This window comes from Vigna unguiculata, chromosome 6 (genome assembly GCF_004118075.2).
Source record: "Vigna unguiculata cultivar IT97K-499-35 chromosome 6, ASM411807v1, whole genome shotgun sequence".
Classification (NCBI taxonomy): Eukaryota; Viridiplantae; Streptophyta; class Magnoliopsida; order Fabales; family Fabaceae; genus Vigna; species Vigna unguiculata.
Window position 1 is genome coordinate 20,382,167 of NC_040284.1, and position 132,158 is coordinate 20,514,324.

General features: G+C 30.7%; 9 protein-coding genes and 1 long non-coding RNA gene across 11 annotated transcripts; 4 read left to right on the forward strand and 6 right to left on the reverse strand.

Moving 5' to 3' along the window:
- The first annotated feature begins 10,270 nt into the window (after nt 1-10,270).
- Nucleotides 10,271-16,324, forward strand: LOC114187050 (sodium-dependent phosphate transport protein 1, chloroplastic). Its single transcript, XM_028075169.1, has 10 exons — nt 10,271-10,714; nt 12,242-12,349; nt 12,463-12,618; nt 12,849-13,064; nt 13,299-13,508; nt 13,839-13,976; nt 14,475-14,576; nt 14,950-15,015; nt 15,179-15,263; nt 15,816-16,324. The coding sequence occupies exons 1-10, from the start codon at nt 10,367-10,369 to the stop codon at nt 15,911-15,913; spliced, it is 1,527 nt and encodes a 508-aa protein (XP_027930970.1). The 5' UTR covers nt 10,271-10,366; the 3' UTR covers nt 15,914-16,324.
- Nucleotides 16,325-16,915: 591 nt separating this feature from the next.
- LOC114186806 (cytochrome P450 86A1-like) lies at nt 16,916-19,121 on the reverse strand. The gene is made up of 2 exons (XM_028074830.1): nt 18,255-19,121; nt 16,916-18,046 (listed from the first exon to the last, which is right to left on the reverse strand). Exons 1-2 carry the CDS (start codon nt 18,938-18,940, stop codon nt 17,164-17,166), a joined length of 1,569 nt encoding a protein of 522 aa, XP_027930631.1. The 5' UTR covers nt 18,941-19,121; the 3' UTR covers nt 16,916-17,163.
- Nucleotides 19,122-25,206: 6,085 nt separating this feature from the next.
- LOC114187048 lies at nt 25,207-25,874 on the forward strand. The gene has a single exon (XM_028075165.1). The coding sequence runs from the start codon at nt 25,383-25,385 to the stop codon at nt 25,656-25,658; it is 276 nt and encodes a 91-aa protein (XP_027930966.1). The 5' UTR covers nt 25,207-25,382; the 3' UTR covers nt 25,659-25,874.
- Nucleotides 25,875-32,517: 6,643 nt separating this feature from the next.
- On the reverse strand, nt 32,518-38,184 carry LOC114189177 (phosphomethylpyrimidine synthase, chloroplastic). Of its 2 annotated transcripts, XM_028077881.1 has the most exons (6): nt 37,963-38,183; nt 36,080-36,402; nt 35,788-35,915; nt 34,287-35,113; nt 33,289-33,965; nt 32,518-32,951 (listed from the first exon to the last, which is right to left on the reverse strand). In XM_028077881.1, the coding sequence occupies exons 2-6, from the start codon at nt 36,388-36,390 to the stop codon at nt 32,942-32,944; spliced, it is 1,953 nt and encodes a 650-aa protein (XP_027933682.1). In that variant the 5' UTR covers nt 36,391-36,402; nt 37,963-38,183; the 3' UTR covers nt 32,518-32,941. The 2 variants fall into 2 exon arrangements, with proteins under 2 accessions (XP_027933682.1, XP_027933683.1); XM_028077882.1 differs by lacking the exon at nt 32,518-32,951 and having other exon boundaries at nt 33,285-33,965; nt 37,963-38,184.
- Nucleotides 38,185-46,636: 8,452 nt separating this feature from the next.
- Nucleotides 46,637-65,069, reverse strand: LOC114189176 (ATP-dependent zinc metalloprotease FTSH 9, chloroplastic-like). Its single transcript, XM_028077880.1, has 13 exons — nt 64,167-65,069; nt 53,394-53,459; nt 53,150-53,284; nt 52,940-53,005; nt 51,506-51,691; nt 50,976-51,062; nt 50,761-50,874; nt 50,521-50,645; nt 49,382-49,490; nt 48,955-49,080; nt 47,973-48,296; nt 47,774-47,897; nt 46,637-47,207 (listed from the first exon to the last, which is right to left on the reverse strand). The coding sequence occupies exons 1-13, from the start codon at nt 64,965-64,967 to the stop codon at nt 47,095-47,097; spliced, it is 2,376 nt and encodes a 791-aa protein (XP_027933681.1). The 5' UTR covers nt 64,968-65,069; the 3' UTR covers nt 46,637-47,094.
- A 5,758-nt stretch (nt 65,070-70,827) lies between these two features.
- On the forward strand, nt 70,828-75,462 carry LOC114188502. The gene is made up of 4 exons (XM_028077074.1): nt 70,828-72,001; nt 72,262-73,157; nt 73,349-74,485; nt 75,316-75,462. Exons 1-4 carry the CDS (start codon nt 70,828-70,830, stop codon nt 75,460-75,462), a joined length of 3,354 nt encoding a protein of 1,117 aa, XP_027932875.1.
- Nucleotides 75,463-79,134: 3,672 nt separating this feature from the next.
- LOC114188692 (beta-glucosidase BoGH3B-like) lies at nt 79,135-84,769 on the forward strand. Its single transcript, XM_028077289.1, has 9 exons — nt 79,135-79,447; nt 80,367-80,571; nt 80,805-80,895; nt 81,130-81,275; nt 81,655-81,898; nt 82,796-82,900; nt 82,987-83,169; nt 83,869-84,070; nt 84,207-84,769. Exons 1-9 carry the CDS (start codon nt 79,237-79,239, stop codon nt 84,683-84,685), a joined length of 1,866 nt encoding a protein of 621 aa, XP_027933090.1. The 5' UTR covers nt 79,135-79,236; the 3' UTR covers nt 84,686-84,769.
- A 6,893-nt stretch (nt 84,770-91,662) lies between these two features.
- LOC114188696 (transcription factor DIVARICATA-like) lies at nt 91,663-94,435 on the reverse strand. The gene is made up of 2 exons (XM_028077297.1): nt 93,001-94,435; nt 91,663-92,643 (listed from the first exon to the last, which is right to left on the reverse strand). Exons 1-2 carry the CDS (start codon nt 93,426-93,428, stop codon nt 92,100-92,102), a joined length of 972 nt encoding a protein of 323 aa, XP_027933098.1. The 5' UTR covers nt 93,429-94,435; the 3' UTR covers nt 91,663-92,099.
- A 20,232-nt stretch (nt 94,436-114,667) lies between these two features.
- On the reverse strand, nt 114,668-117,783 carry LOC114187009. The gene is made up of 2 exons (XR_003605181.1): nt 117,433-117,783; nt 114,668-117,266 (listed from the first exon to the last, which is right to left on the reverse strand). It is a non-coding gene; the product is annotated as an uncharacterized LOC114187009 (long non-coding RNA).
- A 1,387-nt stretch (nt 117,784-119,170) lies between these two features.
- On the reverse strand, nt 119,171-122,829 carry LOC114187132 (laccase-4-like). The gene is made up of 6 exons (XM_028075264.1): nt 122,676-122,829; nt 121,295-121,446; nt 120,972-121,216; nt 120,733-120,861; nt 119,683-120,603; nt 119,171-119,555 (listed from the first exon to the last, which is right to left on the reverse strand). Exons 1-6 carry the CDS (start codon nt 122,766-122,768, stop codon nt 119,425-119,427), a joined length of 1,671 nt encoding a protein of 556 aa, XP_027931065.1. The 5' UTR covers nt 122,769-122,829; the 3' UTR covers nt 119,171-119,424.
- Between the last annotated feature and the right edge of the window lie 9,329 nt (nt 122,830-132,158).

Here is a 132,158-nt window from a genome sequence, read left to right on the forward strand (position 1 = left end):
ATATACATTTCTTTTATGGATATTAATAAATGCATGGTTGACATATTCATTATTATATATATATATATATATAACGTTAAAATAAGTAAATATTTGGCGAAGCAAATATAAAAGAAATTGAGAGATAAATGTGAAATTTTTAAAATTTGATAACAAAAGTGGGTAAAGAAACCCTCTAATTATATCATTAAGAAATCTAGATAGTAGTATATCTACAGTAAGAAAAACTAATTTTGTTTTGAATTGTTTTTTAAAAAATACTTACAAATTGTGCTATGAACATTAATAATTTTTTTATATTATATGGTTTTTTTTTTTTTTTACAAATTTGTTAAAAAAATTAGAAAAAAGACTATTTTTTATTATTTTTTCTAAGAATTTTAATTGACAAATAATTCTTTCATAAATAATTATTTCCTACAAAATTATAAAATTAGCAAGTATTTTCTACAATTTTTTTTTGCAATAAGTTATTTTATATAAAATATTTTGTGAAAAAAAGGTAACATTTTTTTGCAATTTTTTTATAAAAAAACTTATAAGTATTTTCTATGATAAAAATTTAAAACAAAATTGACAAGAAATACGAGTTTTTATAGTAGTGAAAAAATAATTTGTAAGAAATTACTATCATTTATTTTTTGCAAAATGTTTTTGTACGAAAAATTTTTCAAAACAAGATTTATAGGAAATATTTACGAATTTTATAATTTTATAAAAATTAATTATTTGTAAAAAAATTATCTATCAATTAAAATTCTTAAAAAATAAAAGAAAAAATAATTTCTTGCAAAATTTTATAACAAATTTGTAAGAAAAATCTCATGAAACATGAAAAATTTTAGTAGTGATAATAGAAAATTACGTGAATTAAAAGTAACCCTAATTAAATTTTGATTTTATTATAAATTTGAATGTTTTTAATTGAATTCCTATTAATTTTTTTATATTTTTTTGACTAAATTTATGTTATTTAATTTTTTTCTTGTATGAGTGATTATGAGTGCTATGAAAAATTATTGGTATTAATACATGCACATTTTTATTTTATATTCATAATAAAATCTCACATGTTTTAATGTATATAAAGAAGTAAGTAAAATAACAAAATAAGATAACTACTACATTGTTCATTTAACAAATAAAATTAAATGACAAGAACATAATTTAAAAGTATAAAAAAATTTCAGTACTCAACAGGATAAAAAATTTAACAAAATTCAATAAAAAATATTCGAATTTATGAAAAATTTAAAACTTAATTAATCTATAAAAACATAATCATTGGTGTATAAATTTGAACTTATAAATCAAAGTGTTGGATGAGAAAATGTAAACTATTTGGCTAACCAAATTATGTACTTAATTAATGGTAAATTAAATTAAAGAAAAAGGTTATTAGTCATAGGAGGTGTGAGACAGCTGCAATGAAATAACCATTTTTTTCATGTAATCCATATGTGAAAGAGAATCCAAAGTGAAGCACTTAAGGTTGTCTACTTCTTTATGTAATTTTCCTTTTAAAGATTCTAGCAGGTACACACATGACTTTGTCTCTAAATTCCCATTTTCTGATTTCAGTGTTTAACTTATCTTCTTTAGAGTTCTTTAAGTTATTTAGGGATTTTAATAAATAAACCTAAATCTGTTACAATGTATTTATACTGATACACACTTCCATGGTTCTTATGTATTGAGATTTGTATTATGCAGTGTCCTTCGCACACAGACAAATGTTCCTGTCCTTTGGGGCACGTGAGAGTGATAACCCATTTTGTCATCAACTACAACGCAACTATTTATTGTCTTTAAGGTTTTATTTCTTCACCTTCAATTTTTTAGTGCCTTCTTCTCTGCCTAAGGAGAGGGAATGAAACCAAATCAATGATTCCAATTTTCATCACTCATTTCAGACTCATCCACATGTGTTTATATATTTTTATGTGTTTTGTCTATTTTTTGAAAAAGTACTAAGACCATTCATTTTCCTTTTCAATTTTACCACTAAAAATTAATCAAAGATTATGTTTTAAGGTATTTAACATTTTTTTTCATACACCAAATTTATGACTATGTTTCTCATTACATTATTAAAAAAAAGAATAAAATTAAAATTATAGTTTGTCTACGCTTAACATAAGTTTACATTCAAATAGTTGAAAATTCAATCTAAGTACATATTAAAAAATTGAGTAATAAGAAAAAAATCATAAATTTATTATTTTAATAAAATATTAGGTCGAAAAGTATTGTCAATATTTTACAGGACTCAGATTTAATTAATATTTCCTCATTCCTAAGTGAATTATTTCCTTAAAAGATTCATTAATACCGATTTGATGTGAGGATTGTTGTATTGAAATTCTCCCATATAAAGGTTTTTGTTAGACTTATGTTTTTTTATTGGTGTTTTGTATCTTCTCAAAATATATGCATCATAAAGTAAAAACATAAAAAATTATGAAGGAGAAATCATAGAATTTAACAAACATAAGATAGTTTTTAGTTCAAGTTTTTTTTTTTCCTTTTTAAAAGTATCTCATGAAAAGATTATCCAAACAAATTGTGTTTCATTTTGATTGCATCTGGTTCATTTTTATCCTAATCCATTCTTTCATGTGAATAACAATGAGAAATTAGATTCAAAAGTGGTGTGGTGGCTAGAGAGATATATGAAGTAAAAAATTGCTGTTAGTTTGGAAATAGTAAAACGTTAAACCACTTCTGAAACAGTTCTCTCTGTAAGCACTAGTTGTAGAAACTGATAACAACACAGTGAATGGAAACCTCATCATACAGTTTTGTTCACATATGGCTCCAATAATGTTTTACAGCCCTTGTCCTCATCCTCAATCTCCTGTTTTACACAAGCAGCATGTGATGGAGTTTGAAAATTACATATGCATGCATGATTTCAATTACACCATTTTGTATGTTTGTGAAATTTCTTTGTAGTTATTGCATGATAATCTATTTTAATGCATATTTCACAGTCCATTGTGTTCTAATACTCGTCACAATACCTGCAATAACAGTTTACGAGGAATCCGATAAGAACATCAACAATCTAAATCAATCTATTATGCACAATTCACAAGGCACAATCATCGGACGTTACCTCATGCTACATTTTCTATTCTGCACACGAAACGTGAGTTTACAGTTAAAACAATCAGATCCTAAACATGTGAAGTACACAGAAAATGATAAAGTTGAAAGAAGCATGACACACCCTGTGTCTGTGATTATAGTACGAGGGATGCGTTTCTAACTTTTAGATACACATCTTGGAACTTGATTCACGAACAAACTTGTAACTTAAGCATCGGTTTTATTTTTTGGCTGAGAAACTTAAGCATGACTCAGAGTGCTAAGTTTTTTTCTCTCTCCTATTTACAGAAGCAATGCACTCAGAATCCAAACGCTCGTTAAAGGTATATAAGTACTTGACATAATGATGGTGTGACCAGTTGAATGTAATGGACATGCTTCAGGATTTGAACCCTCAAAGGCACACAAGATAGAGACTGTAATAACTATTTGGCCACAGTTCAAAGTGATCATCATTCTATTTTAAACCAGTAGAAATGGAAACTGTTATTCATAGTGATTGTTAATCATTTCAGGTCAATTAAATATAAATATTATACAAACTAGTGACAATCTTCATAATTTGAGTTAGTTTTTGAATTGGGTTACTATATCTAAATCTTTGGTAAAGTTATCTCATTAAGTGAGAGTAAATCTTTGTATCATAAGAGTAATTTACACTTAACATAAATTTTCTTAATAGAAACTTAAGAATAAACATCAAAAGATGTGTGAGTTTTATTTAATAGGGTATGATATACAAACAAGTGATGGAAGGGTGGAGTTTTATTTTACTTAAAGATTCTGAATTTGGTAATTTTTAAAAAGAAAGATGAAATTACTCCTCACAAGTAAGTCAAGTCTTCAACCAGTGACCTTGTAAAGCTTGTAATAATTGTTGGATATGTATGTTTCATTGAGAATGTCCCAGTTGTGTGTTTTTCATGATGAAAGTGGGGTCTAGAGAAACAAGGATTTCCATGTGGGCCACATGATATCATCTAAGTTTTGTAGCTTTGTACTCATGTGGGTCCAGATAATTTTCTCTTTACTTAAAGTTGATCTACAAATATCCCTTGTTTATTGAAGCATGCCCACCTTATGAAGGATATTTATGCCTTGCATTCTTTTGCTGTGTCATGGCCATTGTATTTTGAGGCTTATTCAAGACTATGATTGCAGTGTTTGACTTTCATTCTGGTGGAATTGGTAATAGCAGTGAATAATTCTAGGTTTAAAAACGGTAACTTTGCTTAGGGTAGAGATAGAGTGTATAGGCTTTTGACAATTATTGCTCTATGTGCAAGTTATTCCCAGTAAACATTTACTGCTCATGAAATTAAAGTAGAACACAAGTGGGATAGTATGTTTTCTGATGAACACAGTTGCATATTCTTAGTTGAAAAATGAGTAAATAGAATCCCTACACTTTTCTCAAAAAGTTCTGATATACATCAGTTTTAGTCTTTTCTTTTTATATATATATATCAATCATCATAGTTCATCTATATGACAAAGACTGTTAGTTATTTCTTTTTCATAAAACCATTTCCTTCAATAATCTTGGCCATTGTGCATGAGACGTGAGATTAATTTTGAGTTCTAAGTGGATCCAAGCTATTTCCACTCAATGAGTTTTGAATTTTACCTACTTCTGTCAGTCTAACTAAGTGTTCATACTATTATGTGAGTTTATAGAAGTTCAAATTCTTATAGAACATTATAAGTTCTAAGGGCTAATTTGGGGAATGCAGAAACAAATTTTCACATAATCATACTATTTTTGAAATGGAGCCTAATCCTGCAATATATAAAATGAGATTAAAGTAACAACATGTTATTGAAAATCTAAGTATGACTCTATGTCTTATGTAAAAAAATAAATTGAGTGCCGTATAAGGATGAAATTCATAAATTCATTATCTTAAGGTTTTAAGTTAAAAATGGTATCAATTTTTTATGTATGGGTTGAATTCATGTTTCATCCTCAGTGTTGTATTAAGTGGTACCAAAACACCAAATTAGAATCTAATTTTTGTAGGGTATGCTTAAAAGTACATTATCAAAAGATATGTATATATTGTTCATTCATAAGACATATCAGATCAGAGTGGTTAGGTTAGGTGGACACTAATTTCATCTGTTGGACTAAACTACAGAATACAAGCATACAATTATCCAATAATTGTTTTGGACTTTATTAGAATAATGCAAAGCTTCTTGTTTCAGCTCCAACTTATTTTGGCCAATTTTCATCATGAAGTTTTCATTCTGGTTTGGCTTCAAGTTTATAAGACCTGTGTGTGTGTGTATGGATGGAAGGAAACTGAGATTCATTCTGACTTTGACCACATGGTTGACTGAAGAATAGCAGGTAAAAAGGGTCTGAAACAAAAAAAGTAAAAAGAGGGTCTGAACAAGAAAGGAAGTAGAGTCCATTATATATAGGCACTTTAAAAGAGGTTTTATTAAATTGGTTCTCTCTAATGGCCTTTAAGGAAAGCACAATAAAGCTTTTCCTTTCTTTTTGGTTCCAAGACTGAGAGAAAGCTGCCGACAATGTGATCACTATAAGGTTGTGGCATATGATGCAACCACTTTCATTTTCCTAGCAAGTGCCTTGCTTATTTTTGTTTTAAAGTGGATATGAAGCATAACTATTTTATCACAATGTTGTTATTGATTGCACTGTCTAACAGCTTAACAATGAAAAAAAAAAAATAATCTCCAAAGATCTTCAATGGTGATTCTCTTGGTTAGGGGTTATGTTGTGACACTTCAACATCTAAGTTTTAAAGTAATTGGTCTTTATTAGAGCATTTATGACCAAATGTAAGAGTTTAATTCATAAGAATATAACATCTTACTTAAACTTTTAGATAAACCAACCACAGCTTCCATCCTAAAAGCAAGTTGAGCATAAAATGAAGTTGCATTTGGTGTCTGTGAGTGTGTATATAAACACACTGCAATAATGAAATATAAAGTAAGCTCATGATTTATATAATAAGGAATAGAAAAATGTCTCATCATCAACACTTGTGTCCCCATCTTAAGAGCCTTTATTCACACCACTAATCAATAAAGGGAAGCTTGCTCTTATTTGTCGATCAATCTTATTAGTTACATTTCCCTTGTAATAAAGAAAGCTCCACTATCATACTTAGAATACACCTAGTGAATCTAATTAACTAGTTGCTTGTGGAGAAATTTGCATAGTCTAAAATCGGATATTTGTTTAAAATTACGAAAATGGACAAGTGAGGAAATAATTATTGATCGTGGATTAAATTGTGTGAACTTTAATGACTTCAAAAATAGAATTGTGAGGACTCTCCAGAACTTCTCAGTGAATTTATGTAAAATTGAAGTCATTAGGAGTCATTTACAATTTTAATTTTTTTGAAATTAATATTAACACTAAAATCGTTAATCATTACGACTCCTAACAACTTTACTTTCTCAGGAATTTGTGAATAAGTCGTGTGGAGTATTCACGATTTTGCTTTTGAAGTCTTCAGAAATTCACAGGACTCAATTCATAACTAGTAATTATTTTCTGACTCGTCCACTTTCGTAATTTCTGAACAAATTTGAGTCACATGTAAAAGAAAAACCAAAAATCTAGTAGAAAGTTAGTAAAATATTTATCATAATTACTCTCTCTTTCCATGCTTTTATTTTCATTTGTTTTCAGGCTTCACATTATTGTTATTATTGGGGAAACAGAGAGTTCACATGATTTTATGTCAATAATTGTTGTGCATGGTCTATTGTGACCTGACCCCATTCCTGTTTTGAAGGGTCCTCAAATTGACAACATATAGAGGGAAGTGAATATTCCGAGAACACTCTTTCGAAAATGTGGAGTCAGTAAAACAAACATTTAGAGTAATATGTGTGTTTTCACAATTGTCTTACAATGAAATTGAATCTTCTTACTACTGATGATTGATTGTACTCTTAGTTGGATTTTTTTTTTTTTTTGACAGAAAATGGTGAGAAACTGCACGAGTTTGAGTAATTTAAATGCACTTCTAAGAGTAACAGTTGTGATGAATATGATGGCACTTAGCGACATGTAGACCCACAAGAGCAAAAAATTCTTCTGATTTAGTAGATGGTGATAATTTATATATGGTATCAATACCATAGAGTTGTCCTTGTTAAGTTATAGCTGTCCATTTAAGTGAATATATGTAATTAATGAACTGTACTATGTCACATTTGGACTCGTAATTCATGAAATGGTCGTTAAATGATCGTCAAATGATGTCATATAACATTTTTCCGAATGAGTTTGATGTCACAATTTTCTTAACATGCGATTTGTATTTTAAGTATATAATTATTTATTTACCTGTAATTGTATCAATTCTTCCATTTTATCCTTTAAAACTATATATATATATATATATATATATATATATATATATATATATTCTTTTTCTACCATGGTGGTAATAGCAATGGCATCCTAAGTACAAAAATTCGTTCAGTTGTGAGAGCTTATAGCATGTACTCTGTAATGCGTGAATCTCGAACCATGGGGTTCTTAGACTTGTGTTGGAAATTTTTTATTACAATAACACATAGGAAGATTAACTATCTGTAAGGTATAACTTACACAAATGAAAAACAACTTTCAATATGTAAAAAAAAAATCTTAAAACTTAAGATATGTGTATATTGTATATCTTATATATCCTTCAACTTTTTCATTTCTGATCGATGTAACACTTTTAATTCATACTTGAATTTTTAACAAATGAATATTTTTTTTTAAACCTTAGTTTCGACCGATATCATTTTAACTTAAATACGAAAGTCTTTAAGTCCTTACAATGACATGGATTGGGGTTCAAGTTCTATATATGTTTAGGACTATCTTACCAAACCATTCAATGAATATCATACAAGTATCACTACAAGAAAAATGTTAAATAATAATCAATTTTAGTGACTAAAAATTTTTAGCCACTATATGACCGATTTAAATATTAATTTACAAAATAAAAAAAAATATTGGATACTTAAATAGTCACTATTATGAATAAAAAATATTGGATACCAATTAATTAGAGACTAATTTAGAAAATAATTGCTTTGGTAGCCAAAACATCGGTACCAATGTTTAGTGACTAATTTATAAATTAAATTCTTTGACACTCAAAACCATGCTAGCAAAGTTCAGAGACCAATTATAATTTTTTATTCATAATAATAACTATTTCAATAAACAATAAATTTTTATTTTGTAAACTGGTGTTTAAATTGGTTATTGGAGTAACTAACAACCTTCGATCACCTAAAATTAATAATTAACAAGACATACTTACAATAATTACACTTATACTATTATAAATTAAAAACATGACATAATATAGCTAAAATAGCTAGAAAAGTAATTAAGAAAAATAACACATAATTTAGTTTATCTTCAAAACATAATGAGAAGATAACTCTATATTCTTCTGAAATTTATAAAATTAAAAATATTCTAAAATAACCTTTCATCATTGTTACTTTTACTTTTTGGATTTAGGTGAATGCTATTTTTGTGCCTTTGTGAAATATTTAGTTCAACTTTGCTAAACGTTACTCCAAAATATTAAGTTAAAGAATAAAAACATTATAAAAAGAAGTATCATGTTTTATAATTTATAGCACAAAGTCCCTAAATACCAACCATAGTCGAAAAAAAAAAAGGAACTCACCGACAAATTATTAATATATTGTGAACATAATCTCTAATTTTCTCTATCTATATATATGATATGATGTATGAATATTAACAAGAGAAGATTCTGTGTAGATATTTTAGGTACATAATAAAGTGAGGAAGCATGAAAGAGACTTCTGCCTTATTCTCAAGTGTTAATAATGTAATCATGGCCTCTATATTCACATTATCTAACAAAATTGGATTTCCTTTTCTTATTTCCTTTATTTTTTGTGCTTTTCTTTTCAAAACTTATTTTAATTTCTTAAGAAATAAACTTATTTTGTCGTTAATTAAGTTCTAATTGTTTAATGAGCTTAAGCTATAATTTTACAACATTGCTAAATTATATTTTCCTTATTGAAACAAGAAAATCTTAAATCATATTTCTTTTCATTTTTCCTGTTAAGATATCTTCTTCTTCTTCTTTTTTTTATTATCTAAGATGTTATTTTCAATGTGCCTAACTTTTAAATTGTATTGTATGATGAGACTTTTTAATAGATAAAGAAAAATCAATAATGATTTTCAGAATCTCACTGTTTTTTTTCTTTTTCTGATTGTTTCCGGAATATGAATCTGGAAACTTTTAATACATCCCAGAAAATATTTTTTTGAAAGCTGTGAAGAATTTAGAAGATTATTTTTACCATTAGCTTATTACAAAAGGTTTACCATGAACATATGAGAATACTTTTTCTTTTGGGCTTCATCTGTCTTTTTGGGCCTATTGTTAGCCCAATTATTTTGACAGGCCTTCTTTTGTTCTTGGCAATTACTTCCTGCACTCCTTCAAACTTCTTTCCTCCCCATCAAAATGCTTCTGGGAAATGATTTTCGTAGAAGGAGAGAATATTTTGCTTTCCCCCAAAAAAAGTAATTTGGAATTATTTATTGTAATGCGAACAAATAAATTCCGGAAATATGATGGTACACGATATGGTGTTCTTTCTTTTGAAGGTTGATAAAAGATGATTGGAAAAAGGAGAGAATTTGATTGAAAAAAAATAGTTATAATTATTTATAAGGAGGTACCACCGTCTCCATTCCAACTTCAATAGGATTCTGGGCCAAAATTTGATTGAAAAAAAAAATAATGTTATAATTATTTATAAAAATAATAAAATTATTTCATGATGGAAGTAGTTGTATTTCTTTTTCTTTTTAGATAAAATGTTGGAGTATACATTTTAATTCTTTTCTCCTTTAACAATGTGTAATAGATAGTTATAGATTTCATTTAAATGACTTTATTTTTTTTTCAATATTGGTTTGACAGTAATTATTATTTTTAATTAAAGACTACACTGCTACTTGCTATAAAACCCGACAATGATTAATTATTAATTACCCAAGTACCAGGATCTTTTTCTGTACGCAATCTCCACGTGTCCAAACAAGAGCCAGTGCTGATAAAAATCCCGTCTTGTTCCTCAAAATATCAACAGTGGTGTCACAGTAAGAACAACTGAAGAACCAACCAAGAAGAGAAGAAGAGAAGAAGAGAAGAAGAGAAGAAGAAGAAGAAGAAAAGAAGAGAAGAAGGAAGCCACGATGAGTGGCAGAGCCATTATTTCCTGTTTTTCTCATCCTTCAACTTCGTGCAACATTTCATTATCGCGCCGGACCCAGTTCGCACATGCACCTCCGCCGTCACCGCTCCTGCTCTCGCGGCGGAGCCACCTCGTCGTTGCCGGCGGAAGGGGCGGCGGGAAGGTATGGGCCAATGTGAAGTCGGAGAAGAACGTGTCGGAGTCCCCCAAGTACGAGGATGTTGTCGTTCAGAAGGGGCGCGGTTTGGATAACATGGAGGAGGAAGGAAAGTGGTGGCAGGTGTTCCCCAAGAGATGGGTCATTGTGGTTCTCTGCTTCTCTGCTTTTCTTCTTTGTAACATGGATAGGGTATGTACCTCTGCTCTTTCTTTGTTTTTTCAACTGCATTGTTCCTTTCTCATTGCATGCGATTTTGTTCATGGAGAAGAAGCTGTAGGACATTTTTATTCTGAATTTAAGTTAAGCCAATTCGACAACAAAGCTCGGTGTACTTGGTGTATAAGCAGGTCCTTAAGCATGCCAGTAGCAGTGTTTGGAGATCTTACATTGGCTAGTTATGTAATCAAAATAGTGTGTGTGAGTGAGGGACAACTCTTCTAACTTCATGAGTTGGATGTTGAAGATTGGATTAGTTTCAAACATAATTTACGTTTTGAGGATTGAATTAGCTCCAAACTTAAATTTCAAGATGACACGAGAGTCTATCTCAGGGGTTACTGTTTATAGAGACTTTGGTGTTATAGCATGTTTAAGCCTCCCACATTGAGTAGTATGAAATGCTATATAGAGTCAGCACTAAAATGGAAATTTTTTTCATCTAAAATGCAAATTCATTGGAAAGATTGTTGAATCTTGCTGAAATTTATATTGTGTTTCAAATTTTAGGCCAGTAAGGTGACTCGTTCTTTTACGTTTGGTGGCACTATAAATTTTAGTAGTTCACACTTACTGTTATTGGAATTAGTTGAGATGCGTACAAATTTGGAGTATTAATTTGTGTCACTACTTATAATTAAGATAAATGGCATTAAGGGCAATTTAGTCTAGATATTCATCTATTAAATATTTTTCTTAATCCTTGTGCAATACCCTTAAACATGAAAAGAAATGGGAAGGAGGGAGTAGCTGATGGGTTCCTCTAGTGCTTGCGTGGTTATCAAGTGGATTGAATCAGATTGAAATAATTTTTTAAGGTGGTATCCAAAAGTCATAATTTTGCGTGGTTTATCTTAGTTGTTGTTGTTACGGTCACCAAGCTACCTATGCTCGAGATGTCCAGTTATGAGCTAGCTTATTTTTTTCTTACTTCTTTTTGGGTTTGAATTAGTACCAAACTCAAATCTAAGAAGGGGGTTCAATTTAAGGATTTGTTAGTACAGGCAAAGTCTCTTTTGGAGATTTATACAGCTTGAAGGGGTTAATATTCCACTGCACACCTTGGATTATGCCAAAAGAAAAATACTGAATTTAATTAGAGGCTAAATTTCATTTACTGGTAGTATACATTTTTAGTGTGAACATGAAAGAAATTTTAGAAGTTATCTGAAAGTGTTATACTGTTCATACGTAGGTTTTGTAGTTTTCGGAGTTACAAAATAATTTGTTGAATTGGTACCAGGTTAAGGGAAACAGCTTTGGATTATAGGTATTATGAATGTTAACCTTCAAATTTAAGAATCTCGGGTAGGTTTTAGTTTGTAGACATTATACAACACATCATGTATTGAATTATGTATAAATATTTTCTTCATTTAGGTTTTCTTTGTAAATATGTCATAACAGGGTTCACTGGATTAAATCCCTCTGATTTAGTACTTCTGTGGAGTCTTCAGTGGGCTTGACTCTAAGAAACTTTCATTCATTTGTTATTTGCAGGTAAATATGAGCATTGCTATACTTCCTATGTCTGCAGAGTACAAGTGGAACCCCAGCACTGTCGGTTTGATACAGTCTTCTTTCTTTTGGGGATACCTCCTTACTCAGGTAAATGTGATTTTTGTTTTGAAAAAGCTAATTGATAAGTAACATTTTCCAGTTTGTATGGCTTAGAATTTTAGGCCACCCATCTGAAGCATAGGGTAGATCTTTTGTTGCAGATTGCTGGTGGAATATGGGCAGATACAGTGGGAGGAAAGCAGGTATTGGGATTTGGGGTGATTTGGTGGTCTGTTGCGACAGCCCTCACTCCTATAGCTGCCAAACTTGGATTGCCTTTCCTACTAGTTGCTCGTGCATTCATGGGGATCGGTGAGGTATGTTAAAAATTAAAATGTTCCAAATAGTACTGCATTCTACTAGGAGAAAGCTTAATGTTGCTACAATGTTGGTAAAAGAAAAAATCTAGTAAATTAAAACAATGGAACATTCTTTTCTTGTAATGCATATTGTGACTTATTTTTGGCAATGATTTTATTTATCCAGTTGATGATGATAGTTCTGTTCCATATGAATCTCACTTGTTTTGGCCTTTTTCTCTTTGTAGGGTGTTGCTATGCCAGCCATGAATAATATTCTGTCAAAATGGGTTCCTGTGTCAGAGAGAAGCAGATCACTTGCACTGGTCTACAGTGGCATGTATCTTGGATCAGTCACTGGACTGGCCTTTTCTCCCATTCTAATTCATCAGTTTGGATGGCCATCAGTATTTTACTCCTTTGGTTCTCTGGGGACAGTATGGTTTTCCGTTTGGCTTAGTAAGGTGTGATTTGAATTTGTACAATTATTTCCTTTGTGGAGTTGCTTACATATTGAACTTGGAAATACTTGTTCAAGTATTTTCTTGATAGAAGTGCTTTTTTTTTTCGTCTTGAAGTTGATTCTTTACAATGAATTTTCTGACAACATATATTTTGTTTCTGAAAAGATTACATGTATTGGTAGAGTTTTCTCTTTGTTTGAGTGCTCATTTTTTCTGTGATTGTGGGAGCTGTAGGCACATAGTTCACCTCTTGAAGATCCTGAACTACGGCCTGAAGAAAAGAAGCTCATTACTACCAACTGTTTGTCCAAGGAACCTGTGAAAACAATACCTTGGAGATTAATTTTGTCAAAACCTCCAGTCTGGGCTCTAATAGCGTCCCATTTTTGCCACAACTGGGGAACTTTCATTCTTCTTACATGGATGCCAACATACTATAACCAAGTAGGTTGATCTATCTTTTTGTGGGTATGTTGCTCAATGATATGATGCAGACACAGCTAGATCCATGTTCATTTTTTCCTTTTAGTTCCTACAAGGTTGTGTATGAATTTAGGTAGATGATAAGGTTGTCAGTACCTATTTAAGTTTTAATTTTGTGATTGTACTTTTGTTCTGCCTGGAAGTTAATATCTTCCCCTCCCCTTACCCCACTAGATGATGATAATATCTTAATATCATGACTTACAAATTATTTTGATCTGTAATCTTTTTGATATTTGGAAAACAATTGACACTGTTTAAAGTGGGCTAAAGCTATTTTCATATATCTAGGTCTTGAAGTTCAATCTTACAGAATCTGGGCTATTTTGTGTTCTACCGTGGTTTGTAATGGCACTTTCTGCGAATGTTGGTGGTTGGATTGCAGACACTCTAGTGAGCAAGGGTGTATCAGTTACAAGGGTTCGCAAGGTATCTCCCTGTTATTTGTTTATTTTGTCTTATTATAGCTTCTCGGAAAATAGTTTTTTGGATAAATTCCTGACCAACTTCCTTTGTATAAACTATAAAGGGGTAAGGGAACTATTGCCTATCCTTTAATTAAAGTAAAAATTTAAACAAATGTCTCAAATTTGTCAGAGTTTGTTTTATATATTGAGTTCATGCTGGATAATTTTTGTTTCTTAATTGTAATGATTTTAATTTGAGAAAAAACATTAAGTTGTATGGGAACCAAAGTTTTTGGGATACAATTTTTACATGTGGCATTATGACCTACTTTTTAAGAGGTGCGTAAAGCTGCAAATTTTTTGTTACTACATTTAGAGAGAGATCCTCTTTGCCTTCTCTATCCTTAAGTATCTAACAGCTTTTTGGCTATTTCTACTAAAAATTTTCAACTCCTTTACCTAACATGATTCCATTGTTGTAAAGTTCTGAGCTTCACTGTGTAGTTATACATCTTTGCAGATAATGCAAACAATTGGATTTCTTGGACCAGCTTTCTTCTTAACTCAATTGAGCCACGTTAATTCTCCTGTGATGGCCGTTTTGTGTATGACGTGCAGTCAGGTTTGTTTATTGTTTTGTATTTAACTCTGATGTAATCCTAATATAAAATCTGTTTATATTCTTGTCTTATATCTTTCTAGAGAAAGTTACTTAATATTTGCATGAATTTTCTTAAACGAGTTCACATAAATATTATATGGCTATTTTTGTTCGTTCTGCACAATCTGAAAATTTGGCTGGCTAATGTAAATTTTCTAGTCAATAGTGTCTTGAAACTTCTAGAACAGTATAACTACAATTCTCATTCTGCCATTCTTCGTAAAGTTGGAAACTGTTGTTTCATTCATGCATTTAGTTCATTTACACCTTATTCTTCATCTTGTCTATTCTTCAATTTCCCTTTCATAACTTGTTTCAAATTCTTCCTGAATAGGGTACTGATGCTTTCTCTCAGTCCGGATTGTATTCAAATCATCAAGATATTGCCCCTCGATATTCTGTAAGTGGATTCATTCTACATGTGTTCTTCTGCAATTTGGAACTCTACATTTAAGAAATATTCTTATGGCCATCTATAGTCATCTCACAGTTAATTGGTTAAATAGTTGTCATTTGGCACGGAAAAGGAAAAAATCATATTTATTTCCTCTTTTTATCCTTAGGGGATATTGCTTGGTCTATCTAATACTGCTGGAGTATTGGCTGGTGTCTTTGGAACAGCAGCAACAGGTTACATTCTGCAGCATGGTAAGTATTTCTTTTTCATATTTCCTTGGTGACTGAATGTCCGAGATTAGTATCTTGAAAGATTGCGCTATTAGGTGAAAGATCGTGATGATTTTATTACTCTTGATACTGAAGATTGAGCATATGTTTATGGTGCACAATCTGTGAAGAGTTTCAGTGAGCCTTTTGTTATTGGTATAATTTTTTATGTTTTCATTTTGATGGTGAGCATGGAATCAAATCAATAAAGTAAAGAAAAACAAAATAAAATCATGCCTGTGGTTTTAAGCACATCTTGGCCTTGACATTTAGCACATTACGCAATGTTGAAGCTTTGTAAGCAATAGCATGAGTTAAACTGAGGTTCATCCCTATGAGAAAATTCATTTCCTTGTTCTTTAAATTATACGGAGATCAGTGGTCATGTAATTAAAGTTCTAAACTACTGTTGATTTTACAGAATATTTATCCTCTTGTTAGTTTTGTAGCATAATTTGTTGTGCTTAATACTTCAATGAAATCTGATATGTGACAAGAGTATAACACTGTTAGTTATCATTTGAATATTTTCAGGTTCCTGGGATGATGTTTTCAAGGTTTCAGTTGGGTTGTATTTGGTTGGAACTGTGGTGTTTAATCTTTTTTCAACTGGTGAAAAGATCTTGGAATAACACACTCTTATTAATCACTGGTACTTGTCTTGCCACATGTATACATAGTTCTCCAGTCCTTTCCCACAGAAGAAGCACTCCGAGAAGAATAGGAAGTTTAATTAAGAAGCAACTCATTTATCTTTGGCTTTTGTGCCTCACAGAAGGGTAAATTTATAAACAGAGGAGCATTGAACATAGATCAGAGATATGAGAATGTGTCCTTGAAAGATGAATTGGCATAATTTAGACCCTGATGTTTTATCCAGGGAAAAGGTTTAGATTCTACTCTCATAGTTTTTCCCATGTTTGGTGGGAAGATCATTGTAGTTGCTTAATTTAAAGTCATACTTGTAAATATAATTTCCACACCGACACATCAATTTTGTATCAATTCATCAAGAAAAGTGATTATGTGATATCATTCCTCAAGCTCCTGTTGCATTCCAATTTCTTATCTGTCAGTTTTGCTTGCATCTTTTGGTCAAAAAAGTTGGTAATGTAATGTCAGTGTTGCAGATTACATGCCATTATGAACCCGTGAATGCTTCGCTTTCTTTTTTTATGGGCATCAACTCGTCTTTTTTATCTTTTCTTATGTGGGTTTAAGGTTTTGAGAAGTTTCACTTTCTCTCAATTTTTGGGGGTGCGACTTAAATACATGTTTGATAAAAAAAATTTAATCTGAATTGATTTTGAGATGAAATTTGTCGTTGGGTCCTACGTCTTACACGAGTTTATATATGATTATCTAAAACATTTATTAAAAAAAGATATCACTACTATATTTGCACAATAAACTATTACATCATACTCGATGATTGATAAATTTGGTTTGGGTATCTAACATGCACATTAAAATGATTTTAACGGACAATTTCCCAAGCTCATGTTCGAAAGAAGCAGAACAATGTTTCTAGTGATTAACCAAATTTACAAGCAAATATTTCAATAGTAAAATAAAAAGTTACATTCATGCAACTTCCGACGACGACGATAATAATAATAATAATAATAATAACCTTCAAACAAATTCATATATATTTCCAATAATTATATATTTTGTGTATTCATTTTACTGATCAACAACATAAGAATATGTAAACCCATTTTCCAACGACTGCAAAGGTAAACCAACCAACCAACCAGACCAAACAACAAACATTTTCACTTTTCACCGTACAAAATAAAAAACACAAATAAATTGACAGGTGTGACAACGAAATGATCATATTGCCCTTTACACTGTGCATGACCAAAATACCCCTTTTCTATGCTGACGTGGCAGTATGTGGTTGAAGTTGACGTGGCTGCAAGAACACACGAAGTCCATTCTTCATGAAGAGAGTTAGTGACATCTTCTGCTGCACCCGGTGACCGGGAACCGGCGACAGGCGGTAACGCAGAAGCACAGCTGAAGCCACAGATTTCATCTGCAGGTAAGCCAAGTCCTTGCCCAAGCAGGTTCTCGGTCCAGCGTTAAACGCAACGAACTTGTAACCGTCTTTTGGCGGTTCGAACCGGTCTCCCTTAGCCGATAAAAACCGCTCCGGTTTAAACTCCATGCAGTCCTCTCCCCACACACTCTTCATTCTCCCCATCGCGTAAATCGAATACGTCACCGTCGAACCAGCCGGAACTGCCGTGCCATCCGGCAACACGTCGTCCGCCACCGCGTGCTTGAAATCCTCCGGCACCGACGGATACAAACGCAGCGTTTCGGCCAGCGCCGCTTTCAAGTAAACCAGCCTCTCCGCTTCCTCGAAATCCACCGCCTCCTCCGTCCACCTCCGCCGGTCGCCGCCTCGCGTGGAAGTGAGCACCGCCGCAAGTTCAGCGAGGATCTTGTCCTCCACGGCGGGGTGGTTCATGACGAGCCAGAAGAACCAGCTTAGCGCCACTGATGACGTGTCCCTGCCAGCTAGGACGAAGTTGAGCGCGATCTGACGCAGCGTGGCTGCGCTCAGCGGCTTTCCCGCGGCGTCGCGCTTCTTCATGAACCTCGACAGCAAGTCATCGGACGGCGATTTCTCGCGAGCCGAAACGGCGTCGTTCATGTAAGTTTCAACGATCTTCAAACTCTGCTCCAGTTTCTTCTCTTTACCGATGCCAAGAAGCTTCTCGAATCTCCATATTATTCCCGGGTACAAAAGCCTAATATAAAAAAAATTAAAAAATATAGAAAATAAAATATGTAAAAAACGACTTTCACATTATTTAAAAATTATCATAAATAATAATTTAATTGATAATTTATAGTTATTGTGATGCCGCACGAAAATTCTGAAAGTTTTTAAATTAATAATTAGAAGAAACAATTATTACGTGAGCATACAAAAAAAGTAAGGGTGTATATGTATACCTTTGCAAGGTGATTTCTGTGGCAGTGTCAAAGGCAACAGTGAAGGGGTTTTCACGGAGATCCGGTGAGAGAGTTTCAGGGTCTTTTCCAAAGGTGAGTCCACAAATGTTATCAAAGGTTAAACGTAGAAGAAGGTCTTGCAAATCCACTGATACGTTTTCCTTAGCAGCTTTGTCCAGAATACACCATAGCCTGTTTTTTATGGTCCGGTTCACCCACCGAGCCATGGCTTGTCTTAGGGTTCGGGTGGTGAACTCGAGCGCGGCGGTTTTCCGCTGCATGAGCCACGTTTCACCGTCGCTGTTGAAGATTCCCTGCCCTAGGAGGTCGTGGAACGCCGCCTGCCAGTGCGGCCCTTTAGGGTAGTTGTCGAACCGGGTTCGGAGAATATGTTCGATGTTTCTAGGACAGCTTGTGACGGTAAAGAATCCCTGCTTGCGAGCGAAGAAAGGGAGAGTGAGAGTGCATGTTTGATAAGTGGTGGAACCTCCTGTTTGGCGTAGGTTTGAAGCGATCCAGTCGTGAACCCTATTCCGGTTCGCCACTAATTCTGGAACGCTGCCAATCATGGGCCACACTTTTGGACCCGTTAGGGTTCGAGCCAAGAAATAAAACCAGAGAAAGTATGTGGATAAAAGAATAGCAGCTAGGGTTAAGAGGATAGGGAGTGTATCCATTTGCACCATGGTACGTTGTTTTGGTATAATTTGTGAGAAATGGGGTTTGAAGTTTGAAGTGAATGAAGGGGGTTTTTATATATGTTTATACGATGATATAATGGGAAAGGTTTAGGAGAGGTGGTTCGGAATATTATGCAGTAAGAGTCGGTGTTAGGTTGATGTAGAAACTGTGTTTGCGTGGTGACGCACAAGCAAATGAAAAACATCCACGCATATGCGTAGCTTCTCCTGCGAGCGAAGGGTTTTGGAGTGGATTATAAAAAGTTTATTGGTTTGGCTATTCTAATCTATTAAGTATTAGTTATATCCACTCTTATGCGTAATTGTTTATGGTTTTCACTCTTTTTGGAGAAAATTATCTCTTTAATGGCTAGATAGGAACATCTGAGATTAATGGGTCATACCTTTTTACTTCAAGCCATTTTTTAATCCGATGGTGACATTAATTACATAATGAAGAGTTTTAGTGATGTTTGCTACATGGACAACTATAATTACATGGATAATCCATACTTTGTTTCTCATCATTTACTTATTTAGTAATTTAGTATGAATTATTAATTAATATATAGATCATTATTTTCTTTTTAAATTAATGGTCCACACTAAACCGCATAAAAAAATAAAGATTGAGAGTAAAAAAAGAATGAAAGAATAATTTTCTTTAATTATATATATGTTGCTATTTATAAAGTTAAAATAAAGAAATGACTAAAAATATTTATTGAAACAAATACAGAAATGCGATCGATACAACTAAAATCATTATATATAAAGGATTTCTTGAAACTCGGTATTTGTAATTATTGGTAATGCTTTTTGAACTATTCAAACATATTATGCTTACTGAAATTAAGTACACCAATACAAAATGCAGATAGAAAAATAGAAAAACGTGGTGAGATTGCACATTATCAAAGATAAACACCTTTTGTTTAGCAATAACAATGTGTATGCAATGCTTATCTTATTTTGTAAACTACAAATTTGTGATTTTGATTTTTTATGTGATTTAGTTATATCTCATGAATCAAATAATATATTTGTGCCTTATAAATTACATAAATGGTTCATTAACTAATCAAACACTACAACATACTTGTCATGGGTCATTATTTTTGTAATTTTTAGTATTCTTGTAATTGTTTTTATGCACTCTATTGAAAACTTCAAGTTATTTATAATATAGTATATACCACTACTCGGTGATTATATTTTCAAAAGTGTCTCATGCGTTCCACGGGTAGAATACTAGTTGTTTTACAAATCCAAACTAATATTTATAGTAATTTTCCAGTTATATCCTTATATAACATATATATTAAAATGCTAATTTTACAAAACAACCTCGTTAAACGAAGATATTCTGGAATGCAATTGTAATAATTATTATAATGTTTTCTCAATAATTGTGCAATACGTTAAAACAAATATATTTTATTTTGACATTGATTAATTCCTAAGTTACTAAACATAGTAAATGATTATAAACTAATCAATTTATTCGTTTATTTATTTGTGAAAATAAATGCGTGTACAATATGAAATAAATAAATGTAAACAAAATTGTATAACTCAAATAAACAAATGATAATTCAATTCCTAAGTGAGTATGTAGCATTTACTTAATTAAACTTTGAAAAGAAAATTAATTTAAAGTTTGAATATATATTAATTAGTTCCTATTTATTGTTGACAGTGTGATACTACTGTAACTTGATTATTTCAAAGCAGGAAAAACAAATACTACATTTATTTTCCTCACAAATGCATGAATTTTTCTTTCACATCTTTTCTCCAATTGTCTAGAAAACTCCCCGTATTTTGTTATAAAAGTGATACAAACCTTTCAAATACTTCCATATAAGTTAAATAAGTCTGAGGTAAAGCAAAGTAAGTACATAGTTTTACCTAATTTTTCTCTCGTATGTATGACAATTATTGAATGAATATGCCAAAGTCCTATCTTTTATTGGTATTCTTGTAACCCCAATACAGTGTAGAGTGCAAGAGAAAGAGTAGTTAGAGACGGTTTAACCAAAGAGAGAAAATGGGTTTGCTACAAAATTTGGAAATAAAATCTATGGATTTGAACAAAAACCAGAAGAGTTTACTGGTTTAATACTTGAGTGTAGAGTGGAAAACTTTGGAAACACTTAAGAAGCCTCTCCTTTAATGGGAAACTGCATGCACCAACCCATGATTCTAAGTTTTTCTTCTTCTTCTTTCCCCCTCGTTTTTAAGTCAAATGGTTTCTCTAATTCAAATTAATGCAATCTAACAAGTTTGACAAAAGTATGGTCGTACACAACTATTCCTAATAGACATTTAATTCATGTATTGAATATTTGACAGTGTGGTTAAAATTTGGTATGGCAGCAACTTATAACTCACCATCATGTAGTTGGTTAAATTTAGGTTTTGAACTTTTTATTTAGAATTTCAGATTTGAATCTTGTAGAATACAATTAAAAATGTGTCATTAGTTTTAACAAAAAATTGTTGTTAATAATTAAATGAGTATTTCAATGATAATAACATCAATTGCAACTTCAAGACATATTTGTATACACCAAAAGTCGTTATAGCCAAGTAGTTTGTCACAGTAAGTTGGAAGAATCTTTTGGAGTTGTATCTGAGAGTATTGTTTATCTTGAAATTTAAAACTCTCTTAAAATTAAGGCGTCCAACGAGAAGATTAAAAGACCAATATATTTATTTAAATTAATTTTATTTTTATTCTCAAGCAAAGTGAGACTATTGGATATACCCGATTAAGGTATACCGGAACAAACCTAGTCGAGGTATAAAAGAAAATAAAGTTCATCTCCCAATGAGGGAAAGAAGGTTCATCTATAGAATTTTGTTTTGTCTTTATAGATGACTAGTCTTTCTATCCTTGCAATGCACGAGTTTTATTTTAATACATTTTTCTTAGTTTTAAATTAATCTAAATTTTAAACATTATTAAAAAATAAAGTAACTAATAATAAAAGTAATTATCAATGATTGTTATACAATTATATGTATTGTACTTAATAAATTCAGAATATATTGTAAAAGAAATAACTCTTTAAAAATATATGATAAATTTTGCATATCATCATTTGTAATGAAATTAAAGTTCATTATTCATAATGTGTAATTCGAATAAGAGAATAAGAGAATCATCATCATTAGTAAGATCTGCATTTATGATCATTGTAGTTAATTTCAGATAATAGATATATCATTGAGTAATGAAATAAGTTTGAAAAAGACTAATAAATAAGAAGTGACATACTAATAGTTTCATCTTTGTTAAAGACTTTCGAAATTTTCTTTGTAGACAACATTTTTAGTTGTGTTGCTCATGTTTCCATCAAGTAAGTATTTTGAGTGATTTCTTTGTTTTTACTCTAGAAATGACAACATATAGTTGTTCATGTGCAAATATTGTACGTGGAAGATAAAGTCTAACTCTAGAAAGAGACTGACCTTGACTTTTGTTAATTGTCAATGCAAAGCATAGTGATATTGAAAATTGTCTTCTTTGAAATTTAAACGACAAACATGAATCAGAAGTAACTAAATTCATTCTTCAAATAAATATTTTGTCACCAATGTTTTTTACTATAAACAATGTTTTGTCAAAATTATTTTTAAATTAATGTTTAAATTTTTTCTAAAAGGTGAAAAATATGTGATAATTGTTCAAAAACATGAAAAAATCTTTAATTTTTTATGAATTAAAATTTTAAAAGTCGGCCAACAACTTTGAAAAAGTAATAGAACAATTTACCATATTACCTTTTGCGCAAACATTAAGTCCATTAAAATAGCATCATTAAGGTCAATGACCAAATCTAACATATTGTATGTAGTCTTTAGAGTTTAAAACTTCTTTTACAATTTTTCTTACAATAAGACATCTTGAAAGAGAAAAATATATTTAAATTATTATTGATCTTGATTCAAAATAATACAAGACTATTAAATATATATGAAACCATCGGTTGAAATATAAAGAGAGGAGGGTCATCTCAAAGATAAACTAATCCCAATAAGATTAGAGACGATCATTTCTCCAACTGTGATAACTTTATGTTAATAACATTCACTATTAATTTAGACTATTTTTACTATAAATATTAAATTTTATTTTATTCCGTTTGAGTTCACTGTATTTTATTGTTTTTAAAATCTAATTGTAACACTTTAATGGCAAAAGTTTTATAAGATTCTATTTTAATAATATTTCTTTAACATTTTTAAAATATAAAATAAGATAAAAATTGTTTTATACAGTGTATATATTATTTGTAAAGGGATTAGAATAGTCTTATATTTATAAATTTTCTTACTGATAAAGAAATTATAAATGACTAATTTTATACACCTCTGATCAAGTTTTTTAATCTGCAACGCGAAGAATATTTGATCTAGATTTCATATAATATATAAAATATACAAGTTATTTTTTAATCTTGAAACATGTCATGAGAGAGAGAGTTTGATTTCCTTCTGATCACTTCTCTTTATTGGTTAATAATAATAAACGGGATTTTTGTTTCTTGATAACCTTTTTTAATTATTGCAATTAAACCATTCTACTATTTTCACTTAATCGTCTTTTTTTTTCAACTCAAAATCATTTAAACCATTATAAATTCTCACATACTTAAAGTTCCAAAATTTTCTTAAAATTAAAGAAAAATGTGAAATGAATTATATTCATTAAGATCTTAGCCTTATTTCCTGTAAAATCCTTCCCATTTCACTAAATTTCTGCTGAATTTCTAGTTCCTTCGCCATTGATTTAGTTCATTATAGGAAATAAAATCCGAAATGATGGGTGGAACGAGAAATTTATTAGGGTGGAAAAGAAGAAATTGTCATCGGTTAGAAAGGAGGAAACTTTTTTCTGCACCCCATACTTTTGTTTTTGTTCCACATAAATATATTTGATGGCAAAAAATACCATTTTGAAATCCTTAAAATGTTATCCAAAACATACAAACAAGTAGACATGTCAAACTAAGCCAACCTGGCTCATATGGGTTGGTTCACCACTAGCCAGGTTGAAAATGGATAAATTTAATTCGATTCATTTTATGATGATCCAGAAATTTTGTAATCTAGTTCAACCCATCACGGGTTGGTGGATTAAGTAGATTGACTCACCAACCCACATAAATTTTATTTTTTTTAGTATTCAAATATTTAAATAAATTTTTAAATAACCCATGAGATGACAATCATAGTAAAATCAAGAACCAATGTCTTGAATCTTGATCATGCTTACCATCAATATATGATGAATTATTTTCAAGAAAGTATCTATATAGTCTAAGAAAGCATGACTAATATTACACATTTTATATCATGCTATTCAACAAAATATAAATAAAAAATTATACATTTTTGTCATACTAATTTAGAAAAAAATTGTTTATAAGACTATTACTTGAGTAATTTACTATAAAGATTATAGTTAAAGATTAAAGTATCAACATATATATATATATATATATATATATATATATATATATATATATAAAACTTGACAACCAAATTAATTAAACATTCATACTATTCAAATATTATTAAGCAACATTCTAGCATTTAAAAATATGAAATTGTGAATACATATAATAGGAGTAGTAAATAATCATTAATATATATATATATATATATATATATATATATATATATATATATATATATATATATATATATATATATATATATATGTAAAAATATGTTAGTGGGTTAAGTGGGCCAACCCACCTTCAACCAGGCTCGAACCCATTTAACCTGTGGGTTAAGTGAGCCGGGTTGAGTTCAACCCACTTTAAAAAAATTAAATTTTTCTCAACCCAATCCGGCTCGAACCAGTGATGAGCCAGGTTGACTCACAGGTTGAAACCCATTTTGACATTTCTAACAAGATTTTGGAAAAAGTAAATGAGTTACGTTTAAAAAAAAGGACAAAGGTTAAACTTTAAAAATAAAAATTTGGGAGGTGCAAGAAGAAAAAGATTTAGTGAGAAAAAGAAAGGCTCATGTTAATAAAGGCCCATTTTGAAGTAACCCAAAAAGGGGTGAGAAAAGGCACTGGATATAGTGCATCCACACGTCAAATTCAGAGCCTCAGCAGGTGAGGATGAAGCTTCAACTTGGCATGCATAATTTTCCTCTCATTGTGAAGAAAATCATGTGCCACACAAATTAGCCACTATCAAGATAAGACACTTGTGGAGAACTCATGCCACAGTGTCCCATATCATCATTTGCAACTCAATCCAACGGCTGACATTCACTTGTGAGGTGCAGCCACAAGACATGATATATATTATCATCACATACATATTTTATCTAAAGTTTCACCAAAACTTGTTCACCCCATTTGTCTTGTGAATTCTCATCATCACCAACACAAGTGGTAGATTGATTGGGTTGGAAGAACATGGCTTCTATCATCATGTCATTTGCTCCAGCCACCGGAAGAGTTTTTGCAGCCACTGCTGCAAAGGGTGCTGGTGGAAGCAAAGAGGAGAAAGGTTTCCTTGATTGGATCCTTGGAGGGTTGCAGAAGGAAGACCAGCTGCTAGAGACTGATCCTATTCTGAAGAAGGTGGAGGAGAAGAATGGAGGCACCACCTCCACTGGCCGCAACAAGAACTCTGTGGCAGTGCCACAAAAGAAGAAAGGAGGATTTGGAGGCCTCTTTGCCAAGAACTGAACCAGTCATTTACCTTACATTTTAATTTACTTGTCTTCTCAAACTCAATCATCCTTGTCTTCTCCACCTAGATTCCAATCTCTTGGTCTTATGGAATATTTTATGTTTGGCTCTTCTGGCTCATTGTATTACACAATTATATCGATTCATTTTGGATCAGTTACCAACCAGGTACAATCTGTTAACAATTTGGATATATTTTGAGTTTTTTGCTTATTTACTTCTCTTACTACTTTAGGCCTTTTATCTGTGTTAAATGGTAATGTCCTACAAATTCCAATGTCTTAAATAGAAGAACTCCTTTCATTGTGAGGATAACAAGGAAACAAGATCAAGTGTGAGTGTGAGACAACATATATAAACTAGCTCACCCCTTTTCTTTGTGTTTCTTACAACAGAAAAGGCAGAGTTTACATGTTTTTGCATCCAAGATGAACATTCAATGAAATCAAATACAAAGTATTACCATTTCGTTGTAAATGGCCCTTGTTAAAATTGCATGATAAGCTTAAACATCATGTTGTTGTTGTTGTTTGTCTGTGTTGTAGGAGATATGTTCAAGGAAATAAACGATTATATTCTGTTTAGTTTGTTAATGATTTCAAAATGTTAACTTGCCGTTCAGTAAGTTTTTGTCAAATTCCAATGATTAGATGGAATTGACTCAAGTTGGGAGTTTCAACCTTTAAATTGCTGTTATCCCATGGACTTGGAACAAATTGAACTTTCTGTTTGAGGTTAGGCTCTAAAGTTGGAGTCAGATAACCTTTACTGTAGCACTATAATTTCTTGCAAAATTGACAGCACAAAACCATTCAGATTTCAAGATTGTCAAGAACCATTAATGATAGTTGTAAGACCATTACTTATTTTGAAAATGGCATGAAGCTAATAAGTTACTGTCATATACAATGTATGAAAAGTAAGGATAAATGTTTCTGAAAGATCCAGAGAAGAAAGGAAATTTGAACGACCTGCTAAATGGTTTTAAACAAATATTGTCAATTAATCATGCTCACGGCTAAACATAAGATTTTCATCGGTCATTGTAACATTGTTAATAATATATCAGTCAATTATGGAAGATAAATGCTAAAAGGAAAGAACCAATGCAAGTGTATTAAAAGTCACACATACTGTTTCAGTTGAAATGAAATGCATGTTGTTAGAAGCACATTAAAAGAAAATACAACCGATCATGTTTGCATAGAGACATACTACACATATATATATCAAACAAAAACCTTCCGGGGATATCGTTATTATAATGTAAACCTGAACATATTCAAGAGAACAGACACTGAAATATGACATCAAGAACTCCTTAATCTTTAATTTTACAGTCTATGATTCAAAGTTTTTCAAATGAGTATGTGAGAAATCTTCTGCTGGTGTTGCGGTTACTGAATTTGATCTAGAGAAGGAGGTGTGGATGAACTCAATGCAGTCCTCAACAGCTTCTGTCCTATAATAATCAACAGATACTCCAATTGGTTTTGATCTTCCCATGGAAGAGGAACCTCGGTTAGAAGATTTTCTCACAGACCTCAAGCATATAGCTTTTGTCACTTTATCTGCAACAACCTTCAGAAACTCAATGGGGGAGAATTCATGCCGCCAAGGAATCCTGAACTTGCAGCTCCTCCCATGCTTGTTAGTACATGATCTCCTGGTGTTCTTTCTCCAGGACAAGCTTGTGTTCTCAAAGAAGCAGCCCGTGTGATTCATTGAGTGTTTCTCTTTTCTTTCTTTGCATAACCATAGTGTTATATACAAAAGAGGGAGAGAAGCAAGAGAGATTGTATGAGACAAGTGATGTGGTAACAGACAAAAGGAATTGTAGGTAAGACCCAACAACACAGTTGTTGGAAAGGTTGGAAATTTGAAATAAGGAAGGTCTTGTGTGCTTAAGTGAGAAAACTGACCGTAGTTACCAGGTATATATGGTAAAGGTTTTGTAATAATCTTGTCATTACCTACAAATACTTTTACAAGTATTTGACCTTTTGAACGTAAGGTAATGATTTAAGTATTTATACCTTTACCACTTTTGATGATGAAGTATATCATAAAGGCACAAGTTTCTGGTTTGGGTAGGTACACAATTCATTACTTTATCATAACTAGACCTCTTTTGAAAGATCTCTGGTGTCATATGTGACTAGTTAATTTGATACACAGTTAAAAATTCCACGTCGACTGCACATAAAGTAGATGCAAACTTTACTTTATAAATCAGTTTTGTAGAATTCGGTTAGATTTAAAGTCTACTTAACAAGCACATCAGATTATCAAGAGAATAATGTAATTATGAACTATATTAGTCTTTATACTGCATTACTGAGAGAATTATGTGAATAAGTGTTGAATCCAACGAATCATACTTGTGTAGTAGTGTTTACAATTTCTTTGGCTACTGAACAAAACATTTTTCATGGTCGAGACAAGTAAATAAGGTGTGTTTCAGATAAGAGTAAGTTTGACATAAAAAGCTGTGTTAAAGGTGTGTGTGTGGCAACAAGGTGGGTTAAGGAGGTGAGAAAAGAGGAATACGTGATGATGGGTGAAAGAGTAAAAACAAAACTAAGCAGATACACTTGCTCTCTGTATTTTCTGTTTCTGATGCACTGCACCATTGACTATGCAGTCAAACATTGTAGAGAACACTTTCATGATGCTTTACTTGGGAAAAAACATAGCTATGTGGGTCCCAGATTAAACCTTGGTGTTCGTAAGGTAGGTATCCATGCAAGGAATATTTTTTGTTTAAAAGACTCAACTTTTTCTTTTCTTTTGGCATGTTACAAGAGCATTCAAAATCTTCACCAAAAACTCATCTCTGCTAAAAATTGTAAATGGTCATTTGTAATATGGTTAATCATATTTTTTTCAAGGACAAAACATCTCAAAAATGGCAAGGATGATGAAACCAAACCCAGGAAAAAGCAAACCATTTCAACCTATAGTTTGTATATGCATTTATTCGTATTGAAGTCATGCAAAGAATAATTAACTTTTAATCAACTAAACAAAACCTAAACTATGGGAGGCATAAACAACTTCTAAGAAAATCAAATCAAGGATAATTGAGTTTACCAGTAAGAATTTATCAACACATTTATTAGTCTTTCAAAATATATGAGAAAGTTTAAAATTCATAACTTTTGCAGGTATTAAAAGTCTTCTCCTGACAAGGTTTCAGCCTCTACGGAAAAGCTAGAATTCTGAAAAGCATAGCAAACTAAAAGAGAAATCACATTCAAGACAGTGTCATTTGGTGATTTCATTGGAACGACCATGGATCCAACTACAAATGCTTTGAGAGAACGATCAAAGAGGGAAAAGATTATCAGTGATTTCGTAATAATTTTGATAAAGGCCACAAATAGGGGATATAGAAGGAGGAATCTAAGCAAGCCAAAGATTATCTGAAGCAGAGTTGTGGGGGAACCATGTTTTAGTGAAAAAGTAAGCTTCTTTAAAAGAAAAACTTTTCAAATGATAGATTTCCACCAAGCTTAAAGAGTAGAGTTGTACAAGAGCATATTTTGGATCATTGAGGAAACCAACTAGACCTAACCCATGATAGAGAGGGTGAAACTTTACTAATTCACTAAAATATATTTAATTTTAATTATTTTTTATTCATGTTTATGTTCAAAATTATCATGTTTGTTAATTTGGTCTCGATTTAAAAAAATGAGGTAATATGATTTTTTTTGTAAAATTTTTTAAAATAGATAAAAGATTTTTTCATTAAAATTGAAATTGTTAATAATGATGATTTATTTTATTAATGTAATTAACATAGTTATAGTGTCAATTTTAATTAAAAAAAATCATTGATTTATTTTGAGAAATTTAACAAAAAAATATCAAATTACATCAATTTTTTAAAAATTAGAATCAAATTAAAACTTAAAAAAATTAGAGAATTAATTTAATAATTTTAGATAAAAACAGATATTAAAAGAATAATTAAATCTTAATTTTATTAACTAGATATTGGAGATGTTTTTTCCTTAACTTTCCTTTTAAATTATGAGGAGGACAATTGAAGCTAGCCCATGATAGAGAGGGTGGAACCTGTAAGTAATTGAAATACATTTTCATAAAAGAGTTGTGACTTTATTCTTTAATAACACAATTACAATATTAAAATTCTGAAAATAAAACACATAAACTTTAACTCTTTATTAGATCATATAACTCTTAACTGCTTTTTAAAAATTGAAATAATAATTTGACAATTAAGACAACAATAAAAAAATTAACCCATGGTGTTCTAAAACAAACTCCTAACACTTCTCCTTGCTTTAGAGGCTATATCTACCAAGCTTTTTTTAATAAGCTTAAACTTGTGGAAGAGGACTTTTTTAAATATGCCACTCCAATAGACAATAATTATTTCTCCATTCTTCTGCACTTCTCTCGAAAAAAAAAATTGATATTGAAATGTTTTGTCTTCCCATGAAACATAGGATTGTCAAAGATGGCAATTGCATCTTGATCTCCCAAGGATACTTCAATGTCTCTTATTTGTTTCATATAAAAATCAACCAAAATTTTTCACAACCCCAAAGCTTGGTTTACTATTGTTGTTAAGTCACAATTTATGATCGTCCGAGTATCCATTTTGACTTTCATGAAAATTGATTCCATAGTTGATGGTTCCTTTTGTGTTTCTTTTATATGCATTTCACTAGTACAATGCATAAAATAAAAAATACTTACAACATTCATTAATGTCAAGCTGGGTGGTTGTCAAATACAAACTCCTTAAATACCGTTTATTGAACTATACAAAGTTCTTAGGCCTGTTTTAAGTCATAAAAAGTTTTATGTAATCTGCAGATTTTGTCTTCTTTACCTTCCACCACAAAAACTTTAGAATGTTTAACATAAATTTCTTCTTAAGTATCTATTAAGGAATGCTGATTTGACATCCATTTGATAAATTTTTCATTATAAGAAGTAATCTTATTGTATCAGGTTTGACAAAATGTGTTAGAGTAATTAACACCAAAAATATGTGCAACGTGTTCTCACATTTTGTTGTTTTTAATCATAAACAATTTCTCCTTCATTGCATTCTTTCATTTGGCGACTTTGAAAGTTTATTCATGATCAGTTGCTTAACATATTGCAATATTGCATCTCTCGTATATTTCTAAAATCACCCAAGTGTCTCTAATTGGTGAATCATCTTCTCTTTTATCTAGCCATGAACTTTCTTTTGACAGTGAGATCTTTAAGTCTTTCCAATCTCATTCTTCATTTTCCATGAGTTGCACATCTCTACAAAGTGTTACAGTTTCAGCCTTAAAAATTTAATAGGCTTTCGAAATTGTATATTTTATCCAATAAAGATTCCACAACAACCTTTTTGTCTAACTTATCTCTTTAACTTGCAAAATATAGGTAAACAAAGACAACTAAACACTTTTAGACAGTGCCTTTATTTGATTATCTCCATCATACTCCTATTTCAAATATTCCCAAATGTTTTTTCCAGACTTTAAACTCATGATTTAAGTGAAAATTGTTAGTGATATTGCAACATAAAAGGGTGGCATTTGCCTTCGCTTTTCTTGTTTTTATGTGCGTGTGATTTTTTATTTGAGACATTGTTGAATTTTCGGGTAATGTAGAAACTTCATATTGCTTCCCATAGCTTTAAAGCCTCCAGCTAAGCTTCTATTTGAACTTTCCAAATATGATAATTTTCACCATTGAAGACTAATGGTGCTATTGGTAAGACATTGTTGAAGACTAATGTTTATTTTGGTCCAACATGATCAACATATCAATATTCAGTGCCTCCAAATGTTTTTTTTTTCTTTTCCAACTTGTTTACCATACCATTCTTAAGTGTCACATTATCTCCAAATACTTTTATTGTCCAACATGTTCACATCTTCAGAAGTAATATATGAGTAGTCTTGAATATATCTACCATCTATAAAAAGCTTTGTTGAGGAGGGATAATACAAGAGGCTGTATAGGTGAATTTATCAACTAAAACATTTGTTATAATTTCAAAATGATAGTTTTCAGAACAATTGGACAAAAATTTTCTCAATTCTGTCAACATGAGACATTTTTGAAATAAGGAGTAACAAGTTTCAATGCATTTTAGGGAGTAGTCATCCCTGTTGAAAGACTGGGAGAGTGGCAATAAACACTCGAGGACCAATAATCCCCTAATATTACTGATGGAAATGTTCACTCCAATTACCAGAATAATGTCAACTAGATTTTATCTTAGGATCCTGAACTGGTACCGGATATTATTATCCCACAGGAGAAATTTCGTAAAAGTTATAACTTTCAAAAAATTTGCAAAATGTTGGATTAAAATGGTGAGTGTACTTGCGGTATGATTGTCTCACCATCAGAGAAAACTTTATTTTTCATAAAAAGAAATGCTAGCAACATTATACTTTTCTTTTGTTTCCCCCAACCCAAGTCTTCTGCATAATATTCAATCTTGCTCAAAACATAGCCTGATTATAACTAGCATGTTTGTCTCAACAGAGACTTGAAAAAACATGACATTCTTTACCTTTTAGTGAAATCCATATGAAACTCACTACAAAATAAGAGACTAAAACTAATTGAACAATAGAGCTACAGTAATAGGACCCGCATGGATTTTCTTGATAAAAAAATTGTTGAATAGTGTTGCTAGCATTTCTCTTCTTATATGTGAAGGTGGATTTTATGCTGAATTATAAGATCTTGAATATTAAGAACAGTATACTACTAATTCAGATCATGCAGCAGTATTCTTCCATTTTAAATACTTTCCAACCATGACCAAATGGCATGGCAACGAGCTGTATCTGCTGCTTCTCAGTATTAGCTGGTCCAAATTGCGTATACAACGCGCAATTCCTGCAGAAGCATCAAAAAGAGAAAAGAGAAAAATGCACGCTCCCTGCGCAGGCATCACCCTGATCAGGTTCAAAGGGACTGTCTCAGCCTGATCTGCTAGCTTCCTATCTTGATGATAGCGAGAGCTTATACAGATTCAGGCACCCCTGGTGCATCTCGGGTGTTAATAAAATAGCCCAAAAGATAAAGATGGTATTCAACAAGATACTAGAGAAATTCATTGCTGAGAATTGGATAACAAAACAAAAGTTGACTAAAGATGAAGTTCATAAACGCTGTCTACAAACAGAACTTATTCGCCTACTCCTACTGCTTGAAAATGCATTCCCACCCTGAGATGCCAGCTGGGAAGCTAGCTCCATGTTCTTCCAAATGATTCACTCCATTTATGCAGTCCTGCAAAATAATATGCATAAGATATTCCATCTTCCGCTGACAAACACCTAGACAAGGCAAATGGTTGGCAAACCATTTCCTTAACAATAAAGTGTGCATAATTGCATGAGGGGGAAAATGTATAATTGCCCGAGAAGGATGGTGCTTCATGTTGTAGTCACTAAAGGAGACCAATACTTGGGGCAATAATGTGGCTTTTATGAGGTTTTTAATTAGATTAAGTTTCCAACAAGCATATTTAGTGAATTGATTCACAGCAAGCCATTATAATCCATGTCAAATGGAATGAGAAAAAGGGCATCATATTAAAAAACTAAAATATTTTATCCAGTTTCACCTCTCCTTGGAGTTTACGTAATCTTCTGGCAAGTAAATCTCTCCACCAGCTTCACCATGTTGCTCCCCACTGATAGTTTTCTTGGCAGCTTGAAATTCAGCACTCATAGCATCCATCCCACGCAGCAAAGCTTCCTCAGCAGTTCCATATCCATATTTCTCAGCATACTTTCTCACATCTTCTGTTATCTTCATAGAGCAGAATTTAGGGCCACACATTGAACAGAAATGGGCCACTTTCGCACCATCTGATGGCAAGGTTTCATCATGGAAGGACATGGCTGTCATTGGATCCAACGACAAAGCAAACTGGTCCATCCATCGAAATTCAAATCTTGCCTTGCTTAATGCATCATCCCAGGCCTGAGCATGTGGGTGACCTTTGGCTAAATCAGCTGCATGAGCTGCTATCTTGTAAGCTATCACTCCAGCCTTAACATCATCCCGGTTTGGCAACCCAAGGTGTTCTTTTGGAGTCACATAACAGAGAAGCGCTGTACCAAGTGCCCCAATATTTGCAGCACCGATTGCAGAGGTAATGTGATCATAGCCAGGAGCAATATCAGTTGTTAAAGGACCAAGAGTGTAAAAAGGTGCTTCATTACACCATTCTAACTGTTTCTGCATGTTTTCAGGAATCTTGTGCATTGGGATATGTCCAGGTCCTTCATTCATCACCTGCAAAGTAACTCAAAGTAAACAATAAGCACCCATCGTCTCAAGAGATGAATCGATGGTAATATCAAATGATCATATGATGATAGCCTAATATCATACGAAATAGATAGAATCACCATATAATAAAACGAGACTAGAATTATGCCTAGAAACTCCTAACTGTTCATGCTAAAGAACTACTAAGAATGAAAAGTAACACATTAAATAGAAATGTATGCAGAAACTGTGATGTCAAAATAAAAATTGAAATTAGAGACTAAATCATTTCATCTTGCCATAAATTTATGAGTATCAAGCTATGAAAAATGTTATGTCTATCACCTGCACATCCTTTTCCCATGCCCTACGGGTCAGTTCTCCTTGAGTCAAGAGTTCAGCAAATTGAGCTGTGTCATTTGCATCGTAGATGGATCCAGGTCTTAGACCGTCACCAATGGATAGGGCCACATCATACTGATTGCAGATGTCAAGTATGTCATCCCAGTGCTCATAAGCAAAATTCTCTTTATGATAAGCTAAACACCACTTAGCATGAATAGATCCTCCCCTGGAGACAATTCCTGTCATGCGTTTTGCTGTTAATGGAATATATCTCAGAAGAACTCCAGCATGGATGGTGAAGTAATCTACACCCTGTTCAGCTTGTTCAATCAGGGTTTCCCTGAAAACCTCCCAGGTAAGATTTTCAGCAATTCCATTAACCTTTTCAAGTGCTTGATAAATAGGTACAGTTCCAACTGGTACAGAGGAGTTGCGTAAGATCCACTCTCGAGTTTCGTGGATGTGGCGACCAGTTGAGAGATCCATGACTGTATCAGCTCCCCACATAGTTGCCCACTGAACCTTGTAAACCTCCTCTTCTATGGAGCTTGCAACCGCAGAATTTCCAATGTTGGCATTTACTTTCACCAAAAAGTTTCTTCCAACAATCATGGGCTCTAACTCCAAGTGTTTTTTGTTGGAAGGAATGATAGCACGTCCACGAGCAACTTCTGACCTCACAAACTCTGGGTCAAGCTTCTCACGAGCAGCACAATAAAGCATCTCCTCAGTGATAATTCCCTGCTTGGCATAGTACATCTGAGTGAATCTTGGTGGACCTATTTTCTGCCTCCTATCAACCCACTCTTCACGCAATTTTGGGAGTCCTAATCATCAAATCCATGAAAACATATCAATTAAATAATGTAAGTTTCCAAAAGTTTAGTGCAAGTATAGATAAAAGAACAAAACTATATTCTTCAATGATTGCACTTACATTAATGGATACAGGGTAAATTAATGGATACATACAAATCCAACTGTTAATTTGGCAGAATTCATTTCTAACAACAGATTTCAATACAAGAATAAAATGTTTTAATTCAATTGCTGAAATTAAAAGCCTTGATGAATTGAGCACTTACACATATGGATAATGGTAGCAAGTTGGAGAAAATTGGGATTAGCATAAACTGACACTAGATTCAAAATATACAACAGAAAAAGAAATACCATCTGCAACAAGACTGCATAGAACAGACGGGATAACTTATCTTGTTACAGTTTTAATTTTGTGAAAGCAGATATGAAAATTTACAATTTAGAAATGCTTTCTGCCCAAAGATCATCACGAGGATCTGCAAATGATGCTAGACAGACGACAACAGCAATAACAGTAGTAATAATAAAATTCAAGAATGTATCCATGAAAGGAATTATAGCTGTTTCATTCACGCCGAAAAAAAGTCATTAGCACAACATTGATCAAAAGGAAAATGAATGTACTAGAGTACAGATGCATGACGTAAAATAAATGCACTAAAATGTTAGAATTACGTACCTATCCTCGGGTTGATATTTTGGGGACCACTAGTGTCATAGGTATCAAAGTGTCCTTCCTCCCCAGAGAGGTGAACTCTACGAAAGGGAACTTTGAGCACATGACCAGTTTCTTCATGAATGACTTCCCTGTGCACATGAATGGATCATAAATTAATTCTGGTAAGTTGTCCAAGGACCCCTCTTGAGTTCTGTCCATGTCCAGTTTGTTCAGAGAGGCATGGAAAGCTGTGCTATCTGTAATTAAATTCTCCTAGTTGTATCAACTAACAAAAAAAGAAGATAAAGATCACCTGTGTTCTTTAGTGCTCTTTGGAAAGCACTGTTCAAAGGAAGGAAGGGGAAGAAAATCAGGAGAAGCAGGGTCAATAGTGTGCTTCGTTTGTTTGGTTTTGTCTGCATTGGTAGCTGGAGGATCAAATGTTAATGTGGCTCTAGGTACCAAGGTCATAGAAGATGGAACAAGTTCCTTCTTCCAAGCACTTGAAACACGTCCAACAACATCAAATCCAGGTAAGAATGTAGAACTTGGGAATTTCGATTGAGAAGCATGGTTGCCATTCTTGCAAACAAGTGATGTCACATTAGCATGCACTGATGCCATCTTGACAAAGAACTACAGTATTCATGTTTTGAAAGACAAAATGTTAGTTAGTTTACAACAAACATGCTGCACAATGTCTAAATATGTGTATCTCACTACTCAGTTATCAATAGATTTGGATCAAAAGAAATATTTCATTTGCAATTTCAACAAATTAGTTGGTCAATTAACTTCATAATCATTCTCTTTAGGCTGATGTTCAAATTACAGAGCTGCTTAGAAAAGGAATCTGACCCTAAGAAATTTCACTTCAAAACAAGTGATATTGGCTTTTCATCATCTTTACGGAAAATGTTAAAAATAGAAAAAAGGGTTTAACTCCTCTAAAGCAATGGATGCACTTTAGAGACTGAAGTACCAAGTTATCCTCAGTGACAAAAGGACAAAATTTTATGTACAGTGAACTATGAAGCTGTTAAAAAGGTAGAGTGCTGATTAGTAATCATAAAAACAGTTATATATGTATTTAATCTTCTAAATGCGACAAATTTTAGTCCTCTATAAATAAACTGTTTCCCTTTGGTTTCTCATTTATCAAAACGTATCATGTGTTGCTTGTCCTTCACAAAATTCCTCCTTTCCATCCCCATTTATGGATAAAGGAACCTTATATCATACAACAAAATAAAATGCAATTTACTTTCAAGGGATTGAAAGCAAACATTACTTTATTTGTAGGGGCAAAAGCCAAACATTATTTTATTATAAGTAAAGACTAAAAAATGTTTAATTTTATAATAAAAATATAAACTTGTTAAAATCTACTTAAGCCATTTTTCAATTCACATTATGATTTATAGGCTAAAACAGAATTTTGGTCTCTAATCTACATTTTAGGTTTTATTTGATCCCCTCAAGTTCCACTGTGTTCCCTTGTGTTGACCACATTGGTCTTCATAATTTGTCGCGTGTTGTTGTTGAGTTGTCCATATCGGTGTGAAAACTAACAAAATGACCAATTTGGTACAAAGGACAACAGTGAAACTTTTGAAATTTAAGGTCAAAATTGAAACCTAAAATGCTAACAAGGGACCAAATCTCTATTTTCGCCTAATTTTTAATTCCACGATTTCCTCATTAAAAAGTACACCAACCCTTTGGGCCCTTTGTTTAATAACAAGAGCCAAATCCTTAAAACAAAACAAAAGCAATTATCAGAGAAAGATACAAACATTCTTTCCATAATAACATGGAAGCAAGGTGAGATAACCTTTTCCACATATCACAACACTCGTTCCAATTCTCAAGCATTCTTTTCGAAACACGAAGTAAAATATAAATTTGAAAAAGAAAAATCAAATGAAATCCACATCGAAAATCACCAGGGTTGAGTGAGGATTCTTCCATAACAAGACAAAAGCCAGAGACTTTCACCATATCCACCATACCCTTTTCCTCCCAGCAACACCCCATTTCCCCAAAAGTATATTCCAACAGCATAACGAAGAATCATCCAAAAAATCTCAAAAGGGAAAATAAATACACGTGTGTGCATAGAGGTAAAAGAATACCAGAACACATAGAACAGATGAAAAACACAGCAGAAATGAGAAGAGAGAGAAGAGAGAGAACCTGAAGGGAAAAGGGTTGGTCTTATCTGCAATAATGCAATGAATGGCAGAATGAGTTGTGCAGTGAATGGTTGAACAAAAGTGTAGGAGAGTGTTGAATTTATACAGAGTGGAGAATGGTTGCATGAACCAAAAGTGGGAGATGAGTGAGGTGGATCCTGTGATTCCAGTTAGATATTTTCAAACCAAAGCTCTAAAATCCACTAATAATTGGATGACATGTAAGCAAACTACACACGCCAATCTTTTTGAGACAAAAATTTTTATGACATTTATTGTTAATTAGTACTTGTACTTATTGAAGAGTTGACAAAATACTAAGAGGAGTTATTAATTAACTGTGAAATATATGTAATTTATTACTTACTTTTTTTATTGAATGAAACTTTTTTTCTTTTTTATTTGTCAATTTTAAAGTTTTAAGATAATATAATTTGTTAACATCAGTTTTAATTTATTTAAGATGGAAAGATATCCGATACCACGTAAATATACTTTGAAATAAGAAAACTGAAAGAGATATAATAATTGGTAACTCATACAAAATTATATTAAAAATAATTGAGGTAAAATTACATTAAAAATTAAAAAATGATTAGCTTTTATAATTTAAGTAAAAAACACATAAGCAGGAAGTATAAAATAATAAATGGAGTTATTAATATTAGTAAAGATTGATATAATGAAAGTTATCCAAAGTTCAAAGGATATTTTAAAACAAACTATTTAGAAGAGTTTATTAAATTGTTTCTTATGGTCTCCACAACACTTTTGTGATTTCTATAATATCTTGTCAAACACGTTTAATTTTCTTCAATAATAACAGTTTTTTTTTTTTACAAAAAAATAAACATGCTTCTTTATATATTTTTTTAATTCTATGTCAAAAATATTTATTTAGAAACTTTACCTGAATTTTTCTTTTAATTTTCCTTATACACAAAGATTTCTTAAGCCCAAGAAAGTGGATGTATTATATAAGATTTATTCTTCAATTTTTTCAAATAAATAACTAGTTAGAAAATTATCTCTATAGATGTCCTTATCTTTAAAAAAATCCATTAAAGTTACTTAAATAAGTGTGTAAAGAAAATACTATTTTCAATCAATTTAATTAATAACTCAGAGTTATTTTAAAAGTCTATTAAAAATAGGCTTAAATGGTCTTTTGGTTCTAGTTTTAGACGACTTTTCTCACCTTAGTCCTACTTTTAAAAATGTTTTCAGTTTGGTCCTACTTTTCGTAATTTGTTTTCAATAGATTACTTTTCGTTAACTCTATCTAAATCGTTAACGGAACAGTGCCAGCGTGGTGATTTTGTGTGACGTGGATACTGTTCAGTGACGTGTCTGTTTGCACTATGCTGACCATTTAATTGAAATTGCATATTCATTTTAGGGTTTAAGTTGAATTAAATTAGGTTTAGGGTTGTTCATGTAGAATTGTGGATTTGGGGGTTGAATTGGGGATTTTGTCGTCGCTCTTTGAAATTCTAGAATTTGGCCTTTCGGATCAATTTCTGTCTTCTCAGTTCGTCGCTCATCTTTGGACAATCGTTGCGGAGGGAAAAACGTTTTCATCGCGGAGGTATGTCCTGCTTTAGGGTATTATTTTTTGTTAGTATTGATTGGATTTACCCAAGTTCTTTGTAGTTCTAGCTGTGCGCACCACTGTAATGTCTCTGCAATCGCAAATTGGGGGTGAGCCTGAAACCCTAGAACCACCATGGCAGGAATTGCATGTTCAGTGAACCCAGCTATTGCAAGAAGATGAAGATGTCCCACGAGACATTCGTTTTTAGCTGAACTTTAATGAAATCCTAAACCACAATGAACACAAACCCTAAATTTCAATTTAAAATCTGGAGTATGACAGTGCAAACGGACATGTCACTGAACAGTATCCACGTCATACAAAATCACCACGCTGACACTGTTCCGTTAACGATTTAGACGGAATTAACGAAAAGGAGTCGATTAAAAACAAATTACGAAAGGTATGACCAAACTGAAAACATTTTCAAAAGTAAGACCAAAATGAAAAAAGTCGTCCAAAACTAGGACCAAAAGACTATTTAAGCCTTAAAAATATGTTATTAATATTTTTTTTCACGATAAGCGCCGGTGACGCATTTTATATTATTACTGGTTAAATTATACATAAAACTATAAAATTATAAAACTTTTAGAAGGAATTGTGTTTGAATATTATTACATAAAAAGTCGGGGTTATTGCATTTAATATTTTTTTAGTAAGCTATAGCTAATAATAAAATGTTTGCTCAAAAAATTAACAAAATTTAATTCACATTTTTTTAAAACCTCAAATAAATTTAACAAAATTTATATAAAATAATTAAATTTATATATTTTAAAATTGAATAACTAAATTAGACTAAAATTTTGAAAAAAAATATTAATTCTAATTTTTATAAAAAATAAGGGAGAAAAAATATATTACTCTACTTTTTATAAGTTTATTTTTATGCTTTATTACTCTCAAAATTATCAACTTAACCATATAAAATATGGAAAAATAAGAAAAATAAATTTATTGTCACGTTATGTTTTCCCTAACTAATTGATGTGAGACATATATGATGGAAAATACTTCAAAACTTAATAAATAAATTTAAATTCCCGAGATAAGGTGTATTTTGATAATAATAGTAAGTTAAATTTAATTTTTCAAATAATTATTGTGCTAAATATAAATAATCATTAAGTTATTCAATTATAACGTACTGTAACTGATTAAATTTTACATTTTATTTACATGAAAAAATATTATTTCAAAAAATAACATATTTTTCGTTAATTCATCTATAATGTTTACTTACAAATAATGTGTTGCAGGTGACATCAATTATCTTGTGACAGAAGTCAAGTCACAATTGAATCGTGACACTTGGTTGTTACGTTCTTAAGTAAAAAGAGTTATGTCCTGATTAATTATTTTAGCTTTTAGCCTAGTGGTAAACGTTCAATCCAACAATTGGTATCAAAGATTCCATTCATATTAGGACATGGGACAATTGTTAAGGAAAAAATTGTTGCAGGTGACATCAATTGTCTTGTAGGCTAATGACTATATTTTATTGTGAATATCAAAAAATGGGTATTTATTAATAAAATAATATTCAAATATTTTATTAATAAATAGTTGTGTTATAAATAGATTTTTCTATTTTCTAGTTCATTTTTATAAAATCTTACCATCTCTAAAATTATTTCTCTTAATCTTCCTCTAACTTTTGTCTAAGAAATTTAACTCATCATTCGTATGTTTTTCGATTAGAGACCACCATTGAGTTCACAACAGAAAATTTACAACTTTGTCCGATCAAAATGGTGAATATAGTGAGTTTTTCTTTTCTACTCTTTTCGAAAGTCAAAATTGTGTTCATTTGTTGTTATGAGTATGATTGAGTTGCATGTGACTCAACTATATTCAAAATGATTCTTTGCATGTTTGCAATCTTAGTGGTATGCTTAGATCATTAATATGATGTTCTTGTGCGTAGATAGAGTTACTTGTGAGATTAAACGATTGGATGGGTGCTTTAAAAAGCATTAGGAGTATTAGACAAGGTAAGGGCATCTAGATCTAATTATCGTCATTTTTGTTTTATTTGGATTGAATGGTTGATACTTAGTAATTCTGATTTAAATTGAATGTCTCCATATTGTGGTTGTGATCTTAGATGTATAAATTACTCTTATTTGAGCTGGCTTAGTATCCTGAGTTGTGAAATTTGGGGTTAATACTGTGAAAGGGTACTCGTAAGTCCAATGAGCCAGTTTGAGCACATTGTTTCTGTTTTGATTCATTTAGAGAAAGAAACACTCAATTAGGGTAAGGAGTATTTTCTATTGTGCAGATTTTTAAGTTTGCATTATGTAGACTCATTGAGCAAGCCCGTTACTCATTGGACGAATGTCAAATTTAGGTTTGGCAAAGAGTCAGAGGAGTCATGCTCGTTGTGCAAGAAGACTCTCATTGAGTGAAAGCCAAACATAGATTTGGTAGAGATTCAAAGGAGGATGGGCCGCTGGGAGAATCTGCTTTCACTAGGTGAATTATTTTGCATTTTGTTCCAATGGTGGAATTGTTGGGTGAGCCATTTGTTTGCTAAGCGAGTGCCCTTCCAAGGGTAACTCGCTAAACGATTCTACTAGATGTGGTGTGAAATATATGTTATAATATATCAATGATCTTTGAGAAGTTATTGTGTTTTTTGAGTAATTAGAGTTTTAAAGGAATATAAACATGCTTTATGATGGGATAAATTGTTGTGATATGATATGTTGCATATAATGGAATGAGAAGGTAGTAATTCTGAAGGGGAAATGCTACTATGTTTGGTTGATGTGTGGAGTGTATTGATGTTAGAGTTTGCAGTGAGATCATCCTGACTCTACTAAGTAATTGGACTCATACAGAGGTAGATACTTAAAGTGAGAGTTGAAGGAGGTATTCATTAATAGATTTGGCATCGAGGGACAAATCTACACATGAGTGACTTACCATGTTAAACTTTGTTGGTATAAGATGTGGCCATGGGATGGCGAGGAGGACCTTTGAAGGGGAAGAGTGAGAATAATAGGTGTAGGGTCTCAAATTCTAATCAATACATTGAGTCCTTCGGAAGTCATGTTTGATGTGTGATGAGTAGGAAAGAGCTATGAGTCCTTTTTTATTGTAATATTATTTGGTTTGTATTATATATATATATATATATATATATATATATATATATATATATATATATATATATATATATATATATATATATATTGTGTGTGTGATTATAATTATTATGTATGATTTTTTTAGGTTTAAATACTACTTTGATCCCTCTTTTGGTCTAATTTGTTCAACTTGGTCACTATTTTTTTTCCGCATTCAAAATGGTTCTTGTTTTTCTAAAATATGTTAAATTTCGTCCCTTTCATTGGCGTCGTTTAAATTGATAACGACATAGTGTACATGCTATCACTATTCACATTACGTGGATTGTTTTAATTATGACGGTTTGTGTTTTGTTCAAATAAATCCATATTTTAGTTAAATTTGTTCAATTTAGTCTCACCTTGCACTTCATTACCCTTAACCTCCACTTCATCGTGACCCTCACCATTAACTCCTTCATCACCCTCACTCTATATTCATGACCCTTCACCATTGTCACCACCACCATTGTCGCTACCACCACTATCACCAAACTAAAACCACCCCTACCATCCTACAACTAGCACCACCACAACCACTACCACCATCAAACTAAACCCACAACCACCACCACCACTACCACACTAAAATCCTTATCACTGTGAGTGTTGCTGGTGGTGGATTTAGTGTAATGGTGTTGAATGTGATTTTAGTGTGGTAGTGGTGGTGGTGGTGGCAGTGGTGAATGGTGTAGTGGTGAAGGATCATGAAATAGTGAGTGAGGATGATGAAGTGGAAGGTGGAACTAAATTGAACAAATTTAACTAAAATGGAGACTTATTTGCACAAAACACAAACAATTATAATTAAATCAGTCTATGTAATGTGAAAGTGTCAACTTGTACACTTCGTCATTATCAACTTAAATGACGTCTAACAAAAGAGAAAAAATTGAACATAATTTAGAAAAACAATGACCAAATTGAACGCAAAAAAAAAAAAAGAGGAACCAAATTGAACAAACTGGATCAAAATAAAGACAAAAATAGTATTTAAACCATTTTTTTATTATGATCATAATCTAAAATTATTAGTATGATCTTTCATGATTCTAGCTTATCCTTACACTTGTGTTTGTTATGGTATTATTATTCTTCTACTATGATTTTGTTTATTCACATGAACATAGGATGGTGCAGGGTTAACTGTAGTAGCACTTATGTTACCAAAAAAACATTTGGTGATTTACATAGTTGTAGATAGGTATAGGAAAGTATTTTGTATTAGTCGAAAGATCTTTCCTTACATTTTGAAATACTATTTTGGATAAACTTTTATATTAAAAGACCGTACACAATATATTTCCACCTCTTTTTATTATATTTGTGTGTTTTTTATAGCTTAATGTAAGAACCTGTTTATTGTCTTTAGTGCTGGAATTTGGGTTGTCACATTGATAATAAGATAACAAAATATTTTTAACGAACATATATTTAAAATAAAATAAAATAAAATAAAATTTAAATTAATATTTATTACCTTAATGATTAGAAAATAAACTTTACTAATGTTATTTGACCAAATATACAAATCCATTTTCAATTTTTATTATCCATATAATTGAATAACATAATAAATTATTTTTTTATCAAATATTTTTTTAAACATTAAATTTAACTTATAATTATTACCAAAAGCTACTTAACTCTTGTCTCATTGATTAAATACAATAATATATATGTTATATAAGTGAAGCATTAGGGACAAAATATGATAATTAATTTAATATAGTATTTTGGATTATATATAATTAATTTCACAACTTCGTTTAATATAAATTCATCCAAATTATTAATTAAAATAAGTATCATAATTCTTATTATCAATCCTTATTTTGTGTTCTCGTGAACGGATTAACTGTTCACAAAGATTAGGAGGGATGAATTTGCTATGCTGAATCATGCTCTTTTCCAGCAATTTGTGAATGAGGGTAATTATACTCTTTTGCCATAATATCTCTCATTTAACGAAGCTTATTTTGAAGTGCATGCACGGTTTAGTGTCCCAGCAGCTTGAGAGCATAATTGATGGGGAAGGAGTCTTGGAACCAACTCTGCATAGGAGGGAATTGGTTCTATGCAGTTTGCACTCCACCACATCCATGCATCGATGCAATTTCTTATAATAAATAATAATATATAATAATAATAATAATAATAATAATAAATACTAACAACAATAATAAATAAATAATAACAAATACTAGTAATAATAATAAATAGTAATAATATATTAATTTTAACCATAAAATAAAGTAACAATCTTATATTTTAATTTATTAAAACTTTATTTTTTATCCATCACACCAATCAAATCATTCATTGACTTTTATAAAAAATAAAAAAATTCATAGACCAAAACTAAAAATTTGAAATCCAATTTGAATTTACAATCAAATTAAACATGGATTGATTTTTTGTTCAAAATTAAGATAATTTAATTTGATTTTTTTGTTGTAATAAAAAAGATAATAGGTAACAAAGAATATTTTTTTAAGCATAGTTGTTTATTTTGCTTTGACATATGATAAAGTTATCAAAATAAATAAATTTTTAGTTTATACCTTCTTGGAGTAAATAAGAGGTTTTTATGTATGCTTTAAGTATTCGTCTATAATTATTGAAATAGATGTTGGAGACTCCGATGATAGATATGCAAATATGAAAGCGAATTTCAATTGAACATACATATTAAATATCTATATGCAAAATTAATATAAATTATACAAAAGAATTAGTATGACAAAACGGAAGTCTCACCGTTACCTTCAAATCTCTTACAAAAAACACAGAAATCTTACATAGGACTCACTCTCTCACATTCATTTTCACAAAATAATACACCCTTAAAGATTTATAGATCGAATGGGGTGAATAGGTGAAAAAAATGGATCTATTTGGAGAAGAATGATTGAGTATGGGTGAGGGCATGGATGCATAGAATCACGTGTTCTTGTTTCAGTACTTGTTTGTCCAATGCAATGAATGTCGGTACTTTACCCCACATGCAAAAAATAATCATGCAATTCTACATTCCGCTATTACGCTATTATTGCCTGCATTTAACTTTTTTCTTTTATCTTATCTTTCATTATAACAAGAAGACAGCATGAAGATGAAAGAAATAAGTTATGTTGGATTGGTACAACAGGATCCAAGACAAACCACATGTGCGTCTCGAGCAGTAAGATCACTTTTCCTCTTTTGGTGAAACTTTATCAAGATAATTCATATTTTAACAACATTGAATTTAAAAAATTGAATAAAAATTATTGTAACTAACATCAACTAAACAATATTTTTAATTACTAAATATTTAAATTAAAATACATTGTACATTTCATGATAATTGAAACATTATATTCAAATAAAAGCATTAAAATTTAACAAATTTAAAATACCTTAGCCAGGCAAAACAATTTAAAAATAAAACAATTCGAATTTTAAAAGTTTCAAATTCAATATATTTCAATTTTCAGAAAGCTATGACTCAATACAAACGCAATGTAATTTTAAACTTGAAATTAAGCTTTGGAATAAAAAGAAAACTGAAAACTGTTTGAATTCAACCTTTAGAGTAGTGGAAAGGCAGGGAACCACGAGTGACATGAAATGACACCATAAACATAAACATAAACATTTAGCAGGTCATTCTAACCAAAACGTACGAAATGTTGCATTCAGACGCCAACAGATATTTTAGACTAGCTTCAAAATATCAATCATCTTATTATAACAATACAAAATCATCACTATCATTAATGTCTGGAAAAATAGACTAGGTACAAAATCATAAATTCGTTTAATATCCAAAGGTCAATGTTTATGTTTTATTTTATTGAAGAAAAGAGGTGTTACCTCAACTCGATTGCAGTTGATTATGATTTATGGGCCAGACCAGTTTTATTTCATGGAAGAAAAGAGGCCACCATTTGGAAATGGACTTCGTTAAATTGTCACTAGCAATTCTGACAAGATATTTTTGGAGTAAAACATAGCAGAGTCCTGAATACTTCACAGTATCAAACTGTACAGAAATAATTACATTTGCAGGCAATCACATGTGACCACAATAATTGTCAGTGTAAAACAAAATTCATCTAACAACATTTATGTAATAAAGGTGGCACCAATTGATGAATAAATTTTGAACCTTTCCATTTCCCATGGCTTTGGAGCTTTGGAGAGTGAATTATAACACAAACAACAGGCTGGCTACATGTTAAAAACGATGCCAAAAATTCACCTTACAGGACTGTACAAAGTTGTAATGGTGAATTCATGCTATTTGAGATATAACTTCACTGTCTTCAGGGAAATGGTGTCAACTTATATCCCAAGTTACAGTCCACATAAGTTATAATAGACAGCTCTCAACTATCAGCTTCAGGGAAATGATGTCTTACGATGGGAGAAGAGGTTGTTGTGCACCTTTGACAAAGGTGGCAAGCTCTGTTGGTGCTACCACCATTCTTAACCACTTTTGTAGCTCTTCACCCTCAACTTTCTCCTTTTCTGAAGAATAAGCACCATAGAGCATCAGAACTAAGCCAGAATGACGAGTTTCAACAGTATCGTATACATTCACGAAAGCAAATGATGCTAACATCTCAAATTAATTAAAATCCCGTACATGAACAATTTATTGAATAATAAACTCCAGGTGGAATGAACTTGTAAGCCTAAATCTAATAATCTCCACTCCTACTTTATTGATTTCAGAAGCTGTAAATCCAAATCTAGCATAATTCTTCATGCCATTTCACTGATGGCTTAATGACACAAGTGAATATACAAACAACACATGCATGTATAAGGCAGATGAGCATTTGTTCACACTTCAGACCAAACAGCTAATGCCATGGGGCATGTAACATTGATATCAAGAGTTATGTACTTGAACACGTTCAAGTATAATTCATTATATTCTTTATTTAAACAGTACACCCTTAACTCTAAACATATCAATTAATCATTTAAGTATGTTATAAGATATTACATGTATTCATTGCTATTAATTTGTAATGGCCAGAGAACACACTGCTAGATCACCTAACATTAAGAACAGTAAGCATAATTACCTTCCAAATCAGCACCAAGACCCTCCAAAACAGTTGGATTTGCTCGGATAATGGATAGTGCTACAGCCAGTGCAGACTGCAGTAATGTTTGCACCTCTTTTTGAACAAGATCAACAAGATGTCCCTGTTGAATTCAGACTAAAATCAGCATAAGAAAGAAATTGAATAGGAAGAATAAAAAATTACAGAACTGCAAGACCTGATCCCTTCCCCAAGGAACTGCTCCCCCAAACTCATCAACTCCACCACTAGAAAGTGTGGCTATTGAAACAGGGCCTATGGTCTGATTAAGACCATATTCAGCTATAGCTTTGTATGCCATGTCAGTTGCCCGTCGTATGTCATCAAGTGCCCCTGTTGATACTCGACCAGAAAAAGCAATTTCTTCAGCAGCACGTCCTCCAAGAAGGGTCACCAGGCGACCATGCAACTCATCAACAAATAGCAAGTATCTATCCTCGGTTGTTGGAGGAATATAAGTAAATCCCAAAGCCCCTCCTGACCTTGGCAATATACTTAGTTTCTGATGACAAACAAGATATTAAGGCATTGAATCATCCTTAAAAAGTATTTAATTATTAATGAAGAGCAACATATAGATTTCCAAGATACAACTTATATATACACAAGTAGGCAGCAAATTTTAAGAGTAGCTTCTACAACTGAGTATTGTTTACAAATAATATGACGATGAATAAAAAAAATGAAGCACAACCCAAACATAATGGAGCACGGTATATACAGTAATTTGCCTGCAGAAGCTCCTATCTCAGATTTTCACAATTTCACCTCTCTTGTATTTATCAGATATCCTCCAGAACTTTATACATTATTCACCATAACATCTAGAATTTCTAAATATCAACAATGCAAAAATCCTATTGAAAATTAACTCATCCACCTCATCTCTCATCCTCAACCCCATAAAGATAAGCAAAAACAATTTCTGGCCAATGGCTAAGAATCTCAAATACAAGAAGTGAACTAGAAATAATCAATCATCACAGTAAATTTAAATATAAATGCAGTAATTCCAGTTGTAGGTTAATATACCAAGAATTCTAAAATCTAGCAACTGAAATCCAAAATTTCAAATAGGCAAATATGCATAGCTCAATCCGCATATCTGCAATGACTGTGACATTTTTTAGTTACCAGTATCAGCATCTTCAACCATTTACCTCAACACGTGGTTGTCCAGGAAGAAGCTTTGCAACTGCAGTACCTACTACGGCATGACCAGCCTCATGTCGTGCAACTACAGCCTTCTCACTTCCTCGCAACTTTGCAGTCTTCTTCTCTATGCCCTAAAACAAATAATTTGGTTCATATTTAACACAACCAATTGCAGAACTGAAATTTTTAATTTCATGTTCATTTGACAGAAAAATGTGACCAAACTACATGCAGCAACAGTCAAGTATGTAAAAATTAGATACATAAACATCCAAGATCATGAAAAGAACCAAAGGACATCAATACAGTCAATGTTGGTTATCACTTGAGTACAAGTTAGACTACTTTTATCCATACCATACAACTAAGTAGAGAAGTAAAGACCAACTAATTAAAGTGAATTATAGGCCATCTTGAGAAAGTTTGACTTACAGCTATAGATCTTTCTACAGCTTGGATGAAATCAAGTTTTTCCACCACAGTTTTATTTTGTCTTCCGGCCAGTAGAGCAGCCTCATTTACAAGGTTTGCAAGATCAGCTCTAAAACAATATAACAAGCAAGGTAGTCAAAATCAGGAATTCTAACTTTAGGAAAGGGTAAAAATTGTAATGAGAATCACAAGATTTAACAAAATTAATACACATTAGGTAATATTCTTATAAATTAGTATATACACAAATTAGTGTGTGTGTGTGTGTGGGTGTGGGTGTGGGTGTGGGGGTGTGTGTGTATACAACCCATATTCCTTAAATGTCACAAATCATATTCACAAGTCATAGCCCATAAAGTAGTAAAAGCTTAACAACACCAAAACACAAGTACACAACACATCAAGTTATAGCTAACACGGCATAAAACTTGAACACCTCAAGCAAATAGTAATATTTTAATCCTAGATTCTAGATGTCTAATTTAATAATGTGCCACATTATAATCACAAGGATCCAACATTTGATCCTCATCTTCAGCTCCATCAACTGGGAACAAGGCAACAGAAAAAAAAAATGTGGGTGTGGGGAACAAGAAGATAGCAAGAGGGTGCATTCAAACAGAAACGGCAAAAGCATAAAAACCCTATGTCAACAGAGAAACAAAGAAATTCAAATTCAAGCAAAAAATAGAACAGAGAACAGAGACAAAATGATGGGTGACAGCTGAAGTTCAGTTTTCATTGTTGCAGATGCCTAGTGAAGAAGGAGCAGCCCAATGCTAGGGTTCCCTAATTGAACAAAATGAAAGAAGCTTCGAACAGTGTTGAACCAAATTGGGGGTCACTGACTTTTAAAGCGGGTACAAAAAAAAAATCATTTGACAAAAATTTCATACCATATCAGTTTCAATTAATAAAAACTCACACGCTTTTATAGATTTTATGACTTGAATCCCAATTTCATTGGCCATTTGAATTTTTCAGAGGGATTAAAATATGATTTTTTTACTAGCATTGTAACAAGTAAAACAACAATAGTTTTATCCCACTAGGTGAGGTAATGATGAACAAGTTTCCAACTGAAATTCAAATCTCCATATTTTCAAAAGAGGGAGAGTTGGTGAGAGCAGCATACTTACCCAGTAAAACCAGTAGTCATACAAGCAATGTCACCAAGGTCAACATCCTTGGCTAAAGGAAGTTCCTTCTTGGAAACGTGAACTTTTAAGATGGCTTCTCTTCCAATCCTATCAGGTGTTTCTACCTAAGAATTATGGGAAGTTTAGTAAAGATATACATAATGTTGATAATTGTCGATTAATATCAATGTTTAAACTATAGGACATCATGTACTAAAAATTAAAAAATAGAATACAGACCATAACTACTCGATCAAATCTTCCTGGCCGTCGAAGTGCAGGGTCCAAGACATCTGACCTATTAGTAGCTCCAAGAACAATCACTGCAGAATTGCTATCAAACCCATCCATCTCCTGCAATGCAACTTTTAACAAATTAGTTTTATTCAAGTAGGTTTAACTGATTTATTTCTTTACATTCACAAAAAAACAGAGAATGTCAAAGGAATGCTGACAGTGAGCAACTGATTCAAGGTTTGCTCTCGTTCATCATTGCTGACCATGCGAAATTTTCCATCACGACTTTTAGCTACAGCATCTATCTGCATACCAAAAGAAACGTTGTTCTGTTTAATATATAGTAGGTGTATTTTGGATAACTGCAAAAATTAAATTATTTCCATAATCAATTATTGTTATACTCGATTATAATTAGAATAACATTTTGTTTCATTAAGTGTGCCAAAAAGTTATTTTAAGATAATTAATTTCATTTGGACACAGCAAAAAAATATGTACAAAACTTTAAAAAGAAAATAAACTGTTAAGAAATAATCATTAGTTCCAAATTTTCTTATTCATAAAATTAGTTCATTTTTTCAGGAAAAAAACAAATCTTTTACAAATTTCAGCTATTATCTCAAAAATGCAGCTGAAATTGTAAACAGCTTTCCTATCACAAAAACAGCTGAAATCTTTAATTAATCTTTCCCAAATATGTTGAACCAAATGATCCAGCAGAACAGAAGAATATATATTTCTATACCTCATCGATAAAGATTATGGCCGGAGCCTCCTTTTTTGCCCTTGCAAATAGATCTCTAACACGGGAGGCACCCATACCAACATACAACTCTACGAACTCACTAGCAGAACAACTTATAAATGGCACATCAGCTTCCCCAGCCACAGCCTTTGCTAGTAAAGTCTTACCTGTGCCAGGAAGACCCACCTGTAAGATAACCAATAGATATTCACTGCCTAGATATCAATCTAAAGCAATATTAAAAATCCTCACACATACAGAAAAGACAGAAGTTAAAACCTTTCAAGAATTAATGCCCAAGACTATCTATGCCATGCACAGCATGATGCGGTCCCCTATATTGCAAGCTAATGATTACTTAAAATAAGAGAATATGTTACGAGGTATTGGATTAGAATTTGAAAGGATTTAAAAGATATTTTGGATAAAAAATTCTTATGTTATTCAATCACAACTATCACAGTTTTTCAGGAGGACAACAAATTCATTAATATTCAATTACAACAACTTATAAAAGTCTTCCAGTATTCAACAATTACAAATTTCAATAGATTAGGATTTAGGATGGATTTCATGTGATTTTTAATACGAGACTTGCCTAGAAACTTATTCTTTCTTTTCCAACTAGTTGTCAGAGTTTTCCTTCTCCCATTACACATAATCTTTTCTCTTTTCGTTGAAGACAAGGTCATGGTTGCGCTGATACATTTTTAGTTAAACCAGTTGAGAGATTTTCACACTCAGCATTACTAGATAACAAAATTGAACTTATTATTGATACCCAAGAGCAAGAATGAGAAAATGTTAATGTGTAGAGGGCTAGTACAGCTTATATATGTGGACAATTGTTGCTTAGCATGACATAGAGCTAGAATCTATTAGCTATTAAAAAAATTGTATTCATTTTACTTGTTCTTTTCTAAACCTTATCATTTATTCGTTGTTTTATCATTGAATCTGGTTATATTTAATGTTTTTTATAAACCTGTGGAATATTTTGAAATCTCAAATCAATTCAATAAAATCTTTTCAAATCATTTAAATTCTGATATAAATCAAATTAAATCTAAACTAAACAATCCTGGTTATAAAAGTCTTGATCTTTTATGATACAGATCAAATAAAATCTAAACTATAAAATCTTGATTATAAAAGTCTTAATATTTTAAGTCATAACATTACTACGTAGTCTATTAAAATCCACAAGACGTTTTTATTCCAAAAATAGTCTTTTAAAATCTCAAACTAGACTCGTGTCATGGAAGTAGACAATCCTGTTAGATTTTTAACCCAGGAATTCCCCCCATTGAAAATTTGACATAAGTGACCCATTCTCAAACAATGAGTCACAGCTAATGTTAGCTAACAAACAACAACATATGGTTTCAGCTCAGTATACGAGTATCATTTTCAGACACTGTATATATAACTTACCAAGAGAACACCACGGGGTGGGCGAGCACCAAGCCTAACATATCTGTCTGGATTTCGAAGAAATTCCTGGCAAGTGAACATCAGCATTGTCAAAACTAAAACCTTGTATCACCAGAAAAACTGAAGAGAATATAAGATAAAGCTAAACAATAAAGAGCCTTTAACCCTACAAACTCTAAGTGGTGAAAATGACAAGAGAATCCAGCTTACCACAATCTCTTCTAACTCCTCTTTAGCTTCATCAACACCAGCAATATCAGCAAAAGTTACTGTTTCTCCTTGTTCAGATGACTTCCTACCAGCAGAAGTGCCTGATTTGCGGTTCCGAATCTGACCAGCTGTATGCTGTGCAGCATACAATTGTTAAGAAAAAATATCATTTTAAAGCTGTAGGAAGCCTAGGTTGTATGAGAAGGTCCAAGGAATTAAGATGGGACAGAATGCAAACTCGCACCTGAGAAAAGCTTCCAGGGACTCTATGAAGAAGCCCTGCAAGCACAGCAGCATAAAACAAGGCTATCTGTGAATATGAGAATGAAGTCAGTATGCCACGTGTGATGAATCATATCATCATGGAATCTACCTCAAAAACCGAGGAAACTTATAACTAATTGGAATAAGCAGGTGAATATTTTGAACAAGTGATACAACATTGAATTGATAATAGAATACTAGTGAAAGTGAAAATAACCGAGTCATAAACTATAAATACAATATGCATACTAAACAAATTTCAAAAAGCTTTTGTTATTTTGGGCACATTGTTCACAAGAATCCAATATAAAAGTTAGCTGTTACTAAATCATCAAGGTAATTCAATGCTTTAAGAAATTAATACTCCAAATAGGGTTATTGTGGCTTTCTGAAAATTATCCTTCTAAACTGGCATAATAATGATTCACAACGGATGGGAGCTGCATCCACAACTCTAACTGCTCTTAAAGGAGGAAACACTTAAGTGCCAAGGTTTTAGTCCAGCCCCTTCATTGTATTGGTAAAACAATTGTTTTGCTTCATTCTAAGAAATTATTGAGAACGTGCCTTTGGATGTTGCATACATTTAGCAAGATTTCATACTTGTTCCAGTTTGAATAAATCAAATTATTTTCATTCATTAGCCGTTAGTGGATTAGCTATTTCCTACTTTTCAGCTAAGTTATTAGTGTGGCTGCTAGAATCATGGGATGTGATATCTTAGTCAGTTATTTCTGAATGAATTTACATTAAGTTGTGTTAAGATAATAAGATGTTATAGAAAGCACTTTCTGTTGCACTCTATTCTTTTATCAATTTCTGTATCTTCACTGTATTCTCCCGTTAGCCACTGCCTTTATTGTTTTTAAACCGAACAGTTGGTATCATAACTCTCTTCTTGAGGACCTGTGTCTGTGTTTTACAATGCCATGGATTCTGAAACAACCAAGCTGCCCTCCCAATCTTTGATGGGAGAAACTACGAGCCCTGAACAGTGAGAAATGAATCTTACTTGGAGGTATTTGATATTTGAAAAGCTGTGAAAGAGAATTATGATGTCGTAAAGCTGTCAGACAATTCTACCCTGACCCAGATCAACAATTCTAAGGAGAATAAAACTCAAAAAAAAAAGGCAAAATCATGCCTTTACGCTGGTATCTCTACAACCATCCTCACTAGGACCATGACTATCAAATCTGCAAAAACAATTTAGGATTATCTAAAGGTGAAATATGTTGGAGATGAAAGAATAAGAAAGCATGCAGATGCTTAATTTACAGAGGAAATTTGAGTTTCAAAGGATGAAAACAAAAGCTGCACAACTAAGATCCAACAGGCCTTGGAATATTCAAAGTCAAGATGAGGAGCAAAAGTTGTTTCATTTGATCCAATGAAGGAGCAGTAACTTGCATTTCCACTTATAGCAAGCTCAATCTTCCGCAAAAAAAAGGCTAGGTCATTTCCACATTTGGAAAAGAACTACATGCTGAAAAATCAACTAGTCCAAGGAGTTCCTTCCTCGACAGAAAAGCCAGCTGACAGATGAATCTGAGGCTTGTAGAATCGGGAAGCAAACAAGGAAACCATTTCCTAAAAGTAGTTGGACAGCCAGTCAAAGATTGCAGCTTGCTCACTCTCATGTTGTCAAACCACAAAGAACTCCATCACTAAAAGGAAGTGTCTATTATATAATATTTATTGATGACCTAACGAGAATGTGTTGGATTTACTTTCTTAAATACAAATTAGAAGTAGTTGTGGTGTTCTAGTAATTCAAAGCGTGATGAAAATCCAACCAATTGTTGTATTCAGATTTTGAGGTTGGACAATGGAAAAGAGTACATAGCTAATTAGTTTCAACAAACTTTTCATGAGACTGGGATTTAGAATCAATTGATGACTCCTTACACTCCTCAACAAAAATGGAGTAAGTGAAAACAAAAATAGATCAATCATGGAGATCGTCAAGTGTATGCTTCATCAAAAGGAATTAAAAAAGAAGTTTTGGACCAAAGTTGCAAATACTGTTTTGTTTATTCAAAACAGAATTCCTGCACAAGTAGTACAAAACAAACTTTTTTTGAATCCTAGTTTGGTTTTAAATTTGTTGCAAGATGTATCAATTGTCCAGTGATATAGACCAAATGGACCAAGTCATAATCAAATCGTGACACTTAAACTATTGTGCTCTCAAGTGGAAAGAGCTTATTAGCTATAGCTTTTGGCTCAATGTAAGTTGTCAATCCAACAATCAGTATCAGTGTCAAAGTCACAGATTCGGTTCTCAATTGAACAATTGTTGAGGGAGAGATTGTTGTAGGATGCATTAATTTTCCTATGATGTAGACCAAGTGAGCCAAGTTACCATTGTTTTGTAATGTTTGGACTGTAACACTCTTAAGTAGAAAGAGTTACAAGCTCACTATCTACTATGACTTTTGGTTTAGTGGTAAGCGTTCAATCCAACAAAACCTTCCCTTAATTTTTTAAAATATTTGGTTGTTTGTGATACTCATGTGTACCTCAAGTTAAGCGTGATAAGCTTGACAAAAGAGTTGAACAAAGAATATTTATTAGCTACAGAACAATCTCTAAAGCTTATAGTACTTTTCAACCTTCTTGAAGAGATTTCAGATAAATGAAACAGTGAAAAACTACACTGTTACTATTTTACTACTGTTTATATAAGAAGATAGTAAGCAGAATACAAAGAGTCAAGGCCCAGTCCTAACCCTAACCCTAAAGAAAGGATCCCATACATGATAAATAAAATATTACATCTCAACACTCCCCCTCAAGCTGGAGCATATAGATCATATGCTCCAAGCTTGGAACATATAAATTGAATTCTAGGCCCTCTTAAAGATTTAGTCAGAATGTCTGCAAGTTGTTCATTAGAGCCGACAAACTCTGTAACAAGATCCTTGGATAGTAATTTCTCTCTAACAAAATGACAATCAATTTCTATATGCTTTGTTCTCTCATGAAACACCGGATTGGAGGCAATGTGAAGGGCTGCTTGGTTGTCACAATATAACTTCATCTGCTCATTTTCACAAAATTTCAACTCTTGAAGGAGTTGTTTAATCCATACTAGTTCACATGTAGCTAGAGCCATAGATCGATATTCCGCCTCTGCACTAGATCGAGCAACAACACTTTGTTTCTTACTTTTCCAAGATACAAGGTTCCCTCCAAGGAATACACAATACCCCGTGGTAGATCTTCTATCAATTGGACAACCAGCCCAATCTGCATCACAATACGCTTCAACTTGAGTACTTCCCTTGTTCTCATACAACAATCCTTGTCCTGGGTTACCTTTTACATATCTGAGAATGCGAATCACAGCATTCCAATGATCAATGTGGGGATTTTGCATAAATTGACTAACAACTCCCACTGGATAAGAAAGATCAGGTCTTGTTATAGTAAGGTAGATGAGTTTTCCAACCAACCTTCTATATCTCTCTGGATCTGAGAAAAGTTCACCTTGATCTCTTGTTAATTTTTGATTTGAGTCCATAGGGCTATCAATGGGCTTGCAATTTGTCAGACCTGTTTCTTCCAAAATATCAAGAGCATATTTTCTCTGTGCAATGATGACACCTTCTTTTGATTGCGCCACTTCAATACCAAGAAAATATTTAAGACGACCCAAATCTTTGGTCTGAAAGTGGCTAAACAAATGGTTCTTCAATTGAGCAATTCTAGTGATATCATTTCCTGTGATAACAATATCATCAACATAAACCATAAGATAAACACATTTGTCAGGAGAAGTATAACCATAAAATACTAAATGATCCGCTTCACAACGTTTCAATCCAAAATTCTGCACAACACGACTAAATTTACCAAACCAAGCTCGAGGAGATTGCTTCAAGCCATAGAGAGAACGATGCAACTTACAAACTAACCCAGACTCCCCCTGAGCAACAAACCCAGGAGGTTGCTCCATGTATATCTCCTCTTCCAGATCACCATGAAGAAAGGCATTTTTAATGTCCAACTGATACAGAGGCCATTGGCGAATGGCAGCCATAGCAAGGAAAAGACGAACAGAACTTATTTTAGCCACAGGAGAAAAAGTATCACAATAGTCAAGACCGTAAACCTGAGTATACCCCTTAGCGACGAGACGGGCTTTGAGTCGGTCTACAGCGCCAATCGGACCAACCTTAATAGCATAGACCCATCTACAGCCCACAGACTTCTTACCAGGAGGAAGAGAGACAAGTTCCCAAGTCCCACTGTGTTCAAGTGCTTGCATTTCATCAATCATGGCTTGTCTCCATCCAGGATGACCAAGTGCCTCATCAACATTCTTAGGAACCTTAATGGTAGACAAGGAGGAAACAAAAGAGAAATATGGAGGAGACAAACGATGATAACTCAAAAAGTTATAAATAGGATGTGGATTACGAGTAGAGCGAGTACCTTTCCGAAGGGCAATAGGCCAAGTGTGATCGGAGTCAAGAGAAGATGAAGAGGATGAAGGATCCATGATTCGAGAATCTGGTGGAGAAGGATTTGAGTCACAGGGGTCTTCAGGCAAGGAAGGAGTCACTGGAGTGCGACGCTGATATGTGAGAAGAGGTGGTTGAACAATGTCATTGGCATTTTGAGGTTGAGTTTCAGGAAGAACCAAGGGATCACAGGATGGTAAAGGAAGGACTTGTTGAATAGATGAACTCTCCTCCATGGAGGACAAGAAAAAAGGTGTGTCCTCAAAGAATGTAACATCAGCAGACATATAATACCTTTTGGTTGAGGGAGAATAACATTTATACCCTTTCTGAAGGCGAGAATATCCCAAAAAGACACACTTAATAGCCTTTGCAGAAAGTTTATCAAGACCTGGAGAGACATTATGAACAAAACAAGTACATCCAAACACACGTGGAGAAACACGATACAGAGGATCATTTGGAAAAATTATCGAGTGAGGAATTTTATTTTCAATAGAAGAAGAAGGCATCCTATTGATTAGAAAACAAGCAGTGAGGACTGCATCTCCCCAATGATGAATAGGAACATTGGTATTCAACATGAGAGAGCGTGCAGTTTCGATAAGGTGTCTATTCTTTCTTTCGGCTATGCCATTTTGTTGTGGAGTATGAGGACATGTTGACTGATGTAAAATTCCTTGGGAAGATAAAAATGAGGAAAACGCAGCAGAAAAATATTCCTTAGCATTATCACTTCTGAGAATTTTAATTGTCTTCCCAAATTGGTTCTTAATTTCATTAAAGAAGGACACAAATATGGATAAAAGTTCCGATCTTTCTTTCATTAGATAAACCCAAGTACATCGAGAAAATTCATCAATGAACGTTACAAAATAGTTAAAACCAAAAGAAGTGACACGACTTGGTCCCCAAACATCAGAATGAACAGTAGAAAAAGCAAAATTACATCGTGTCTCAGACTTTTTAGGGAAGGAAGATCTAACATGCTTTCCTAACTGACACGATTCACAATCTAAGGCTTGAATGTGTTTGAGACTCGGAACCATCATCTTCAACTTAGACAAATTTGGGTGACCTAAACGATCATGCAAAAGTTTTGGGGATGAAGTTGCAAAACAAGATACTGAGGAGCTTGGTTTTAGGAAATAAAGTCCCTGTGACTCATGTCCTTCTCCAATCAGACGACCCGTACCATGTTCCTGTATAGCAAAGGAATTAGCAGTAAAGGTTACAGAACAATTTAAGGAACGAGTCAATTGACTCAAAGAGATTAAATTATAAGGACAATGAGGAATGTACAAAACAGAGTTTAAATTTAGTGAAGGTGATAAAGAAACTTTGCCAATTCCTTGAGATGCCACTTTGGATCCACTTGCAACAGTAATAAAATGAGGACTTTTGGGAGAGGAAATGGAGGAAAATGAGGAAATGTTACCAGAGACATGATCTGAGGCACCTAAGTCAAGAATCCATGGACTAAGACCTTCCACAGATTGAGAGATGCATGCAGTTGACATTGAAGAGGATGGGTCAGGATTGTTGGATTTCTCAGATTTGTACCTCAAGAATTCTTGGTACTCTTCATCAGAAATTCTAGATTCTGAATGATCAGACTTGGACACATGAGCAGCTTTATCGGGAAAACCATGTAAGGAATAACACTTGTCTTGGGTATGGCCCATTCTATTACAATATGAGCATTGAGGACGCCCACTTCGACCACCACGTCCTCCACGGTTGCTCCGACCTCCTCCTCTTCCTCGTGGTGCTACCATTGTTGATGTTTCAAAAACATCAGTTGAACTTTCATCTTTGACCAATGTAGGTACACGAAGAAGTCTAGTAACTAAGTTGTCCATCGAAGGGATTTGATCACTGGCTAAAACTTGATCACGCACATGATCAAAAGTCGAGTGTAGGCTCCTCAGAATTAAGACCATGTAAAACTTATCAAGTTTTTTGTTGATATCTTCTAATGAATCAGCCACAAAAAAACTCTTCAATTCTTCTACTGCAGCCCTAGCCTTTCCGATATGAGAAACCATATCATGATTGATTTGTTTGAGTGAGGCTACTCTTTGAGTTGCATCAAAGAGGCGTTGAATGTCGTTAGCAAAAATATCTTGTGCCCTTTTCCAAAAAGAGAAGCATGTCTTATAAGGTCTCAAAATGTCTAAGACCCCTTGCTCAACTGATTGCCATAAAACAGCACACAACTGAAAATCCAATTTCTGCCACTTAGGTTTCTCTTCCTCTGAAATATTAGAGACCTCTTTTTCAAGATGATCATGATAACCTTGACCAAGAAACCACAACTCCACCGAAGCTGACCAAGAGGAGTAATTTTTCCAGTTCAGTTTCGCAGAGGTAATAATAGGAGTAGCTGATAGAGAGGGAGACATTCCACCCGTAGAAGCCATTAAAAAAAAAACTTAACTTTTGAGAAGAAACCCTAGGTTCAAGATATGGTCACCGAAACAGAGAACCAAGAGCAGATATAAGACCAGGAGGCTCCGGCGAGACGAACGACGGTGGCGCGGCGCGATTCCGGCGCCGAGAAGGCGGCGCGTGGTGTACACGCGCTTGAAGGTCGCCGGAGAGAAGCGGAGCGTGGCGGCGCGTGCGGAGGTTTCTGGGGACGTGACTTGCGGGGATGGGTTGCGCTCCTCGAGGCGCACCTAACCCTGACTTCGCCGGAGTAAACACACCGGCGTGGACGGCGACGACGGCGGACGGCGGCGGACAGTGGCGGAAGACGGCGGACGATGATAGTCACTGTGACAAACAGTGAAGATGAACCAGACTCATGTTCTGGCTCTTGATACCATCTTGAAGAGATTTCAGATAAATGAAACAGTGAAAAACTACACTGTTACTGTTTTACTACTGTTTATATAAGAAGATAGTAAGCAGAATACAAAGAGTCAAGGCCCAGCCCTAACCCTAACCCTAAAGAAAGGATCCCATACATGATAAATAAAATATTACATCTCAACAAACCTAAAACTAGAAAATTTCTTATAAGTAGAAATATGTACTTTATGGAAGAAGAAAGCTGGTGTTGGAGATACTCAAAGAAGAATCAAAACGTTGTACTGGAGCTTGAAGATCAGTAGATGATGCACCAGTTCAAGCCACAAGGTTGCTTTCTAACATCTACCAAATAAGCAATGCAAAGTGTGCAATATAGCTGTGTGAACCAGCCAGTTTTGAAGCTGCTATGGAGCAGAAAGGTTAGCAGGAATGAAAGAGGAGATGTCCATGACTGAGAATCAAACTTGGATGATGGTTCCAAGACCTCACGACAAAATATCATAGGGGTGAAGTGAGTGTTTCAAACAAAACCCAATCTCAGTGGTTCCTTAACCAAGCACAAAGCAATGCCTGTTGCGAAGGGCTATTCTCAAACTTATGAGTTGATTATGCATATATCATTGCTCCAGTAGGAAGGCTTGATACAATAAGGTTGCTAATTGTCATTGTTGCACCAATGCAAGTGTTTAAAATGGACATCAAGTCAGCCTTTCTAAACGTTTTTTTGTAGAAGGAGATTCATGAAGGTTTTGTGATCAAAAGATAAGAAGATAAAGTCCATTTGCTAAAAAAGGCTTCATGTGGCTTGATGCAAACCCCTGGGGTAGTACAGTAGAATTAATGATCATTAGTTGAGCTTGGGCTTTCAAAACAGCCAATCCAAAGCTACACTAAATGTCAAGAGTGTTGAAGCAGATATTTTAATCATTTTTTGTGTTGATGATCATTTGGTGACAGGAAGCAACCTAGCACAAATTAATGAATTCAAGCTAGAAATGAAGGATGTCTTTGAGATGACTGAGATTGGTCTCATGACCTACTTTCTGTGCATGGAAATCACTTAGAAGAAGAATGAGATTTTTATTTGTCCAAACAAATATGCAAAACAGAAGCCAAATAAGATTCAGCTAGATGAATGCAAAATAGTAAACACTCCTATGAATCAAAAGGAGATGCCCAACAAGGAGCATAGAGCTGATAAAGTTGATGAAGCGCATTTTAGAAGCTTCATTGGATGTCTAATGTATCCCACATCCACATGGCCTAACATTTAATTTCCTATTAGTGTGTTGTCAAGATGCATGCATTGTGCTAGTGAATTGTGCTTTAAGGCAGCAAAAAGATTGTGAGATACACCAAAGGGACTGTCAAGTACTACCAAGTACAAGGCTTTCAAATTATTTGGTTTTTCTGTTTGATTGGGCAGGTAGCTTAGATTATATGAATAGTACTTTAGGTTAGGGTGTTGTTTTAATAGACTTGGGTCACAAGCAAGATAAAGAACAAACAATTTTGCCAATAACCAAGCAACAATTTCTATTTCACATAATCTTGTGTTTCATGGGAAGACCAGGTATTTTTATGAAAAGTTGGTTCAATTAAGACAAGTTCAAGAAAATGGTGATGCAAATCTTGTTTACTGTCGAATAGAAGACCATGTTGTTCACATTTTCACCAAATCTTTTCCATTCAGCAAGTTTGAATTCCTAAGGAAGAAGCAAGGAGCTTGCCACCTCCAAGGCAAGAAGGAGAGTTGAGAGTGTGCCTTTGGATGTTGCATATATTTAGGAAGCTTTCATGCTTGTTTCAGTTCGAGTGAATCAATTTGTTTTGTTTCATTAGCATTAGTTGATTAGTTATTTCCTATTTTTCAGCTAAATTATTATTGTGGTTGCTAGAATCAGTTAATTCTAGTTAATTCTGAACGTGTGTAAAGTAAGTTACATTAATATAATAAGATGCTAGAGGAAGAACTTTCTGTTGCACTCTATTTTTCATCAAGTTTTATATCTTCAGGGTTTTCTCTTCTGTTAACCACTGTTTTTTGTTCTTCTTAAACCAGCAAATACAACCATAATTCTTGTACCTCTTTATATTTGCATTATTTTGTGCATATTGTCCTCATGAATGCAATAAAAGGTTAATTACTATTAAAAATCAAAGTAATTGAATGTTTTGGGAAAAGGTTAAATATATTTATACTTCCTAAACTTTGACACAAAATTAAAATTTGTCTTTGTCTAAAACTTTGATACAGTTTGGTTTTCAAACTTAAAAAATGAATAGTTATAATGCTCCTAACCAATTGTATTAAATTTGTTTGACATGTCAAAAACAATGTTTCAAGTTGGCGTTTGAGCTGTTTAAATCATTTGACAACTTCCAACTCAAATGCGAGCCTATAACATTTTTAACAAAAAAAGAAATTACATTGTTTATTATATTCATTCATTTTTAGATTTTAAAGACCAAAATATATCAAAGTTTGAGACAGAGTCAAATTCCAATTTTGAGTCCATGTTTAAAAACTACAAACATATTTAACCCTTTAAGAAATTAATACTCCAAATCAAACTATTATCCTTCCAAAATTTATAATGGTTTGCAAAGGATGGGAGCTACATCCACCACTCTAACTGCTTATCAAGAAGAAGGAAACACTTATGTACCTAAATTTTAGTCCATCCCCACCATTGTAGCTATTCATATTGGGCATTCACCGAGTTTAAATTTTTTGGTAAAACAATTGCCTTGCTTCATTCTGAGAAATAACTATAATTCGTATTCCTCTTTCAGGTCTCAATTTTATTTATTCAAACAATTGTACATTCTGCAACCAGAACATTAAGCTTCAAAACACCTGCCCCCAAAATAAGGTAAAAGAAAATAATTAGAAGGGTGCTAAGGCTACCCGAAAGTGAGAGGTTAAGGCATTTATCACTTATGTGTAGAAAATACATACCTTGAGTTTTGTATTAAAACTCAAGGATGAAAACTGTGTAGAAAATTAATGTTGGTAGTTAGTAGTTAGCCCCATACTAGAAACTGCAGGATGGTAGTAATGTGTTGAAAATAACCACGGATGGTTAGGTGCATATATCTGATAGTAGATTTTGTAAAAGAATACTCCCTATAGGAAAGGTTTGTTTATGGGAAAGCAGGTGTATTGTTATATTGTGTATGATCTCAATGTTCATCATTTGTTACTTAATCATTTGCTGTTCTATAAGAGGCTCTTCATATCCAATTCCGGAATCAACCTCCTCACAGAACAAAAGCCCTGTCCCATTATGTGAAGTTGGCTAAATGGATCGTATGGCGCCATTGCTCAAACTAAATTCAGATAAGCTATAACTCACATTAAAAAGTCTCTAGCACCAAAGTAATAATGCTATTACTAGTTTAATTCTCAAACTTCATATATCTCTAAAATCACACGCATAACATAGGTGTTGCCACATGCTTACCAGTGCAGAGTTAAAGAATCCACCAGAACGCTTATCCGGGGACCCAAACTCCACCTTATTGTCCAGCATCTTTTCATAGGGAGTTCTGATATCACTTGGCCTTGTGGTAGTGTAAACTATCCTCTTAGTTGGCGCAACACTCTTCACCAAGGATTCTGATTCTTGCATCCTAGTAATATTACTACTACTACTACCACCACCATTCACTGCAACAACATCACCACCACCATCGTGGCTTGTTCCAACACCAGCCTTCAGCTTGAACATGATGTGGACCCCATCCACCTCCACCTTCTGCACCTGGTCACCATTGATCCGACTCAAAAACTCGCTATAAGGCACACTCACAAACACCGTCGGAGCCTTCGGGTCCGACCCGGGCAGTGGGATTCCGGGTCGGAGCAACCGCATGACGAAGAACCCAATCCCTATTTGCAAAAGCAGGATCCCAATTTCCTGAACCTGAATCAGTGGCTGCCACCGCCACCGACGCCATCGAGACCACCACCCGTCCTTCCGCCGGTTCGAACCAGCATCGTCTTCCTCGGTCTTCTCCTCGCCGGAATCGGCCGCGGAATCTGGTTCGCCGGCAGAACGACACGCCCATGATGATCGATGGTGACCCCACAATCCGTACCTAAGAGGAACGTTGGGCAAAATTGGGCATCGGAAACAACGGAGGGTGTCGTCGAGGGAGGGAAGGGAAACCCTAGAATTTGCGCGGGAAAACGGTTGGTAGGGTTTTAATTTCGTGTGGGTTAAAGCTGAGAAATAGTGATAATGATACTCTAAAGGTAACATTCGAAGCGAGTGAGAAAGACCCGGACACGAAAAATCAGAACTTAAAACGTGGGTATTGGAGTTTGCAGAGTTGCAACAATGGAGGGTGAAGGCCAAAGAAGAAAGAAGAAAGAGAAGGTTATTTGAAAAGAGAATGATAACCGTTGGATTGAGGGGGACTTGGAAGATCTGAACCGTCAATGTCCTTGTTTTTCGACACTGTAGTCAATGGTCAATAATATTCCTCATCACTCATGTTTTGTTTTTATCGTGCGTTTTGTATTTTTGTATTGTTTTTCTTAATTTCATAGGCATGCATGGACTATGCATTTTAATAATTTTTTAACTTGTGTTCCTAATGTTGTCACAAAAAAAACAAAACTTGTGCTCCGTTTTATATGAAAAATGTCATGACATTCCAAAACTAAAATAAATAAATAAATACTTTGTGGATAAGATTTTGAAGAAATTTGGGTTTCGAATAAATTCAAGTTCACATTGAGGATTGGTCCATAAAAAAAAAAGTATGGAACCAAGGAGCCTAATTTATTTTGTGCATAAATTATGCTAAGAATATTAAAAATCATAGTCAAGTAGAGTAACATTTACTTGTAAAAGAATTAATGTTTTTTTAATAAATGTAATAAAAATATATGTTTGACTTAGAAGGGTTTCCCGGTACATGACTCGTGATAAGTTGAAGCATTAAGTCTTGAAAGAAACATAAAAGGATTTTAAATTTAAAATGTTAGGTTTCAAATAAGATTTTAAATTATCAATGATATTTATATTTATACTATTATATAAATGAGATTCATCCTTTTAGAACACACATCTATTTTCCAATTTAACTGTTTAATATGATAGCATAAAAGTAGTTCTTTCTTGAATGTATGTACTCCAAATATTGTATAAATAGATGAGATTTTTTTTGCTTAAGAGAGCAATTTACTTTTGTAAAAAACATTTGAAATGATTTGTGACAACATATTATGAAATATTGAAATTTTAGAATTTTATAAAAATTATTAAATTACATAAAATTATATAATTTTATCTAAAAGTAAGAATTATATATATATATATATATATATATATATATTGAATGTGGTTATTCATCTTAATAATTTTATTTTAATAGATTTAAAGTTGGAATAATACTTAGGATTTTGATATATTACTTTTAAATAAACTCTTTCTAAATGCACATACTTTTACTATTGTAGGAAGGATTTAAATTTCTTGCTATAAAGGATTTTGGAATGCTTAATGACTGTATATTATTTATATTATTTGGATAAGAAATTTAATCAAAGATTAAAATTTTAAAATTGAGTAATTGAATTATTTCAAATTAGATAGTTTCAAAATTCATTTAGAAAAAGTAAAAGTTTGAAATTATTCAAATCCTCAAATTCATATTTTGTTACGCTATCCTCGTTTTAATTATAATTGGAATGTAGTTATATTAAAAGTGTGTTTTTTTTTTTTGGGAAGATAATTTGAAGGAGGGGTAGATGATTGATTTGGATAGATTGAGATTAAACTTTATGTTGTTATTTTGAAGGGATTTGGAGATAACGATGAAGTGAATTTGAGAGTAAAGTTTATAAAAGTTTGTGAAGGATTTGACTAATTAAAATAAAATTTAATAGATAAAAAATAAGATTATCAAATTGTCCTTAGTGTTAAAAGTAATATAAAATGATATTTAGATGAATTGTAATTGTTTTTTATTTTTTATGATGAATAAAATAATTATTAATTGAAATAAATAAAACTTATAATATATTCGGTATAAAAATTTAATATTTTTTATTTTCAATAAGAAAGCTCTTAAAATTAAATATTTGTTATCACCTTATTTAGGAAGTGGAATAGGTTACAAAAAACAAAGAGTTCATTCCAAACGTGTGTTCATTTTTTAGATCCGGTTCCAAAACTCCTATACTTGATTTCGTTCATGTGTGGCCTACTCCATTTTCTCCCCATGTTGGACCATATAGCCTACCTTCGACAGTGGGTTCTTCACCATGCACAGACCTCCAACACACTCCTCATAATACGCGCATATATAGGGGATGGGATCAGATGAAGCGGGATGGGATGCAAGGTTAGTTTGGTAATTACCAACATTCACTCGCAAATCTTATTAGATGAAGTGGGATGAGATTTTAACCTTCTCCTACTGATCTGCGTCTTTCCTTTCGTTCAAATACACCTAAACGAACGTAAAGTCACTCCTAATCCTCGCTCGCTATTCTCTTTTATTAGTGCATCCACATAAACGAACACGGTATAACTAAAGTTAAGATATTGTTAAAAGAACTACTTTTCATTTCAAATTAACCTAAGAGTTATTCATTCATGTTCTTATTTTTTATTTACATTGTTAAGATTTTTGTTATGAATTTTTCGGCTAATGTGTATAAAAACCTTAAATTGACTCATGATTGGATTTGATGATTATAAATATACATAAAGTAATTAAATTAATGATTATATTTTTTTATCTTTTAAGAGCTATCTAACACATGATTTATTGAGCAAAATTTGTCTTTTATAATTCACAATGAAGGTAAAAAAACTCTAATGCTTATAAGAAAATCTAAAACATAAATTATTGTAGTTGAGCACATAACAAATTGCACTTGAACATTTTTTATATAAAAACAACATATAATTGATTTAATATCTTATTCAAAAGGAACAAATACATTAAATAGCCTTTAATGTGCTAATATATATCTTTGCATAAAGAAACAAATTATTCCAAGTATAACATTCAAATAAACTTATAATTAAGAGCCTTAATATCATTTATCTTGTGCATGACTATATATGGACTTGTGCATTAACATTAAAAATACTCTATATTATACTTTAAAGTATTTTTAATATATTTTAAAACTTCAAAATCAATGGTCATCAATGTATTTTGAAACCGCAATAAAGGAATAACACAGAAAACCCAGCAGATAATCCAAATTCCTATATATGTTATATATATATATATATATATATATATATATATATATATATATATATATATATATATATATATATATATATATATATATATATACAAAGTTTTCATGTTTATATAACATACTAAAAAAAATTGGACACAATATCTTCTATGAGCAAACTCAAGTTGAATGGGTAGAGAAAATAAAGTAATTATACACAAAGTATCTTAAAGACTACATCACCATAATTATGCAAAACTACATCAAGACAAAATTGACTCAAGCAACAAAAATATTCAAACATATTTTAATAAAACGACAATCCCACCATAAGAGATATCAAACTTCCTAAGTCTTAGATACTATTATAGTCTTTTGTATCTTAGTTGTAGTGGAAGTGTGATAAACTTGTATACTCTTCACTAAGTGAATTCATCCTTTGAGAAAGTCATTGTATATCTTTTCTTTGAGAGTTACCCTCTTAGAAAACTACTTTATTTTGTAGCCAGAAGTGGGAACTAAAAAAATACTTGGATTCTTGATCGAGGGAGATTGAGAAAAAAAGCTAACAATAATTTATGCACTTGTTATAACCATGATTGTTTTGTATACTTATTTCTATAATTAATTTGTTAATTAGCGGAATCCTTCAAGAGTTTCTGGAATAAAACTAAATATAACCCGAGAATCCCCTCTCTTTGTCTCTCTTTGTCCCTCTCGGAGATTGCATGTATTATCAAACTTGGAATGGTTGTAGCTAAATATTTTTCAATCTACTTAGAGACTAAGACAAGAAGATCCATTTCCTTCTTATATTTTTATTATTTATGTGCATCGAGAATTATCTATTTATATTCAATAATTGGTACATGACATTGCATTTTCATTTCAAGGACAATCCTACTACTCTTCACATTTTTTTAGATGGTATTTTTTTATTTCACAAAGACAAGGAATCTCAATTTCATTTTTCTTTCTTCCATGTTTGGAAACCTTTTACAGGAAATTTGAGTTGAGAAAATCTCAATAAAATTAATTCATGTGTTTGAATTTTGTGGATAGGAGAATTAGAAAAGGCTTTATCTTCTATTAACGAGGTTAGAAGTCTTGGAAAGTGTCTAAGGTTTCTTTAGAGAGGAAGGTAAAAAAGAAGTCCTTGAATTATATGTAAACACCTATGGTTAAATGTTCAATATAATTTTTTTTTCTTTATAAATGTTTTATATTAATGTAATAGATCAATTTGATCATAACAACATAAATTATATCTAATGTCGATGATCCACTCTAATGTACAATGACATCAATAATTTCTTATTATATTTTTGCATGTAAAGAGTTACATATTTAAAATAAGTTATTAAACTCAACTAATTTAAACTAATTTGTTCATTTACTTTATGTTGTGCCTGAAGACATTCAATTTAATCGAAAAGAAATACATTTTTATAAGCAAAGATTCATTTAGTTAAAAAGATATATAAAATTCATATAACATCTTAGTAAAATGTGCTAATAAATTTTTTGACAATATTAAGTTAGACATGAAATTAATCATGTCATGTTCAATAAAAACATATTATATATATTTGCATAAATTCATTTTTTAAGTTTTTCAACCACTTGTCATTTATCTATTTGCATTTATCTAATCTACTTAAAATAAAAATGTATTCAACTTTGAATCTTGTGTGCGTGTATGTGTGTGCGTGTATGTGTGTGCGTGTGTGTGCTTGTGTGCGTGTGAGTGCATGTGTGTGTTCTTATTTGAAAACAGTGTGGAGTCTCTAATGTGAAGGAAAAAAAAATGACCATCAGATTGCAAAAACCATGAAGAAATTCACCTACAAAAGATCTTTGATGCTTAAGTCAACAAAGGACAAGAAAACTATCAATATATAAAAGTGATTCTGAAAGTTAAGTGAGTATTTTCTGTAGAATGATGTCATATTTAATTAATAACATAATATCAATTAGATTGGTTACACTCTCATGATATAAACAATCTTACTTAAATATGATATAATTTTATAGGATGTACTCACTCGACCTTTCATACTCACTCTTATATATTTATTGTTTTTGTGTGCTCTTATTGACTTGAGCGTTGGAGAATCTTCTGCAAGTGAGTTCCTCTTTGGTTTTCACTTGTAACCAAGTGGTCAAATTCTTTTGTTTCACTTTGGAGGTTTCACGCTCTTTTCTCATAAGAACGATATATATATATATATATATATATATATATATATATATATAAATTCATGGTTTTTGATTTGGACAAAAATCATTTCTTAATTATTAGTATTTCTTAAAACATGTACCATCATATGTGATTATTAGAAGATTAATGAAATCATAATCCTACTTTTCTTTTTTATTTTTTATAACTTTCTCTTTTTGTATGGTATGTAAAGCTTCTAAATAAAAGGATCTATGAACTTTTTAGCCAATAAAAGATTTTCCTTAAAAAGGCAAACTAAATATTCATAGTTCTCTATGACTGTCCATTTGTTAGGGAAGATTAAACATTTGTTAATTGTTAACCACTTATTGGAGGTCTAGTTGACCTTGTTTTTCTCTTTTGATCCTTCAACGTTCACTTTTCAAAATTGTTTTCATCAACTTATACAAAATCTCTTTCATGCAAAATTTTGGTTACCTTTCTTTGTTCTTCTTGTTTGTTATAATTTTTTTCCCTGACAAAAAAGTCATATTTTCATTGAACTTTTATGTAATGTAGCAAACACGTGTGTCATCCTTTACTATAATAATTATGGTTACTTTCTTGAACCTGGAAATTAACAAAATGTTTATAATATGAGTTTTTCACTGTTAAGTTGTGGCAAATACATTTGCCTGCAAGCTTGAAAGCATTTTAGCTTAACCTTTGCACAATATTTAAATTTCCAAACATGGGTTTGAATTTAAAGGATATTCAACTTCATTTGTTTAAAGTGATCAATGATTCAACCAAGTCTAGTTACACATTTATACAAAGTCATCCAATAATTTCAAGTGCCTTGTTGGCTTGTTTCAGTCTATATATATTCCTTTCTTATATTTATAACTTCTTGGTTTACATGTCCCCTTTCTTTGTGTGTGGTATTATTTTTATAAAAATCTTTTGGAGTTCTGAGAAAACTCAACTCAAGTATGTTAAAATCAAGGATGAGAAAGAAGAGCAAAAGAAGGTTGAAGAAAAATGCCCAAAGATACCAAACCATAAGAAACCAAATCTACTTCATAAGTATCCATCACAAAATGCCACAAGTAGAAGGAGAAAATTCAGTGATAAGAATTGGGATGTGTATGGTGGTTTAGAAGAAAAGGCCAAGGATTTGTCAATAGTTTTTTATAATGAGTTCACTAAAAGAAACATGGAGAACAGATGGGGCAGATATTTTGAGAAGGGAGAAAGTTCATTGGAAAATAGGTTGTTTGCAAAAAAAGCTCAAGTTCATAAGAGGCAAAACTTAAGATCTGAACCTTCAATGATTGATTTGGTGGAATGTGGTGATTTAGAGATAGAGAGAAAGATAGAGGATGGAGATGATGAAGAAGAAGCACAAGAGGATAGGAACAAAGCTATAGAGTGGACAGAAGATGATCAAAAGAACCTAATGTATCTTGGAATTTCAGAAATGGAGAGAAATAAAAGGCTAGAGAGCCTCATAGTTAGAAGAAAGGAAAAAAAGTTATTTAAGGGGCAACATGAGAAAGGTCTAAATGATAAAAAACCAATTGCACCATTGTTTATGAAAAGAAACAGTCCTTTAAATTCTTCAAAAGAGTTTGATGATGGTTTAGAAGTGCCAGGTTCTGCCCCTTCTCTCGTACCAAGAAGTCCTTATAAAATTCCTTACGCTCATTCTGACGAGAAGCTTAACCTCCTGAGAGATAGTTTTCCACAAGAATTCTCTAGTCAGAACGACATGTCATTAGGCAAGCATGAAAGTTTCAGTTTAGGCCACCCTTTCACATCAGAAATCAAACAAGATCATGGTGCTAAAGAGCATTATTTCCTTAATAGAGGAAGGAAGCATTCTGATAGATTTACATACTCAAGATTTAGAAGGAGTCATACAGGTGATAGTCATATTTTATCCTCGTCATTTTTTTTCTTCCTCTATTTCTTTATCACTCTCAAAATAAGGTGATAACTAGAATGTTTAAAATAGCCTTATGAAAAATGGTCTATGACATTTTTTATAAGTACTTTTTAGATCTTTTAGAAAATAATATTTATTTTTTGTATTGTATTTTTTAAGTTCTTTATCAAATATAATAAAAAAGGGAAATTATGGTGAAAGTTGTTCAAGAAAACTAAATGTATTTTACTCATGCAGAAAAGGGAACTCATGATTGGCTAATTGACCAATTGATTTACAATCAAAGTGGCGAAAGTAGCGAAAGTGGCGAAAATGGATTGCAAACATCCAATCCATCAACAAAGGGAGAGAAATTGACACATAAAGAAGATGGGAAACGTAAGATTGATATGAATGACATGAAAGGTGAGAAAGTGGAGTATGAAACAAAACCCATGTCAAATCAAACAAGTGAGTCAAGACTAGAGAAATTAGGGCAATGGCCTAAGTTTCCCAAGTCTCATGAGAGGGTTCTCAATTTACCATTATCTAGTAGCACTGGTGATACTAATAGTAATATACATGAAGCTATGTATGAGACTGTGACATCAATAGTTGATAAAAGACAAGAAAATATGTTTTTAGCCAATGGGAGACTTTGTCACACCCCAACACATTCTGTAGCTTCTGACTTACAAGTAGAGGTTTCTGAAATTGGTTCACCAACATCAACAGTCGGTGAGAATGTTGAGATTAATTCTTCCATTGATAGAGACTCAATATTATACGATGGGGACATTGATAGAGACATTAGTTCTGGCAGTGAAGAGTTGTGGGGATCCTCTTTCCATGGAGTAAAAGAAGCACAAGGAGTTAACAATGAAGGAAATAATGTAGAAGTGAACAATTCTTCAAAGGATGTTGTTTCACCTTTTGATCCATGCCATATAAATGAAGAAAATGCAACTGATATGTGTTCATCATCCTCAAAATATGATGTGCCTGAAAATACTCCTACTCATGCAACAAATAATCATCAAAATATATTTGACTATTTGAAACATTCTATGGAGGAGATTGAAGCACCACAATCTTCCAACTCTTCTCATGCTCTAAATCAAGTTCCAAATGAAACACACTTTGAAAATCCGAAGGTAAGTTGCCTTGGTGTTATTTTGTAATAAAATTGTTGGTGAAAATTTTTTTGTTCATAAATTCCCATAAAAGAACAAAATTTGTCATTTTATGTTTGTAAGAATTCAATCACTACATTTTAGTTGTTTTCTTCATTAGAAAGACTTGACAAGATGATAAACTACATTATTCTCATTTTTTGTACTATTAGGAACAATATAACATGACAGAGAATGTCGCAAATGAGACAAGATTTATAAATGATATGAATAACTTAGCAACCACCAATCAAGATAACATAGAGGACTCAAGAAATATTGAAGATCTTGAGACATCAGTAATGCGACAAGAATCAATTGAAGATGCCTCCATTCACTCAGTTTCATCATCACCAAGGTCTGTGTTACCGGAGAAAACAATGGGAGATGAAATTTCATTGTCAAATTTTGATCAACACATGCATATAGATGGTCAACAATCTATTGGGGAGGATTTAACCCAAGAAAGTTTAGATAGTGAAATTTCACCTAACATCATGCTTCATACCAGACAACCAGTGATAGAAGATGTAATAGATGAAATTTCATTGTCAAATTTTGATCAACACATGCATATAGATGGTCAACACTCTATAGTGGAGGGTTTGACCCAAGAAATTTTAGATAGTGAAAATTCTCCTATCGTCATACCTCATACCAAACAATCAATGATAGATAATGTAATACACAAAACTTCATTTTCAAATTTTGACCAACACATGCATATAGATGGCCAACAATCTATTGGGGATGGTTTAACCCAAGAAAGTTTACATAGTGAAAATTCACATAATATCATGCCTCATACCGGACAACCAATGTTAGAAGACATACTAGATAAAACTTTATTGCCAAATTTTGATCAACACATGCATGTAGAGCCTCACCTATCTATTGTGGATGGTATGATCCAAGAAAGCTCAAACAATGAAAGTTCACATGATATCATGCATCAACCAATGCAACCAATTATGGATGATTTAATAGATGAAATTTCATCGTCAAATTTTGATCAACACATGCATATAGAGCCTCAACAATCTATTGTAGATGGTGTGAACCAAGAAAGTTCAAACAATGAAGGTCCACATGACATCATGTCTCAATCAGTTCAACCAATGATGGATGATTTAATAGATGAAATTTCAGCATCAAATTCTGATCAACTCATGCATACAGAATCTCAACAATCTACTACAAAGGGTGTGACCCTAAAAACTTCATCAAGTGAAAGTCCACCTAATGTTTCTCCTCAAAACATTCAACCAATAATAGATGGTACAACTGATAAATTACATAATGAATCACAGGTTTGTCTTTAGAACATAATTAAATAGTCTCATCATGACTTTTTAGACTAAATTTGCAAGTTTGTTTAATATTTATTGTATTTCATATATTGATCGTGAAAATATTCATCTAGTTGTCATATTTATAACTATCTAATAAAAGAAATTATAACTTTCATTAGTTATATACATGTAAGTAAGAGTTTATATGTCTTATAAAAGTTACCTTTGCTTTTTCTTTTCCTTTTAATTTCTACAAGAAACTTCATAATGTTATACTATTTACACTTTCTTTATTAAAAAAAACCAAATAAAAATAAGAAAAAAAAATTCTAATTAGTAATGAAAATAAAAATTAAAAGTATAAAATGTTTTCTCAAATTAAACAAAACTTAATTAGGCAAATGTTCAAGTTTCTTAAACGCACTTTAAAATTACAAATTTTAAGTTTTCTCTCTCAAATGAAATAAGAAAACCTTTACACCTTAATTTTCATATTACATGTGATATTTATCAAGAGCATACTAGTCTTCTAGAGAATTTTAATGAAGAATCAAACATCTTTGGCAAAATGAATGATGAAGTTGACAACAAGGAAAAACACATCAAATTAAAGAACAATGAAGACAATTCTAACAACCTAAACAATCTAAGAAGTTACAATACAATCAACCAATCTAATAAGTGAGACAAAATTTTTGGAAGACATGATTGAAAAATCAAGAGATTTAGTGGATGATAAAGTAACATTTTATTCTTTAACATTTTTATAATTATTGTACATTTACACTATATTATATGGCATTAGATATACAAGTTATATTGTATATTTTTTTTTTTAAATTGAGCAGGTGTCATCCACAAATATGCTTAAAGATGATAACAATGGCAAGCCATCAAGTAGCAATGATATCCATGGTGAGTCGTCAGAACAAACGGTTACTAAGCCAAAGGTTCAAAATAGAGAATCGGGTTACTTATCTGATGTATTTGATTGATTGTAATGAGAAATTTTAGAAATATTAACAAATAGTAAAAAAAACCTAAATGATCATAATTGTATATGTTTCCTAATTTATTTTAATCTTTTTTTTGTGTATAATAGGATAACAATTGAGGTAAATGAAATCTACAATAAAAATGCAAAATTACATATTCAATTTTTTTAAAAATGCATGAAATGCATTATTTGTTTATCCTTTTATTCTATTCTTTTTATTATCCACCAGTATTTACTTTAATTGTTATATAAATTGATATTGAGATAAAATATCAATAAATAAATATTGTTCTAAACAAAGTAACAAAAAAAAAAAAAACTAGTTGTATACATGTGTTATTTCTTTATCATCTAATTCCACAACTTATAAGTAAATATGATAGTAATAAACATGTTTATATAATATTAAAGGCTTAAATATACATTTAGTCCCTATTTTTGTTGTTTTTATTCAATTTGGTCCCTATTTTCGTTTTGTGTTCAATTAGGTCCTTATTTTCGTCAGATTGTGGTCAATTTGGTCATTTTCACTAACAGTGTTTAAATAGTTAACATTTTTGAACAGTACATGTCACGTGTCAGTTCCTGGTTTTTTTTTTTTTTAATTTCAAAAAAACTGTCCACGTGTCAAGTCACAATTGTGTCACGTGTCAATGCTAGTGCCACAGTTTGTAGTAGTATTTTATTTTTGGTTCAATTTAGTCCCTATATTCGTTATTTTTGTTCAATTTAGTCCCAATTTTTGTTAAAATAAATAAATTTTGTCCCTTTCAAATTGACACTAAATTTAATATCTTTTATACAAATTATATTAATATTTTTTCTAAAATTGACATTTGAATTTATTATTTTTTAAATTTAATTATAAATTGAATAAAATTCTTATATTTAATTTCTAAATAGAATATAATTATTTAAAATACTATAAGAATATAGTTGTTAGATTTTTTTTTCTAATATTTATATTCTAAAATACTTTTAAAATTTATATATATATATATATATATATATATTTTAAATATTCAAAATAGTTTAGAAAAGGAAACTAATATTTGTAAAATTAACATTTAAATATAAAATATTTTAGATTTTAATATCTAAAATGAAATAAAAATATTAAATATTTTAAATTTAAATGTGAATTTTACAAATGTTAATATATATTTTTAAAATTTTAATAATTATATTTTAATAATATTTAAATAATTATATTCCATTTAACAATTTAATCTAAGAATTATATTCAATTTATAATTAAATATTATAATTTATAATTGAATTTAAAAAAATAACTAATAATAATGTCAATTTTAAAAATTAAATAGTTCTATTTTAACAAAAATTTGGACTAAATTAAACAAAAATAACGAATATAGGAACTGAATTGAACAAAAATAACGAATATCGGAACTAAATTGAACAAAAAAAATTAATACAACCACAAACTGACACGTGGCACTAGCATTGACAGGTGGACAATTTTTTTGAAATTAAAAAAATTTAAAAAATAAATAAAAAATTAAAATTTAAAAAAAAATTAAAAAAAAACCAGGAACTGACACATGACATGTACTATTCAAAAACGTTAACTATTTAAACACCGTTGGTGAAAATGACCAAATTAACCACAATATGACGAAAATGAAGATCTAATTAAACACAAAACGAAAATAGAGACCAAATTAAATAAAAACAACAAAAATATGGACCAAATATATATTTAAGCCTAATATTAATTGACTCAATATAGGTCTTTTGTTTTATTGTTAAATCAAATTATTTTTATTTTTATTTATAGTTTGCTTGTATACTATACTTTAATATATGCAAAAAGAAACTTTTTATTAGAAGATAATATTAAAATAAAGAAAATAAATCAAATATCTTAAAACGTGTATTAGTAATAAAATATGCAGTTACATTTATATCTATTTATATCTAGAGATACTAAATAAATCCGTCTTTATATATATATTATTCGAATTAATTTTAATTTTGATAGAAAATAAATAAAAATATGAGTAAAGCTATGAGTACGTACTTGTCTATGTTCACATATGTATTAACGTTTTAAATTACCTAAATGCCTTTAGAATATTAGGTAAACTAAAAATCTTATTTTAATCGTTCATTTTGGTCATTTGCTTCATTTCACTTAAGAAAATTTTCTTTTGTTATATAATTTTTATTATTTCTCAATTGTTCAACATATTTTATATTTATCAAGTTCACAGAAATCTTTAAAGTACCTTCTTTTTCTTTATAACTTTATTTATGCACATATATAATACTAATTTCATATTCAAATTAATTTCTTCTTAGATTTTTCGTTTCTACAATTATGAAAGTCCACCAAAACATATTAAATAATTAGTTTTCTTTATCTTAGTATAAATTTATAATACTTGTTATTCCTTACCTAACTTCAAAACATGTAATTACTCTCTCTATACAAGAAAAAAACTTAATCAACAATTAGAACATGAATTTATAATCACAAAAATACATATATTTACTTAGAGGATAGAACAATTACATGTAACCGAAATAAGATCACATGTAAAAGAGAGATAAAATTGTTTCAAGAAAATCGGGTAGAAATTGAACTTACTCAAGATAAAAAATTGATATATAAAATCTATAGTACTCTTCACAAGGATCATTCCTACCATTTTAGATATTTAAATGATGAAATTTGGAGTCAAATTTATAGAGAGAAGTAAGAGAGGACTTAAGAATATGTTTTTAGAAAAATAGTGTTTCTTTTAAAATAAACTATACTATTATAAAAATCTATTTATAATTTAATACCTTTAATAATAAAATAATACAATGTCGTTTTAAAATACACTATTTTTTAATTTATTTTCTAGACCTCACAAAAAATAATATCATAAATATCATTTATCATAATTTTAAGAAAATAGTTACAATTTTCCCTTTCTTGGTTGAGATTAGTAATTTAACTAAATGCTAAATTAATCCCTCCACAATAATCTACAATAAACATTAGCCGGCAGAGAGAAAATTTTGAATCTCTCTTCTTTTTTTCAGTTTACAAATTTTTTCACTTTTAAAATGGAAAAATTTAGTCTTTTTAATCTCTTAAAATGAGTGATTTTAGTCTAACATTATATTAACACTAACTTTTCGATAACATTTTCTAACAAAGATCATATTTATATTATTTCTTTATTTTAAGATTATTAAAATGATCTTAACACGATTACATTATTTTATTTTATTCACGTGACGATAAAATGATACAAAGGATATTGTATCAAGTGTAAGTCAATCATAAGAATTTTAACAAACAGCATCTTAATAGATTAAAATTTACAAAAAAAATATCAGAATAATAAATGTGTTCATTTAAAATAAAATATCTAAATTCATATTATAAAAGAATGAGTGTTGATATTTAAAAATATTCATGCAATGATTAAATTATCATTTTACCTTAAAATAAGTTTAATAGCACGAGTAATGTCACCAAAATATCATGTCACTAACATCATAATTTGACATACTAAATTCAGACCATTTCAAATAAAAAAAAAAAATCAAATTAAGGACTTCTAAAACAAAGGCACAATTTTTTTTTTTAATTATCATTATAAAAATGACCATTTAGTCAACTTAATCCAAAACATAATGATTTCTCTAAAAACGAGGGAGAATAGAATGTGAAGTAACATTTGGAGGAAAAACTGAAGTCTGTTGTGTGGTACATGTATATTGAAGGACACAAACTGAGTTGTGTTCGTGTGTTATGTTGTTGTGTTCATCTTTCGCTTGTTGTCAACATAAACGTCACACACAGCAGCAAACCATGGCTTGCGTGTACAAGAATCCCAACGAGGCCATTGAAGTTCGTGTGAAGGATCTTCTTTCCCGCATGACTCTCAGGGAGAAGATTGGTCAGATGACCCAAATTGAGCGTACTGTTGCTAACGATTATGCCATTCGGGATCTTTCCATTGGTACCCTTTAACCTACCTCTTGTGATGTGCCTCTTCCATTTGCTATTTTCTAAAGGGTTGAGCTTGTTGGGGGTTGGGTTGAATTTGAGGGACCCCATTTGAGAGTTTGTTTTAAAAATGGGAAATTTGATGGTGGTGTGTTTTTGTGCTACTTTGAACTTGTTGGAGTTTGAAATGAATTTGAGGGAACCCAAATTGAGAGTGTCTTGGAAATGGGAACTTCAATTATGCTTGTATTTGTGAAATGATTGTATAGTTCAAGACCACTAGATTCCTATGCAATCTTTACATAACATACAATTGAATCTTAATAACTCTTTTTGTAGATTTAAAATCATTATGTCAAGTAGACACTGACTTTTCGGATGACCATTAACCATGTAATAATTTCTCATATTTGTTTGTGCCATGGTCAAATTGTGATCCCAAACCATGAAACTAATTTGTAGAATTTATGCTCCCATTCTGTATGCCTCTTGAAATCAATTTGTGGGACCCCAATTGAGTGTGCCTCTTGAAAATGGGAACTTTGACGTCTCTATATTTGAGTTACATTTTGTTCAACTTTGAATTTGCTGGAATTTCAAATCAATTTGAGAGGCCCCAATTGAGAGTGTGCCTCAAAAAATGGAAACTTTGCAGTGTGCTTGGTTGAACAACTTAGATGAGAGGGAAGAGAAGGGGGCTGAAATCCCTCTGCTTCCAGATTTTCTTCCCTCCTTCAATGTTAGGAAATTTTGGAGAGGAAAAGTAGTGGTCTATAATTTGAAATTTTATTTTTTCTCTTTCGTCTTCTCATAATTTCCCTACCCTTCTCTCCTTTAGACCAAGTGCTCTATCAATATCTATTGTATGTGCTTGTATTGTTTTAGATTGAACCCTTCTTTGGCAGTTAATTACGTATATGTGCACATTATAGGGAGCATACTGAGTTCTGGAGGCAGCTCACCTTTTGAAAATGCACAGTCGTCTGATTGGGCTGATATGGTGGATGGCTTTCAAAAACTGGCTCTACAGTCTCGACTGGGGATACCACTTCTCTATGGGATTGATGCAGTTCATGGTAATAACAGCGTCTATGGTGCTACCATATTTCCTCACAATGTTGGTCTTGGAGCTACTAGGTTAGCACTCACTTTCCCACATGTTTTTTAACTTAATTAGCAAAGCCTAATATTATTACACTACTGGAATGACTCTCTTGTACTGAAGAGATAAAATATAAAGATGCTAACTTCATGAGAAATGGTGCTGCAATGGTTTTCTGGGTGTGCTGAATTACATTGGCTTTTGAGTTTATGTGACTTTTTTCGCCTTTGAAATCAATCCTTAAATTTCAATGTTGGCATGCTTATAGGGACTGTGATTTAGTTCGAAGAATTGGAGCTGCTACTGCACTGGAAGTTAAAGCAAGTGGAATTCACTATACTTTTGCTCCATGTGTGGCGGTAAGGAATTGCAATCAACTAATCCTTATGCCAGAGAACTACATAGGTTCTGCCGATTTTGCAAAGTAAAATCACTTGGATCTTCATTTTGTGCACGTTTATTCAATTTCGAAAATTTTGCAAGTAAATGAAGTTTTGCCCCGGGTGCATTCATTATTTATCAGTCTTTGATGTTCATTAGTGACTCCAGTGTACACTTTGTATACTTATAGTGAGGATACACTTTGTATGCAGGTTCTCAAAGATCCTAGATGGGGAAGATGCTATGAATCTTATAGTGAGGATACTGAAATAGTTAGAAAGATGACTTCCATTGTATCAGGTTTGCAAGGCCAGCCTCCAGAAGGACATAAACATGGATACCCTTTTGTAGCTGGAAAGTATGCAAAATCCATATATGTAAACTTAAACAAAATATTTTCATTAAAAAGAGTTTTGAAAACTAACTATTTCTATATTCTATAGACACTTGACGCCAGGATGGCTACAGCATTTTGTTCTCTGCTCTTCCTATTTGTTGTCTTTATATGTCATTCATTTTAGGGAAGGATTTTGTCCCCTTTTTTCTGTTGCAAAATATGATTTCCTATTTTGTTACCTATTTCTTGTATTTATTTATGCTATTGATTTTTTGTTGCCTATTTTCTGATTAGTATATTTTCCTATTACTTCATTCTGCTCATGGCTTAAACAAGTAATTATTTTGAAAAACTTTTCCTAATTATTGATCATACATCTCATGTTAAAGTTATAATACAGGAACAATGTTGTTGCATGTGCCAAGCATTTTGTTGGGGATGGAGGTACTCATAAAGGTGTGAACGAGGGAAATACTATAATACCTTATGAAGACTTGGAGCGAATTCACATGGCACCTTACTTAGACTGCATTTCTCAGGGAGTTTCAACCATTATGGTCTCCTATTCTAGCTGGAATGGACGCAAACTCCATGCTGATCGTTTTCTTATAACTGAAATCTTGAAGGACAAGTTAGGTTTTAAGGTAAAATAACCTAATAAATCTATCTCTTTATTACTGGATAATTTTCAAGTTGCATTTTCATCAATATGCTTGAAAAGTATGTTATCTAATTTTATGTTACCAGATATTTTCAGTATATCATGGATGAATACCAAAACCACTTTTCCATTTTATGTTCTGCCATTTTATTTTTGAAAAAAATAGATGATCTTCAGGTTTTCTTTTTATTATACATAAAAACTATTCAAGAGGCTCCACTTATTAGGTTTAACTTGTAGTATAGCGGTCCTTGACATAATAGCATGTTTGGATTTGTGGTAGGGAGCCTCAAACCCCTGTTTAACAGACTACATTGATTTTCTCTAAAATGAATGTTTAATTGTTTCAAACATGATTTTGCTCCTAAAAGCGTAATAGACGAGAAGTAAAAGATTATAGCTTTTGTGTTGGGTGCAGATTTTTTACATTAAGTCATACTACAAACTTTCTTTTGAGATAAAGGTTTTCAAACATAAGATCATTTCACTTAAACCAAAAACAATTTTGTTAAATCAAGATCATTCAAAATCAGTTTGTAAAATGCTCACAGCTCACCCCAACATTCTCTGAGTAGTAAAAAACTTCAATCCCTATTGTCCTTATTCATCGAGTAAAAGGTTATTTTTGGCTCATGGTATAACAGGTTCCCACATTGTCTACACTTAAGTTCAAAAAGATCTTGTGAGAAGAGCTGTTCTGGATTAAAAATCATTACCAAGCTTCCTCCACCTAGCAACTTAAGCTTTTACAACAAATGGTCCTTGGCAATATCTAATAAGATATGATAACAATGACTGAGATTTTTTTCATTTTCTTGTGTTTCTGGTTTTGATTATATAACATTTGTATTGACATATTCCTAGACCATTGCTGTTATAGGGATTTGTGATTTCTGACTGGGAGGGACTTGACAGACTTTGCCAGCCTCACGGGTCAGATTACCGGTTCTGCATCTCCTCTGCAGTCAATGCTGGAATTGACATGGTATGATATGGATTTTCGGTAAAAGAAATCTTTTATCATAGTGTGCTTTTCTTAATCTGTTTTCATCTATTCAATAAAATATGCAGGTGATGGTGGCTTTAAGATACAAACTTTTCATTGAAGAGTTGACCTCTCTAGTTAAAACAGGGGAAGTACCTCTAAGCAGAATTGATGATGCTGTTGAGCGAATTTTGAGAGTAAAGTTCGCTGCTGGGCTTTTTGAATTTCCTTTTAGTGACAGATCTCTGTTAGATACAGTTGGTAGCAAGGTAATCAATAGCTCAGCACATAGTGAATTTCTTTTACCCATTGTTCAGGCTAAGTTTTCATTTGTAACAATTACAACTTTTAGTATACCATTTGATATATTTTAGGAAAATGACTAATCAAGCAATTATGGTAACCTATTATGATTAACCAATCTATTGGTGCATCATTCTAAACTAGAAATATGTTTGTCAGGGTATCCTAAATTTAATTGTTGATGTTCTATGTTCTATGTTCCTTGATTAATTGTTTTCTAGTATCATGTTTGAACTCCGTTTTTCACATAATAATATTTAGGGTTAAATATGTTTTTAGTCCCTCAAGTTTCAATAAATTTTGGAATTAGTCCCTTTTCGAAACTTTATACCAATTTAGTCATTCATCTTTAGAAATGCTTGGATTTAGTCCTTCTTACCCAATTTTATGAAGTTTATTTGATATTCTAAACGCATTTTGTGATAGTATTTGAGTTAACATTGAAGCAAAAATGTTTCAAACGGTGTAAATAATTCAAATACTATCATGAAATGCACTTGAAACGTCAGATAAACTTAACAAAATTTGGCTAAAAGGACTAAATTCACGCATTTTTAAAGATGAAGGACTAAATTGGTCAAAAGTTTTGATGAGGGACTAATTCCAAATTTCGCTGAAACTTGAGGGATCAAAAACATATTTAACCCTAATATTTATTTCTGCAGCCACATAGAGATCTTGCACGTGAAGCAGTTCAGAAGTCTCTGGTTTTGTTGAAAAATGGGAAATATCATAACAAACCTTTTCTTCCATTGAACAAGAATGCTAAGAGAATCCTTGTTGCCGGAACACATGCGGATGATCTTGGATATCAATGTGGTGGTTGGACTAAAACTTGGTATGGAATGAGCGGGCGAATCACAGTTGGTAAGACATTCTTCTGCGCTGCTTTTTGTTTTCTGTTGATTCTTAAAAACAGATTTGTTAAACATACTTTTCTTTTTTCTATAGTATTCTTTGTTAAACATTGCTGTTAACATGTATCTTACACCTACCATTACAGGGACAACAATTTTAGATGCTGTGAAGGCAAGTGTGGGAGCTGAAACAGAAGTTATATATGAGAAACATCCATCAAAGGCCACCATAGAACTCAACGAATTCTCTTTTGCAATTGTAGCTGTTGGTGAACCAACATATGCTGAGACCTTAGGTGACAATTCAGAGCTTAGAATCCCCTTAAATGGAGCTGATATCATAAGCCTAGTTGCTGACAGAATCCCAACTCTGGTTATTCTGATATCTGGAAGGCCTTTATTATTAGAGCCATGGCTATTGGAAAAGATTGATGCTCTTGTTGCTGCTTGGTTGCCAGGCAGTGAAGGGGAAGGAATCACAGATGTTATCTTTGGCAGCCATGATTTCAAAGGTAAATTACCAGTGAATTGGCTCAGAAGAGTTGAACAGCTTGATCAGCCAAGTGATGGAGTTAATTCATGTGAACCATTATTTCCTCTTGGTTTTGGTCTGACATATCATTAGAAGAGTTAACATGAACAAGTGCCATCTGAAGCACCCTAAGATATATATATATATATATATATAGCCAAGGACTTGATAAAGGCAGATTGAGAATATTTGTTGCCCTCCAATCACTAGGGCTCAGTTGAAATGGGTGGAAAATGTGTGAAGTTTGAATATTTAAAGTTAAAAAACAATGCATTAATCTATGATAAAAAATAAAACAAGTGTTTTTCACTTTGCATTTACTCATGGTTGTTTTTGTTTGAGTAAATAGGGTGGTTTGACAGAGATAATATAAGAATAAAGTTTTGTAGAATATGCTTAAATTTTTTTTTCACAAATGTGAGCCTAACATGGGTTTTTTAACTCAATACCCTCAATTTTCTTATATACATAATTGATAATAGTATGTAAAAGATTGTGGTGGTGATAGGTTGTTTTATGTCTCCATAATGATAGATTATAACACTCCTATAATTGATTATATCTTTATTTTTTATAATAAAAAAATTATTAATAGTAAATAAAATAATTTCACTTTTCATTCATTCATTTTCTACTAAATGGTCTATTTTTTTAACACAATTTTTGGAGATCGTGGGGGGGCAAAATCCTATTTGACAATCACTGCCTATCCTTTTATTGCAAAAGACTGTCTCAAGTAGGTTGTAAACAAGAAAAATATATAAAATAATAATTTTAAATAGCATCACTATTTAATACTTATTATCTTCAGATTATTTATTTCCGGTAAGTTGCTTATAAAAAGATAAGATTGTAGAAGATGGATAGCAACACAAACGATGTATTCAAAGAAAATTACTCACAGCTATAATTGTAGGTTAAAACTCGTAAGTTAACCCAGTCCATTACAGATTTAGATTGAGTTAGATTGAAAATTTTTTCAAATTTTAATACGGGTTAATTTTTAACATGGCTTATCAAGAACCTGACTCATCGGGTTGAATTAACCCACCCACAGATAAAAGGTCACATAATTTTTTTTGTATTTGGGTTGGGTTGGACTATTTTTTTTAGCCAACATATTGGGTTGACAAATGGAAATATAATATTGTTGTTATTTTGGTTTATATTTGGGGTTAACCATTATTTTGGATTGTATTGAAGTTTATTGAGATTTTAATCACAATTAAAATTTTGTTTTTTTGGAACAGAAGAAAAAAATTGTATATTTTTTAACTAAGTGAGCCGATGAGCCAATCTGTTTAACCCACCAACCCGAGGTGGACTGGACTGAGTTCAAATTTTTTTGACTCGTTAATAAATGAGCTAGATGGGGTTAATTCACTGAATGACCAACCCGTAGTGGGTCAGGTCGAGTAGTCCGTTTTGACTGCTCTACCCAAAACTGTGTAATAAAAATATAATTTTTGTAGAATGTTATTATAATTTTTAGAATCTCTTTCACAGTAGAATCATCTTCGTGTATGAAATTGAAACAAAAATAGTAACTGGTTGAGGGTTACTCTATTTCTATTTTTATCACAAAAATAAAAATGTAACCATATTTTGCTGCTTTAGAGAGTTTATTGTTTGAAGTTGTAGACTCTCAAGGTTGGCTTTTTCTAAATTAGGGTTAAATTACAATGCTTATAATGCACATAATCATTGTAGTGAGTTACACTAGGTTGATGTCTATGGTTTAGGCAGATGTCAAAAATATTGTTCTTACATAAATGCTTAATTTCCCTTTTCCCTCCATATATATTCATGATAAATTGATAGTTTCTATAATAAATGTTTCAAAGACTAGGTTTGGTTATAGACAAAGCAAAAAAAGGTATTAGGTGATGGATTAACTATAAAGGGTTTATAGTACTATTAGTTAAAACTTCACCTTTCTTGAAGTAGATTTACATGCTATGTTTAATAATCATCATATATAGGAACTAGTCTAAGATAGTGATAGCAAACTTAGGTGTTTTCATTATACCATTAATCATTTTCTTGTTGTAGTTAGTCCTTGGTGGTCTCAAATAGAAGTTTTTGCTAACAATCGAAACCCTAGTAGATCTCAATCTTGATGTCCCTAGTCTATGACCGACATAAACTACATCCATGCTTTGTTATTGGGATCATTACTTCAAATAAGCATCGATTTCAGGGATCATGTTACACACATTCTAATGTGAAATCCAAAATGGCAAAGTGAACTTTTTTTGCTGTATAGAAGATCATTGTATGCATACATGAAGATTTTGAGGAGTGTGAGAATTCCATGAAAAAAATAATGATAAAGTGCAAGCATTGGGTAGTTTTGGGTCCCATGTCATGACTTGGATATTTCATACCTACTATTTGAATTTTCTATTGTGAACTCAGTAGATCTGAAAATCTTGCTGAGAAGACATGTCCTTTACCCTTTCTGTTTGTCTATATAATCTGAAATCATTAACTTTGTTGCCAATATTCTGGTTTATTCCCATTGAAGGGTATGAAATCTTTCAGATACAATTGCATTGCCTAATGATAATGAGATTTGATGCAGCAGCTTTCCGTCCTTCTCTGTTGTTTTCCAACGTGTGAAACTCAAATCTCATTGAACTCCCATCATTCTCAGATTCTGGGCCAATCAATAAACATTCAGGGAATCACACCCACTTTCTCATCATACCATTATAGACACAACTATCGATTGTGCCAACCATGCTCCATTTAATATTTAACATGTGTAAAGACGATATCTAAACGGATTAAGTTTTTCTCCTTTAACTTTCGATAAATTTTAAAATTATTCTATTTCAAAATTTTGGACCAATTTAGTCTTTCATCTTTCGAAATACGTGAATTTAATCATTTTAATCAAATTTTGTTAAGTTTATTTAATATTTCAAACATATTTCATAATAGTATTTGACTTAACATTAAAGCAAAAATGTATCAAACAGTATAAACAACTCAAATATAATCTTGAAATGCATACGAAACATCAAATAAACCTAACAAAATTTGATTAAAAGGATTAAATCTACGTATTTTAAAAGATGAAAGATTAAATTGGTATAAAGTTTCAAAATAGACTAATTCCAAAATCACTAAAAGTTGAGAAATCAAAAACATATCTAACCCTGTCTAAACCAATCTGGTTCAAGAGTTCGATAGATCTAAAACAAATTTAAAAATAAAGTATTTTTATGATAATTTTATTTTAATTTTTTTTTTCAAAGTTATTGAGATTTTTTTTTTCTTTGAGATTAAAACAATTAATACTAAAAAAATCTCGAAAACCTAAAATAATTAATACTAAAAAATATTTTGAAGAATTTTTTTATTTGAAGCATATAAAATACGAACTTTACCTGTTTGAACCTTTAAGTCAACTCTGAAACCCATGTATTTAAAAGTGAACTGCTATTTTAAATAACATCTTTTAAACTTGTTAACTTACTCTTTGATAAAATGATTAATTCAACAAAGTACTATGAGAGTGCTCCCAACATATATCTTTCGGCATATTTTTATGATTAAAGTTTGTTAAGAACCATACCATTATAAATAAGTGAAACTTATAAAATGCATGTTTAGTCAATCTAGTTTTTCACTTTATACCAAAACTTTTTCATGTAACTTGTGGTGCATGTCACTCTCCCATCATTAATTTAATAAGAAGTGGGGTGGTTTACCATTTGTGATTTTCAATAAGAATTCAAGAGTAGAAAGATTAAAAAGAGAAATCATTTAGTGATATTAATCTCATATAATACATATAGTTAAGTGTTGTTGTTTTTTTTTCTCATTAATTGAAAAACTTGAAAATGTAGCACATAGATATTGATTAGAAAGATATAGACACCCAAAATAGTCATATATTACCAAATAATTTCCAAAAGGGTGTTATATAACATTTATATAAATATTCTAATAAAAAGATTTAGTATAGATATTGAAAATCTACACTAAATATGATGCACTATACAAAGATACATCAATAAAAGCAACCTAGATGGGTTTTATTTTCTTATCATGTAAAGATTATTTAGTAAATAATATCCACCAAAGAAATTTTCGTGTATGCAAATAAAGGAGAAACATTCATTGCAAAAACAAAATCAATAAAAAGCTTGTACTAGGAGGTAATGTTTGACTCTCTTTTTATTTCTCCACTAAATTAATTACGTAACGAGCATCCTTAATCAAATCCAAAAACAAATAATTGAAGTTATTGTTAGAAGTGGACTTTAAGTCAAACTCAATCACACAAACTGACTTGTAAGGTGAGGATTACACCTACTTATATATTGTAAATTGGGCCTTATTGGGTGATCCGTTAGTGGCTTGATATCGGGTGGAACAGAATATCCAAGAAAGCTCGTTAGGATAGACTCTAACTTGACTCTGATACCATGTTAGAAGTGGACTTTAAGTTTAACTCAACTCTACAAACCGACTTATAAGGTAAAGATTGTCCCCACTTATAATTGTGAATTGGCTTTATCGATGTGAGACTTCCAATTATTATTACGGTATGAATTTGGTTAAGTATAGTGCAAGAATTGATGGAAATAAGAATAAAGTGGGGAAGGTGCTTTTTAATTCCACTTGCAAAAAAGGAGGTTTTCCTTTTGTAAAGGATGGTGGTTAGTCTTGTCACATACTGTAGCAAAACCAAGTAGCAGGACCATTTAGGCTTATACCCTCCTCATGCATGGTGTGGTTGTTTTTATTAGACTTGAATAGCCAGATTTCATACATTACAAGGGTCGTTTTAAAATGCATCAATAATTTTGGAATTTCTATGAATAATTGACAATAAAGTTAACAAAAAGTGAAAGTACTACTTTTCATAAAGGGTCACATTTTTTTCTTCAAAAGAAAGCTTTGGTTAATGCAGGTAGAATTACATGTGGAATTGTATTCCATCACTCCTCATGTGATTCCATAATTTCACCCCTCTCATTTTTATGGCAAACATCATCAAATTAAAACTTTTCTATAAATACTTAATGGGAAAAAAAATCATAAATCATAAATCACAAATCAGAATTTCTTTATTTGGTACTGCTAAGTTTAATTAGATTTCAGTGTGACAATCTAACATCTTCTGATTTAACTTTCATTCTGATATATATAAATATATGCTTCTTAGATTCATCTGTCAACTTTATGAAAAATTGAATTTGGCCTATAAAAATGTACTCTGAAGACCACCATTGCTATGTTCAACATTCAATCATTCACTCCTTTATGAGAAGGAAGCACTTTGTCATTAACAGACGAAACACTTTGCAGCACAATAAACTTGTCCACACCTGCATAACTTTTTGCATTATGCAAAAATTGAAGCATATATGCTACACCTACTTGAAAGAAAGAAAAAAAATAGATATATGAGATTGGTCCAAAACAAAGAAACAGTGGAATTGTGCGCAAGGAATTTGTCTTGGCATATCCTATTTCCCAAAGCCAGGCTTGTAGAAAGTGGAGCAGATGTGGTCAAAAGGACCTTATTGCAAAGAAGAAAAAGCTTATTGTGATGATTTGCATCAGTAATCAAATGCACATAGTAGCTTCTATTTCAATTATTGCACCTTTCTCTTTACTTGGTTGTTGTGAATCAATTGTGTAATTAATTAATTTGTAGATTCTCCTTCCAAGGAAAGTTTGTAGGCGTGTCTTTGTACAATTGAGCACACATTTTGGAATCACTTTGCAATGTTAATCAAGTAGAATAAGTGCTGATAGACCCTCAAAATAGTTTATATTAAAATCTAGACTTAACTTAGTTTGAAGGTAGCCACAACACACACTGTATCAGCAACTTCTTTAGTCATTTCATGTCAAAGATGATCTGCCACAATGTTTACTTATCATTGATGATGTTTGTTTATTTATTAATATTATTGTTATTTGTTATCATTATCTCCACAAAGCACTCTTTGAGGAAGGGAAAAGAATGAGTATGGCAAGATTCTTCATTCTCATTCTCAGAGAAAACAAATATGTGGTCAATGAATTTTCTGTGCAAAAGGAGAATCCAGAACCCTTTTGTGTGAGTATAATAAATGAGTAAATGTGTACTGTTAAATCATTTATCAAAGTCAAATAAAATTATCACAAAGTCAATCAATGAAATAAGTTACACTTTCTTTTCATTATGAAACATTTACTAGTTTTATGAATGATTAATTTTTCAGGAGAATTTTTAAAGATGCTTTCAACCATACCAGTACCATTTCCTCTATTTTAATATACCAAAGGTTTTTGAGATGATTTTTCTTTTTGTGTATTGTTCAGAATATCATTGACAACGAGGTTTACCCTGTATTTATACAGGAGACTTTACAAGATAAAAATAATGATTTTGGTTAAAGGTCTAAAGTTGATAAAGAGTATGTTTCAGACTTTTAAAATCCCAATGTCAATGATAAAATATTCAAAAATTAGCTACTTGTGATAGTTAATCCATATAATGTAAACACTTCCTTACACAATTAAGAAGAGTGTGATTTACTCAAGTTATTATATAATGATATATAATAGTAACATCATCAAACAGTGAGAAACCACAGCATCATAATAAAATAAGGTTGATGTTATAGACCATACACATGTATTATAATATCTGGTTAATAAATGCTGAAAACTTGTTTTTGGCAAAATAGAAAAGGCTCGGGTTGTCTCCGTAAATGGGATCAACAATTTGAGGCAAGATATGGAGAACAGTGAAGTATTTAAAATTGTGTTAAACAGAATGGCTCCGTACACATAGAATCAGAATGACTATGATGCTTTGTTTGGATTTACTCAGTGAACAGTGTACAAACCAACAGTGCACAAACAGTGCCCTCAACGTCGTGCATGACCAAATTCTTTGTTAAGAATATATTACCCATCTAATCCGACATGAATCACGCTTGTACCATATGTTTCTATTTATTCTAATTAAACAACTAATTAATCCACATGAATCTAACTTTGTGTAAAATATATTCGTGCATCTTAATCTTATCTTAGAAGAACCATTGCTAAGGTACTAGATTACGGATCTCTAAATTTCTTACTATTTTTTTGCCCTTTAAATACAATTGTGCATCAACAGTACTACTACTACTACTACCCTTCTCATACATAAATAACTTGCCATAGTACAAGGGGCCCTTTCTCTTTAAAGTTAACATTTCATTCTAAACTTAGCTTCAAATCCAATATTCTTAAACGAAAAACCAAGGTTTGGTACTTCTTTTTGCCTAGCAGCTCTCACCTTTCACAAATGTAAGGTTGATGAAGAAACAAATTTCAACACCTTCCTTCAAGTTCATATACCGAGAAGGCAATAACTAACTAATAGTCTAATGTAAGGTATTCACATAAAAACATGGCAAAAGGCACACACACTGTACTAGAGTGAGTGCACTGAGCAAAAGACACTGTTTCTAGGCATAAATAATTCAACACAACCACCACCACCACATCATGCATGGGAATAGTGCTGGGAGGGCTGCATTTGGAAAACCATGTTTGGTGTCTGAGGTCCTAAGTAAGAAGACTCATGGAGAGGACTTCTGTGCAGACTTTGGCCCTGCACCTTAAACCCATATGAGTTAAGGCCATAAGGGGAGGAGACAAACACTTGTTCATGTGCAGGATTCAGAGCCATGGCCACTCCTGCATTTGACTGATTACTCCATTGGAAATTCACTCCTGATGAGGCAGCACTGGAAATTGGCTGCTGCTGCTGCTGCTGCTGCTGCTGGTGTGAGAGCATCACAGAATGCTGTGGTGAAGTGGATCTTTTGCTGCTATCTTCTGAAGAAGTTCTGGTGGTTTCTGTGAGATTCACTGTTGTTATGTCATGGATGCTAGCCCTCCTCTTGTCTTTGCCTCCTGAAAGTTGCCTGATGAAGTACTTCTGCGCGTGACTTGCAACTTGAGTTGGTGTTCGAGTGATCACAAAATTGCGTGAAATGTTTCTCCAATCACCTTTGCCATACTTCTTCAGCCCCAGTAGAAACAACCTGTGGAGAAATTTTCACAAACCATAATCAAGTTCCAAGTTGACACACCCAACAACATCTGATATAAATAGCACATAATTTAATTACTTGACCTAACCAACCACCCAGAAAGCTTGCCTCATGAAGGCTATCATAAAGACCTTAACACAAATAAGAAATATACAACTCTTGATAACAAGCTAGACAGCATCATAGCTCCTACTCCTAGGTTCACAAACAAAGTACATCATAAACTTAACCACATCCATTTTTCTTTTCAGATTATTTCCCATTTTCTTCATGTGGTATTCCACAGACATACATGGAAATAAAATTTAAAAGCAACAGTAATAAAGAATAAGCAAGAAGATGACTCACTTGTGTTCCTCTTCAGTCCATGGCACCCCTTTCTTCCTTTCCTGCTCAGGAGGTCTGCCAGAGGAGGATCTCTTAGCAGTGAGGCCTTTGAAGCCATCGTAGCCAGGAGTGTTCACCCAGTCTAGGGTGAAGGGTGAGGTGGTGGTACTGTAGCCTGGAATCGGGATCAAGCCAGCTTCTATGTTACAAACATCTGCTTCCAATTCCTTGTACTGTTTCACCACATCCATAACTGTCTTTCCTGGTATCATCTCAGCCACCTTGTGCCACCGATCCGGGGTGTCCTTATCATACACTGCAAGAGCATTTTCAAACAGCTTGTTCTCTGCAGGGGTCCATTTGGTGTTGGTCCTGTTATCATCCAAAAGCCAATTGGTGTTGTACATGTAAGGTGAGGCAGGAGGGAGGATCTCCATTTCCCACTTCATCACACCAAAGTCACAACACAAGAACACAAAAACTATGGGAGCATCAAGAACAAGGTTTGAGCAAATTCAAGATGGTTTTTTGGTTTTTGGTTTGGTGTGTGTGTTTGTGGATATTACTCGAAAGATTGCACAACTTTATGGGAAGCAGGGTTGATTCAGAGCAGGAGAGAGAGGGAGATATGTGAGAAGCAGAGGTGGAGGTTTTACCACAACACTATGAAGGATAAATCAACAAGCATTTTTTTGAAAGGAATCAGAATAGCCTTTTTTTTATGTGTAGGAAAGGAGGCATGCTCTTCAGGAATCTATAAAAGACCCACTTTGTAAAAAAATCAAAGGGAATGCTCCAAATTGAGGTTCAAGATTATTACCTAATTGGTCCAAAGGAAAACCCTAGAACCACTTATGATGAGATCTAAACCCAATGAACTTCCCTCCCAGATACCAAAAACTGGAACTAAGACACAGCAAAATTCCAGTCAAAAAACAAATCCCAACAAAATAAAAATGACAACTTTCAGAGGGGAAAAATCTGACAAGTCTTTCTGCACTTCAATTTAAGTTTACCCCAATTGGGAAAGCAATTAGAAGCCAAGGAACAGCAAAAGGGGTGCAGCCTGAGACAATGAATGTACAGACCCAATTAGGAAAGAGCAGAAAGACTCTGAATTTATGAGGGAAGAGGGTGGTGGAAGAAAAAGAAGAAAAGCTTGTTTAGAAAAAAACACAAAACAAAACTGTTTTTTTTTTTTCCTTTTCTTTAAATCCCTTTTCTTGATGCTGAGCAACCAAGAAAAGAGAAAGAAATACTGAAAAGAAACTTGGCACAAAAAAGGAATAGGAGCCCCCCCAAATGGAAAAGAGGGAAATTATATGGAAGCTGAAAAAGCAAAGTGATGAAGGTTGAAAGAATGAATCTTAAAACAAACTTTGCCACCAAGGGAGAGAGAATCAAAAAGCAGTGGATGAAGGTGGTGAGCTGTGATTGGGTGCTATGTGTGTGTGTGGATCCTGCAACCATATAAAAAGTTCCCTCTTATTATAATACGCACACACCCCTGCTTCTGTGCACTTTTTATTAAAAATAATAATAACTAATTAATGATTTATAAATTCATCATTTACTCCTAATTATTATTTTATTCAGTCGTTTAATTTCTTTTTTTGTCTTTTTCATTGACGTTCTACGTGAAACGAGTATTCGCAGTTCATCGAGCTTGGCCATGTTGCGTTGCAAGGGTCAATGTAAACACCCCACTCCCAGATGAATGCTTCGTTCACACCTACTCTTCGTTTATGGAGTTTTCAGTTTAATTTCATGTAACCGTACGAAGGTTTTTGAATTCATAATAAATGAAATGGAGTAAATAAATGGTATAGGAATTTATTGTTAAGAAATATCATTAATGATCTTAATTATAAATCATTAATTATCCTAATTACTATTTGCTACTTATGAATTTTTTTTTCATTTACTACAGGTATAACTATAATTTATTGCCATTATAACTATCGACTAATATCATTTATTGTTTCAAAATAAATTTTATACTCCTCTTTCCCTTTTATTTTATCTTTCGTTTAAGAAAAAAAAATTAGTGAATAAAATTTTAAGAGTTTTATTTTATTCTTTTTCTATTTTATTTTTTCTGTAGTTATTACATATTTTAAAAAAAATATTTTCTTTTATGTGTTAAATAATATTTTAGACATTATTACATCATTTGACATATTATACCTCAAATATCAATTTAAACATCATTTAAGACGTAATAAAAAATAACATAATTAGCTTAAAAAAATTATAATCTTTTATTTTTAAAATTTAAAGACCAAAATATCAAAATTTGAAACTAAAACTCATTTCAATTTTGCATTCAGTTTAAAAACTAAAATCATACTTAAGTTTATAAATAAAAGAATAAGATATGAAGTTATTTTGTGTAGTAAACTTTAATTACTAATAATTGTATTTAACTTGTGATTAATAATACATAAGATTTAATTAAGTTTAAAGTCTTTGATAAATAAATTTGTGTATTTTATAAGTAAGTGATTATTAAATTTTTGCTACTGTAATTTTTATATTAAGACAAATAAATAAAAAATAACATGACAATATAATAACAACACTTCACATAAAAATTAGTCAAATATAATTTAATTAAAAAAAATAAATTTTAAGTACTTAATAGATTAAAAAAGTTTTTAATAACTAAATTAAAGGTATATAAATTTATAAAAGGGTTAAATATATTTATAGTCTTTGAACTTTAACATTAAAATAAAATTTGTTCATGTTTGAAATTTTCTCAAACATATTTTAGTTCTCAAATTTTAAAATTGAATTAATGTTGTTATTTTAGTTCAATTATGTTAAATGTTTTTAACGTGTCAAACACATTTCATGCTAATTTTTGAGTTATTTACATATTTTGACAGTTTTTCTTTCAATAGTCAACTGAAAAATGTATTTGACATGTTAAAAAATTTTAATGTAATTCGATTAAAAGATTATATTCATTTATTTTTAAAATTTAGAGACAAAATATATAAAAATTTCAAATATCGCTTCAGAGACAAAAAACATATTTAACCCATGGATAAATTTTTTTATTATTATTTGTTTTATTGTGTTAGATCACTTTTAAACATCTTTTTATATTTTTATTTCACTATAGGCTTGTTATAAGTCTAATATTTTATTTGATATTTTATTTAATTGATGGCACAACTATATATCTTTAAAAATTTTATTTTTTTATTTTATAACTCTATCTTGTTCGACACTCATATATATTTCGATAAAAAAAATCGTATAAAATTCAAATTTTTAATTTATGATTCTATGTGTATGATCCAACAATAAAAAAAAACTTAATACCTAATTCATAACATAGTTTAATCGAACACATTCATTAAATGTAATTTTTTTTTTAATAGTATTAACTGCTCCAACAGTTTCTTAAATTAACTGTTATTTATAATTTTCAACAAGGAAATTATAACTATACTTTAAAGTATTATTTTAAATAAATTTTCACACTAATCTAATTGTTTAATAATAATTTATACATTTCAAACTATAACCAACAGAGGATAACTCAATATCTTCATTATTCATAAAAACGTGTCTAGATGCATTTGTATAAAGATATAACAATTACTTTTAATACTTTTTTATTCATTTAATTATTTATTGGTTTCCTTAATATATGTGCGAAAAATCTTAAATGTTACACATAATAAAATGAAACCGAAGAAATAATTAATTTAATGAAGTAGGGAATTATTTAATGAAAAATTTAAAAAAATGCTCAAAAAGAAAAGATGGAATGTTATTCTACAAGATGAAAAAACATTTCATGGACTTCAGCCTGTCATGTATCTTTTAAACTATTTTTTAATTTTGTTTTTACTCCAATATAAGAGTTTTATAAATGTTTTATTTGCTTAATGATATAAATACATTTTTTTAAAATAAAAATTTATTATTTTAATTTTATGAATTAGATTTTTTTTAAACACATAATACATAATACAAATTCTGTTATTTAAACTTAGTTCAATATTATTTTTTTTATAAAATTGAAATATTAAACTTATGATATAAATTTCAAAACTTAAATTTATAATATTATACGTGCGATAAAAACACTTTAATAATTCATTTATAAATGACTTTTGTCAAACATATTAACGAGTTATTATATTTAATGCTAATTAAGCTATTACATTTAATGCTAATTGAAAAAAATTGAAAAGTATTAATTACTCCATCAAGTTTATGAGTTGGCTATTTTTTTAAGACTTAAAACATAACTAAAAATAAATTTGGTATTTTATAAATAGAGTTTGAATAATTTATTATTAAAATACAAAAGTTTATAAATAAAATAATTAATTAGTCAAGTTTCATTTTACAAAAATCATCATTTATATATATATATATATATATATATATATATATATATATATATATATATATATATATATATATTTCTTTCTAAAATTTTAATTGTTTTGTTCATCACTTTTTAATATTAGAGATCGTCAAAAGAATCTTAACATAGAATAAAATAATCATTGTCAATCATATTATTTTGTTGAGTAAGTTCATTTTACTCTTTTCTTATGTTAATTTTTAGAAGTTTTGCATGCATGTACCATAAAGTTGTTGTAAGTGGGTAATAAATGTTCAAAATAAGTCTATGTTTGTCTATGATTGTTAGAATATGTTCAAATCTACTATTTACAAATATAGTATCATGTGAGAACTAGAGCTTTTGAAGCTTAGTTAAGACAAAAACTTAGGTCAAGTAAGGAAAGTTGACTTATTTTCTACTATTACTATAAGTTGAATGATTGATTGGTTCAAAGTTGTAGTTATTACACTTAAATTTATCTATGGACTCCTTTAAGGTATGATGATCATTGAATATTGATTGAGATGTTTGTTTGATATATTGTTATGCGAGTGAGGAACAAATTGATAACAAATGTATTAGTTCGGTTATATTGGCTCATGGTATCATATTTTAGAATTGAAATGTATATGTTATGACTTGTAAAAGAGATAAAAACACAAATTGTAGCAAATAGGTTAAAGTAATATATTTTGTCAAATTTTATGATATATGCAGATTCGTTGAATAAGTCGCTCGCCCATTGAGTGAAATTAGATTTAAAAAGTCCAAAAAAAACTCAGACTTTCTTACTCGTTGGGTGATGTAGTATTTGCTTGACAAGACTTTGAGAAATGGCTCACAGAGTTTAGGTTGTTGAGCTAGTAAATTGCTCATTTTAGGTTGTTGAGCTAGTAAATCGCTCATTGAGCAAAATTCACTTTATAAAAATCAAGAAAGCTCTAGGTGGTTGGACCATTGGACGAGTCTAGTCTCAATAAGTGAATTAAATTGATAAAAATTATTTTCATTAAGATTTAAAAAGCTCAAGGAGGATTATCTTGAACGAATAAAGTAATCGCTAGGTGAGTAGATCTTTAGAGGTGACGAGTGAGGATGCTCACTAAGCAAGCCTTAGTATTTAAAAACTCCTAGAGTTGTTTCATTGGGTGAGCTTAACTGCTCGTTGAATGAAAAAGGAAGATTTGGTATATAAAAATCAATGTTTTAAGAATGAAACGGTACCCTTTATTTTGAGGAGTAATCTCATTCTTTATTCAAGTCAAAAACTGACTAATTTCATTTTAACCAATTCAATATCATATGTGTCAATTCCCAAAGTCAATCCAACTTCATATCTAAAAAAGGTAAATTTCACATATGTTACAGATTTTACATTCAACAACTCTACATATCTAAAACCAATTCAATCCAGTGTAATTTATCAATTCAACAATCAAACTCACAAATAAACAATCATTCTAAAAAAAACTAAAAATGCAAGAACTAAGATTAGCTTTCTTTATCTTGGTCAAATAACTCTTTCTCTCACATATGTTATTTAAAGCTCTACCTAACATAGAATGTTCTGACTAGACAATAAACATTCCAGTTAAAAATCTAAACATATCACCATGATGACAAAGCAACAAAGATTTACTTTGAGCAAGTTTGAGTCACATGAATGACATCATTGTCCACATGCAACTCAAAGCAAAACAACCTTAACACGGGATAAAGAGTGAATTTATTTTGTTGTTCCTTCTGATCGAGGTGAATGTATAAAATTTATCACTATGAACACTTCTAAAGATCTTGATTTTCAAAATGATATAGCTTGAGTTTAGAAATCTAAAAAAGTTTAGAAATCTAAAAAAGATGTAAAGAGTAAGTCTAAAAATATGATTTAGAAAATCACTAATTTTTATAAAATAAACTTAAATTAATAAAAAGTATATTTATAGTTTAAACATTTTACTATTAAAATATTAGTGTTTTCTTAAAAAAAAATCACTACTACTTTACACAACTTAAAATCTTAATCATGCACAAAACCGTGTCTACTTAGATGTATTTGTACAAGAATATAATAATTATAAAAAATGAAATAAAGAAAATAGTAAAAATCTGTTAATAAATATTTTTTAAATTTAATTACTTATTAATTTTCTTAATACGTGTGAGAAAATCTTACATGTCACATAAAACGAAACTGAAGAAATGATTAATTTAATGAACTAATTTAATCAAACACTGGTCAATTAAAAAAATATTGTGCAAAAATTAAAACACGTCTCAAAACAAAAAGTGTAATGTTCTTGTACAGGGTGCAAAAATATTTATACTCACAATCAATAACACATTAACTTTGTCTTCCTTTTTTTTTCAATTTACCATAAAGCTGATAAAATTATCATAAATACTAATTCTTAATTAGATTATGATATTAAAAAAACTTGACTATCGGTATATTGTAATACAAATTGTCACATAAATAAACTTATGATTGGGTGAACAAAACGCTTATGAAAGCCATCTCGAGTTAAAGAATTAATAATATTTTTATTTAAATTATAATTATATATATACATATTCCACTACTCATAAAAATTTATAAAATATTTAAATTTGTAATATATTTATATATATATATATAATTCCTTGTTCAGCTGTTATTTATTCTTCTACGAATAATAGTTAAGGAATTAAAAAAAAATATTAAGTTACTTTTAACATCATTAGCATAGTTTGACTGAAATTTTCAATGAAAGACCTTTTTATTGATTCTTTAAATTTTGAAGGGAAATATATGAAAAATAGTTTTTTAACATCAGTTTTAAGATTGATTCTAAATATTGGAAATGAGAATTTTGTTGGTTAATGCGTTTATATTTTCAATAAATAAGTTTGTTTTAAATACAAATTATTATTTTTAAATTCTGGAAATCAGTTCGCGGAATTGATGCTAGGCTTCTTCTCTCGATGATTTGAAGACAATTTCTGGATGTGAGCGAGAATGTGAATGACATAATATTTTGTATGGAAATCGCTGATAATGTCTTAAAACATGATATATAATAATAATATTTCTCGAAAAAATAAATGGATGAAGTTAAAAAATCCTCATTTAAAAGCTTTAAAATTGTTTTTCTTTGTTTAAATATATATTTTTATAAAATGATATTGAATTATATATTTGAATTGTTGTATTGCATCGAAGAGTGGAAGAAGGGGCACTTGGGTAATACCAAAAGGGGTAGCCGCCAAAGCAACGGTTGAGAGATGGATAGGAAAATGTGACAGAGTCCGCAAGTTGATGCGAGTGGGCCCCACGTACGGTTGCAGAGTTAACACTCACAACACACAACAACCCTTTCCTCATTATTGTGCGTTTAGGATCTCTAGGACGTGGGTCCTTCAACAACCAACCGACCTTCACACGTGTCCACTTCTCATTCGCCGACATTACCTGACCACCACCAGTCTCTTTTCTTCTCATCTCTCATTAAACAATATAATAATCCAATTAATTAGCCCTAATTATGTTTCTTATTTTAAACAAGCTTCTAAGCTTTGATTTATAATATAGGATGATGACAACTGTGGGAAGGGCCAATGACTAGAATCCACGTAAGGCCATGTGTCCTTTCCCAACAGGTTCACCCTATCTCATCATCATCATCATCATCATCTATTCTATGCCACTCTAACCACTTTCTCCATCAACTTAAAGCCTCCTTTTATTTAGGATTTGAGAAAAAAAATTATTATTTTTTTAGACTGAAATATATTTTTAATTTGAAACTAAAATTTGCGTATATCAAATTTTTATATAATTTAATTTTTAAATTTTAAAAATATATAATGTATTTATTTTACTCCAATTATATTGACATATTAAATAATATTTTAAATTCACGTTTACATTGTACATATAATTTAATATATTTCAATTTAAATGTTGTAAAAAATTTATTGTCATTAGATTAAAAATAGAGTATTAATTTATTTTTAAAATTTAAAATTAAAATATATCAAAATTAAAGATATAAACGAATTTCAATTTTATGATTAAGTTTAGGGAATACAAATATATTTAACATTTATTTAAAATTATATCTGTTTCTTATATAATCAAACTAATTTAATAATTAGTTTGCATCAAAAGAAAACCACTAAATTTGAAAAAACCATTTCCATAAGAAGTCATCTTCTACCTAGTTAAGGAACAGTTGGAAAAAATCTTCGAGAATCACTTTATTAATAGAGAAATAAAATAAATACAAGAAGACATAAAGTACATTCACACTCTCCAAAGCAATAATTAAACACAACCCTCTTATTACAAGAGTATAAGAAATAAGAATAGTCAAATACAAGCTTGAAGTGTCTTTGACTTAGGACGAGAAACATTATGGACTTAGAGTCTATTATATAGTCACTAACACTCATCTTACTTATATATCAGTTATTTAATTTGAACTATTTTTTATCGATTGATATTGTATACAAAATTTATTTACACCAAGTTGTCATACAAAATGTAATAAGTTTATTTATTTCTAAAACATTACTTTTATCTGGGTTGTTTTTTTTATCGATCGAAAATGATACATAATGTTCTTTTATAAGATTTCAATTAATTATCATGTTATGATTGAATTTGCATGTTCTACATATTGACATAAAATTTTCAAATTTAATTACTAATAATAAATAATTAGTGCAAAAAAATCCTTTTATATCGATTAAAAATGGCTTTCTATATTAGCTTTAAAATTGTATAGAAACAGATAATATAGAAAATGACACTTTTTATACATGTTAAAGACACAACTAGTATAGAAAGAACAATGGTCATAATTAGATCTACATCGGAGTTGGTGATGGAAAGTTGTTTCCAGAGTTTGGACTGCATTTTTTGGTGACTGTGCATTGCAGTTGACATGGTGGTCCAATCTGCTCACGTGATGGTTCAATAACTTCGCACGATGGTTCGATCTTCTCATGCAGTGGTTATCACTGGATGATTCATCCTTCCCTTTTCCTCACAATATAGAATTATAATACCAAAAGAATTGAATGATAAAAGTAAAACAAAAATGAGTTGGGAAAGAGGGAAAAGAGGTTTGAATAACATTGGTAGTTCCGGAGGGCACAATGGATGTTATATCCCGATTTGGGGTTTTCACATGTTTGAGTCTCGCACTCTATAGGGAGAACGAAGAGGGAGGTGTTGTGTTAATGTTGGTGATGGCTTTGGTGGCAATCGACATTGCGGGCGGTGGCCATGGCTAGGTAGAGGAGTGGCGCAACGATCTGAGATGGCATTCAAGTAGAGAAGAGAGATGGGGAAGAAAAACCCTATCACACGAAGGGAGATCAAACTGAAGAAAAAGAACTCACACCAACGGAGACACTCGCAAATGTCAGTGTCGTACTGGCAATCTCTTAGTGGTGTGGTGGTGCGAAGGTGGCTTGGCCAGAGAATAAAGGAATCACAATAGGAATCTATGTGGTTCTGTCGAAAGGATTTCGAAAGTTGGAGGGTTTTAGTATAGGTTTGTGTTTATAAATGAAAAAGAAATAAGAAACTACTTTCTATATCGTTATAACTAGAATTGGTATAGAAAGTTTTATTATTTATCACAAAAAATGTTACCATGTCCAATTTCTACCCGTTATAACTATAAATGACAAAGAAAGGTTTCTTATTCATAAAAAATTTCACTGCGTCCACTTTCTATATCAACTATAACTGCAACCGGTATAGAAAGTGTTATCTTACTTATAATTATGTCACTGCACCACATTTTATATCTAGTGGATTATAACCAGTATAAAAAGTGTTTTGTGTAGTAGTAATATGAGATCAAAAGAATTTGTATGTAATCTCTCCATTCACATTTCTATCTCTTCCTTTGTGGAACCATGCATGTTTAAGGTTGTTGGATGTAAAGAAACTATAGTTCACAGTTAAAATGCAACTCTTTTTATTTAAGAATGTAGTCGTCCAAAGTAACAATTCGATTATAAGTTAGTCCACATCATGAAACAATTGATGCACCCCACAACAATTTAATTATTACTGATAATGTGATGGTAACTTTAAATATTTAAAATTAAATTATCCACGATTTTAAATACGTGATCTAAATTACCCACACTTTTAAATATGTGGTCTGACTTATTCACAAAAAATGTGATTTAAATTATCGATATTTTAACGATGGTCACCTATAATTATTTACATTTTCTATGTTTGAAACAAATATACAATGTTTTGCTTTACATTATGAGTTAAAGGAAAATAAACACACAGTATATATTAAACAATAATAAAACATGTCTTATAGGCAATGATTTTTGAACCAAGCGTTGCCTCATTTATAATGGTTTTTGATGATATAATGTTTAAAACTGTATGAGTTCAACTCGATTAAGTAATGGTTTGAAGGGTGATCGGAGTAAGCTTATTTTTAAGAATAATGTAACTACCAGGTCATTGAATGTTTTTATTGATAATCTAAACTTGATAAAGGCATGAGGTGGCGATCTCTTAGAAAATTTTGTCATCTATTCAACTTGAAGAGTTATTGAGATTTAAGAGACATATGTTGATTGTTTGATGAGTTAAATTACAAGACAAATTAATAATTATACAATTCATAATATATATATATATATATATATATATTATACTATAAAAAATATACAATAATTTTAAAAAATATAATAATAATTATTATTATTATCATATAAATTAAAATTAAAATTATATACATTTAAATTATTAATAGAAAAAATTATAAATTATTATTATCATAAAAATATTATTATTTTATAAATTAAATACTCTATTAATAAATATCACTAAAATATTCTAAAATATTAGACACAATACGTATTAAATTCGAATACATGACCTAAGGTACTTCGTAGCTTTTCGTTTCTAAGACAACTGCATAATTAGGGATGACAAAAATATTCGTGTCTGCGGATATTCGCGGATAAAATCTGCGGCAGATAGTTATTACCCGCAGGTATTTATTATCCACGAATAGCGGATAGCGAGTATTTTAATACCCGCTTATAAACGAGTCGAGTACAAGTATCATACTATCCGTACCAGCGGGTACCCGTTACCCGGAAAATATTAAAATTAAAATTTAATTTATATTTTTTTAAGTTAAATTTAATTAAAATTAAAATTAATAGTATATTTTATTATGTCAAATATAATTATAATTATAATTTAATTTAATTTATATTTAATTTTTATAATTTTATATTAAAAAAATTATAAAATATATATTTTTTTTAATATTTACGGGTAGCGGGTATCCACATGTACCTGCGAATTTTAAAAATATCCGCAGATATTTTTTAAGCGAATACCCGACAGATAACAAGCAAATTTCTTTTTTATGGATTGGGTTACGGATAGACACTATCCGTACCCGACCCACCCGTTACCATCCCTATGCATAACCAACAGTTAGAAGTTATTGTTGGCACCGATAGAATGAATGTAAATATTTTTGTATCAATATTTTTTCTTATAATATATATTATATATTTATTTTTCTAACTAAGCGAGGTAAATGTTATGAAATATTTCTAAAAGATTTATCCACCGGTCTTATAATAAACTATTTATACCTTAAAAGGGTTATAGAAGGATGCAGTATCTTATATTAATAAAGTCATTTATAAATAAATAAAAACAATTGAAATATTTTGTTTCCACGACATTAAAATGTATCTTTTTCAACAATTATATAATAAAATACAAAAAACAATTGAACTATTTTTATTCTAAAATATTAAATATATATTTATTCAATAATTTTGTTCCTATCCAAGTTCAATAATAGAATCGATTAGATAATAAAATCGATTAGAGTACTAAAAATAAACCCTGTAACAATCAATAAGCAGAAGAAGAAAACACTGAAACATTTATTTATTATTTATTTCAGAAGGAAACAGAGCATGTGCATTGCATCTTGGAAAAAGAAGAAAGTGATGTGTAAGAGTGGGAGCGGAGCGTGGAGGGCACGCGACATGGTGTTGGGTGTTGCTCCACCGCGTGCGGTTGGGAAAGGAAGGGCAAAGGACGTAGTGGTCCCCTTCAGATGTGACCAACTTCTCCCTTGCCTTTGCCTTTGTCTCTTTCCTTTTGGAAATTCATCTACGCGTCTTCACCTACTCGCGTTCCCCTTTTTCACGTCACTTTCAAACCTTTTTCACATTTAATTCCAATTATATTTTACTTTTTCACTCCACTTTACCCTTTTACCCCTCTCAATAATCAATTGTCATTTTCATTGTATGGGTGTTTCTGGTATTATGAGATACCCCTTTCTCTCTCCTCACATGTTGCGCTGTCTGTTGTGTGTAAAATGCAAATTGTCTTACGTATACACAACAGTAAAATAAAATAAAATAAAATATTAGCTTTAACAATTTATAAATACAATTTTTAATTGAAGAGTATAATTAGACAGATTGTATCACACTTAGTTAAATTAGGATTAGTTTAGTTGTGAATTAATTGAAAATATAAGTGGAAAAATGATTTTTTTTTAATCTGGGTTTGTGTTTAGCTTTGTATTTGCATGATTGGCACGTGTAAAGTGTGTTGGTGATGTATTTCGTAATTTATTTTATATTGCACGTGTATAAAAGGTATGTCTGCAACTATCACATACCGAGTATTATTTTTATGATGTGAAGTAAGAATATATGTATAAGCAATTCAAATAATTGCATGCTTTTTCTTCATTGTAAAGTTCAACTTGTATAAAAAGTAAGTAATCCAATTTTATACTATAAGTCACAATTATTACTCTTGAATATCTGAACAGTGTTTGTGAATTGATTAATGAATAAGGGTATTTTCTCTTTTATAAATTATTCTTGAAAAATATTTTTGTAAGAGATACTTTTAATAGCGCCTATAGGTTATATCTGTTTTGTTTGTCTTTATGTATGTTGTTCATACATATATTTTTAAAATATATTTTATAATTTAATTTGATTTAACAATTTTCTTTAAAAAACTTTCTCAATTCATTCAAATTTATCTTATTTCTTCGCATTGTTAAAATGAAGAATCGAATTTACAACCTTTTTCTCTTTTCTCTTTCTTCTAAGAATTAAGTCACCTTATTACTTCACAAAATTTAATTATAATTGATTGGTGAAATATTTAAATTTAGGTGTAGACTAATATATATGTTCTAGTATAGTCAATAGGTTTATTAGTTTCACATCATTTTAGAGTCGAACTCAAACATAATTTAAATATTTCTTCCACTTTCAACTCTCTGATATGTCTTTTAAAGATAAAATTGTGACGGAATTCCATGCTCCAAAACATACAATATCTCATAAATATAGTTGTTATTCCTAATAATCTTGCCAGACAAACTTGAATAAGATTAAATCAATATAATTCTTAAAAATATAATAATTAACATTTTTATAGTTTTAAATAGAAATATAACTAATTACATAAATTCGGCTCCTCTAAAGTTCAGTATAAATAATGTCAGACATTAATAAAAAAAATTAGTTTATCTTATATACACGTGCATAACACACTATAAACATTCTAAAATATTAATGGTTATTTTTTATATCAATGAATAAAATAAGTTATTATTTTTTATTGACTTTAAATGAAATAATCATTTAAGAAACTGTTATTTCATGGTGAGATAACATAAGCAAAGAAGTTCTACAAAATATTCATACGGATTTAAATAAAAATATTCTACAGTATTTTCCAATTTCTTGTTGAGGAAATTAGTAAAGTTAGTATTAATTTCTATTTATCAACATATATGCTTGTATTTGTTATCTATATTCAAACCAAAAATGTGTATATTCTAATTGTGATTAATTTTGCTATTTGGTATCGTTTCCTTTTTTACTTGTGTTTTTTTATGTGTAAAATTAGAATTTTTAACTATCTTTAAAAGATTGGTATGACAAATTTTCTTTATTTTCAACCACCAAACCTCTTTTTTGTGAAGTCCACCATTGGGTTGTATTGCCTTAATTTATGATTCATAAATCAACATCAACAAAAGAAAAAAAGAAGACAAGAGAGAAAATTAACAACTTTTTTAGCATCATTAAAATTGAATTTTCTGATTGCAAAACTTCTCATCATAAATTTATCTTTTTTCACTAATATTTTCTCAAACTGCAATAAAATCATGGTTGATAAATTGTAGGAGTCAACATGGTTGAGATGTTTTTCTGAATTTAATTATTAGATAAACCAAACCAAATTGATTACATTTATTTTTTCCATATTAAAATATTTATGTTAGTACAATCTATCACCATACAAAAAATTGTAATGTAAAGTAGAACCTATGATATTGTGTAATTTAAAATAATTTTTAGTTAAAAGTAAAAAATGACACTGTGCAAAACCCTAATAAAAAAATATTCATTAGATTAAACCAGTATTTACTCATCGAGTGAGTAGTTTGAATTTGAAGCACATGTAAGTGAGACTAACTTGTTTCGCAGGTTCTTCGAATTGGCTCCTCGAATCTCGCGTTTGACACGTCCCTATTGTTTAATGGCACAACGTCTCTTGCTAGGGTCACCACAGTGCCCCTTTTCTTCTCCTATTAAATAGTTAATCGACACTTCACTTTTCATTTCCAACAACATTATTAATTTGTACGTCATTTTCAATGCATTTATACACCATCTAAATAAAATAAAGTTTTTTTTTTCTAACTTTTGTTTTTATTCGGTTTGGTGATCTTATTATTATTATTTATTAAATTATATTTTGTGTTAAAATGAGTTAATTTAGTTTCTTTTCATTACATTTGTATAAATAATATCATTGTTTGTAATAAACAACGTCAATGTCAGTCTTTGTATAGATTATGTATTAGTTCGTAATAATTTTTCTATTTTTTTTTTCATTTGTCAAGTGTGTTGTGTCACGTCATAAATATAATGTCGAAGTCACTCTCACGAAAAAAAAAAAAACCAAGCCAAATTTTTTTTCGTTCAAATGAAATTAGAGTAAAAAATAGTCTTGTATTTGGACCATATTTTTACTCGATAGAAGAGTTTTTTCTGAAATAAAAATTCAATTAAGTGTCTACCTAATTTTTGTTTAAATGAGGATATTTTTGGTTAAGCAAAAATATTTTTGTTGATGCTAATACTTTTTCTTTCTTTCTTTTTGTCGAATATATGTTTTATAAATTACAAAGGAATATAAATATTTATATTTGATTGACTTGTGATTGTATTTGAATAAAAAGACTTAATGACAATTGATTGACTGTGTATGAATTCAATATTATACATTTAGATGATGTGTAAACAATTATTTGAGTGTGTATTAAATATTTACACTTATATTGTAACATATATTCTCTACCTCAGTGATAGTTTAAGTTACAAACTAAAATATCATATTATGAAAAAGTAAAAGAAGATTTTTTACATATTGTGATATGAATAGACGTGTAACACATGTTGTGATAAATTACTTTGATTTTATAATTTATGAATTTACATGTAATTTGACGTCTAAAATTTGATTAGGTGTTAATTTTTAGTAAGATATACCTAATACAAGTCTACATGTAAATTTATATATGGGTTTCGTATATTGTATATTGTAAGTGATTAGAAATTGAATTATTTATGAATTTTTAATGAAATATGTACTCAATGTTGATTAATAAATGCTAATATTAACAATAAAGGTCAAATAAAATAATAATGCCTTTAATTTTTAATAAAATAAAAAAGACAATAAAATTTTTAATTAATATTAATTGGTAAAAATTATTATCTATATTAACAAAAATAACTCAATTTATTTTATTGTTCCCCTTCACGCTGTACGGACCCATTAACCACTGTAACACATTCGATACCGTTTTGAGTGCCCATGTTGTATAATACTTTGCCCTTTTTTTTTTTCTCGTTAATTTCTTTCAAACATTGAAAATTTAAGATAATTATTATATTCACACTATCTTTTTTTTATTTTACACATTATAAAAAGACAAAAATATGTGAAAATTAACATGAAATGACTACTTTCCTTTTTTATTTTTCAAAAATTGTTCTTTCATTTATTTGTCATTTTTGAAAATTAAAATATCATTAATTGTTTTTTAATTACACATTTAATTTTTTTCTGCTACTTACTTAATTTACAATTGGGACGCAGAAAAAAATCATATTATAAGAAGTTTTATGATTATTTAATTGCAACCAAATATTAACTACATGTTTTGTTTCTTTATTAGAATCTTAAAAAAAAGTAACAAAAATTCATGTACTGTACTCTTTATTTATCATTGTGTTAAGAACCAAATTAAAAGTTATTTTTTTTAAGAACTAACTGTACTTTTTAAGGTTAATTAATTCTTTTGCAAAAATATTTTTAAGTAACGGTGTAATGGTAAGTAAAATGTAATAATTCCTTAGACCCTTGAAGAATCTAATTAACTTTGTTTTACATAAAAAACATATCAATGATGAAATAGATTAAATAATGAAACTAATAAAATATATACAAAATATTATTTTTACTATAATTAGGAGTAATTAAGTTTGAAAAACATATATACTAAATACAAGTTGTAAAAGTCATTTTTTACGGTTTTAAACTTTTGGACCCAGTTCATAAAAAGTCCAAGGCCAACTACTACTCTCCTTCCAATAAACCTTTACGCTTTCCATTTTATCTTTTGAAGTCAAAACAACTCATCTTTCTTTCTCTCCTTTCTGAAGCAGAAGCAAAGTTAGGACAGTTGCGAAACTCTCCTCTGAGCTAGTGGAACGTTCCTTCCTCTATGTAAGTAGAGCTCAAACTTCCGTTTTTCTCCTTTCCCAACTCTATTGCACTTTATTGCGTTGGTTCTATCATGGGTTCTTTCTTAGAACCTTATTTTCGTTCATGTGTTTGTATTTTCAGCCTCCTAGTTGCTCCTGGAGATGTGGTGCTCCTTCTGTTAGTGTCTTTTTCTTCACAAGTTTAGCTCTCAGTCAAGGTAAGGGGAGTTAAGGATTTTCAAGTTTTTGAAGTATCTTACCTGTTTTGGGTTTTGAATCATGCTTATAATACCTGCTTGTTGTTTTTGTTGCCTATAAATGGTTGAAATGTTGTTCTGTTTTGGATGTCTAGTGTTGCATGCGTGAGCAGGGGAGGAACCCACTGTTTTCGCCCAAGCGAGTAACCCTCGCCTAAGCAAGAGTAACAAGAAACTCACCAAGTTTTTGCTTGAGACGAGCTCCATTTTGAGCGACAGTAATTTCGTCCAGGTGAGGAAGTCTCGCTTAAGCGAGAACTCGCAGAACATCACAATGCTCATTATTCGAGCTCTCGCCAACACCTAGCTTAAATGAGAACATTTATGTTGCTTAAGTGAAGGCTTATAGCTTGAAAGACGTGCCTTATTGCTGCTCTCTTTACTAATTTGGCTGTTTGTCTTCATGATTGAGTGATTTACCTTAAAGCATGAAGTATGATGCCATGTATGTTTTATGTGATATAACGGGGATGAGATTTTGTTATGGTTGGTATGAGATGATAATGGATGTGTTAGAATATGTATATGGTATGAGCTTGACGTAATTCCATGAGTCTCTTGGGGAGACTTCATGGTTGTGTTTGTAGTGTATGTAATGGAATAAGGATTCAAGCAAGACCACATCCTAACACTTTAATGAATCAGTCAAACTCACATAGAGTATATTAGTTCAAGTGGTGAGAGTAGCAAGAGGTCCTAGTCTTTGACAGGATAATGGCCTTAGATGATCATGGACTAACCTTGTGTGTGGTAGGGTGAAACTCATTGACAATGGCTCTGCAGAGCAGTAGAGGCCACCACAAGTGCAAACAACTAGTGAATCCGATCTCATTACATGTATCTGGATAATTGAGTTAGAGGATCTTTTATTGGTTGTTATCAAATGCTTTGTGTGCTTACTGATTTGTCGTTTATAATCTATTTAATAAATTGCTTGCTCATTTACATGTGAAAATGATTTTTCTCTAGGTTACCGTTTCTTTTTGTGCTTGTTTCTGTTTGGCTTTCCTTTTTGCAATGATCACCAAATATTTGGTGTGAGCAGATGTGAAAACTTTGGGTGACCGTGCGAATGGTGGAGATACTACTGTTTAGTTAGGCTTCTTGGTTTTTTCTCATTGTTGAGCCTTTCTTCTTATGAACTGTTTATTTAGTAAATCCTTGCTCGGTGAGCAATCCTTTTGGACAATTGTGTTTTATGTCTAAGTTCTGTTTATGGCATTGTTTGGTGTCTTAGTTTTTCTTTTCAGTATAATTTAGGATAAGTGTAATGACTAATCATTTATACTTCATGTCTCGTACTCTACTTTATATTATAATATATGATGTTTTATTTACTAGAATTTATCTAATAAATGGGATGTCACACCAGTTCAATAGTATATGTATATTCACCAACTCGAGATCTCGATTTCAGGTTAATAAGTGGTTTAGTCATCTAATTTGTTGGTTTAATTTATTTTTGATCTCTTATTTTTATTTCTTTTTAATTTAATTCTCTAATTTTTTAAAATTTTCAATTTGATCTTTCAATTACTTAAAAAAGTTCTTCACAAAAATTATCTAATTTCTCTCTATATATATATATTTAAATGGCTTTTTGGCATAAAAAAAAGAATGAAATGACATTGATTTTGTAACAAATGTGCCAAACTAATAAATTACAGTATTAAATAACTAATTAAACCTACTGATATCTATTGAAGACATTAAATATATTCTAAACACACAATTTCAATTTCAAATTTATAAACAATAATCAAAATATTACGAATATTCTAAGAAAGTTCAAAATTTATGCACAAAACTCAAAATTTGTGACAATGTCGTATATACACTTCAGATCATTTGTTCTAATTTACTATTTAATCAATTTCCCTTACTTTTACAACTTAATCAATATTACACGGTAAAATTCACTACTTTTATAAAAAAAAAGTTAAAAAAATTTATACATTAAATATTTTAATCAACAATAAACATAATATCACGTTCCTAAATTAACATAAATTCATCTTTTATCTTCAAAAACCTTACATACAAAATTCTAATTATGCATCCATTTCCATAAAAAAAATGTCTCTTAATTGAAAATATGTGTTTTGCTCTTCACCAAAATATGAACAACTTGAACAAAATAACATATTTTACAAATAAAATTTGAAAAATGTTATTTTTTTTATATGTTTTAGTTAAATTATAAATTATTCATTTAAACCAGTTTTATTTGTAAACAAATTAATTCCATACTTAGTGTTAATAGATTAAACATGTTACAAGGCTGATGCTGATTCATCATTAATTAATAATATATGTATAGATGATTATAGCACTGTGGTGAATGATGGGATCAACCTGGGTGTTTGTGAGGATTAATTTGGGAAGATGGATTATGGATTTGAATGGATTATTAAGTAAAGTTTGTGTTGTTATTTTTAAGAGATTTGAGGAGTGAAAGTGAGTGAATCTAGAAGTAAAGTTTGTGAGTGATTTGATTGATATGATAGATTTCAAATTAAGTTTAATTGAAAAAAAACAAAATTACCAAATTATCCTTTATGTTGAAAGTAATTTAAAATTATATTTAGATGAATTAGATATATTTTATAAAAAATATTTAAATGAATAGATTGAAAAAAAATATTTTAATAAAAAAATAATAAAAATATAATATATTTACATATTCATTTTTTTTTGTGTGTAACAATTTAGAAATCTATGGTATTAATTGTTGTTAGTTATTGTAACCGTAATTTTACAATAAACAAGAAACTCACATGTACATGAGTAAAAAGTATAAATGAGTTGAGGATATAATGATATTTTATCATTAATCACCCTCAAATAATCCTACATAAGAAAAGATAAAAAATTTGAAAATCTCTCAATTCCTCCCCTTTCTTGCTCTCAAATATCAAGAGATGAACACTTTTGTCATCCTCAGATCATGTCTACCTAATCCTTCTAAACAATAAATCTTTCCAAGTAAACACAGTGTGAATCTATTTTATTTTTTAATGGACAAGATGATTATAATATTTTTTTAATAGAATGATGATAATTAATTATTTGTTTGCAAACTTTGGGTTTTGTCTCTCATATTCTCTGCAATATATTACTCACATTGTTATGTGGAGTGCATGCATTCACTTATTGGGGGGAACAAAAGCAAACAAAACTATTTTGTCTCTTGAAAGTTAAATGTTCCACAATTTATTAGCACAGGTACCTCTATCCAACAAAAATGATGATGTTGTTCTTATCAAACATGTAAAAAATAAAACCTCTACCTTTACACCATCTCCAATAATTCATAATATATATACATATAAAATTTGTATTTCAAATTTATTAAGATAACATCAATAAAAGAAATCATCATATTTAGTTATTTATGGTGTTAAAACTCGAAGCCATATTACAATTTTATTGTTTACATGAGAGAAAGATAAAAGAATTCCAAAGGCAATAATTAGAAAGTATAGTAAGTTCTAAGAAATAATGTAAAAAAAAAGTAAAGATGATAAAATAATGGTATTTTGGATGATTATTTGTGTTGTAGGCATGTGGAGGAGATAGGGTAGGTGTTGGAAAGAAAGAGAGTCCAGATGAATGGGAATGAAAAAAAAAATAATGAATGTTTTTGGAGAGAATGGAATTAGTAGAAAGAAGAAGAATATTAAAATGAAAGAATGAATAGGATAATGAAGATGTTAGGGCAGTGGGAGGAGGTAGGAACAAATAGTTTCCATAAATGGAAAGATTCCCTTATCGATTGTGGTTTGTATAAAAGTGAGACAGAGTGTGTGCGTTGTGGGGTTTGCTTTTGGTTGGATCTCCGTTATGCGTGTGTGAGTGCATCAACTCATGTGCGCGCGTGCGAATCCAGCCAAAGACGGATTTTTAATTAAACTTTACTTACTTGCACAGTGCATGCAATTTTAATCACCGCATTGCCTAATCAATACTATATTCATTGTATGTAAGTAAGTAAATTACCTAACTTTATTTGTAAATATTTAACTTTTTATGAATATTTATTTGTATAATTGTTTTATTATTTTTTATATGTGATCATATATGAGTTATGAGATGGCTGGGTTAGTAAAAAGGTTGAATAGTTACAATACGATTTTATTGAGTTTGTTCAGGAATTAGGATATGAATTTATCAAACATAAGACGTAATGAGAAATATAAATATTGGAAAAAGTCCTCTTATTTTCTTTTCTAAAATCTCTAAAGGTAGTTCTCATTGTATTAAAATATCTCTTTTTCTTAAGAGTGAGTTGTCTTTTATATCTCCATGTCAAAGAGAAAAACATACGAGGGTTATTTAAATTCATATTATTTTAAGTATATTTAAATAGATTTATCTTAAATTCTAATACGTATTTTTGAATCTTAAATCCAATACATTTAACTAAATTTGTCTTTGATAATATATGAAATAATTAAATATGAAAATTTAAAAGCAAGGTGAATGTATATCATTTCATGTTATAAAGTGGTAAGTGGGCTAGACTTAGTAAGATAGAGTTAGGGTTAGACTCTTGCAAAGTTGAGTCAAGTTGACTAAATTGACTTACGTTCATGTCAAATTAAGTTGGTTCAAATCTAAGTCGAGTTAAATTGACCCAGATCTAGGTCGAGTTGAGTTTAACCAATTATAAGTCAAATCCAAGTCCAAACAAATCAATATAAGTCTAGGTCGAGCTAAGGTCAAATTGAGTTGGCTATGGCCAAAGTCAAGCTGAGTCAACTTAATCCTTAGTCAAGTTAAGTTGGGCCGAGTCTTGGTCAATTCAAGTTGGCCAAGGACTAAGTTAAACCAAGTATGCTCGAGTCCAAGTTGAACTAAGTCAACCCAAACATAGGTCAAGGCTAGTCAACCTAGACGAAGGTCAGGGTGAGTTTTCCCAACTGTAAGCTTAGGTGAGTCGACCATTGCTTGAATCAAGCCGAGTTGGCCCAGGTCCAAATAGAGATGAGTCGATCAAGGCCAATATCAGGTCAAAAGGAATAGGTCCAAGCCTAGGTTGAAATAACTCGATTTAATCCCTAGTCAAACCAAAATCAGTCTAGGCATAGGTTGAGGCAATTGGACCCCATTCGCTTGAGTTGGGATGAGACTATGTTCATTCTAGTTGGGGCCAACCCATGTTCAACCAAGTAGGGCTAAACCCATGTTGTTACTATTTCGATCAAGTCTAAGTCGAGCCTAGCTCGTTCAATACCACTTCAGACCCAACTCAGTAAAGACCAGGTTGAGTTAGGCCCAAGTCGAGCTGAATCATGTTGTAAATATTATGACAGTTTGGTTGTACTAACTATGTTATTGTACTTCCACAATAGAGATTGCCGTACTAACTACATACTCAATATAACCAAACTACTATAATATTTACAATTTCATAACATGTGTAGCAAAGGAAAGCCTAACTAGCAAACTCTACACCTAGCCATCACATCCTTCATTTCACCTATCATCTTCTTTCAATAATTGAGGAAAACTTCAATTTCCTAAGGCAAGTTAAACATCGACATCGCAGACTCAATATCACCTAATAACTTTGAGACATCTTCATTAACTCCATCGACTAAGGTAACCAATTGGGAGAAGCATTTCTTCTAGTGCTCTATGATCCTATCCTATTCAGTCATGCACTAATCCATTTGAGCCAGTACCTCCAGATGTCTCTTCTCTAATTTTTCTTGCTGTTAACACTCTTTATCCATCTTCTCCTCATAAGTTGCCACTATTTCCTTCATTAGTTGTTCAACTTACTGATATTGATTTTTGAGTCGTGCAACCTCTTTAGTTTTTCATTCGTATCACTTTGAAGTTCTCCATACATATGACTTTTTTGGCACCCATGTGATGTTACACATTCGTTTCCCATATTCTCAATGTTAATTATGTATTGGCTGTACTAAGGTCTTGTTTGATTATGAAAACATAATCCTTATCGTCTCTTTGTTTTTTTAACATCTCTTCACACATTTGTGTTTTTTCCTCATTATCTTACCTAAGGTCTACATATTTGTGTCGGAGACTCTGGAGATCGTTAATTAGCTTAGCATTTTTTTTTAATTTCATCTTGTCCTTTTATTCTTTTAAAACTTTCATTTCCTTAATCTCAATATGTTATGGCTATTCTATAGGAATTGATTATGATTTGAAAGGCAATTTGACCACTTTAACTCTCTCCATAATTTATTGGAGATAAGATACCTTCTCATTAATTACCCACTGTTTTAGATCCTTTCTTGCACGAGTAACATCCCCAAGCACTCCTAATTTGGTGAAGCAACTCAATGGGGGATTCCCTCTTCATATTGTTATAACAATTTGGTTGTACTAATTAACATTCTTATTTTTTTTAATGCATTAAAGAATCACTTATTTTTAAAATACAATGTATCAATACCATTATCAAGGGGGTGTAAAAAATGTTATTCCGCCTTGTTTTTGGCCCACCAAAATCGGGTTGGGCCGGGTCAGACGAGTCCGACATTTGAAAACAGGTTGGGAGCTTGAACCTGCCTTGCAATGGGTGTGTTGGCTCGCCTTTTTTTTACACATTTAGGGTCAAAGTAGAGTCGAAACAGGGTTTAAGCAAGGTCCTCCTACCTGGATCACTCCACAATTGGCATCGTCGATGTCGCAGGCCCACTTAATCACCAACTACAACAGTGTCCTCCGCGTTGTTCTTGGCCACACACAAAACCTCTAGTGATGGCGTGTCACCACCGATAAAGCCACATAGAAGGAGAAGAAGAAATAATTGACGCAGAGGAAAAGGCTTTCTCTTACGCATAATAATGATACGCAATCTGCAATCCGCAAAAATTATGTGCAACCAGAAATCCCCTTTCACAAAATCATCACAACCAAAATTCCCTAATTCACAAAATTTCCAATTTGCAAAGTCCCCAAATCGTAAAATCCCTAATTCTAAAAATTCCTAATTGCTAACAAAATCAAAGAAGAGAAACAAACCTATGTGTGTCATCGTTATGGGGAAGTCGTCGTTGTGAAGAGTCATCGGAGTCACACTCGATCTGGGAGGAAAAAGGCGTTCTTCTCTATGTCACTGACGTGTGGTGGTTTTTGTTGGCGATGAAGAATGAATAAAGAAAATGGGAAAATTATTAAACTTAGTACATGTTGCGGGTTACAGCGGGTTGACTCGTCTTGTGGCTCGACAACCAGACACAGGCTGACATACCAGGAGGGTCAGACTTTTTCGGGCTGATGGATTCAAACATGTAAACCAACCCATTTTTTTCTTGTTGGATTAACGGGTCAACCCGTCAGACCTTATTCATTTTGATACCCTTACATTTATGATAATAAGTGTAAGGAGGTATTTTAACATATTTATAATAATAAGTGTAAGTAGGTATTTTAACATTTGTTACTTACATGGATAAGTATCAGTGAACTATGCTTTGAATGGATAGGTATTAGTCTTTGATATTTAATATATATCTTCGGAAAATGGAATAATTGTAAAGATTGATTATAATTAAAATTTGTCATACTTGCGTTTGACTCTTTAAATAAAGTGGAAAAGGTATTCCATGTTTAATTGTTTTATAATTTTGATGATGATATATTAACATGTGAATAAGAGATGATGTAACTACGAAATTTTTTAAGCCAGGTGAATCATTTGACAACCTATTTTTAAGAATAAAATAATCGTTTAAAAAGTAAACATTTATATTTATAAATAATATTTAAAAGATAATATAAGATGGATATAAAAAGTTGTTGGGTGTCAAAATATCGTTCTTTAAATTGCAATTGTTTCATGCATTGACTTAAATAATTTAAATATATATATTACAATACATCCTTTAATGTTCAAAGAAAACTAATATAATTGTAGAAAAAAAATTATTATAAAAAACAATCTGCCAAAAAGTTTTTATATATACTATAATTTACTCATAAAGTAATGAAGGTAATATGGATGTTTTAATGCTCATTATATACTCTCTATCTGCATTTATTATTTAATACATGAACTTGAAAATTCCATTTAACTAAAATGTTAGCAATATGTATAAATAATGTTGGTAAATACTTAACATAAATTCGACCATATATACAAATAATGCAGATAAATACATGCACTGATTTCGATTTTTTGTTAGCCTGTATCTTCTTTGGATTCTGGCCCATGAAAAAAAAACTACGCGGTTTGTGATGCTTGGGCCATATTATTTTAAATTTGTCATGTTTTTAAGAAAATATTTTGTTAGGTCTATTTAAAGAATTTTTGTTTAAAAAAGGATTATTTTAAGAAAAAAAAATTACAATTTAATGCAACTACAATTGTAATTTAAAATCGTACACTTTAACAAATAAAAGATAAGACCAGCTATTTTTCTTATAATAACTTTCAAGAATTATAAAAAAAGTTAGATTAAAAGCTATTGTATAGTTTGATACTGACTGATCCAACCGATTTTTATGTAAAACATAATTGCGTTTCGAAATTATTATTTGATGTGACAATAAAGTTGGCCTGATAAAATACTTTCTTATATAATGAAGTAAGTTTCTAACATTTTTCATGAATTAAAACACAAAAAATTAACATTTTATAATATTGAATTAAATTTAACATTTATTTTCTAAAAAATGGTTTTGTAAAATTGAATTGGCTTAATTTTTTAACATTGTATTAGAGTACAATTACGAGCGTTGAAATTTTGACTCACATTTATAAGTATAATTAAAGCCAAAAATATCATTTAAGAAGGAGAAAAATGAGAGTACAAACAATACAAAAAAATGATGAAAAAGGAAAAAAAAAAAAACATGGCAACTGATCCTTTGGTCTTATTCCACTTTGAGCATTTTCTCCTTTGTTTACTCTGTAAAAATCTTGTTATTAGCCTCCATTGTTCTTCCTTTTGGCATACACAATTCTCTTTCTGCTTTCCCTTCCTCATTGTTCATATGAAGTTGGTAATTTTCTCAACACTTGGGAAGATCACTTGGAGGAGGTAACAAAGATTCATTTGGTCCTTTACCATTGTCCACAACAAAAGCCATTTTCAATCCCCATGTTGTATGAATTTCCAAATGACAATGCATGAACCAGACACCTAACAAAACATAACACCATTTATCACACAATCCATAGCAATGAAAAAGAAAAAAAAAAAACTTTGAATCAAAATTAGGGTTTCATATAAGTAGCTTAGGTGATATGAGTAACACTGATAGCTTTACCAGGATTATCAGCTCTGAATCTGATAGCAGTCCACCCTCCAGCAGGAACTCCTACAGTATTTCTTTCCACAGGATCTACAAGGTTAAATTTCTTGGGGTCTTTGATGGGGTTAAAGTTCCCTTGTCCCCTACCAACAACAAAGAAATTGAAGCCATGGAGATGAATGGGATGATTCTCAGGTGTTATCATTCCAGTATCTTGCAAGACTAATTGAACTGTAGAGTTGTAAGCAAGTCTATATAGCCTTGTTCCATTCATGGTATTTAAATTGGATGGTTGTGTTCCTGTGAAGTTATAAACCACAGGAGGATTTCCAGGGAAATCATCAGTGAAAACTCCCTTAATTTTGAAGAAATGTGCTTGGAGAAGAGAGATTTTAGGCATCACAAAGGTGATGTTGTTGATGTCTGCTACCACTCTGCTGTTATTCACACATGTAGCACAAGGGTTGATACCAAGACTAACAGTGAAGAGCAAGTTGTGGTCAATCTTCAAAGGGACTCTGGCCGGATACTTTTTAGAGTTTAAGCTTCTGAGAGAATCAGTGAAAGTGGTAGCAAGAAGAGTGGAATTTGAGGGAGGAATGGAAGTGAGGGTGGTGAGGGTGGAACTAAGGGTTCCTGAATAGTGTAATGTTGCAGTGGCAGTGTTGTTGTCTACAGCAATAGGAGCATCCATGAAAGTAGAGGCTGCAACCAGGTATTTTCCAGCTGCATGTTTTGTTGTTAGAAGCACATTTGTGGTCTGCCCAGGTGCTATCACAATGGTATCAGTTTTGAAGGGTTTTGTGTAGACTGCATCAACTTCAACAACAGTGAGTTCATGGCCAGCAATTTTAAAGAAAAGCTCTTCATTGAGTGCAGCATTGATGATTCTTAGCAGGTAGGTGTTTCCTGGTTGAACATCCAACTTGAATCCTTCTGCACAACAGAGAAAGGTGTTGGTCAATTGCTTGTGAAAATTAAGGATCTGTTTAAGAAATTGCATTTTTGTTTTCAAACATGAAAAATGTTTGATTTTTTAGTTTTCCATTTTTTTATTTCCTTTACCTTGTGAAGCACAGCCTTGGACAGGTCCTGGATGACCATTGATTGTGTGGGCATCAGAGACATTTGGTGCCAAACCAGATTTCAAAGCTTCATTTATCACAGCCTCAGTATCTGATTTCCACCATTCACCTGAATCACAATCAAATATTGTGAGACCAAGCTATTTTCACATCCAAATTTCTTTTTACTTGCATTTAATATGTGTAGCATGAGAAGAAAAAAAGTATAGTGGAACTTACTTAGTATGATAACTTGTTCCATATTAGGTTTGGGAAAAGGGTAAGGAACCCCAAGCTTGGGTAGGATGACGAAGGCTCCATGGAGAGTGGCCCTAAGCCAGAGGATATGTGCATGCCACCAAAGTGTACCTCTCTGGCCTGTAAGTGTAAAGTTGTAGACATAGGCCTGGCCCGGTTGAATTGGGCATTGTGTTATGTATGCAGGCCCATCAGCCCAACCTGATCTCAATTGTCTCACCCCATGCCTGTTCAATTTTAATTCATTCAATAACCTCTAATAATAAACAGAGAGTGGAAGAAGAAAGTGTAGCACACTCACTCACCAGTGGATGCTAACATTGTATTTGACATGGTTGACCACCTTAATGAGAACAGTGTCATCTTCCCTTGCATAAATGGTGGGACCTGGGAACTTTCCATTTATGGTGACAATGGGTTTGGTTGAGCATAATCTTGTGGCATTCTTCACCACCACCTGTCAAGACCACCATCCATTTACTTTTCTGCAACAACTTTCTTGACCAATAATAACAAGGAAATAAAAAACTGCAACTGCAACTTCTACCAAATTTATGTACCTTCACTTGCTAAAAAGTTCACACTCAATTTGCTGTTTGGTAAAGGCATGTTGGCCACAATGTCACATAGGCTAAACTGAACTAGTTGGAAAGATTTTATGACTTGGCTTCACTTATCCTTTCTGGTTTGGTCAACTATACTCAAAACATATTCCATCTTTTTATGTCTTCACCAAAACATGTCTCAACTCTAAATATTACAGGTGATGTCTTAACTACTAGATATTATTAAACCATGGACCTAACTGTCATATCAACTGTTTTAAAAGAAAATGTCAATCCAGCAAATTAAATATTTCAATTAATTAAAACGAAGATTATTATCCCAAAAAAAAATCCAATAAATTTGACTCCATGTGAGTTTGTCTCTTCAGTTGATGAATATCCTGGACACCAGACCCAAGAGAGAAAGTTTTATCACCACACTTTTGTCCACAGAAAATTATGTATCAGAATAATCATTATTATCTTACAATTATATATATATATATATATATATTTATATATTATAAAGAAGTTTCTTTTTTATTTTTCTTATAAACAACAAATTAATTTATTAAAATGTTGCTTAGATCCACTGCTAGCTAACAGTAATTTGTATTTATTTATAAATAAGAACGTTAATTGCACTACAAATCATTAGCTTGCACTTCTTTTTTTCACATCTTCAAATTTTGGTCCACCTAAGTTAGCTTACCAAAAATTTATAATTTCAGCAATTAAATCCCAGTTCATTAACATGCTCGACAAATTTTGTCAGAATTCAGACACAAAAAAACTTCAATAGTTTTAAGAAAAAACTGCTGTAACTTCTCGCATTCAAACGTTTGAGCTACATAGTAATTTAAAATTCAATTGAGTGGAAGAACAAAGGAAAAAAAAAACACAAAAGACACTGATCATCATATAGTTTCCAAAACATGTACATTTTCTTTTGCATGCATGGAGACAAATAGATCAATGAAAGTAAAACACATTAAAAAATAAGACGAGATTTGAACTTTCGACAAAACCAGCACGTTATATCTTGTCTTATTGTCGAATGTTATATGATCTATCAAACTTTAAACCTACTATATATGCTTTGCATGAGTATAACATTAACATGAGAAAATAATGCACCTACATTGAACTTGTAGTGGCGAACCAGAGCTTCAACAGATAGTGGAAGCAAGCAAGCTGCAAGCAATAACACGATTCGAATCCCAAACGCTGCCATAGCCACCCCTTTTGAGTTCTCTATTACAGTAGCTTCTCAGTCTTGAAGGCAGTGCAAGATAGAGAAGAAAGGACAACCTTATAAAGAGCTATACCCTCTGCTGTAATGTCCCTTTTAACAAGTTGGTAGAAGGAATACTTAAGAGTTAAGACGTAAGGTCCATATTATAAAGTACACAGAACTCAAAATAAAAAATGAGAAACCATATCCTTAAAAATTTCTGTTATTTTTTCCTTTTTCTTGCGTATTACATAAAGTCCTTATCCATCAACCAAGAACATCTTTTGAAGCTAAGGTAGTTTATTGAGTTTCTGGGGTAATGTCTATTTTCTGTTCCTTTCTACTGCAATGAGTGGTCGGACTCAGATGCTGGTTTGGTCCACCCATATAGGGTAATGTACAACGATTCTCAACAAACATGTGTACCAGTTTTCGAAATTGACATACATTTTCAACTTTACGGCATGACAAATAAAGAATATACATGTAATCCCTTAAGTGTACATAACGTAGCTTCTAGTTTGTCATTGCAAATTTCAGCAATTAGTTTTTTTAAAATGTGTATTTTTTTTTTCTGGTATAAACCAGATACATCATACGTGTTTATATAAATAGTGATATAGTAAGTTTATCTTTTTAATATATAAGAATGTATGAATGTGATTGTTTAAATCCAGATCAGTTGATTAATGAAGTTTTGATTTGATGACCATATAAATAATTAATTTTCTTGAAAACCTAAGATATTTATTAAGATGAAGTTTATGTGTAATTATTGGGTTAACTAAAGAAAGGTATATTTCATTATTGGTGAACGATTGTTTTCAGCAACTGTTGAACAATGGCTTTCTTCCTCAAGGATAAAAGAAAAGAAGGTTTGAGGAATTGCTTTCTCGTTGATTTTCTTTTTATTTTTTCTCTTTTACATTTACCTCTGAAATCTTTTTCATTTATCACTCTCCTTTGCGGTTTTACCTACCATCATTAACACATTTTTCAACAACTTTTTTATAAAGTTTACAGGTTTGGATTTATATTGGTTGAGACTACCATATTTAAATGTGAAAAATATGTTTTTATCTTTGTAAGGTATTAGTAAGAAAAACCACTTATAATATGACTTTAAGATGTTAGAGAAAATTGTGAGAATTTAATTAGAAAATATTTTTTCTTTATCTTCTCCACGAACCCAACGCTAAAAAGAAAAAACAGATAACATCATGCCTGATGTCTCCTTCGTTGCATAAACTTATCGATAAACTACTCATTAAAAAAATAATAACATAAAATAATGTAATTACAGAAGTTTATTCATTACTAGAAACTTTTATATTTTTGTTGAATTTTTTTTTTGTAAATTTATTATAAAATTTTACAATAAAAGATTTTATTTGTTATTTTTTCTACAAATTTTAAGATAATTGTTTTTCATGAGTAATTATTTTTTATAAAATTATAAAATTTAAAAGTGTTTTCTATAAGGTTTTTTTTTTTTTTAAACATTTTTAACAAAATATTTTCCAAAAAAGAAGTTGGTAGTAAATTTTTTCAAACCCTTATTTATAGTAAAATTTTCAAGGGTTTCTAAGAAAAAAATTTCAGAAGAAAATTAATTGAAAATATGTATCAATGAAGAAAATTAATTGAAAATATGTATCAATGAAGTTTGTGTTTTCAATCTATGATCATGAAACTCTAAAACTATTTTAATCCATGGACTTTTTCTTATGCAGATCTTCTTTTGTAAGGTATTTCTTCCTCCACCTTTTTTTTTTCTACAACTCCAAAAACCTTAATCCTCAAAATACCCTTAACTAAAATTAGGGAGGGTTTATCCCTGCATCTCCAAAGAGTTCTACTGCACTTCCAAAACAATTTAAATTTCCTATAATACCCCTCTGAACCCTTTGACTATTAAGCGATAAAAGTTAAAAAAGATTTTTCGGTAAAATCCTTAACCGGCTTTCGAAATCCGGTAAAATCCTTAACCGGCTTTCGAAATCCGGTAAAATCCTTAACCGGCTTTTGAAACCCGATAAAATTCTTAACTAGCTTTTCGAAATCCGGTAAAATCCTTAATCGACTTTCGAAATCCGGTAAAAGATTTATTTTCAATTAGATTAATATTACTAAGTTGTTGTTTTGTTGTAATATATTTTATTAATATTTGTTATTTTTTTAGTTATGAACTTGAGTTTTTTATTTATTTTTATTTATTATTTTTTGTTTTAATTTGTTATTTTTTTATTCATTTTATTACTTTATTGTTTTATAAATTTTGTTATTTGCAATTTTTTTTATTCATTATTTTCTACACTTTTCTTAAAGTTTTATTTATTTGATGAATGAGTTTTTTATTTGTTTATTTGTAAGTTTTATATATTTGAAATAAATACAAAGAATTTTAAAATCAAAAAATAAGTAAAGCAAAATAAAAATCGGATTTCCATTTTCAGTTTGTATAAAATAAAATCATTGATTATCGTTACGGCTAGAAGTCGGTTTGTATTAAAAACAATTTCAAAATAAAAATTAAAGACTTCACGAAATTCTTAATTTTTAAAAGTTTGGAAAACAAATATATAAATTAAATAAATATAAAATAATTACAAAAAATATAAAAAAGTTAAAAATTTTAAAATTGAAAAGATTTATTATAACATTATGACTATCGAAACCCGTAACAAGATAAAACGGATATCCAAATCCGTTTTCTGGAAATAAATACAAAGCATTTCAAAATTAAAAGAAAAATTAAAAAAATAAGTATGAAGTTAAAATATAAAAAATATAAAATTAAATAATTAATACATAAATTATAAAATAATTGAAGTTAAATTTTATAAACAAATCAAATAAAAAAATAAGAAAATTAAAATCACCAACATTATTACGAATGTCGCTTGTAAAAAAAAATTGATTTAGACAATTTCATAACCGGATTTCGAATGCCGGTATACAAAGAAAATTAATTTCGAATTTCGTTAAATCACTTAACCGAACTTCAAATGCTGGTTCACAATTTCAAATCTGTTTGACACTATTCACCCGGATTTTGAAAGCTGGTTAAAGATTTTATCGGATTTCGAAAGCTGGTTAAGGATTTTACCGGATTTCGAAAGCCGGTTAAGAATTTTACCGGATTTCGAAAGTCGGTTAAGAATTTTTTTTAACTTTTACCGCTTAATAGTCAAAGGATTCAGAGGAGTATTATAGAAAATTTAAATTCTTTTAGAGGTGTAGTAGAACTCTTTGGAGGTGTAGGGAGAAACCCTCAAAATTAGGTTTAAGCCTTTGACCTTAACCCATTTACCCACGTCAACACTTCACCTCCTCATCCCTCGCAGAGTTCCCATTTTTTCAGCACCTCCACATTCAAGCTTGTGTAGGATAGTTTGGGAAGTATAAATTTTATGTGGTGCAGAAATAAAATCAGGGAGGTGCAGGAATAAACACCCCTTTTATCTTATAAACTTTTTGGTAAAAATATTTTTTTTTTCAATTTTTGTCAAGTTTTATCAGATCAGTCCTAATTTTTTTTCCGTGCTCAAATAAGTCCTAATTTTCATTAATTTTATTCAATTTGGTCATTTTTTGCTAACACTATTTAAATCATTAACACAAATGAACATTGACTTTCACGTGTCACTTCGTGATTTTTTTTATTTAATTTTTTTAAATGTCCACATGTCAACCCAATAGTGTGTCACGTGTCAAAGTCAATGTTTTATATTCAATTTGGTTCCTATATTCGTTAATTTTGTTCAATTTAATCCCAAATTTTGTTAACATGTACCAATTTTGTCTCTCTCCAAATTGAAACTAAATTTAATTTTTATACTAAAATTTACATTTTTTATTAAATGTTTTTATAAAATATATTAAAATTCACATCATTATAACTTTTATATAAAAATTAAATTTGGTCTCATATTTGATAGGGATAAAATGGTCAATTTTAAACAAAATTGTGACTAAATTGAACAAAAATAATAAATATAGGGACCAAATTGAATATAAAACATTGACTTTAACACGTGTACGTTGCTGGATTGACACGTGAGTATTTAAAAAAAATTAAAAATAAATAAAAAAACCACGAAGTGACACGTGACAGTCATTGTTCATGATCGTTAATGATTTAAACAGTATTAACAAAAAATGACCAAATTGAACAAAATTGACAAAAATTATGACTCATTTGTACACAACAAAAAAATTAGAAATGATCTAACAAAACTTGACAAAAATTGGGACAAAAAAATATTTTAACCTTTTTATCCTCACCTATATGAGTTAGGATCAAATTACGTCGGATATCAAATTCACACCTCTATTTATATCTTAAGATTTTTATAAATTATATTTCTATAAAGGTTGGTTTGCCAAAAAACACTACTAGAAAACTTGTATTTTTTATTAATTTTGTTTTAATTTTTTTTCATAGAAAACATTTATAAATTTTCTTATAAAAAAAGAAATTGCAAAAAATTCTACCAATTTTTTTGCAAAATGCATTATATAAAACATTTTTTACAAAAAAATTTATAAAAGATACTTATAAATTTTATAATTTCGTAGAAAATAATTATTCATAAAGGAATTACCTGTCAATTAAATTTTTTATAAAAAATAAAAAAAATATTTTCTTGTAAATTTTTTTAACAAATTTATTAAAATAATATATCATATGAAATATAGTGATGAAATAAATGAAATTCTTTTTAAAAAGTTAAGGATTGCATTGTTTATTATTATTATAAACATTTTATTTTTCTATATTTAGATAAATTGAACTATAATATTTTTTAGGTTTAAATAATGATTTGGTCATAGTATTCGTTTAGCTTTTTCAATTTGCTCATACTTTTTTTTACAATTTGATGGTAATATTTGTCAATTTAATTCAAATTGATCCTTTTCGTTAACACTATTACAATAGTTAACGGATTGTGAACGAGAACTTGTGTCATTTTGTGATTTTTTAAAATTTTTAATTTTTAATTTTTTTTTAAATTATTATTTTGTATTTAGAAAAACGTCCACATGTCAAGCTTATATCATGCCACATGTCATTTTTGTAATTTTCTTTGATTTTTTTAAATTATTTTATTTTTAAAAAAATGTTCACATGTCAAGCTAATATCATGCAACGTGTCAAGATCAGTATTTATATTTAATTAATATTCGTTATTATTGTTCAATTTAGTCCTAATTTTTTTTAAATTGAGCAATTTTGTCTCTCTTCAAATTGGACAAAATTTAATTTTTATATAAATGTTGGACTGATATTCTTATTAAAATTCATATTTTTATTAAATGTTTTAATTTAGAGTTAGAGTTGGTTTAAAACTAAAATGAAAAAAATTTAAAAGTAGGGAATAACACAATTAATTTAAAATCTTAAGAAGTTAAAATTACTTAATATAGAGAATAACATCATTAATTTTAAATTTTAAGAAGTTAAAAATAACATAAAATATTAAAATTAAAAATAATATGAAGTATTTTTAACCTCTTAAAATTTTAAATTAATGGTGTTATTGTCTACTTTGAAATTTTTTGTTTTAATTTTAAACCAACTCTAACTCTAAATTAAAAATATTTAATAAAGATATGCATTTTAATAAAAATATCCATATAACATTTATATACAAATTAAATTTTGTCTCAAGTTGGAGAGGAACAAAAATGCTAAATTTAAAAAAAAAATTAAGACCAAATAAAAAAAAGAATATTAAGACCAAATTGAATATAAAAAACTGACTCTACATGTGACATGACACGGAGAAGTTAAAAAAAATCACAAAATGACACATGTCAATGGATATTTTTTTAAATAATAAAATTATTATTTTTAAAAATATTAAAAAAATTATAAAATTATAAAATGACAGTGACAATTACCGTTCCAATCTGTTAACTATTTTAACCGTATTAGAAAAAATAACTAAATTAAATAAAATTAACAAATATTGAAACTAAATTGAAAAAGAAAAAGTAGGGCCAAATTAAAAAGAAACTGAATAAATATTATGACCAAAATCATCAGTTTAAATCATTAGTTAAGCCTATTTTTTATTTTCCAGAGAAAGAAAAATATATTTCTCAAAATAAAAAGGAATTGGTCTCAAACTTCAATTAAAATTAAAATTAAAAATTAAAATATTATTTCAGGAATACAATGCACAAAAGTGCATAACATTACAAACCAACAAACATGCTCTTCAAATATAAAAGTGGGGATAAGATATGTGGTATGGGTCAGGAATTATAACAAATTCAGCGGCCGTTGTGATTTTCCTAGGGTTATGGGTTCACATTATCAAGAATAACTAATTTGATTAATCATGCACTTAACTTTTGTCATTTTATCTTTATAAATAACTATATTTTATTCTTTAAAATGTAAGTTTACAATTCATAAATTTAAATTATTTAAAAAAAAACATATGATGATGTACATGTACATGTAAATAGACATCAATGGTAAGTCAGTAATTTCAGTATATAATAGTTTCATGTATTAATAGTAAAGATAATTAAAATACTTTTGTTTCATATATTAATAGTAAAGATAATAGTAAACAAAAATACTTTTGTTTCGTATTTTTTTTAAATAAATTTGTAACAGAAATCTAAAGTACGCAAAATTTCAAATATAGTATTAATTCTAACGATATTATTTCAAAATATTTAAAATCAAAATATTAGTCTCCAAATGGTAATGATGATTAAATAATTTTTCAAAATTTTAAATTATGAATATTAAATTTGTTTAATTTATAATTTTATCTTTTATTTAAGTTTATGATCTGTTTGACCATTATATTAGATTTCACTTAATTGATACTCTATTTTTGTAATATGGGATTAATCTTATTTGAAAGTGTTACATGTAAAAATTTAAATCTGTTTATTTCAAAATTTGGATCATCTTCTACCTTTGATTATCTCTGACTTTAATACGTAATACATTGATAACTCAGATTTTAACACGTTCTACATCCAAATTTTAATACATGTCAGATCCAAATTTTAATATATAACACTTCTAAAATGCATTAACACAAATTTAATGAAAAAAATTACACTGAATTTTTTTCTTTTACAAAAATTAGGAGAGTCTTTTAAAAATTTAATATCAAAAACTTAATTGAATTAAAAAAATATAGTACCAAAATGAATCAAAATCAAATATCTAAATGTAGAAATCAAATTACTAGTTAATCTATTAAATTTAAAAAATCATTATCAAAATTAAACAAAATCCAATTAGAATAAAAATAAACAAATTGATATAAAAAACACATCTATATAATAAATGTGTCACTTATATATATTCATCTTTATACTCTCTAGTAGAGATTCGCACCCAACCACCTCCATATTTTCATAGGCTTTGCCACATTTTTTAAAATAGAATACTAAAAAAAATTTACATTAAAATATCATATATAACTTTAAAATTTAGAATAATGAGTTGTTTTTATTCTTACATATTCATTTTTGTTTAACGTAAACTTTCAAATTCACTTAACTTCGTAATAGTATCTCTCTATATATAATTTGAAATATTTTTTAAGAGAATACTATTATACCAATATTTTTCTCATAATTATCATATATATATATATATATGATAATATTTTAGTTGTTATTACTTTTGTTATTATATAATTAAATTAAATTTGAAAATACATATTACTTTTTTTATTTTACAAAATATTAAATTTATATAATTTTACAAAATGACTAATTTAATGATAAAAATGTTAACATAATAATCTCCAACAACCTTTATGGATTTCCTAAAAGCAAAAAGAAGCATAGAGTGGAAAGCAAAAAGAGACCCAACTCTGCCCCTAAATTTATGTATTAATTAAATTTATTCCCACATGATTGTATCACTATTTGAGTTGAATCCAATAAGAGTTTAAAATGAATTATTCCTATGACCTACCCAAGTTCATGCTAACAAAGAATATTCAGAGTCTTCTTCTACAAGCATGTGGCCACAGCTTTGTTTGAAGTTTGAGTCTTGTACACATTGTTTTGTTGTCACATGTTGCCTTGTTGTTTTCAAAGTGACGTGTTATCTGTTACTAGCTGAAATTGAAAGTTGAAACCAACCATGTTCACATTAATATCAGTTATAGTGATATTAATAAGTAAATATATTATATACATATATATAAGACATCCACATCCATGTACATATGACAAACAAACGTCAAATTATATTTACATTTATCGTCTTTCAAGTCAAAATCATATCCACATCCTATCTTAATCTTACTAATAAAACTTCAAGTTTCTCATAATTTTAATGATATGATAGTGATGCAATTTTTTAAATAGATGTTCTTTTCTTTATGTTTGAAATAAAGTGACATTCACACCTTTTTTTTTCATTTATAAACAATGTATTAATTAAAATTAAAAGAAAAGTGTATGAAAATTAAAAATTAAAAATATAAAACTTACAGGGAAAAAGTTGAATAATTTAACTATAAGAATGGTTACATTATATATTTTTAAAGTTTTCTTTAATAGTATTTACACATTATGAAACTATTCATGTAATGTAAGTATGTTTAAATTTGTGTAAACTTAGTCTAAACCTTAAAAACTCGTTATATAATATTGAAAACAAAATAAAGTTATTATAAAAAATGACATTACGGGGATGATTAGTGACCTCTTATACTATTAATACGGTTCATATTTTCTTATTTTTATTTATAACTATTGAAACCATATATACATATAATGATAAGTAAATAACTACAATTATAAATTTTACAATTATTTATTCATTTTATATTAAAATAATATTTTCTAAAAAATATAATTTGTTATTATATTTTTATAAGAGAATTTCAAATTTACTAAAACATTAATTTTTATAATATATTTAACATGTAATAATAACATAATTCAAGTTTTTGTTTATAGATATAATAATATTCATATTTGTTACTGTTTTAATTTTAAATTTTTGTAATTATTATTTAAATTTAATTAATATGGTATTTTTATGTAAAATAAGGAATATGACATTACTATTGACTTCATACCTTTTATGATCTTAGCATTTATAATAATAATTTAATATTTTTTATTAATACCAGTCTAAAAAAATCACATTGATTCCTTTTAATAATTATTAAGAACATGTTGAATAAAAAAATATATTACATAATTACTATAAAGGCAAGAATCAAAAGAGATATTAAAAAAAAGTGGATATCTTTTATTAATAGCATAAAATATGAAAATGTTTGATAAAAAAACTAGAAAAAAAATGTGATTATCATTTTTATTAAAAATGCAAGAAAAATACATAAACACCTATTTTAAAACTAGAGGAAACACAAGTACTCGTGC

Bases quoted from the DNA above. Each gene is read 5' to 3' on its own strand.
- LOC114187050 (XM_028075169.1), top strand. From the start codon at position 10,367: ATGAGTGGCAGAGCCATTATTTCCTGTTTTTCTCATCCTTCAACTTCG. The intron at 12,350-12,462 runs GTAAATGTGATT...CTTTTGTTGCAG, and splicing joins GGGGATACCTCCTTACTCAG to ATTGCTGGTGGAATATGGGC. The intron at 13,509-13,838 runs GTAGGTTGATCT...TCATATATCTAG, and splicing joins TGCCAACATACTATAACCAA to GTCTTGAAGTTCAATCTTAC.
- LOC114186806 (XM_028074830.1), bottom strand. From the start codon at position 18,940: ATGGTGCAAATGGATACACTCCCTATCCTCTTAACCCTAGCTGCTATT. The intron at 18,047-18,254 runs GTATACATATAC...TTTTTATATTAG, and splicing joins ACAGAAATCACCTTGCAAAG to GCTTTTGTACCCGGGAATAA.
- LOC114187048 (XM_028075165.1), top strand. From the start codon at position 25,383: ATGGCTTCTATCATCATGTCATTTGCTCCAGCCACCGGAAGAGTTTTT.
- LOC114189177 (XM_028077881.1), bottom strand. From the start codon at position 36,390: ATGGCATCAGTGCATGCTAATGTGACATCACTTGTTTGCAAGAATGGC. The intron at 35,916-36,079 runs GTGATCTTTATC...TCATGTGCACAG, and splicing joins AAGAGCACTAAAGAACACAG to GGAAGTCATTCATGAAGAAA. The intron at 35,114-35,787 runs GTACGTAATTCT...TTTGATGATTAG, and splicing joins AAATATCAACCCGAGGATAG to GACTCCCAAAATTGCGTGAA.
- LOC114189176 (XM_028077880.1), bottom strand. From the start codon at position 64,967: ATGTTACCTTTAGAGTATCATTATCACTATTTCTCAGCTTTAACCCAC. The intron at 53,460-64,166 runs GTAAGCATGTGG...TCATATTCACAG, and splicing joins GATTCTTTAACTCTGCACTG to ATAGCCTTGTTTTATGCTGC. The intron at 51,063-51,505 runs GTATAGAAATAT...TTTGGTATGCAG, and splicing joins CCATAATCTTTATCGATGAG to ATAGATGCTGTAGCTAAAAG.
- LOC114188502 (XM_028077074.1), top strand. From the start codon at position 70,828: ATGGGTTTGAATTTAAAGGATATTCAACTTCATTTGTTTAAAGTGATC. The intron at 72,002-72,261 runs GTGATAGTCATA...TTACTCATGCAG, and splicing joins ATTTAGAAGGAGTCATACAG to AAAAGGGAACTCATGATTGG. The intron at 74,486-75,315 runs GTTTGTCTTTAG...TAAATTGAGCAG, and splicing joins AATTACATAATGAATCACAG to GTGTCATCCACAAATATGCT.
- LOC114188692 (XM_028077289.1), top strand. From the start codon at position 79,237: ATGTTGTTGTGTTCATCTTTCGCTTGTTGTCAACATAAACGTCACACA. The intron at 82,901-82,986 runs GTATGATATGGA...TAAAATATGCAG, and splicing joins TCAATGCTGGAATTGACATG to GTGATGGTGGCTTTAAGATA. The intron at 84,071-84,206 runs GTAAGACATTCT...CTACCATTACAG, and splicing joins GAGCGGGCGAATCACAGTTG to GGACAACAATTTTAGATGCT.
- LOC114188696 (XM_028077297.1), bottom strand. From the start codon at position 93,428: ATGAAGTGGGAAATGGAGATCCTCCCTCCTGCCTCACCTTACATGTAC. The intron at 92,644-93,000 runs GTGAGTCATCTT...ATTTCTCCACAG, and splicing joins TGGACTGAAGAGGAACACAA to GTTGTTTCTACTGGGGCTGA.
- LOC114187132 (XM_028075264.1), bottom strand. From the start codon at position 122,768: ATGGCAGCGTTTGGGATTCGAATCGTGTTATTGCTTGCAGCTTGCTTG. The intron at 121,447-122,675 runs GTAGGTGCATTA...TGGTCTTGACAG, and splicing joins TTCGCCACTACAAGTTCAAT to GTGGTGGTGAAGAATGCCAC. The intron at 119,556-119,682 runs GTAAAGCTATCA...ATGTTTTGTTAG, and splicing joins ATTCAGAGCTGATAATCCTG to GTGTCTGGTTCATGCATTGT.